The sequence below is a fragment of the Malaclemys terrapin genome, chromosome 9, assembly GCF_027887155.1.
Source record: "Malaclemys terrapin pileata isolate rMalTer1 chromosome 9, rMalTer1.hap1, whole genome shotgun sequence".
Classification (NCBI taxonomy): Eukaryota; Metazoa; Chordata; order Testudines; family Emydidae; genus Malaclemys; species Malaclemys terrapin.
The window spans coordinates 77,743,754-77,869,502 of NC_071513.1; the positions used below are offsets into that span (position 1 = coordinate 77,743,754).

The window sequence follows — 125,749 nt, forward strand, 5'->3', positions numbered from 1 at the left end:
ACTTTTACATCTAAAGAATGCTTCTTTGTATGTACCCTCTGCAGAAACTTCAGTGAGCTACAAACCACTTTCCTTACATTTATTTTCTCTAAGGTCATAGTTCTAAATGTTGCTGCTTTTAGGACAATAAAAGTCATGTTTGTTAACAAAATAAGGCCTGAATATTGCATACCCTATGGAAACAAACAATCAATAATAATAAAATGCCCAACTACACTCTCATACTTTGCTTGTTGTTAGTTTGTTATTCCTGTCTCCACATATACCTAGTTAATGGGACAAGCTAGCCTAAACTGAACAATGCTGTAAACAAGCTAAGATGATCTAAATTGAACCACTTACCATTCATTATGGTTGCCTAGTAACTAATTTGATTGTTTATCAGGAACTAAATGTCCTGATATACCACCACAATCCACCCAATGCATTTGAAAGCAAGGAAGCAAAAGTGACAAAGGTACACTCAGAGCCTATGTATAGCAGTAGCCAAAGACTGATATAGCGGTTTTCAAATAGGGGAGGTAATGTATTCTAGCCAAGATTTTTTAAAAGGAGCATTTAAAGTTAGGCTTCCAAGTTCATATTTAAACACATAAGTGTCCTGATCATCAAAATGTTGAGTATCCAGTGGCTCTTACTAAAGTCATTGGGAGCTCCTAGGTCCTCAGGCTTCTAAATTCATATTAAGTATCAGAGGGGTAGCCGTGTTAGTCTGGATCTGTAAAAGCAGCAAAGAGTCCTGTGGCACCTTATAGACTAACAGACGTATTGGAGCATGAGCTTTCCGACGAAGTGGGTATTCACCCACGAAAGCTCATGCTCCAATACGTCTGTTAGTCTATAAGGTGCCACAGGACTCTTTGCTGCTAAATTCATATTAGGTACCCTAAAAGAGTTGCCTGATTTCAAGAGTGCTAAGTATAGGCACCCATTTTTAGAAATCTTGGTCTCTGGTTGGTTTTATCTGTTTAAAGATGGATCCAAATCAAGCCCTGGATTCAACACAAAGACACTGAAATGGAGTGTTTGAAAGCTGGAATATGATCCAGACTCACAATTTACAGCTTGAGACCAGCTCCAAAAAAAGTCTTAGATACCTACTCAGCATGCTCTGCAGTGTTTTTTACCTATTGCTCATAGAGGTGAACATTTAACATATTAGAAGGAGCAGCTCCAAGGAGGATACTTAGTCATTCACACGAGGGAGGGAGGGAGGTGACAGGACTCTTGTAAAGGCACCGAAATGTTAAAGGTCTGCACTACTTAGTTCATACGATGTGCAATGTTCATATTTCCAACTTACAGGACTCACCCCTTAGATTGCTTTTGAACTGGGCAAAAGATATTTGAAATAAACTGATAACCTTTTACATTGTTCATGTGTGTATAAGTAACCAAAGAAAAAGTGTAAATGAATTCATCAGATCGAACGCATCTTAGAATACCAATTTAACATTTATGTCTGAACTAACAGAGGAGGCATTATGCAACATGTTACTGAGGATTTTTAACCCCTGGACTCAAAAAGCCATTAAGCAGTATAAAGCTAAGGGCAGCAGAAGGATGCGTAAGATACACTGGACCTGACTCTCCACTGCCTTGCCTCCTGTATAGTCATTTATAGAGATGGCAAAAAACAGTTTTCAATCAGAAAATGCAAGTCCATTAAAATTGAAGTGCTTCATGGTAATTACAATTATACAATTATAATGGGTCGGTTTTGGCAGAAAAAAAATGATGGGAAAAAGTCAAAATGAATTTTTTTACCTACCAAAATGAGAAATTTGAAATGATTCATATGACTATCATTTCATCTTTTATGTACCAACATGTTATATTATAATATTATAGTGTTTCAACATCATTACAATAATTTGATGGCTCCAGACAATTTTTCAAAATGTTCATTTCATGGGAAATTTCACCTTTTCATTCCAGTTCAAAACAGAGACAATTTCAAAATACTGGAACTTCCTGCAGCATGAAAACTTTGGTTTCCAACCATTTCTAGTCATTTAGGTCTAGGCACAGTGGATATAAAATGCTATTCTGTTCTGGCAGGGTTTCTCACACACCCACTTTAGACAGGGGTAAGTGATTACAGAAAATGTAAGCCAATGGAGAGTCAGGCCTATTGGCTCTGTAGGTGATACACAGCCTTTCAGTAATATACTCAACTGATCACCTTGAGAATTAGAGAAGGAATGGTTTCTGCCATATCACAAATTTGGAAACTTAAATCTATTGCCTTTGTGATAGCTTTAGTAATATCTTTCTTTATATAATAAATTTTGCTTATATTTAAAACAACTTGTTTTGGAAGTGGTGATTCTCATGTTAATCATAGAGGAAGGATGATCTTGTGATAAAGGCACTGGCCTGGGACTAAGAAGATCTGGGTTCAATTTCCTGCTATGTCACAGACTTCTTGACCTTGGACAGGCCACTTACCCCCTCTGTGCCTCAGTTCCCCATCTGTAAAGTGGCAATAACACTCCTTTTCTCCCAACCTTTGTCTTCTCTATTTAGATTGTAAGTTCCTCAGGGAAAGGACTACTTATTGTCATTACAGTGCCTAGCACAATGGGGCCTCAACTTCAGTTGGGACTTCTAGGTATTACTGTGATTCATCATCATCATCATCACTACTGTCAGGTACTCTCAAGAGAAAAGGGACATTTGACTTTATGGAAGTGAAAGCTGGAGCTTCATAACCATCCGTTAGAAGGTAGTGTCTCATTTAACTCTTCTTTTGGTTACATTTCCTCAAGGAGACAGCAGGCATCCTTGGCACTCATTGAAATACGGTCTGAGGTTTCCTCCAGCCAGTCTCCCCAATAATCAGTCAAGAACGTCCACCAGCTAATGCCTATACAATATCATAAAGACAATCTTACAGCCATAATTCTAGCTGAGCAGATGGAAATAGGCCTCTGACTCTTCCCCCAACTAAGTTGGAAAGGAGAGTCCATCTCCTTTCTTTCCCAAGAAAAACCCACAGGTAATTTGCAGTTCAGCAGAAATCCTCCACCAGGAAATAAAGGGCAATACACACTCCAAAACATGTACTACAGCACTGGCCAGGTCTCTCCAGGTTGCATGTAAGCCTGAGACTGTATTGTCTCAAACAGTTTACTAATTATGGTTAATCTAAAACTCTTGTAACCTGTTAAAGAAGGTCTAGTGGCTAGAATGAAGAGGTGAGCCTTAAGGTTCTTGAGCAAGAGAATAAGTATGCTGAAGCACTGCCTTGTAATTTAGCACAAATAATAGGACTCCAAGTTTTAGATATTTGTAGCATAACTGACCCTTATTCTATGTAGTCACAAAAATACGTCTCAGTGAATCTTATCCATAATACTTGGGCCAGCACTGAAATAATATGCATGCTCCAAGTCTGACAAACAGAGCAAAGACTTTGTGGTGCACCACAAGCCTCTTTCGCTTGTTACACGTTTGTTGTTACAGCCCGATGGCATAACTCCCTGTTTCCACTTTGGGGAACTGTTGGCAAAGTATACTGGTGTGGCAGGTGGACATTAATCTGTCAATATAAAGTACAAATATTAGGAAAAGGGAATTATATTGGAAACCTATCCTATCTCTTTTAAGAGACAAAAGTTGGTTTCAAGGTTAAGTCATGGAATACAAGGGACGCGCCAGAAGACTGAAAGAAAGCTAAAGTTGTTCCAATATTTTAAAAGGATAAATAGGATGACTTTGATAATTACAGACCTGTCAGTCCTGACATCGATCCTGGTCAAAATAATGGAACAGCTGATACAGGACTCCATTAATAAAGAATTAAAGGAGGATAATGTAATTAAAGCCAATCAACATGAGTTTATGGAAAACAGATCCTGTCAAACTAACTTGATATTTTTTTCAATGAGAGTACAAGTTTGGTTGATAAAAGGTAACCGTGCTGATGTAATAAACTTAAACTTCTATAAGGCATTTGACTTTGTACTCACAACATTTTGATTAAAAAACTAGAACGACAAAATTAACATGGCACAGAATGTGGATTAATGTTAATGTTTCAAAATGTTATTGTAAGCGGGGAATCATCATCAAGGGGATACATTTCTAGTTGGGTCCCACAGGAAACAGTCCTGGGTCTTATGCTATTTAACATTTATATCAATGACCTGGAAGAGAATATAAAACTCAAAGTTTTCAGCTCACACAGAGATTGGGGAAATGGTAAATTATGAAGAGGACAGATCACAGATACAGAGATATCTGGATCGCTTGGTAAACTGGGTGCAAGCAATGTATGTTTTAATATTGCTAAATGTAAACGTATATATCTAGGAACATAGAATGTAGGACATACAAAATGGGGGACTCTATCTTGGGAAGCAGTGACTGAAGAAGATTTGGGGGTCATGGTGGATATCAGCTGAACAGGAGCTCCCAGTGCGACACTGTGGTCAAAAGGGCTAATGTGATCCTTGCATAAACAAGGGAATCTCAAGTAGGAATAGAGAGATTATTTTATCTCTGTATTTGGCACTTGTATGACTGCTGCTGGAATACTGTGTCCAGTCCTGGTGCCCACAATTCAAGCAAGATGTTGATAAACTGGAGAGGTTTCAGAGAAGAACCACAAGAAGCTACAAGTTCCCAGCTATGAGGGTCGATCTTCAAAAAAATTGGGAGTGAAAAGGAGCAACAGAAATAGTATTGTTAGGTGGCCCTCATGCATCCCCAAAATAATGAACATTTTGGTACTTCTGAGAATGGCATAGCTCCCACACACACACATCTGCATGACCCCGCCCCATTGGTGTGACCTCATACTGGTGGGGGCAGTGTGTCACGCTCTTCAAAATAGAATCCCCTATCCAATACCAGACAAAACCACGTCTGGTTTTGTATTAGTATGGGACAGGGAATCAACCTTAGAAAAACCAGAGAAATGGCTTGCCAATATATTGCATACCATTCATACAGAATGGAAATCTTAACTGGATAAGAAGTTATCTCCTGTGAAAACAAGCCAAAGCATCTATGTGAAAAATTTTGAGAAATGGTTGCTATGATAATGGCCCTCTGACATCAAAGGAACCTAAAGATAAGGTGTCAAGGCTGCTTCCCCACCCTGAACTTTAGGGTACAAATGTGGGGGCCTGCATGAAAACTTCTAAGCTTAACTACCAGCTTAGATCTGGTCCGCTGCCACCACTCCCAAATGTGCTAATTCCCTTCCCTGGGTAGCCTTGAGAGACTCTTCACCAATTCCCTGGTGAATACAGATCCAAACCCCTTGGATCTTAAAACAAGGAGAAATTAACCATCCCCCCTCCTACCTCCCACCAACTCCTGGTGGATCAAGATCCAACCCCCTTGGATCTAAAAACAAGGAAAAATCAATCAGGTTCATAAAAAGAATGCTTTTAATTAAAGAAAAAGGTAAAAATCATCTCTGTAAAATCAGGATGGAATCTAACTTTACAGGGTAATCAAACTTAAAGAGCCCAGAGGAATCCCTTCTAGCCTTAGGTTCAAAGTTACAGCAAACAGAGATAAACACTCTAGCAAAAAGGTACATTTACAAGTTGAGAAAACAAAGATAAAAACTAACACGCCTTGCCTGGCTGTTTACTTACAAGTTGGAAATATGAGAGACTTGTTCAGAAAGATTTTGGAAAGCCTGGATTGATGTCTGGTCCCTCTCAGTCCCAAGAGTGAACCACCCCCAAAACAAAGAGCACAAACAAAAGCCTTCCCCCCACCAAGATTTGAAAGTATCTTGTCCCCTTATTGGTCCTTTGGGTCAGATGTCAGCCAGGTTACCTGAGCTTCTTAACCCTTTACAGGTAAAAGGATTTTGGAGTCTCTGGCCAGGAGGGATTTTATAGTACTGTACACAGGAGGGCTGTTACCCTTCCCTTTATAGTTATGACATAAGGAGATAACAAAGATGAGAAAGTCAGGGAGAACAACATCCTGGCAGAGACCAAGACCAGAAGATGGGTCTTTAAGATGTTTCCTGAAAACAAGATGGTCAAACTGTCAGTCTAACAAAGGGGACAGAAAGAGAAGATTGTTTTCTAGAAATAAAGTATTTCCTTTTATGCACTGTCACTGAACTGAAGGTAAGCTTGAGTCCCCAGTGAGACTACTCGCAATGCATAAAGTTAAGTATGTGCGAGATGCAGGCCAAAAATGGTTAAAATACAGCATGTTCCACTCTGAACCATTTCACTACTTTCCACTGGGATAAAAAGAAAGACTTCTACATTGCAAGCAACTGGGAAGCCTTAACAGGATCTGTGTAATCTCAGGGGATTTATGTCCAAGTGAAGAATTTTATTCCCATTTTTCTATTTGCTGTGATATTCCACTGTTTACAAATAAAAGAAAATAAACACCATTTTTGCTTCTCTTCTCTCTTGATTCAATGCAATATTTTGCTTTTGAACGAAAGGCTTCAGCAAAATACATTATTAATTCTAATGCAGTTTGTCTTATTTGATTTGTTTTTCATATGGTTCAGAATTTCTCATCTGATCACAGGCACATTCCAATCATATCTATCTTTCTAGGGATTTATACTCATCACCATGAAATCTGAGCATTAATTGATCTCATGGTTCTACTTTATTCCCTTTCATTATGTTCCAAAGTACAAACCAAAGTCTCACAATCCCAGTGTGCACAGTTGCTTACTCCAAACCATGGATTCAGTCCAGACTTGTCAATTTCTCCTCAGTAGTTATGAGACACTGGTGTCTAGTTTAGAATATAATAGAGAGTAATCACAAAAAATAAAATAAGGTCAAACACGTCATTTTGGGCTGAAGTGTTCTTTAAAAACTCTAAATACTGATGCTTGTGTTAGAAGAGTCAGGTCAGGATAAGATCGTTTTCTAGCAATTCAGTCCCTGGATTTTGTTTAGTTTTGTCAGTGGCTAATATATTTTAAGAGAGAGAATGACTTGGAAGAGAAGATCTGTAAATAGTAATTTGTCTACAATAAATATTGCATGTGTTTTTTTAAATTTCTTCATCACCCCTCATTATGAAAAACACCATGATTTGAAATGATGAGTCTAAGCAATGTGCAACATTCATTTAATATATATAAACCTACTGTAACAGTGGTTTATAACCTGAACACTACACTGGACTTACAACTAAAATCATGTTCTTAGTAATAATGACAATGCCCCTTTTCTGAGTTCATTATTCATCATAAATATGAATTAACATGTTACAATATCATATTTGCATCTGTTACAAGATTAGGAATTGTTGAGCAACACACTCCCCAATAGATGTAGAAATGTTGCATTTTATTATATTTCCTTAACATGATATTATCTTTGAATACTGCTTTATAGCATCACAGCCCACTTCAGCATCTTTCCCCCTAGCCCACCGTTCCTCAAACACACAAATTTTCTGTATAGTGGTATTAAGTACAACAAACCACTATGTAACTAAATAGTCTACAACAGAGGCCTTTGATTTAGTGAATAGTTTGAAACACCGTAGGGTTGCCAACTTTCTAATCGCACAAAACGGAACGCCCTTCCCCTGCCCCCTGCCCCTTCTCAGAGGCCCCGCCCCCCGCTCACTCCATCCCCCACCCCATCACTCGCTCTCTCCCACCCTCACTCACATTCACTGGGCTGGGGCAGGGGGTTGGGGTGTGGAAGGGGGTGAGGGCTCCAGCTGGCGGTGCAGGCTCCGTGGTGGGGCAAGAAATGAGGGGTTTGGGGTGCAGGAGTGGGGCTCTGAGCTGGGACAGGGGGTTGGGGTGCGGGAGGGGGTTCTGACCTGGGGCAGGGGGGTTGGGTATGGGAGGTGGGTCGGGGCACGGGCTCCAGCTGGGTGGTGTTTACCTCAGGTGGCTCCCAGTCAATGGTGAGCAGCGGGGCTAAGGTAAGCTCCCTGCCTGCCCTGGCTCTGTGCTGCTCCCGGAAGCAGCCGGCATGTCCTGCCCCTAGGCGGAGGCATGGCCAGGAGGCTCTGCGTAGTGCGCACTGTCTGCGCACACAGGCACTGCCCCCACAGCTCCCATTGGCCATGGTTCACAGCCAATGGGAGCTGCAGAGCCGCACTGTGGACAGGGGCAGCACGCGGCGCTTCCCTGATTGCCCCTGCGCCTAGAGGCCACAGGGACATGCCGGCTGCTTCCGGGAGCTGCTTGGAGCCAGATGCAGTCAGCCCCTTCTGCAGAAGACCTGCAGAGCAGCTGAAAGGGGAGGAAATATCTCCAACATTCTCCTTGCAGATTTCTTCCCAATCAGGAGAACAGGGTTTGGAACAGACTACAGCTGAAGAACCCATATCCCATAGACTCTCCAGAATATTCATGATTTTAGGAGATCCGGCATTGCTCCCTGGGGACACTGCCTCTATAGCAGCACTGGCCCATACAGCCCAGGTCTTGTTACTTGGTGGTGCTGCTCCAATGGCCAGGATTGCCCCAAGGCTCCTCTTAAAAGGGACATTCCCCCACCCCGCCTGCCAGCAAGACAGCATAGCCTGGCATTGTTCTAGCACCCTAACCTGAGCTCCACAGGGCTGGTGAAAGGATGACAGGTTTCCCATCAGCCATCCATTCCCCAGATCCCTCCCACACAGATCCAGTGACTCAACACAGAGGCTACCAAAGAGTGGAGAGGAAAGTAAGTTGTTCCCACATAGGTGGCTGCTTCTTCTATGTGGAGCATGGAAATCAGGGGGGACACAATCAAGCCCTTAGTTATTACTGTTAACTTCAGGAGCTGGTAGTTTTATAACTCTACAGTCAAAACCAGCAAAATATTTACCATCAGTACTGAGGTAATTAGAATCTAAATGAGAAACATCCAGGGAATATGTAGAAATTAATACAGACCATCCACACTCAGTTAACTTGGACAAACATGCAAGGAAGTGTCAAATACTTCTGGTTCAGTCCATTACGGCTTCTAACTTTTCATAATCAGAATCTAATAATGCTGCTTAAACCCTACGATTTTGAAAGGCAGTTCTGAATTTTTTTTGAAATATCAGCTTTTTTAAAGACCTACATGCATTAGATTTTTCATCATGCCCTGTTATTTTGCTTGCACTATGCCACAATGATTATAAATGGCATAATTAAAGCACACAAGCTGAGGAAGACTTTATGTTAAACTATATAGTATCCTGGAAAGAGATTAACTATTTTAATTATTCAAGGACCTCTTCAGCAAATAAAAATAAATTTCCATGGCTCTGGCCAAGTGGGCTTTGTGGATATCAGCAACTTTGCTACTTGAGAGGCTCATTCTAATTCAAGAACCTCCATTACCTCCTTTACTTGTTTACAAAGTTCACACGCATGCATATACCTGTGCTATAGGCTGTGCCTTCTGTACATAACAAAACATGATTGGCACCAATGGTGGATTACAACAGTGATATCCATTCCTAAATACAGGATAGGCTGTCTGCATTGTGGCTACAGCTGGTAAGAAAGGGGGCGGGGGGAATGAAGGGGGAGAAAGAAAAGCACAAAATTTTCTCTCTCATCTAAACTTTTGTTTTCATTTAAGTTTTCCAGTCACCTTTAATTGTGGTAGACATTTAGACTTGAAGGAAAACATACATTTGTTGTAAACAGTCAACAGAAATCTACAAACAAATACCCTGACTGGCTCTTCGTAACTGCAATGATGCAACGCTGACTCCTTGCCCCTCTTCTCAGAACAGGTGAACAATTTATGAGCAGGATTCTACATGACTAATGTTTACTAGTGTGGAAGAATTCAAAGGATGCTGGAGCCTTATGGAGTTTTCCTCCCCCTGAGCCAGATTTTCAGCTAATGTAAATCTGTATAGCTCTAGGATCTGTCCCATTACTCCATATCATGGGTTTTCCTGCAGCTGGGGGAGACCTGGCTCTGAGTTACTAATCTTGTATTAAAGGAAAAAAAGAATTATTGACAGTACTAGCAATTTTCTGAAATCAGCAACTGTAAAATAAGACATCAGAAATACAATGTAAGAGAATACAGCAGAGTTGAGCTCTTACACATAGTGTTGCCAACATTTGTGATTTCCTCAAAAGTCTCACCAATATTTGATGTTACTTAAGCCCAGATCTTGAAGTCACATGATTCTGTGAGCTCAGCTTTCATTTACATACAAAAAAGTTTCTAATCTCATGAAAATCCTAAAAATGTGAAACAAGAGTAACCTAAAGGCTCAGAAACAAGAAGACAAATTAGAACCTAAAATGTATTATTTCTTTAAAATTCTGAGATTTTTAAAACAATCTCATGATTTTTGAAGCCAGACTAAGGATTTTTAAATGCTTGGAGTTGGTAATATTGTATATGGTATTGGTGACCGTAAATATAATGTGAATAGAAAAGTTAATATATATTAACTGTTTTTTATAAGTTCATCCCACCAGATAATCTTTCCTCAAATAGCTTCATAGTTAACAAGCACTGAGACCAATTCTGCTCTCTTAAACCACTTTGATACTGTAATTCCATTAAGGCTGGGTCTACACTACCCGCCTGAATCAGCGGGTAGAAATCGACCTCTCGGGGATCAATTTATCGCATCCCGACGGGATGCGACAATCGATCCCCAAATCGACGCTCTTACTCCACCAGCGGAGCTGGGAGTAAGCGCCGTCGACGGGAAGCCGCAGAGGTCGATTTTGCCGCCATCCCTACAGCGGGGTAAGTCAGCTGCGATACTCGCGTAGCTGAATTTGCGTATCTTAAATCGACCCCCCCTGTAGTGTAGATGTAGCCTAACTTTGGTGGCAGTACTCTGGATTTAGGGCAGTTAAAATGAGAGCAGAATCATACCCAGTAAATCTTTCTATTACTGGACTTTTTTTTAATAAACCACATTTCTATATGGTTATTTGTTATTTATAACAAATGGGTTATTTGTTTGCACAGACATAGTATTAAAATACATTTACTGAAAGCAGTCATAAAGATTCTTTGTTTCACTTCAGTCAATGAAGATATTTCCCCAAAGTTACATGATACATCATTGTCTCCCACGTGAACTGCCACCAGAGAGAACTTTTTAGGAAAAAAATCCCTGTGAGAATTTTCTAACCATGTTCCCACCAATTTCCCATTGGGGATGGAGTTTGCTCATCCCTTTATGCAAAAAACCCTCTCCACAAACTGGCAGATCTCCAGAGTGCGGGGGTGGGGGGGGGAGCCCTGCACCCTTCAACAGCTCTGGGCTTTAGCAGCAACTCCTTTGCAGCATGACTCCAATGGTGGTGTACTTTCAGGAACACTTTATGGCCACAGCTGCCCTCAGAGGGGCAGGGGGGCAGAGCTTAGCTGCTTTCCTCAGGACGGGGAAAGGAGATCAATGTACTTCTTGACCCCTAACCTGCCTCTCTTCCTGGCCTGGCCTGCCCTGAATCACTGTCTTAAGATCCAGGTCAGGGTGGACATTGTTGAGAAGGCACCTGACTGCCGGTTCTGCACAGAGGAGGGGAGAGGACACAATGAAGAGCCCTCCGTGTGCAAATTGTGATCATGCATCATAATAATAGGGATTTAGCCCAAAATAAAGTTTGCATCTAACTCCATATTTAGGCACTTTATTTACAGAGGTGCTGAGAACCAACAACCTTTATGAAAGCCAACAGGAGTTCTAAGTGCTCAGCACCCTCTGAAGATTAAAGTGCCTAAATATAGATTTAGATCCCTAACTTTAGTAACCCAGGTCTGTTGGCCTGGATATATTGTACATGCCCCTACAATAACTCTCTAATTTTCTGACATCCAGTCAGAAGCCTTTTAGTTTGTTCAATTCACTACTGGAAGGCGCTCAGATACTATGGTGATGAGCATGGTATAAGATCCCCTGTAAAAAAGAATAGACAAGCCATCCCCAGTTTTTTCCTAGTTTAATATTCCAATTAAGAGACACGGTTTAATTCTGCAATATGAGCTAAAAGTAGTTTCAGATGTTACTATTGTTCCTTTGCCAATTTGTGGTTTTACAATCACATTTTTCCTTTTTTTTTAAAGTCTCTCTTCCATGTCACTGCCTGAAACATTCCCCCCCCACACACACACACACAGAACATTTACTCATGTGTTTAACTTTGCACATGTGAGCAATCCCTACTCATATGTATCAAGTTAACTACCTGTGTGTACATGTGTAAGTGCAAGATGAGATCCACACTTGGAAAAACAATTACTACCCAGGGCCAGGAAAAACATGAAATGGACTATATATCAAGTACTATCGAACACACAAAGCAAATAAACTTGGGGTGGGAGACAGAGCAAATATTTTTCTAGTGTCTATCAGTGATAATCATTTTACTTGTAATAATAATAGATTAGAAAACTTGGAGGCAGAAGAGTAACTTAAATTGTTAGTATCCCTTTAAATAATTTATAAATATAATTAAAAAATATTTTTCAAGATAAAAATGATTTGGTTTTTCACCAAACTTTTTAGTTTTCAGTACCAGTGGTCTGTGTTAATGGTGACTGAGAGGACTTTTTAGAGTAAAATTATTTAACTGATTTTAGTTATTTTTGGAACCACTAATATACTCTCCGTTCCATCTCATTTATTTGGCCTCAATGATGTCATATTTGCGGCAAAAATATTTGGGGCCTCCTATTTGGACATCTTAGAGTTTCCCTCAGTGAAGTGTTAAAAAGTAATTTAGGGCCAAAATCTGTTCTAACACACACAAGTTTAAGGATCTGATCCTGCAATCTCATAGACCGATAAATAACTTCACTCTTGTGAGTAATTCCATTGGTTTCAAATAACTACTTATGTGAGTAAACCACTTACCTGTAGACATGCTTACAGTATCATACTCTTAAGACCCAACACAGGAAAGCATCTCTATCCTGAAAGAGCTCTAAAGTTAAGCACATGCTTAAGCGTTTTCCAGAATCAGGGCTTTAATCAGGAGTAACTCCCCTGGAATTAAACTAGTGAAAGTTTGGCATTACTAAGAGGAAAACAAACAAAAAAACCAGTAAAACAAGCCCTTAGTTTTGTTTTTGTTTTGTTTTATTTTTTATGATTTCACACACTCACCGCACCACTCCAGCAGCCCACACAAAGCCTCAGCCCTAATGTAATATTGCACAGATGGTGATGTAATTGTAATACATAAAATACTTTTATAAAGCAATTTATAATAAACATTAGGCCAAATTCCTCTCAATCACATGGATGCAAATCTGCTTGATTTATTACAGACCACAAAATTTTGCCCATGTCATTTTAGAAATGATTCAATATTTGAGTCCAGGAAACAGTTCCTGGAGGAATCCTCTCTGTTAGAGTGACAGAGGATATGCTCATCTCAAAAAGGGGAAACGCACAAAAGGAAATATTGTACCACATTTTACTGCACTTCTCTGCACCAGATTATCTTCCCATTAAGACTGAAACCTGGCTCTAGCCAGCACTGTTGGGGTACAAAAAATATTGCCTGGTGCATCCTCTGCCATAAAGAGCCTGCCAGCTAAGACAAGGTTCCATGGAAAGGGGTAGGGCACTGTAGGATGCATTTTGCTGTTTCTCTGAGTGATATGCATTTTCACCATCTGCCAGATAAAGCTTGCTGCTGATGGCAGCATCTGTGCTATGGGATTTGAGGAGCTGAAAACCCAGCCTAAAGAGCATACCCCACTTAGGGTTGTGGTGCATAGGTTGACTTAGTAACCTGGCTCACGTCCTAGTACATTGTCCAGGATCCAGCCATAGGCACTGGAACTAGAGGTGCTGGGGGTGCTGCCACACCCCTGGCTTGAAGTTGTTTCCATTATATACAGGGTTTACATTATGGTTCAATGGCTCTCAGTACCCCCCCTCTCCAAATTGTTCCAGCGCCCCTGAATCTAGCCCTGCTGTCTGCCCTGGAAGCAGATGCGACCTACACTCTTTCCTCCCCCATCACCCTTGACAAGCGTAGGGTAGGAATGAAACCTAAATGATCTCACATGCATTTCTTCTTAGAGAGCTAATTTAGAGCTCAGTCCTGCAAACTGCTGAGCACTATGACCCCAATCCAGCAAAGCACCTTGCAGGGTCCAGCATTTGGTCTCCTGTTATTAGCAGTAGATGGCACTCCTTAGTGATGCTCGATTCTGGCAGAAAGCCTTTTGCTGATGCAACAAAAATGGAAATAAAAGATAATCGGAAACTATTTTAAAAAGATCACAGTAAGGTAAATTCAGTGTAATCTTAAAGTTACACCAAATAATTAGTGGTGTTCACTGAAGCAAAAAGTGTGTGTGTATTCATTATACTACCTTCCTGCACAATACATCACTGTTAATTACCAAAGGCGGTTGCCAGACTACACCTGACACAGAAAAAGTAGTGGAGCTGTGGCTCTTTATACCCTCCTAGCTCTTCCATGGCCCTCATTCTATTCTTTGCAGTACCCACCGCATTCTACAGATCGATTTTTCCCGCAATTAATATTTATTGATAAAAAATAGTTCAAGTTAATACAAGTAAACTTTTTTTAAACTGGGAAGAAGTGAAGAGCAACTCCCATCTCTAAAACTCCTTTAACCATTACATGTAATGGGGATAATGGAGGCCGGAGAGGAGCCAGGAACAAGATAGCCAGTCTGGCGGTTAGGCTAGGAGAACTGGGTTAGGCAGACAGACTGGAGAGTGATGGGCAGTAGGGGCCAGGGAGTCAGGCAAGAGCACAGTTGCATAGCCATGATCTCCAGCCTGACACACTGGTCCCTGAACACCTAGCCTTTATAGTCTGTAGTTCCCCTGTCCTTTCTGTCTCAATCGCTGTAAAATTGCAATTCAGTCAGGCCTGTTCTCTCTCCCATGCCTCTCCAGAACAATAATGCCATTCCCATGCCTCTAAAATCATGAGCTGCAACCCACTCAAAAAAATCAAGAAATTGGATTTAAAATTATGAGGGTTTTTTAGACTGGAGTTCATTTCATTGGCCTTCTGGGGTTCGTGTTTCAAGCTTTTCTTCACAGTCATGAGAGGTAACTTTTTTTTTAAATGAAAGCTGAGTTTCTCACATAATAATATGACTCCGGGAACTCAGGCTTTAAGAACATCACTAAATATCAGGAGGCTCACAATAAAAGCCACAAGAGTTGGTAACGCTGCAAATCCTCCGATGAACCTGCTAACATTTGGCATAGAAATCCTCAGTCTACTGTAGTAGTGATTCTCTGACCAGGGTTCCAGTCCACAGGAAGTTCAGACATAGAAGCTGCCTCTTACCTAAGTTACAAGTCCAGCTGATCAGGCAAATTTGACTATAGTTTACAAACCTTTCCCTGGCCTGGTTGAGGGAAAAGAGGAGATTTGCCACAAAGTTGCCTGAGAAGCATAGCCCTCATGTCGTATCAATTTCCTCCTTTGGGAAGAAATATATTCTAATTTTATGCAATGCTAGTTTCTACTTTTATTATAGACTATTTAGGGTCATTTTAAAATAAGTGAAAGGGTGCGGTGAGCACTCCGTTTTTATGATTAGTGTCATTTCAACATGCTGCTTGATTGGTAATGACAAACTGGCCAAATTCATCCTGGATGTATCTCCATGGACTTCTATTGAGTTACATCTAAGATGAATTTAGGCGACAGTGTTTACAAACCATGGAGATCTGATTTAATTCAGAAACAGTACAGGAAAAAGCAGAGTGAAACAGACTGACTACAGCGAGATATGAAGAAGTAATTATGATAATCATTCTGTTCTTCAAGATGTGCCAAAACAGAGATTGAGGAAATTATCAACAAGTTAGTTTAATATCAATACTGGGAAAAATACTCTAATAAATAATAATTGATTTGGATGCACTTAGAAAAGCCTAATGAGTCATAAACACTGTGGCTTCTTTAGCAGAGATCATGCCACACAAACTTAATGCCTTATTTGATAAAAGTACAAGGACTGGTATAGAGCCTGATCCTGGAGTTACATGGGAGTTTTGCCTGAGCAAGGACTGCACAATCAGACCCCTACTATACACATAAAATGAACTGACTAAAAGAAGAGTGTTATATCAAATTTGTTCCAAAATCTACATTGTGTAAAAATAAACTTTTACAAAACTTAATCCCAGTATCAATAAAAAATGTTTCAGAGTTGTCATGTTATACCAGCAGAAAGTCATCATCATTCCACTAGCCACTTCCTGTCTCCAAATAAATACCCCCGGTAGTAGGTTGACCAGACAGCAATGGTGAAAAATCAGGACAGGGAGTGAGGGGTAATAGGCACTTATCTAAGACAAAGCCCCAAATATAGGGACTGTCCCTATAAAATCGGTACATCTGGTCACCCTATGTGGCAGTATTTGCAATCCAAACATTGCAGCATGGTGCTTGTGCATGAGGACAGAAAACTAAAACTGACTAGAAGCAGAACTAAAGCCGACTAGTCTAGTGTCAGTCTTCCAGCTGAGAGCAATAAGGGAACCAACAGCACAAATAGTGACTCTCACATTCAAGCTTTAAAATACCATGTGTTTTGTGCTTCAGAGCCCCTTCGTATTCCCTAGCCCAATCCATACGTGGTGGAAACTGTCTGCTTATGGACTGCACCTGTCCCTTCCCTTAGGCACATCAGTCTCTTCCACCTCCCTCCTGCGCAAACAGTGGAACTCAGAGTAGAAAGATAATAGTCCTCTGTGATGAGGATCTTCTTTAAAGAGGGTTCCCTAGGGCTAGGGTTGGCTGCAGGAGTCTCTCAGCACAGCTCCACTGAAGCCAAGGGAACAATAGGGGACAAATCTCTGCAAGCATAATCTTGCGAAGATTTCCTCCCTTTTAGCCCCATCCTATGAGTTTTACCATAGGAAAGAATGATCAGGACCATGCTTTTATACTGGCAATGTCCCTTTAGCACATTTACATTTTAGTAAAGTTTGATACAGTCAGTTGTACAAAAGATAGAGTGACATGTGAATAGCAATAAATGTGTCCCATCAGACTTTTATAATACATCTCTACCCCGATATAACGCTGTCCTTGGGAGCCAAAAAATCTTACTGCGTTATAGGTGAAACCGCGATATATCGAACTTGCTTTGATCCGCTGGAGTGCGCAGCCCCGTCCCCCCAGAGCACTGTTTTTATCGCGTTATATCCGAATTCGTGTTATATCGGGTCGTGTTATATCGCGGTAGAGGTGTATTGCTTACATTAAATGTTAGTATGTGATCCAGACTTGATTGATTCTTTGGAGGTGAGCCAAAGTCTCACATGGCTTATGTCTATAATTCTTCGTATTTAAACTAGGGCTGTCAAGCAATTAAAAAAATTAATCACAATTAATCACACTGTTAAATAATAATAGAATACCATTTATTTAAATATTTTTGGATTTTTTCTACATTTTCAGATATATTGATTTCAATTACAACACAGAATACAAAGTGTACCGTGCTCACTTTATATTCATTTTATTACAAATATTTACGCTGTAAAAACATTTAAAAAATAGTATTTTTCAATGTACCTAATACAAGTACTGTAGTGCAATCTCTTTATCCTGAAAGTTGAACTTACAAATGTAGAATTATGTACAAAAAATAACTGCATTCAAAAACAAAACAATGTAAAACTTTAGAGCCTACAAGTCCACTCAGTCCTACTTCTTGTTCAGTCAATCGTTAAGACAAACAAGGTTGTTTACATTTGCAGGAGATAATGCTGCCCACTTCTTGTTTACAATGTCACCTGAAAGTGAGAACAGGCATTCCCATGGCACAGTATCGCAAGATATTTATGTGTCAGATGAACTAAAGATTCGTATGTCCCTTCATGCTTTAACCACCATTCCAGAGGACACGCGTCCATGCTGATGACAAGTTCTGCTCAATAACAATCCAAAGCAGTGCAGACCGACTGCTTTGGATCATCATCTCAGTCAGATGCACCCAGCAGAAGGTTGATTTTCTTTTTTGGTGGTCTGAGTTCTGTAGTTGCTCTTTTAAAACTTCTGAAAGCATGTTCCACACCTCGTCCCTCTCAAATTTTGTAAGGCACTTCAGATTCTTAAACCTTGGGTCGAGTACTGTAACTATCTTTAGAAATCTCACATTGGTATCTTCTTTGCATTTTTTCAAATCTGCAGTAAAAGTGTTCTTAAAATGAACAACATGTGCTGGGTCATCATCCGAGATTGCTATAACATTAAATATATGGCAGAATGCAGGTAAAACAGAAGGGCACATACAATTCTCTCCTGAGGAGTTCAGTCACAAATTATTTAACGCATTATTTTTTAACAAGTGTCATCAGAATGGAAGCATGTCCTCTGGAATGGTGGCCGAAGCATGAAAGGGCATATGAAGATTTTGCATTCTGGCATGTAAATACCTTGCAATGCTGGCTACAAAAGTGCCATGTGAATGCCTGTTCATGTTCATGTTCTCACTTTCAGGTGGCATTGTAAATAAGAACTGGGCAGCATATCTCCCATAAATGTAAACAAACTTGTTTTTCTTCGCAATTGGCTAAACAAGAAGTAGGACTGAGTGGACTTGTTGGCTCAAAAAAAATCTACATTTGTAATTTGCACTTTCACAATAAAGAGATTGCACTACAGTACTCATATGAGGCGAACTGAATAACACCATTTCTTTTATAATTTTTACAGTGCAAATATTTGTAATAAAAATAATAATATAAAGTGAGCACTGTACACTTTGTATTCTGTGTTGTAACTGAAATCAATATATTTGAAAAGGTAGAAAATATCCAAAAATATTTCATAAATTTCAATTGGTATTCTATTGTTTAACAGTGTGATTAAAACTGTGATTAATCGCGATTAATTTTTTTGAGTTTATCACGTGAGTTAACTGCAATTAATCGACAGCCCTAATTTAAATTGAACCTTAGCTGAACCTAGTGTTTATCAATAAACTGAACCTTAACTTGTTATCAGTGATTCACTGGATGTCATCTTTCCGATCCTTAAGAAGTGTGCCCACATGGTCAGAAAGGGCCTACATGTGACTGATGAGGGGAAGCTGTTTTCTGTGATTGATAATGATCTATTGGGAGATGCTTTGAGCTTAGCAGGAACTTCTTACAGATGTTTTTGCCATAATGTCAGGACATGGCATTGCATCTTTGTCTTTAGCACCCCCTTGTGTCCTGGTTCTGCAATGGTCTGTCACCTTGATGGCCTAGTCCTCTGGCCAGATCAGGTCTCAGTCCAGTTTCCTTCCAGTGTTAACCAAAAACAAATTAAATCTTCACTCAAAATAGCCATCGGAGCATTAAAGTCCATAATATAAATGCTAGTCCTTCATAGAGACCCACAGACAATGTTGTCAAGGCTCAGCCCCGACTGGGCCAGGTTACTTGGGTTAGGGCAGGGAACGCCTTCCTTGCCCATCCTGGCTTCACCCAGAACTGTCCCCTAGAAGAAGCAGCCAGATCTCATCTCTGCTCAGCTCTAATTTGCCTCTAGCCCTTCTAGGTGCTGGAGGATCAACTCTCGCTCGTTCTGCTAGTGACTGATTGTGGGAGGCCTCTCTAGACAACCTCTAGAGGTCTGAACTCAATTTAGACCCCCTGTGTAGGTGCATATCTTGTAGCCTAATGTGAGTGAGTAGTTAAGAAAAGATTGTATCTTGAAGCCCCAATGATTTGTAAAAGATTTCCAGGTAGCCCCTATGTGGCAGGGAAGGATCTTTTCTATGCTCAGAATATAGATTTGTTCACTTTTCCATTCTGTGAAGGGGGTTTGGGGTCTTTTGATTGCCTAAGGAATGTTGTTTTATATAGTGACAAGAATTTGTCTGAAATGCAATGGAAATTGATTCCCTTCATTCGGGCCCACTCAATACAACTTGATCATGAAGGCAATGAGATAATTCAAAGTTGTTTTGATTAGCTTTGTCCAGCAGGGAATATCAGTCAGTCACAGAACACAGGAGGATGAGTGAGATCCCAGAGGATTGGAAGAGGGCAATCATAGTACTTATATTTAAAAGGGGGAACAAAGAGGACTTGGGGAATTATAGACTAATCAGCCTACTGTGATTCAAATTATTAAACAATGTATAAACACCTTGAGGATAATAGGATACAATCAATAGCCAGCATAGATTTGTCAAGAACTAATCCTGCCAACAGGGCCGGCTTTAGGCCGATTCCCCCAATTCCCTGCGGGTAAGAGGGCCCCGCGCCTAAGAGGGCCCCGCGCTTTAGGCTCACCTGGTAGCGGTCCACTCCAGTGGCATTTCGGCGGCGGCAGAGGCGGGTTTGGGGGGCCGCTCCAGGGTCTTCGGCGGCATTTCGGTGGCGGGGGGTCCTTCAGTGCCGCGGAAGACGTGGAGCAGACCCCCCGATGCCGAAGTGCCACCGAAGACCCAGACCACGGAATCGGGCCCCGCAGGACCTAAAGCCGGCCCTGCCTGCCAAACCAACCTATTCTTTGACAGGGTTACAGACCTAGTGGATAGGGAGGAAGCACTAGTTATGATATATCTTGATTTTAGTAAAGTTTTTGATACAGTTCTACATGACATTCTCATAAACAAAACTAGGGAAATGTGGTTTAGGTGAAATTACGTTTAGGTGAGTGCACAGCTGGTTGAAAGAAAACTCAAAGAGTAGTTCCCAATGGTTCACTGTGAAACTGGGAGGGCATATTTAGTCCAGTACTATCAGGGCCGGCTCCAGCATTTCTGCCGCCCCAAGCAAAAAAAAAAACCGCGATCGGCGGCGGCAGTTCAGCAGCAGGTCCTTCACTCCTACAGGGAGTGAGGCACCTGCCGCCCCCGAATTGACACAGGTGCCGCCCCTCTCCCTTGGCCGCCCCAAGCCCCTGCTTGTTAAGCTGGTGCCTGGAACCGGCCCTTGAGTACTATTCAATATTTTCATAAATGACTTGGATAATGGAGTGGAGAGTATGCTTATAAAAACTGCAGATGACACCAAGCTGGTGTCTGGCAAGCACTTTGGACTATAGGATTAGAATTGAAATGACCTTGACAAATTGAAGAACTGGACTAATTCCACAAGATGAAATTCAATAAAGACAATTGCAAAGTAATTCATTTAGGAAGGAAAACTCAAATTCACAACTACAAAGTGGGGAATAACTGGCTAGGTAGTAGTTCTGCTGAAAAGGATCTGCGAGTTATGGTGGATAACAAACTGAATATGAGTCAACAATGTGATGCAAAATAGACTAATATCATTCTAGGGTGTGTTAAAAGGAGTGGCTTACGTAAGACACAGGAGCTAATTGTCACTCTACTTGGCACTAGTGAGGCCTCAACTGGAGTACTGTGTCTAGGTGCCAGACGTTAGGAAAAATGTGGACAACTGGAGAGAATCCAGAGGAGAGCAACAAAAATGATAAAGGTTTAGAAAGCCTGACCTCTGAGGAAAAATTGCCATGTTTAGTCTTGAGAAAAGATGGCTAAGGTAGGACCTGACAACAGTCTTCAAATATGTTATGGGCTGATATAAAGGGGACTGTGATCAATTGTTCTCCAAGTCCACTGAAGGTAGTACAAGAAGTAATGGGCCTAACCTGCAACAAGGGAGATTTAGATTAGATATTAGAAATAACTTTCTATCTATAAGGATAGTTAAGCTCTGGAACAGACTTCCAAAGGAGTTTGTTGAATTCCCATCATTGGAGCTTTTGAGAACAAGTTGGACAAACACCTGTTGGCAGGGCTGCCCAGAGGAGGGGGCAAGTGGGGCAATTTGCCCCAGGCCGAGAATATAGTATTCTATAGCAGGGGTCAGCAACATTTGGCACGCAGCTCACCAGGGTAAGCACCCTGGCAGGCCGGGCCAGTTTGTTTACCTGCTGACGCAGCAGGTTCAGCCGATCGCGGCCCCCACTGGCCGCGGTTCGCCGTCCCAGGCCAATGGGGGCGGCGGGAAGCCACGGCCAGCACATCCCTCGCCTGCGCCGCTTCTCACCGCCCCCATTGGCCAGGGACAGTGAACCGCAGCGAGTCGGGGCCGCGATCGGCCGAACCTGCCGCGTCAGCAGGTAAATAAACTGGCCCGGCCCGCCAGGGTGCTTACCCTGGCGAGCCGTGTGCCAGATGTTGCCGACCCCTGTTCTATAGTATTGCAACTTTTTTTTATGGAAGGGGCCCCTGAAATTGCTTTGCCCTGGGCCCCCTGAATCCTCTGGGCAGCGCTGCCTGTTGGTAACAATCTAGGTTTACTTGTTCCTCCCTCAGTACGGGGCTGGACTTGATGACTTCTCATGGGCCCTTCCAGCCCTACGTTTCTTTGAGGGGCAGGCAATCTCAGCCAGATGTGCACTGTCTGGGACACGTGGCTTTTGGACTGTGCAAAGTCATGTGGGCTTGCTACAACACTGCTAGTTTAAAACATGGCAAAGTCAAATTACTCTATCATTGTCAAAAAAAAAAGCTTGTGTGACATGCCTCCCATTTTGCTGACATATAACACCTTCCACAATTATTGCAACCTCAGAATGCACTTTGGATAAGCACTCTAGTGTGTTACTGAACACATGGGATTTTAAAATAAAGGAAAATTGTGCCTAAATTGCTAATCACAGAAGTATGGAGCTTTTAAATGTGGTGTGATATTAGTCATTTTATTCATGCACAGAGATGCTTCTCTCCTTTAGAAATTTCACAGTATTATTCTGGTGGAAAGATACCTTTTCTTTACATAACTCGACCAATATTAGGACAACGTTGTGTCCACAGATATATTTGTGTCTCCAGGTATTTTATTCATTGCTAAGAGCAATAAGACACTCCTTAAAAGAATTTAAGTCCATGTCATGCTTCTGAGTTCTATATTTCTCATTTGAATCTCTGGTTTAGCTAACAGATGTTTAAAAAAACCTGTAGCCAGACAAATCCCTATCGAATATACATATGCAGATGCTGAAGAACATATGTTATTCCAGCTAATGTCAGAATTAGTACAGAATTGGAATTTTTCCTCCTGATTTGCTTTTTTTTCTTTTGTGGTATGGCATAGTAATGTATTTCCATGGTTCCAACCACTTCTGGACACCATGAAAATACACCAACACTCAGTGAGTTTTACTATCCTGCGTAGCAAGGTCATCCTCTTCAGGGGGCTTTCACAATTTACCCTGGGCAACAGACATTTAGAGATCAGCCTTTTTTGCAGTATGGCATCATACCAGCACCTATCACCCTTCACAGAAGGATCTATATTTTTAACGGTGGATGATGGCACTTAAACACATTCCTAATAGCATATCTAAAAAATCCTGTGCTGATCCAGCAACATCATAAGGGTCTTAGAAAGCCTGCTTGTGAACTTTCTCTATTTCAAGCTAACTGAGATCAGACTTAAGATAAATAAAAATTCCTTGTCTGGCACTGACCTTCAGTGTGTGCCCATTTAGAGGGCATATTTTCCTACCTGATGTAAAGTGACTGCTTCCCTGTCCCCTTCTTTCACCTTTGTTTGGGTATTCAGCTGCAAGTAGTAAAGTTTGGCTGATTTATTGTATATTATTAATTTTCAGATCACTGTTAATGTTTTGCCACATGGCTCTGGAGATACCTACAACTGGGCTTTTGAAGCTCTATGCAAACTGGAAATGTATATGCCTCTTCTTGTAGCATGCACGTAGAGAATGAAAAAAACAACCCCCCCCCCCCCACACACACACTCATCATGCATGTATTAGCCCCACACAAACTGCCCGATCTGCATTTATGGTGGAGTTGTCCCCCCTCCTACCCTTAAAATAACTTTTTTCCCTGGGGCTGCCGAGCAGCATGTCTATTGGACGCTGTTGTAGGGTGTGAAATATACGCCACTGAGCTCTTCTGTACTAATGGCTCGGGAGCAGGAAACCTCTGTACAGGGTCGCCTTTATTTTATTCAGTGCTCACCACAACTACATGTGTGCCTTCCCCTTCCAAAGCACGCAAGTTGCGATCAAACAGCTGAACAACCGAAAGGGGAATCTCGGAAACAGAGCAGCCCAGACGCTGCAGAGCAAAGTTTCAGCTCGTTTAGTCCCCTGGATTCCCCTCCCACTGGGCCAAGTTCTGGAGGAGGAAAGAAAAGTTCCCTGCTCCAGGCGTGTAATTAAAAGGTAGAAAGACAAGCACCGTCTGAAGAGGCAGACAACGCAGCTGTGCCCGACTCTGGATGCAAACTGACCCCGGCGGGGGAGGGGGTCAAGCGGCAGCAACCGGAGGAGAGGAAGGGGGGTGATGAATTAGGGGGAGTCTCTAGGCTCCACTCATGCGTGGGGGGAAGTGGGAGGGACAGAGGTCACAGGGGGTCTCCCAGGAGGGAGAGGAACCGGGGGAGTGAGAGACGAGAGGGACCCGGCTGTGCAGCAACGCCTCTTGCTATAAATCTTGGGGGTCCGAGCCGCAAAGGGATACAAGCGCGTGACAGCCGCGGCCAGCTAGCCAGGGGACAGACGGGCGGCGGTGGCGGCGACGGGCTGCTCCTGGCAGGGGTGGGGGGAGATCCGGAGGAGCCTGGCTCGCCCAGGGCTGAGCTGCTCGCCCCAGGCAGCGCGCAGAGAGCCCGGGCGGGACCTCCCGACTTTGCCATTGCACCGCCAGCTCACCACGCGGGGCGCGCACCAGCCTGCAAGTTCCCGCTGCCTTGTAAGTTTTTTCAGCGGGGGCTTCATGCATAGACTGTACTGAGGGCGGCAGGAGGGCGCCTGGGGCGTGTGTACTTTAGCAGCACCGAGGAGGGGGCAGTAAGTCTAAGTCTGCCAGTACTTCAGGTAGTAACAGCCCTTGTGGTTTTCCTTCGTCTCCCCACACCAGGGCCAGGTAAGTTGGTTTTGTGCTCATCTGCCACTCAAGCACTGCGGGGGTTGCTTTATAGACATCAGTGAAAGGTTTCAGGCTTTTTGCATTTGTTTTATGAGAGCACTAAACTATTGTACATTGTGTCTTGGTTCAGTTGCTTTTAAAGTTAATTGATAGGTCAGAATGGCAGGGAAAAGTTTACAGCATATCTGAGGGAGTTAATTCGTATTTGTTGGGCATTGCATTTTCCCTTGGAAGGTGTTTTTGTTTCATTTTCATCAGGGGAGTATTGGTTCAGATAATTTTAATTTACTCTTATTTTCATTGAAAAAAATAAAATGTCCAGGTGCCTAATGAAAAAATGTATCCATGGTTTCCGATCTGTTACATAGTTTTATGATAAATTTATACTTTGTTTATATAAAGTTGGAAGTGGAATCCCTTTTCCCTTGCCAAAATGCAATCATCTACAAGCAGACCCTAGCATGAAGATAGTACAGTTGCATCAAGGCCAATTTACTGAAACCATGCTACATACTTATCTTTATTTTGCAGATAGCTAGATAGGTCCAGCTTGCAAACTCACAGCCGTGTCATACGGATGCTCTCTAATGTCTTGTCAACACTTCCAAGACAGAGTAAAGATGCCACTTACCAAAAGTGATGGAACTTAGAGCAGTGACCCCCTCTGATTCGGGAGATTATTCAGGCTATTCATAACAGACCATATGGAGTCCTGGTGTAACTCCATTAAAGGCACCAGAGATGATAATGGTGCAATCTCTTCTATTTACTTTTATTACAAATCCAGAGTGAACATTCTAAAGGGTTGGAAATGCAGCTTTCGCTATCTAATATCAGATATTGGTTTGGTCTAGAGTCTGTAACTTTCTCTCTGCATAACCAAATTTCATTCCATTTTTTCTGAACATGTGGAGAAAAATACAGCAACAGGAGGTTTCCATATTTTAACATTTAATATTTAAGTGACTGCAGACCTTAAATGTATGAGGTATAATGCTTGTAAAAATCTATGATATGTTAGTTACAGAGACATGCATCCTGGAATATCTCAAGATCTGAGCAAACCCATTGGTGCCAGCAAAGCAACTGGATAAATCACCAATTGGTTCACAGTATTTACAAGTAATCAACTTGCAGAGTCAAATTATGCTCTTTGTTACACCTGTGCAACTCTTCTGAAATTAATAGAGAATTAATATGGTTTGAATCCTGCCATTCATTCCAAACAGTTTGCAATTCATTTTGAATTTCCACAGGTATTGGAGTGTAACAATATTGTATTTTAATAACGAACTGCCAGAACATGGGAAAGTTCAGTAAATAAACTCGGTGAACCTGTCACTTGTAATTGCTGGAAGTACTGAATTTGGAGAGGTTTCGTTCTGTATATTCTTGATAGGAAATCACCACTCCCTTTAACATAGCTGAATGAACACAACAACGCTACAGTAGATTAGAATTAAAGTCAATAGGATCTGCCTGAATAAAAGGGGCTGAATATGGCCTAAAGCAGGTAATTAATGTGGTGATGTTAAAGTGCTCTGACAGCAGTGTTTTATGATTAGACAAACCTTTCACACTCTTGATTAGGGTGATCCTTTTTGTTTTACTGCCATCATAATCTTTTAAAACAGTCTTTTACTGGTATAATTCTCCAGCTGGAACTGAGCATTTGTTGTGTATTTTTCATCTCTACAAACCCTGAACCACATTCTCACAGCAATGTTAAGTCAGGAATACGTCCCTTGAGTACTTCCTGATGTACTTGCTAAGAGTATTGCTAAGAGTGGGAAGCTAATCTGCCCCTTTACTGCTTGTTGTAGGGGGAACAATGTTCATCTTGAGATTTGAAAATAGTGGGCACAATTCTCTTAGTTACACTTGTGCATTTTGTTGACTGAAATTGAGTTAATTCCTGATGTACATCAGAGAAGGGTAAAAGAGAATTGGGCCCGTTGTTCTGAGGGGGGTGACATGTCCTATCTTCTAGCCTGGCAACAGTGCTTTGCAATTTGCACATGCCATACCAACCCATGGTAATGGGAAGCTATCTATTTCTATGGCAATAATGACAGGCAGAGGTGATAGTACCACAACATTGCAGAAAGGAGGAGCATGCTGTCTTGTCAGGTTACATCACCGCTCTAGATATTGTTAATTAATCTCCCAATGTAAGACAAAAAAAGTTCAGTTTCTACATTTTTATCTGCGGACTAATAATAATGTCTGCCTGGTAGCTTCCTTTTTGCCACTATTGTAAGTGTGTAAAAGAAAGACGCAGAGAGACAGATTGTGGAAGTAGAGTCCCATTTACACTTTAATTACACCATTGAAATATTGTACTGTATTTGCAGACATAAAGGTAATTTTTCCCCCCTTGAAGTCTACAGCATAACTGACGTATGAAACTCTTCTTGGGCTAGATAATCTATTCTTTTAAAGTGCTGATCTACTATGAGAACTGACTGAAATTGGCATCATGGTGTTACATATTTATTGCCTCTCAATAACTTCCAGATAAAATCTGTTCAGTTAAAAGCTAGTTTTGAAGGCTACCAGCCATCCAAACTCAGCCAGGGATCTCAAAGTCAAATGGATTTTTTTTTTCTGGCTCATGGATTAACACCACTAGAGTCTCCTTAATCTGAATTTAATTAACAATTCTGCTGATAATGCATGAGACAGAATCGATTCCATTTCAGTCTCCTGGTGCTGTATGGGATCTTCAGAGCTATCAAGTGTAAGAGGTAGGAAATATTTATTTTACTCAGTAAATTAAGCGGATATTGTGAATACATAAAGGGAGCTGTTCTCTGGAGCAGAAAGTATTAATATTCAGAGTAGAACGATACTTTACATTCTTGACAATTTCATTTCAGATGGTGGGAAAGCACTGCATTTATTTGGGCCCACTGCATAAGTTTTCTGTACTGTAATCATTTTAAGTACCATATTTTATAATGGAATAAATATTTAAGAATCAAATCTCTTATTTCAGTATTACCAATCTCTCTGGTAATCCCCTGTGCTTCCGTACCATCGGTCACATTAACTACACAAATATGGGAATGTCATTGTTTCAAAAACATGATATAAATTACAAGCTCCAGTCACAGAACACCAATTAAACAACTCTCACTAGTGAGAAAGGAGAGCCTCATGTATGGATACTAGACCAAACATTCACAGTCATGCATTCAAGTACTAACTAACCTTCCATTTTCTTCAGGACATTTCTGGAACATCTTTTTCACATGTGGAAAAAAAGCAGCCAAACTCCTTGCCAGCACAAAGCTCTCTATCATGATCAGTATTCTCCTGCAGTGGTCAGACTGCAACCACCTCCCAGTATGACCCCAACGAGATGCCAAGCAGTACCAGGAGAATAAGTAATTGCTCTCTTGACTATAATTCCTTACATTTTACAGCATCTGAGCTGTTATGTAAAACCTATAGTGCTTTCTGAATTTTAGGCACACTGCTATGTGCCTACCAATTCCATCTCCTTCTCTTCCCCAGTGAACTTCATAAAGGATCAATTCCTGTCCGTGGTTTCATATGTACAACTCCTATTGAACACAGTAGAAGCTGCAGGCATATAGCAAAGTTACTAAACATGGCATAATTTTAATCTCCTGTTCCCGCTTATGACTTTAACATACATCCACACTCTACAAGGTGTAGAGCAAGGACAAGCTTTTGTTAGACACATTTTCTTTCAGTTTAAATGACAACAGATTTACCTCCCCCAATATCCTTTCCATTTACGGTTTCAGAGTAGCAGCCGTGTTAGTCTGTATCCGCAAAAAGAACAGGAGTACTTGTGGCACCTTAGAGACTCTCCTCAATATATGTTTCACTCTATATGCATCCGAAGAAGTGGGCTGTAGCCCACGAAAGCTTATGCTCTAATAAATTTGTTAGTCTCTAAGGTGCCACAAGTACTCCTGTTCTATTTCCATTTACGTGTACCACTTACAGAGCAGGCACTCTGAAAACATCACTGCCTAAAAGAGCATGAGTGTAAAAGTATCTCACACCACGCTATCTTTCTCATCCAATACAGCTGTGTACTCTTCAGTCAAATACTCAGTAGCAAATCAGAGCTTCTAAAGTAAAATTAAAAGTAGACAGAGATACATACAAATGTTCATGCTTCTTTCCCTTCTTTGTAGGTACCTGATCTGAAATATTGTACACCTTTCTCTAATCCCTATTGTTCTGCTGCTTCTAACTTTTGTACTTTGCAAAATATATTTTGGCAAAAAAAATAGTATTTGGTAAAGGTGCTTAGCCCATGTCTTCACACTAAGAAGAATGTGAATTATTTTGAATACTTTGGGGGACTCAATGGATAATATGAAATATATAGTTCTTGGTACTTTGTTTTGGACCTTTTTTAGCCAGCAGTCCTGGGAGGTTGTTTTTACTGTAAATCATAGCAACTGTGATTGCTCACAACAAAAATGCCTATGAAACTAAATGGTTAGTCTAATCATTAACAGACTTATCTTTTAGATAAATGATGGACCAAGCTAAAATGACTTTGGGCTTTCAAGTGAATCATAACTAAAAGTGGAAAACAGGATGGTCAACAAGGTGTGATCTTTCTATTCACTATTGTGCCGCCTCCTCAAACTAATACAGATTTACTCTCCTCATCACCGCTTGCAATCTTCATCCCATATGGTATCTGTGAGATAGCAGAACTATCCAGGTACGACATGTATCAACTGTAAAAATATTGGCTAGCATGCTTGGTTATCATTTGTGGTGTTTATCTGGTATCATTATTCCATAGCATGTCTCCTGTAGGGGTAGAAAAGGGGTAACAGTTGAAGGCAACCTCACATCAATAAAACAAGGCACCAGTTAGTGGCATGATTGTGGGAGAGAGAAAAATCAAACGGCAGCACTGGCAATATCTGAAGAAATGTGCTAAAGTCAGGCACCCTAAGATGTAGGGTGACAAGGTGGCATGTGAAGGGAAGATGCTCTCGCTGGTGCCTTTTAGGAAATAACTGTTAGATACAAGGCCACAGAAATAATGTATATGACCAGTGTCTGCTGATAAACTCCCTTGAGGGGAGACTTCCTGATAGAAAAGCAAGGGTGGTACCTCTACTCCCCTGCTCCTTACCTCTCAGAACATACACATTTCCCACTTGCTGAAAGATTGCTGGCTAATGACACCTGTGACAAAGTTCCTCCTCTACCTTGGTGAGTCCTGCGCTTATTGGCGGATTTGTTCGCTTCACAGATTCACCCTGTGAGTCAGGAAACCATTTAGAGACCTTCCCCTCTGGTAGAAGCTATAGTCCAGGTCAATTCCTCCTGTGTTTGATCAGGAGTTGGGAGGTATGGGGGGAACCCGGGCCTGCCCTCTACTCCGGGTTCCAGCCCAGGGCCCTGTGGACTGCAGCTGTTTAGAGTGTCTCCTGGTACAGTTGCATGACACCTACCTGGGCTACTTCCACATGGCCTCCTCTCAACACCTTCTTTGTCCTCACCACCGGACCTTCCTCCTGATGTCTGATAACGCTTCTACTTCTCAGTCCTCCAGCAGTACGCCTACTCACTCTCAGCTTCTTGCACACCTCTTGCTCCCACTTCCTCACACACACTTCCTCTCCTCTGGCTCCCCCTGGCTTGACTGGAGTGAGCCCTTTTATAGCATCAGAGGGGCCTTAATTAGAGTCAGGTTTCAGGGTAGCAGCCGTGTTAGTCTGTATCCTCAAAAAGAACAGGAGTACTTGTGGCACTCTTAATTAGAGTCAGGTGCTTAACTGCCTCACCTGACTCTTAGCAGGTTAATTGGAGTCAGGTGGTCTATTAGCCTGGAGCAGCCGCTGGGAACAGAAAACTACTTATCCAGTGGCCAGTATATCTCCCTTCTGCTACTCTGCTGTTCCCAACTGGTCTGGGTCTATCACACACCACAGTGCTTAGACACCGCTGTGATAGGTGCAGTACAAGACCCCACATAGAACAGATTTCTCACTCCACTTTAACCTTGCCCAAAACGTACAGGTGTATACTGATTGGAGTACTGTGCCTCAGCATTTCTACCTCAGACAGATCTATGTAAAGCTGGGGAAACATTCCTGGAAATTTCTGCACAACTTTCCTTTCATGTTGGCGGGCTTAGGCAAGTAAAAGAAACATTTTATCTGACTTCACTAGAAAATGTTCTTTCTATTGGCAATATCCTCCGGCTGGCCCTCATTCTAGTATTGCTCTCTCCTGGCAAGCTTGTCTTCTTGAAGTACCTGTCACAAAAGATGAGCAATCACCCTGAACATTGTTGCCTAAATAACATACATACCACGTAATCTACCTTCATAAGGGCTAACAATCTTTTCTCCACTCACCCCTGAAGTTCCCCTTTCTCTTTCACTCTGTCCTTGAATGTATCTCCCCATTACTCTTCCACTTCTGTCTCCTCCTTTTCTCCCTATCTCTTTCTCTCCTGAGGGGCTTCCTTTCCCTCTGCCCCACTATCCCCTCACCTATACTCCAGTTACCCAAAGGGTTGAGGGTGGGTCAGCTGTCTCTGGCAGCTGTTCAATGTTCTCTCTGCTCTGAGTTTTCAGTAACAGCCCTTCATGTTTAAATGTAAGCATGGGAGGAGCTGGACACAGAGAGGCAAGTTCCTCTACGAGGTCCTGGAGTGGAGAGAGAGAGAGAAACTCTGCTACCCTCTATTCCCTAGCAGCAGCTACCCACAACAGCCCCTGGTTCCTCTCTCCTACGGAATACATTGCATTTTCTATACCCATAGTCCTGCTCCATTTAGCTGCATGCACTGAGTGGATATCAACAGGTATTTTAGAAGTGCTATTCTAGTCCTGCACAGAGGTGCACCACCCCACTATTAACATTTTTCCACGTCATGTACTCCTATTCTTTGCTTTCTTTGTCTTAATCAGTTTTAACCCATGACAAGTGTGATGGGTTGGACCCCCTTTTCTGGATGCCAACGGATGTGCTGGGGTCCCACTGAGCTCACCTGTCCTACCAACTTGGGTTTCCGTTACTCTGTGCTGCTGTGATAGGCTCTTAAGTCCCTTTCCAGCACACACACAGACAGGGACACACCCAGCTGTAGACTCACACAAAGTCTGCGATTAGCTCTCTGTGGGAGGGCTCAGCTAGGAGATTGCCCAGCTTTCCTGTGCATACACCCCTGGAGTGTTGACCCAAAATTATATTGTCTTGTGTTGTATAGAGATCTACATAGTGTTAGCTCATAAAAATCGTCCCCTCCCTCAATGTGGAGTGAGATATGCACAGCTCTTTGCCCCCCCCCCCCCCCAGTTATGAATTGCACAAACTGGGTTTTGATATAAACAAGAAATAAGTTTTTTAACTACAAAAGGTAAATTTTAAGTGATTATAAGGCATAGCAAACAGAACAAAGCAGATTACAGAGCAAATAAAACAAAACACACAAATGAAGCTTAATACACTAAAGAAACAGGCTACAAATAGTAATTTCTCACCTTAAATGTTGTTTTAGGCAAGTTGCAGAGTTTCTGCAGCTCAGAGGTCCAGTTATTTCTCTTCACAGGCTATACCCCATCTCAGCCCTTGCCTTTCCCCAGCTTAGTTCCTTTTGTCTCTTCAGGTGCTTTCAGCAGTCTTCCTTCTTAGGCAGGGAAGCATTGGAGAAGAGCCCTGATTGACTCACTACCCAGCCTTAAATAGGATTTACATAAGGCGGGAATCCTTTGTTTCCAGTGGAAAAATACCAGCAGTGTCCAAGGTGGTACTCCATACACATTATCACATGGCCTTGCAGTGTTAAAGCCACTATCAGACAAGGTTTATTTATAATGTCCACAGGAAGGAATTCCAGGAAAATGAGAGATCAACATCTTCAAAGATCCAGCGTCTTTCCTAATGGCTCATCCAGGCCGATTGCATACTGTCTGGTGGGCGTTTCCCAGGTGTAACCACAGTTGTAATTGTTACATAGTCAATATTCCTAACTTCAGATATAGATGTGATACATGTATATGAATATGATAATCATATTCAGTAAAACATAACCTTTCCAATGATACCTTACATGACCCATCTTGCATAAAACATCTTAGTTATGCCATATTCATATAACAATATTTCTATGAAGAATATGGCGTGTAGTATCACAACAAGATTCATCTCTAACCCAGTTACCAAATTTTCTTAAAAGCACCTTATAAGAGAACTTTTTAAAAAAAGTTAACTAAATAATATCTTTCTACTCTTCTTTAACAAAATAGTGGATAATGTTTCTATCATACAGTTAGGCTACCTTCACACAGAAGGTAATTCTATTAGTATCAATTTTCTCTACTATTTCCCTAGTACTAAAGTAAAGCTCACTGGAACATAATTGCTGGGATTGCTATTAGAACTTTCTGGTGGGGACAGCCCTGGACCTCTGTGAGGGCTGGAGAAATGAACACAGGACAGGGAGTCAGGAGGGCCTGAATTCTAATCCTGGCTCTGTCACTTAGTCTCTCTATGATCCAAGGCAAGTTTCTTCAACTTCAGTAAAATGGGAATAACAACACCTATCCACCAGTCTTACAGGGATGTTGTGAGGCGTGATTTCATAGAATCATAGAAATGTAGGTCTTGAAGGGACCTTGAGAAGGTGGCAGGACCAAGTCAACCTAGACCATCACCGACAGGTGTTTGTCCAACCTGTTTTTAAAAACCTCCAATTATGGGGAATCCATGACCTCCTTTGGAAGCCTGTTCCACAGCTTAACTGTCCTCATAGTTAGAAAGTTTTTCCTAATATCTAATCTAAATCTCCCTTGCTGCAGATTAAGCCCATTGCTTCTTGTCCTACCTTCAGTGGACATACAGAACAATTGATCACCATCCTTGTTATAACAGCCCTTAACATCTTTAAAGACTTATGAGGTTCCCCCCTCAGTCTTCTTTTCTCAAGACTAAACATGCCCAGTTTTTTTAACCTTTCCTCATAGGTCAGGATTTCTAAACCTTTTCTCATTTTTGTTGCTTTCCTCTGGACTCTCTCCAATTTGTCCACATATGTCCCAAAGTGTGGCACCTAGAACTAGACATAATACTCCACGTGAGGCCTCACCAGTGCTGAGTAGAGAAGGACAATTAGCTCCCATGTCTTACATGCACCATTCCTGTTAATACGCCCCAGAATGATAAGCAGTGAGAGACACAAAGTAAAAGAAGCAGTGAGAGGCAAAAAGGCATCCTTTAAAAAGTGGAAATTAAATCCTAGTGAGGAAAATATAAAGGAACATAAACTCTGGCAAATGAAGTGTAAAAATATAATTAGGAAGACCAAAAAAGAATTTGAAGAACAGCTAGTCAAAGACTCAAAAAGTAATAGCAAAAAAAAATTAAGTACATCAGAAGCAGGAAGCCTGCTAAGCAACCAGTGGGGCCACTGGACAATCGAGGTGCTAAAGGAGCACTCAAGGACGATAAGGCCATTGCGGAGAAACTAAATGAATTCTTCGCATCTGAGGATGTGAGGGAGATTCCCAAACCTGAGCCATTCTTTTTAGGTGACAAATCTGAGGAACTGTCCCAGATTGAGGTGTCATTAGAGGAGGTTTTGGAACCTCCTATTCAACATATTCATAAATCATCTGGAAAAGGGGGTAAACAGTGAGGTGGCAAAGTTTGCAGGTGATACAAAATGACTCAAGATAGTTAAGTCCCAGGCAAACTGCGAAGAGCTACAAAAAGATCTCTCAAAATTGGGTGACGGGGCAACAAAATGGCAGATGAAATTCAATGTTGATAAATGCAAAGTAATGCACATTGGAAAGCATAATCCCAACTATACATATAAAATGATGGAGTCTAAATTAGCTGTTACCACTCAAGAAAGAGATCTTGGAATCATTGTGGATAATTCTCTGAAAACATTAACTCCATGTGCAATGGCAGTCAAAAAAGCGAACAGAATGTTGTGAATCATTAAGAAAGGGATAGATAATAAGACAGAAAAATCATATTGCCTCTATATAAATCCATGATATGCCCACATCCTGAATACTGTATGCAGATGTGGTCTCCCCATCTCAAAAAAGATCTATTGGAATTGAAGAAGGTTCATAAAAGGGCAACAAAAAATATTAGGGGCATGGAACAGCTTCTGTATGAGGAGCAATTAATAAGACTGGGACTTTTCAGCTTGGAAAAGAGATGACTAAGGGGGGATATGATTGAGGTCTATAAAATCATGACAGGTGTGGAGAAAATAAATAAGGGAGTGTTATTTACTCCTCATAACACAAGAACTAGAGGTCACCAAATGAAATTAATAGGCAGCAGGTTTAAAACAAACAAAAGGAAGTATTTTTTCACACAACTCACAATCAGTCTTTGCCAGAGGATTTTGTGAAGGCCAAGACTATAACAGGGTTCAAAAAAGAACTAGATAAGTTCATGGAGGATAGGTCCATCAATGGCTATTAGCCAGGATGGGCAGAAATGGTGTCCCTAACCTCTGTTTGCCAGAAGTTGGGAATAGGTGACAGGGGATGGATTGCTTGATGATTACCTGTTCTGTTCATTCCCTCTGGGGTACCTGGCATTGGCCACTGTTGGAAGACAGGATACTGGACTAGATGGACCTTTGCTCTGATCCAATATGGCCGTTCTTATATTCTTTTGTTAGCCTTTTTTGCAACTGCATCACATTATTGACTCATATTCACTTTGTGATCCACCATAACCTCCAGATCCTTTTCAGCAATGCTACTACTGAGCCAGTTATTCCCCATTTTGTAGTTGTGAATTTGAGTTTTCCTTCCTAAATGAACTACTTTTCATTTGTCTTTATTGAATTTCAACTTGTTGAATTAGACCAGTTCTCCAATTTATTAAGCAAGTTTGAATTCTAATTCTGTCCTCCAAAGTTATTACAAACCCTCCCAGTTGGCCAGTTTGGTGTCATCTGCAATTTTTATAAGCATACTCTTCACTCCATTATCCAAGTCATTTATGAAAATGTTGAAAAGTACTGAACCCAGGACTGACTCCTGTGGGGCCCCAGTAAATATGCCCTCCCAGTTTCACAGTGAACCATTGATAATGACTCTTTGAGTATGGTCTTTCAACCAGTTGTGTACGCATCCTAGTTTGCTTATGAGAATGCAATGTGCATTGTGTATATCAAGTTATAACCTAACTATAATCAAGACATATCACAACTACTGCTTCCCCCCATCTACTCAGCCAGTAACCCTGTCAAAGATGGAAAATAGCATTGGTTTCTCAAGAACAAATCAAGCCAAACCAACCTGACTATTGCTCATTATCCTATTATCCTCCAGGTACTTACAAATTGATTGTTTAACAATTTGTTCAGATATCTTTCCAGGTATCACAGTTAGGCTTACTGGTCTATATTTTCCTGGGTCCTCTTTGTTCCCCTTTTTAAAGATAGGTACTATGTTTTCTTCCAATGGGACCTTATCTACCAGTTCTCTGAGTTTGTTAAAGTCTGCTTTTTTTAAAATCTGTTGTCCTTAGTCCGCTGCTCTTACTCCTTCCTTTCCTTAGAATCATGAAATCCATCATTTCATGATCACTTTCACCCAAATTGTCTTTCACTTTCAGAATCCCTAATGACATTTGTTAATGTCTGTACTGTGCTTAGAGTCACCCTGGATAGTTCTCTGAAAACATCTGCTCAATGTACAGCAGCAGTTCAGAGAGTTAACAGAATGTTAGGAACCATTAGAAAGGAGATAGATAGTAAGACAGAAAATATTATAACGCCACTATCTAAATTCATGGTAAGCCCACACCTTGAATATTGTGTGCAGTTCTGGAAGCCCCATCTTAAAAAAAATAGATTAGATTAGAAAAGCTACAGAGAAGGGCAACAAAAATTATTAGGGATATAGAACAGCTTCCATATGAGGAAAGATTAAAAAGGCTTTGACTGGTCAGCTTAGAAAACAGATGACTGAGGGGTAATATGAGAGAGGTCTACAAATTCATGAATAGTCTGGTTAAAGTGAAAAGGGAAGTGTTATTTACCCCTTCACATAGTAGAAGAACCAGTAATCACTCAATGAAATGAATAGGCAGCAGGTTTAAAACAAATACAAGGACGTACTTCTTCACACAGTCAACCTGTGGAGCTTGTTGGCAGGGGATGTTGTGAAGGCCAAAAGTATAACTGTGTTCAAAAAAAGAATTAGATGAATTCACGGAGGATAGGTCCATCAGTGGCTATTAGCCAAAATGGTCAGGGATACCACACCATGCTCTGGGTGTCCGTAAACTTCTGACTGCCAGAAGCTTGAATTAGATGACAGGAGATGGATCACTCCATAAATTGCCCTCTTTTGTTCATTCCCTCTGAAGCATCTGGGCACCGACCACTGACAGGATACTGAGCTAGAGAGACCATTGGTCTGACTGAGTGTGGCCATTCTTATGTGCTTCGAATACAGTATATAAAGTGCTACCTAAATGCTAAGTATTATTGCCAGCATCCAACATTTGCTGTAGATGTTTTAATGATCTATTATATATGAAAGTCCAGATTCTACCTCCCTTACTCAGGTGAAGCAGGATCTGGCCCATAGATGTTGAAATGATATACAATATATTGTATTACAATGGCAGACTACAAGTTTTTTTTAGTAGTGCAGCTGCTCCATTCTTCACTACTTTCAGATCTCCTTTGGAGTATTGGCGATGACGGTGACCAGATGTCCCGGATTTTATAGGGATAGTCCCGATATTCCGGGCTTTGTCTTAAATAAGTGCCTATTACCTCCCATCCCATCCTGATTTTTCACACTTGCTATCTGGTCACGCTACTGGTGATTAATTACAATTGAAGAATATTTAATTTTTAAAGTAGAAGGTGTTTGAGGCCCCACAGAACACAAAGTACAATGGCAATCTATTTAATTTCTCAGATTGTTCCATCATCTCTATTTTTGGTAACTTTCTTTCTATACATGGATAAAAGTGGCAAAATTTGTTTCTTCATCCTCTTTGATTGTCCGCTTAGCACTGTAGTTGTCCCATTGACTTGCCCGACATACCTGTATTTAAAGATTTCTTATCATTTGTCTATATCTTTAGCAATTTGTTCTTCAAATATCCACCTAACCTTCTTAGGATCCAACCCTGCATTCAAAATTAGATAGAAGTTTTGTGTTAGTAGGGACTGCAGGATTGGGCCCTCTATATTTTCCACATCATACTTGCTAATACTTATGTTCCTGCTAGACTCACTTGGGCTGGGCTGCATTACTGTGGTGGGGTGGTTTTTTTGTTTGTTTGTTTGTTTTTGTTTTTCGTCTGAGTAAATTCTTGTACCTTGCCATTTAACGATACCATTTTACCTTCTCACCTATGGTTTCCTTCTGAGCCTATAATGACTATAGTCTATAGCAGGGGTCGGCAACGTTCGGCACGCGGCTCGCCAGGGTAAGCACCCTGGTGGGCCGAGCCAGTTTTATTTACCTGCTGACGTGGCAGGTTTGGCCGATCACGGCCCCCACTGGCCGCGGTTCGCTGTCCCAGGCCAATGGGGGTGGCGAGAAGCGGCGCGGGCGAGCGATGTGCTGGCTGCGGCTTCTCGCCGCCCCCATTGGCCCGGGACGGCGAACCGCGGCCAGTGGGGGCCGTGATCGGCCAAACCTGTCACGTCAGCAGGTAAATAAAACTGGCTCGGCCCACCAGGGTGCTTACCCTGGCGAGCCGCGTGCCGAACGTTGCCGACCACTGGTCTATAGACTATAAGGACTATGACTAATGCTGATTCCATGGCTTTTAATCTTTTAACTTTTTTCCTTCAGGCTGTTTCTAACATCCTCCCCTTCTTTAAAATCTCCTTTCTTGAAGCAGAGTGTCTTAGGATGTTGCCCCTGCTGTGAGGATGTCTAACTTAATTACACAAGGGTCAGAGAAACCCAGTGGCTCAGTCACACTTGCATCCTATAACTATTCCTGTTACTGAAGACTAAATCAAAACAACACATTGAAAACATGTATCTCTGAGTTATAAGAGCACAGTTGTTTTGGTTTGAGGGGGACATAAGCAGCTATTTTTGTGCATCTGAACTCAAAGTGTGTTTTATTTTCAGACTTAAACAGTAAGACAGACATTACTTTGAAGCCTTAAAACATTTCAGCACAAAGGATTTTTTCTTCCAAAAACCTTGGATTATAATAGAATTCCTGATAGCTCTTTTACTATACAGGTCTGTTGCATCTTATGCACATTTAACATGTGCGATTTCAGCTTTACACGGTCAGCAAAAAAAAAAGAGAAAAATAACAATTTTAATACTGTACCTGTAGCGTGGGCGATTCCGCCCGCCATTACACTCAATGTAATTTTGACTATATGCGATTTTCGCTGTATGCACTGACTGCGGAACGTAACCCCAGCATAAGATGCGACAGACCTGTAATGTGAAAAATGTGATGCTATAATTTGTGTGTTAGTTGAATTTGTAAACATGCCTGTTATCTGGGGACATAATGCTGGCACACTTGTGTGTGTGAGAATACTATGTTAGCATGAGTAAATATTTTTATAAGCTAGTGCTGGCATACATTCTTAAAGTAAAAGCTTCTGTCAGTAACTTTAACCTCATTGGTACCAAATAGGAATATTCTTGTCAATTATACCAAATCATAGTCAGTAAATCCTATATTTAGTAGATGGGAGAAACCCTCTTTTCGTAAGTATGATGTGTAATATCAACTACTTTGTACAGCTGATTAGTTGGTCATATAGGCTCTTTACATTGGCTAAAAAGTGTGGAGATTTTAATTTTCAGGGGGATGGTGCCTGGGTGCAGTATGCCAACATGAAGTTACTTTGTTTCTCTTCCCAGTTTGTGTGTGGAGGCGGGTTAGTTTGGTTTTATTTTGGTGAGGTTACTCCTAGTTGCAGATGAAGATGCATTATATGCTATAATGTGGTTATCTGAAAAGTTTCAGTGGAAAAATCTATTATCCTGGAGCCATCAAATAATACTTATCTGGCAGGTGAATACTACTAACACCTTAGTTCCAAGAATAAAAGACTCTCCCTCCCTCCCTGCAGGACAGGTTGTTTTTTAAGGCATCAGGGCTCTAGCAGTGTACTGTTGGAACACTGCTCATACCTGGTGACTTTGAGAAAGCTACATGGAAAGGTGGCCTTGCCAAGGACTAATGTGGTGGAAATACCACACCTGAACATTAGGAATGAGCAATAAGGGTAGAATTTAGGTGGAGATTGTGACAGTGTGCCCCATAAGGCTTTATGGGGAGGGGGTACTTATAAATGTACGTATGACATAACTGGAATATGTTTTGTGCTGCCTGTGCCACGTAACATATCTCCGTAAGGGTTATGGTCTACTATATCTATTCATCCTATTTGTACATATATATCATTTTCTACTCGAGGTTAAGAATATGGGCTGTATGCTTGCCTGATTTCTAAGTAAGCTTTGTGAGGCATTTGGTCAGCTTCTTTAGGAAGGAATTTGCCAGGTTAAGTACCTGATCAGGAGACACTTAGGGAACAATGCATCTTGGAATGCTCCAATCCACATGAGAAGTCTTCCTGGAGACATGCAAGATGCCATGTGGACAATGGCGTTGGCCTGCAAAGTCTGAGTCACGCAGGGGCATGTGACTTGCCCAGGTGACTCCAAAACTCCATCTTGGAGCTGGGCTTTGCATAGGAGGGAGGTCTCCACCCACAAGAGAGAGTCTACTTAAACCTGTGGGAGACCCCTCCATTTTGTCTTCAGCTGGCTAAAGAAGGAGCCTCTCCACCCCCCCCCCCCAGGATACTTGAAGGAGACTGAAACAAAGGACAGTAACTACAGGGGGTGTGAGTGATTGCTGGACCCAGGCTAAAAGGAGCTTAGCCTGTAAAAGGGAGCACTCTGGAACTGGTGAGGAAATTATCTGTATTCAGTTTGATTAGGCATAGATCTGCGCATTTTATTTTATTTTGCTTGGTGACTTACTTTGTTCTGTCTGTTACTACTTTGAACCACTTAAATCCTACTGTCTGTATTTAATAAAATCACTTTTTATTTAGTAATTTACTCAGAGTATGTATTAATACCTGGGGGAGCAAACAACTGTGCATATCTCTCTATCAGTGTTATAGAGGGCGAACAATCTATGAGTTTGCCCTGCATAAGCTTTATGCAGGGTAAAACGGATTTATCTGGGTTTAAACCCCATTGGGAGTTGGGCATCTGAGTGCTAAAGACAAGCACGCTACTGCGAGCTGTTTTCAGGTAAACTTGCAGCTTTGGGACAGGAGATTCTGACCCTGGATCTGTGTCTGGAGCCAGACGGGAGTGTCTGGCTCAGCAAGACAGGGTGCTGGAGTCCTGAGCTGGCAGGGAAAACAGAAGCAGGGGTAGTCTTTGCACATCGGGTGGCAGCTCCCAAGGGGGTTTCTGTGATCCAACCCGTCACAGAGATTCTCAAAGGCACGTATGTCAGTCAAGCACCGTATCTTTGAAAGTCTCATAGACTCATAGACTCATAGACTTTAAGGTCAAAAGGGACCATTATGATCATCTGGTCTGACCCCCTGTATGCTGCAGGCCATAAAACCGTCCCTACCCCTTCCCTGGACTCTGCTGTTGAAGTCCCCAATCCTGTTTTTAGTGACTTCAATCGGCAGAGACCCTCCTGCTAGAGATCCCTGCCCCATGCTGCGGAGGAAGGCGAAAAACCTCCAGAGGCTCAGCCAATCTGCCCTGGAGGAAAATTCCTTCCCGACCCCAAATGTGGCGATCAGTAAGACCCCGAGCATATAGGCAAGAGTCTCCAGCCCGACCCCGTTAGCCATTATACTATTTACCCACCATTGCTTGGCTTTCCTTGACTACTATGTTTTACCATTAAACCATTCCCTCCATAAACTTATCTAACTTTATCTTAAAACCAGACAGGTCCGTCGCCCCCACCGTTTCCCTCGGAAGGCCGTTCCAATATTTCACCCCTCTGACGGTCAGAAACCTTCGTCTAATTTCAAGTCTGAACTTCCCCACGGCCAGTTTGTATCCATTCGTTCTGGTATCCACGTTAGTACTAAGCTGGAATAATTCTTCTCCCTCCCTTGTATTAATCCCTCTGATATATTTAAAGATAGCAATCATATCCCCTCTTAGCCTTCGCTTTGTCAGACTAAACAACCCAAGCTCCTCTAGTCTCCTTTCGTACGACAGCTTTTCCATTCCTCTGATCATCCTAGTGGCCCTTCTCTGCACCCGTTCCAGTTTGAGTTCATCTTTTTTAAACATGGGAGACCAGAACTGCACACAGTACTCCAAATGAGGTCTCACCAGCGCCTTGTACAACGGAAGCAGGACCTCCTTATCCCTACTAGATATACCTCGCCTAATGCATCCCAAGACAGCATTGGCTTTTTTCACCGCCACGTCATATTGTCGACTCATAGTCATCCTGCGGTCTACAAGAACCCCTAGGTCTCTCCCTAAACCATGGGGCTCTGCACACCAAATGTAAGCACTGTTGCTTCTGTTACCAGGAAGGATCTAAAGTTTACTGTGTAGCCACGATGCTGTAAAATGTTGATGTGCCAAGGGCACACCATCTAGAGAGGCCCAACAGTTCCCCATTTGCAGTACAATGCAGAAGGGGCTATTTTATTCTCACCCTCATCACCAGAGTACATAAGCACATTCTAATAGTGCATTAAGTAATGTAACTAACATCTGTTACGTATGGTTCATCTCTTTCTCATCCTCTTCCCCGGGGCAAAAGTGTATGTTCAGTGCCGTGCTTGTTATTTAATTATATGTACACTATGCTGTGTGCCTTATATCAGCAAACTCAAAGTTGCACAACTTTTGCTGTGAATAGAAAGTGGAGAGGTTTGAGAGCCTGAGTTCATGTGGGAGTTTATTCCTGTCTGGGACTAGCCCACAAGGGCTCTGTCTCCTGCATAGACAAGCTTTACCCTGGCTGTGAATAGCTGCATTGTGCCTAAAGGATGAAATTATCAACCACAATCCTAATCCCAGAGCTTTAGTCAAATTTGTAGGTGTTCTGGGCCTAGAGAGTGTCTCAAAAGTAAGGATTTTATATTCCATGGGAAGCCAGCATAAAGAGCAGAGGACTGGTGTAATGTGCTTGTGGTAGCCCCTGTTCCTTACAAAACATATTGTCATATGCGGATGACCTGAGATCTAGCTGGGAAAAAACACCTTCAGCCTTTGCAGAGGGGGAGAAATGTGCAGCTGTGAGGGAGAAGGCCAAGGGCAGTATGGTCCCTGTATAAGCAACGATACTAGAGAGGAGAGGGAAGGAAAGGCAAAAAGCAAAATTTGACAGCAAGTAGAGGAAGTCCTGCAGTCTTTGTACACAGATCCTTGAGCTCTTCGAGGTTTGCCAGTCACATCCCCTTCTTTCTTCATGCAGACAAAGTCTTCCCTACTGAAGCAAGATTGCCGCAGAAAATTTGAGGGCCTGCTTATAATATCATTTAAGGGTGTAATTCCATTGATTTCATGAGATCAGAGTATACATTAGATCAGAGTCAGGCCCAAGAGTTTAATGCTTGGATTTACAACAGGACTCTTCCTCTCCCACAAGTTTTTCTGTGTGAGTGAATGACTTGGCCCAGAAGGTGATTATATCTTCGGTCTCTCTTTCTGTGATGATGTGTTAAGGATGCTAATGATGTTGGTCTCTTGCCTTGTGCATATTACCTACATATTAAAATGCTTTGGAATATTCTAATCCCCCAATTTTAGACTTCCAAAACCCTATTTTTGGTTAATTGTCAGGCACCCCTCATAAACTACCTATGTTCTTGCTTGGAATTACTGTAAATCAAAAATGTGTGCCAAGTATCTATAGAGATTTACTTACAGGCTTTTCTATGGCATTCCTCACCATAGTAACTGAGCACTTCAGAGACATTAATGAATTTATCCTTACAACAGCCCTGGGAGGTAGAGAAGTATTATCCCCATTATATAGATGACAAATTGAGGCACAGAGAGATTAAGTGACTTGCCCAAGCCAGGTGTCCTGAATCCTCTCCTATACCTTCCCAGCATACCATACTCTTCCTCCCTCCTCCCCTCCCTCTGATGTGACAGGCCTTTTATGGCTTTTGCAAATGCAAGAGAATATGAAGGATAATTTTCTATGTTTTGTCCGCTTTTCCTTCTCTCTCCAGGCTGAGAAGGAGCATGGGCCCAGATTGAAGTGCATAAGACTTCAATCCAAACTTAATAGCCTTGATATGCTTCATGATTCAGAAACAGCTATCTGATATTTTCCTTAATCATTGACTCATCCATAGATAACAAATGTTGAGGGTGGTAAACCTCCCCAGTGCAAGAGACAGGAGACCCTAAAAGAAAAGTGAACTTTATAAAGACAATTACAAATCATTTCCCTGCAGACATTCTACTAGACTAGCACTGCTTTTCTGTGAAATAGGAATCTCTTACTCTTATAGAAATGACTCAGGCAGAAATAGCTGTAAACGAGATTTAAATTTCTGAACTGAAGTTAATATAAACAAAAATGTAAAATATTTGTACACTCTGTGCCCTGGTAGAAGCCCTTTATATATATTTGCAGTCTCTTGCATCCTGGAGAACCAGAATTATTTATTTCCATGAGCAAAGAAAGCCCCAGAGACTCTAATACTCATGGGCTCTGTGATGGTTCCCCCTGGGGTGCCACCTTGAACGGGGGTACCACTGAGCCCTGACCCACCAGCTTGGACTCCCTTTACACTGTACTGCTGTGACCAGCCTGCACTTTCACCAGCACGTATATAGGAAGGGACACACCCAGTTGCAGTTACATGCAGATGCTGTGATCAGTCCTGCATCAGAAGGCTCCAGCCAGGGAACTTGCCAGCTACTCAAGCATGCACTCCGCTGGAGTGTAAATCCAAAATTATACCGTCTTGCTCTGCACAGGGAACTGTGCAGCACAAGCTCATGAAATTCGCCCCCTCCTCACTGCGGAGAGGAATACACAGTAGCTTTCTGCCCTGAGTTATGACTCCCACACACTGATTTAGACAAAGTAAAAAAAATTATTAACTACAAAAGATAGATTTTAAGTGATTATAAGGGATAGCAAACAGATCAAAGCAGATTACCTAGCAAATAAACGAAACACACAAACTAAGGTTAATATATTACATAGATCGGATACAAATAGTAAATTCTCACCTTAAGTGATGATACAAGCAGGCTGCAGATTCTTACGGGGCACCCTGCACTTGCTTATAGCTTGGAATCACCAGGTGTTCTAATCACAGGCTAAAAATCCTTTTAGCCTGAGTCTAGCACTTTCCCCAGTTCAGTCTTTGTTTCCAGGAGTCTCTTTGGGTGGGGAGTCAGTGAAGAACCAAGATGATGTCACTCTCCTGCCTTATAAAGCTTTTGCATATGGCGGGAACCTTTTGTTTCAAAGCCAGCCAGTGGAAAAATATTGATATCCCACGGTGGAGTCCAGCACCAGGTGACCTGGTCACATATCCCTGTAGTGTCACAGCAGCCATTACTTGGAGGCTGTCTGCAGCGTCCTCAGGAAGGCTCCCCAGGTGGGAGATAAGCTTCTTCTATGGCCTATTGTTTTCTCTAATGGCCCTTCCCCACCCAGCTTTTCAGAATTAAAGCATCTTGTCTAGTGGGCATTCCCCAGGCATAAACACATTTGAAATACAGATTCATAGATTCTAGGACTGGAAGGGACCTCGAGAAGTCATCGAGTCCAGTCCCCTGCCCTCATGGCAGAACCAAATACTGTCTAGACCATCCCTGATAGACATTTATCTAACCTACTCTTAAATATCTCCAGAGATGGAGATTCCACAACCTCCCTAGGCAGTTTATTCCAGTGTTTAACCACCCTGACAGTTAGGAACCTTTTCCTAATGTCCAACCTAAACCTCCCTTGCTGCAGTTTAAGCCCATTGCTTCTTGTTCTATCCTTAGAGGCTAAGATGAACAAGTTTTCTCCCTCCTCCTTATGACACCCTTTTAGATACCTGAAAACTGCTATCATGTCCCCTCTCAGTCCTCTCTTTTCCAAACTAAACAAGCCCAATTCTTTCAGCCTTCCTTCATAGGTCATATTCTCAAGACCTTTAATCATTCTTGTTGCTCTTCTCTGGACCCTCTCCAATTTCTCCACATCTTTCTTGAAATGCGGTGCCCAGAACTGGACACAATACTCCAGTTGAGGCCTAACCAGCGCAGAGTAGAGCGGAAGAATGACTTCTCATGTCTTGCTCACAACACACCTGTTAATACATCCCAGAATCACGTTTGCTTTTTTTGCAACAGCATCACACTGTTGACTCATATTTAGCATGTGGTCAACTATAACCCCTAGATCCCTTTCTGCCGTACTTCTTCCTAGACAGTCTCTTCCCATTCTGTATGTGTGAAACTGAATGTTCCTTCCTAAGTGGAGCACTTTGCATTTGTCTTTGTTAAACTTCATCCTGTTTACCTCAGACCATTTCTCCAATTTGTTCAGATCATTTTGAATTATGACCCTGTCCTCCAAAGCAGTTGCAATCCCTCCCTATTTGGTATCATCTGCAAACTTAATAAGCGTACTTTCTATGCCAATATCTAAGTCGTTAATAAAGATATTGAACAGAGCCGGTCCCAAAACAGACCCCTGCGGAACTCCACTTGTTATGCCTTTCCAGCAGGATTGGGAACCATTAACAACAACTCTCTGAGTACGGTTATCCAGCCAGTTATGCACCCACCTTTCCTGGGTTGTTTTTATTTCCCTTTTTATAGATGGGCATTATATTTGCCCTTTTCCAGTCTTCTGGAATCTCTCCCGTCTCCCATGATTTTCCAAAGATAATAGCTAGAGGCTCAGAGACCTCCTCCATTAGCTCCTTGAGTATTCTAGGATGCATTTCATCAGGCCCTGGTGACTTGCAGGCATCTAACTTTTCTAAGTGATTTTTAACTTGTTCTTTTTTTATTTTATCTGCTAAACCTACCCCCTTCCCATTAGCATGCACTAGGTTAGGCATTCCTTCAGACTTCTCGGTAAAGACCGAAACAAAGAAGTCATTAAGCATCTCTGCCATTTCCAAGTTTCCTGTTACTGTTTCTCCCTCTTCACTGAGCAATGGGCCTACCCTGCCTTTGGTCTTCCTCTTTCTTCTAATGTATTGATAAAAAGTCTTCTTGTTTCCCTTTATTCCCATAGCTAGTTTGAGCTCATTTTGTGCCTTTGCCTTTCTAATCTTGCCCCTGCATTCCTGTGCTGTTTGCCTATATTCATCCTTTGTAATCTGTCCTAGTTTCCATTTTTTATATGACTCCTTTTTATTTTTTAGATCATGCAAGATCTCATGGTTAAGCCAAAGTGGTCTTTTGCCACATTTTCTATCTTTCCTAACCAGCGGAATAGCTTGCTTTTGGGCCCTTAATAGTGTCCCTTTGAAAAACTGCCAACTCTCCTCAGTTGTTTTTCCCCTCAGTCTTGATTCCCATGGGACCTTACCTATCAGCTCTCTGAGCTTACCAAAATCCACCTTCCTGAAATCCATTGTCTCTATTTTGCTGTACTCCCTTCTACCCTTCCTTAGAATTGCAAACTCTATGATTTCATGATCACTTTCACCCAAGCTGCCTTCTACTTTCACATTCTCAACGAGTTCCTCCCTATTTGTTAAAATCAAGTCTAGAACAGCTTCCCCCCTAGTAGCTTTTTCAACCTTCTGAAATAAAAAGTTGTCTGCAATGCAGTCCAAGAATTTGTTGGATAGTCTGTGCCCCGCTGTGTTATTTTCCCAACATATATTTGGATAGTTGAAGTCCCCCATCACTACCAAATCTTGGGCTTTGGATGATTTTGTTAGTTGTTTAAAAAAAAGCCTCATCCACCTCTTCCACCTGGTTAGGTGGCCTGTAGTAGACTCCTACTTAGTCAATATTCCTAACTTCAGATACAAAAGTGATACATGCATACATATAGGATAGTCATATTCAGTAAATCATAACCTTTTCAATGATATCTCACATGACCCATCTTGCCTAAAATTCATCATAATTATGCCATACTCATATCGTAATAATATCACTATGAAGAATATGGGGTGCAGTGTCACAGGCTCAATTTTGCAATCCCTAATTTATGTGAAGAGTCCTTACTCATGCAAGAAGTCCCTTGGATTTCAACATGGATAAAGACTAAATATCTGAAAAAATATTTGGTGGATTGGGCCCCTTGGGATTCCTTGTGTCACAACTGTGATCTTCAGTAAATTAAAACCAAAAGTGCATATGGGGGGGAAAAATCAAAGTATGAAAGATTTCAAACTCTCAAAAGATAGTTAAGGGGTACTTTGGAGATTATTAATCTTGGAACAGTCCTTAGTACTGTGTAAAAATAACTCCCACCAATATCATACAAACTCTGAATTCTCAACATATGTTTGAAACTTCTACCGGATAGATGGCTTCATCTTTCCATTGTCTCTTCTTTGACAAATAAAAAGGCTGTCACACAAGAGGATTCTCTACACCCAATACAGTTTTTGGGTTCTTGTGCTTCAAACATTTTTCTCCTAAGACACTGTCCCTTTGCCAACCACACTAACTAGGAGTGTGCCTGCTCCCTGCCCTTTGTCCCCTTTGTATACTTAGTATTGCCAGCCACAAGCATTCAAAAGTTATGAGTCAGACTCCAAAAAATCATCAGCAGTTTTCGCATCAGAGAGAGGTAAATAGCAGGGTCCCTCAAGGATCCATACTGGGATTTGTGCTGTTCAACATATTCTTAAATGAGGAGGGATAGCTCAGTGGTTTGAGCATTAGCCTGCTAAACCCAGGGTTGTCAGTTCAATCCTTGAGGGATCTGGGGCAAAATTAGTACTTGGTCCTGCTAGTGAAGGCAGGGGGCTGGACTCGATGACCTTTCAAGGTCCCTTCCAGTTCTAGGAGATGGGATATCTCCATTAATTTATTTATTTATTTGGAAAAAGCAGTAAACAGTGAGGTGGCCAAGTTTACAGATAATATAAAATTACTTAAGATACTTAAGTCCAAAGCTCACTGAGAAGAGTTACAAAGGGATCTCACAAAACTGAGTGACTGGGCAACAAATCTCACAAAACTGAATGACTGGGCAACAAAAGGGCAGATTAAATTCAGTTGATAATTGCAAAGTAATGCACATTGGAAAACATAATCCCAACTATTCATACAAAATGATGGGCTCTAAATTAGCTGTTACCACTCAAGAAAGAGAACTTGGAGTCATAATGGACAGTTCTCTGCTGCTGCCCATCTGTTCAATGGGCAGCAGCAGTTAAAAAAAGCTAACAGACTGTTAGGAATCATTAGGACAGGGATAGATAATAAAACAGAAAATGTCATAATGCCAGTATATAAATCCATGGTACTCCCAACCCTTAAATACTGTGTGCAGGTCTGGTTGCTCCATCTCAAAAAAGATATATATTAGAATTGGAACAGATACAGAGAGGACAATAAAAATGATTAGGGGTATGGAACAGCTTCTGTATCAGAAGAGATTAAAAAGACTGGGACTGTTCAATTTAAAAAAGGCATGACTGAGTGGGGATATGATAGAGGTCTATAAAATCATTAATGGTATGGAGAAAGTGAATAAGGAAATGTTATTTACCCTTTCACATAATGCAAGAACCATGGGTCACTCAATGAAATTAATAGGCAGCAGGTTTAAAACAAACAAAAAGAAGTATTTCTTCACACAGAGCACAGTCACCCTGTGGAACTTTTTGCCAGAGGCTGTTGTGAAAGCCATAAGTACAATTGGCTTCATAAAAGAATTAGATAAATTCATGGAGGATAGCCGTTGAAGAGGACAGTTGAAGCTCGTGAGAGTGGGGCTACAGAGGAGATACTGATGGGGTGCAACCACTGGAAGGGCCGTTGGCCTGACCAAGCTAATCCCCAGAACCACCAGGAGGTAGTGCCATCCAGCAGTAAGTAGAGCAACTGTGACATGAATATTGATCGATCTTCCTTTCTGACCATTTTTAAAATGGCTCCTGGCTTGCTGAGTGTTAAACTTGGCATGTAAATTCTATATCCACTTTAATCTACCCTTTCAGCTCTCTCTTTTAGGTACTTATATGGTCCTCTTCACCATAGCATCTGGGTGCCTCCCAAGTATATAAAAATAGAAATAACAATAATAATCTCTCTCCCTCTCCTGCCTGTAGGAGAAATAGCTTGAGTAGTTTAGTGATTGTGTGTAACTTATTGAAGGAAAGCTAAATCACAGGAATAGGTTATGTATATCGTTCTGAATGTAGTTACTTCTAAGGTCATCCTTATTTCTTGCAGAAGCAAATTCCATAGTGTACATTTAGCCCTGTGAACATTCTGACTTTCACACTCAAGATTCTTTCCTCGGTGATCAACACTTTCATTGTTCCAATGGAATGTAGCTGTCACAGCCATGGGGGGGGGAATATCGCTCAGGTAGTGAGGCCCAAACATGGGGAGGGCTTTGAATATCAGGTCAGAGATTTTCATTGGACTCTCTATTGAAGGGAGAACCAATGCAGTGATGAATTTGCTGTGACCTGTGTTGACGATGCACTGTTTTTTAGTAGCATCTTGAGCTCTATCAAGGCAATGGCTTCATTTCTAGACATAGGCACCTCTGTGGGTGCTCCAGCCCAGGAGCACCCAAGGAAAAAAATTGGAGGGTGCTAGGCACCCACTGATAGCCAGCTCCACCCTCCCACCCCCAATGCCTCCCATCCACAGGTAGCCCCATTAAATCAACTCCTCCCCCTCCCTCCCAGCGCCTCCAGGCCGCCGGGAACAGCTGTTCCGCAGTGTGCAGGAGGCACTGGGGAAGAGGAGGAGGAACAGGGATGGGCCATGCTCAGGAAAGGGGGTAGAACTGGGTGGGAAGAGGCGGGGCAAGGGCTTGGGAGAAGGGGTGGGGATGGGGCCTGGGGCAGGGCAGGAAGAGGCGGGGCAGGTGGGGACTTGGGGAGAAGGGGTTGGGTGAGGGCGGGGCCTGGGGAGTGCATAGGGGTGAGCACTCCTGGGGCCCAGAGGAAGCCGGTGCCTGTGTTTCTAGATACAAGTTATACTATTCAAGCCTGGATGTCACAAACCTTGTTGAAATTGATGGCTGGGAACTCTCCCTTCAATTCATGTAACGAAGGATAAGTGAATGACAAGCCCCCACCTACAACAAAAAGAGTTTTGGATTCAATGACTGGAGATTGCTACAATTTGAGAGTCATGGGTGGCAATTTGGGGGGCATGTAAGTTGGGGGGGAACATATGAATGCTCCCCAGGAGAGGTCTCGGGGTGGAGTGAGGGAATAGGGAAGAAAAGGGGCTCGAGGCTGCAGTGAGTGGAAGGAGGTTATGGGGAGGGGGATAAATGGGGATAAGTGGTAGGGGGAGGGGAGAAAGGGTGGGACAAAGATGAGGGAGGCATGACACCCCCGAGTTCTGCCAGTGCAGCCCAATCCCCCTACATCCTACAACTCTGCCAGTGCCACCCAACTTGTGCTCAAACCCCCGGCCACATCCACAAATTCACTTAGGTTGTGAGCTCTTTGGATTAGGGACTGTCTCAGTTATTACTGTGGGGCAGCAGTTATGGTTGTCACAATTTCTGTGTAAAGGTCGACCATTCTAAAGCCTCTAAAATCAACATGCTTAGTTGGAGTCCTTTGAAATTTGGTGTTCAGGGAATTCAGGGTAGGATTACTGACCCAAAGTGTGGGAGGGGAAGAGTCATTCGAGATAGGGGTTGCAGAGATATAACCCTGAAAAAAAAAGAGCCCGTTTTTCAAAAAGTTGCTACGGTGGTAGGTTTTGAACAGAGCTACAGCTCAAACTATTGATTTCATGCAGGTCAAACTCACTCTACCAAGGATGTGCACAGCCCCCACTGAATCTTTGGGGGACCCAGATTAATCATTGTATTTAAGAACTTGTTCACTTCTTTGCTTGTGAAGATGTGTTGTCCGGAAGAATTACAGTGTGCATGCACCAATAAAGAAAAAAACACACAGGGCGAACTGGGGTTGAATGGGTGTCAATTGTACTGAGCCCTGAACTCAATATGCCCCAAAACATCTGTAACATCTGAATAAATAAAGTGAAATGGGAGGGAGTGAGACCCCACTGAATATATGTAGCAGGGCCTCAAATTTCTCTCACTGGGCCTGAAACCATGAGAAGGTTTCTATGCAGCCACTTTGTTTTCCTGGTCAGTTGGAGGGAATATGTCAATGCCATTACTCTGGTGAACACCTTGACACTGATGTGTCTAGTCCAAACCTTTGTACACCTGTGCAATAAAGATTAAATAACTCATGTTGCTTGCCACAAGTTGTCTCTGTTATAATAGTCTCTTTTATAATGTCTCTGTTTTAATGTTTTATGGGAAGATTTACAGTGAACATAGCAGAATAGTCACCACGTGGTCTAATCCAATTTTTTGTTATATCAGTGGGGGAGGAACTGGAGACATAGGGGGAAGAGGACAAGGGACAGGGAGAGGGGTTGCAGCTGCAGAGAGGGTGGGCAATGAGTATGGGTAGTAGGTAAACCTTGGAGTGGTTGAGAAAAATCTGTATTTTACTAGGCCTGGGGAGGGAGGGAAGGGCAAGTGGCTACTTCCTGATCATAGGACAAATTAATGTGGCATTTGCAAAGAGACATAGGGTCAAGGTTTGGAACTGACAATGCAGGTACCTTGATTGCTGAGGGAAAATACATATGTATGCAGCCAGGGTTGCCAGCATGTGGATTCTGGGCAATTGCTGTATCACAAGGTTGCAGAAGTCGGTGAGAGAGCAAGGAGTACACCACGACATGGGGATTGCTGATTATAGGCTGTTTTTCAGTGGAGAGAGGTGGCCTCCGTTGGCATCATGTTTTGCCCACTCTGCATCGCCTAACCGATGGCTTTTGAGGTTGTGATGAACATCCAGCGAATCTGTCATGTTTTGGAATGCAGTGATTCTGCAGCATTTTTTAGTTCAGTCCTAAGTCAGAGAGAGTTTTTTCCATTAACTAGGGTTACCATACGTCCGGATTTTCCCGGACATGTCCGGCTTTTGGGGGCTCAAATCCCCGTCCGGGGGGAAATCCCCCAAAAGCCGGGCATGTCCGGGAAAATCGGGAGGGAGGGCTGGGCCGGGCGCGCGGTGCCGGGCGCGCGGTGCCGGGCCGGGGCCGCGGGGTCGGGCCGCCGAGGGGGTGCGCTGGGCCGCGGGGCTGGGAGCTGGGGGGTCGGGCCGGGAGCCGGGCCGCCGGGGGGTGCGCGGGGCCGGGCCGGGAGCCGGGCCGGGGCCGCGGGGCCGGGCCACCGGGGGGGTGCGCTGGGCCGCGGGGCGTCCGCAGGGCCGGGAGCCGGGCCGCCGGGGGGGTGCGCGGGGCCGGGCCGGGAGCCGGGGGGTCGGGCCGGGAGCCGGGCCGCCGGGGGGGTTCGCCGGGCCGGGAGCCGGGCCGGGGCCGCGGGGCCGGGCCGCCGGGGGGGTCCGCGGGGCCGGGAGCCGGGCCGCTGGGGGGTGCGCTGGGCCGCAGGGCCGGGAGCCGGGGGGTCGGGCCGGGAGCCGGGCCGCCGGGGGGGGTGCGCTGGGCAGCGGGGTCGGGCCGCCGGGGGGGGTGCGCGGGGCCGGGAGGTCGGGCCGGGAGCCGGGCCGCCGGGGGGGTGCGTTGGGCCGCGGGGTCGGGCCGCCGGGGGGGTGCGCTGGGCCGCGGGGCCGGGAGCCGGGGGGGGGGTGCGTTGGGCCGCGGGGCCGGGAGCCGGGGGGGGGGTGCGTTGGGCCGCGGGGCCGGGAGCCGGGGGGTCGGGCCGGGAGCCGGGCCGCCGGGGGGGTGCGCTGGGCCGCGGGGTCAGGCCGCCGGGGGGGTGCGCTGGGCCGCCGGGGCCGGGAGCCGGGGGGGGTGCGCTGGGCCGCCGGGGCCGGGAGCCGGGGGGCCGGCCGGCAGTGCTGGGCGGGCCGGGGGTGGTCGGCCGGGGGCCAGGGCCGGCACCCGAGGGCCCGAGCCGACCCAGGCTGGAGCCGCCGGGGGGGCCAGCCTGGGCCGCACCTCCTCCCCCCACACCCCCCTTACCTGCCCAGGCTTCCCGCGAATTAAATGTTCGCGGGAAGCAGGGGAGGGGGCGGAGACTTTGGGGAGGGGGCGGAGTTGGGGCGGGGCTGGGGGCGGGGCCAGGGCCCCGTGGAGTGTCCTCCTTTTGGAGGCACAAAATATGGTAACCCTACATTAACTGCAGTCAGAGCATAGTCGGGCCCTTTATAAGGAAGAAGAGCATATGGAAATCAAAGGTCATCTTTTGAACCAAATCCAACTGAAAAATGAAACTTACAAAGTGAAGTACTTTGCTAAAACCCTATGGCAAATTGGAAAATAGCACTCTTTCAGCTAACCCTTCTACAAATGCGCTGCAAAGCAGCAAACAGCATACAACAAATTGTGGTATATATAAAAGTATTTTAAAACAAAAAGCCAGTTTAGTGTTAATATCTGAACACCAGTAAAGTTGCACAATCCTAGGGTGGTGCAATCTATCATGTATGAATAGAAATTGTACATCAGGATTTCCCAACTTCTGGCAGCAGAGCACAAATGAGAGATGGGAAATTACAGCTGCTAGGTCTATGTAGAATTAACTATATGCTGCTGAATGTGAAGAAATATATATAATGTTCCTGGACATTGTAAGTATTAGTGCAAAGGCAAAATTGTAACCAAAAGTTTCATCATTGTTACAACTGATGTAGTTCCCATATGTGTGGAATTACCACTCTGTAGTTTACTCACAACTAGGGCTGTCGGTTAATCGCAGTTAACTCAAGCGATTAACTCAAAAAACTGTGATTAAAAAAAAATGAATCATCATTAATCACACTGTTAAACAATAGCATACCAACTGAAATTTATTAAATATTTTGATGTTTTTTTACATTTTCAAATATACTGATTTCTATTACAACACAGAATACAAAGTGCACGGTACTCACTTTATATTATTTTTTACAAATATTTGCACTGTAAAAATGATAAACAAAAGAAATAGTATTTTTCTATTCATCTCATACAAGAACTGTAGTGCAATCTCTTTATTGTATAAGTGTAACTTACAAATGTAGATTTTTTGTTACATAACTGCACTCAAAAACAAAACAATGTAAAACTTCAGAGCCTACAAGTCCACTCAGTCCTACTTCTTGTTCAGTCAATCGCTAAGACAAACAAATTTGTTTACATTTACAGGACATATTGCTGCCTGCTTCTTATTTACAATGTCCCCTGAAAGTGAGAACAGGCATTTGCATGGCACTTTTGTAGCCAGCATTGTAAGGTGTGTATGTGCTAGATATGCTAAACATTCATATGGCCCTTCATGCTTTGGCCACCATTCCAGAGGACATGCTTCCATGCTGATGACACTCGTTAAAAAAATAATGCATTAATTAAATTTGTGACTGATCTCCTTGGGGGAGAATTGTATGTCTCTTGTTCTGTTTTACCCGCATTCTGCCATAGATTTTATGTTATAGCAGTCTCAGATGATGACCCAGCACATGTTCATTTTAAGAACACTTTCAGAGCAGATTTGACAAAATGCAAAGAAGGTACCTGTAGCGGGTGGAGTGGACACCCGCTCCTGCCCTGAGGGGTTGGAAAAGCCTTGCAGAGGGCTGGGGCTATTGCAGGGAGAAGCAGCTACTGAGCTGATTGGGGGAAGTGGCTGCAGCTGGGCCACACCCTAATCAGAGCCCAGATGGCCTGTATAAAGAGGCTGGGAGCCAGGAGCTCAAGAGTCTCTCTCTACCTTCAGAGAGAGAAGGGCCTGGCTGCAAGGAGCTAGACACAGAGTACCTGGGTGGAGCAGGGCTGGGGAGCTCCAGCCTGGAAAGCCCCAGGCTGTGGCCTAGGAGAAGGCTAAGGGGTACTGGGGGTTGCAGAGGGCAGCCCAGGGCTAGGCCAAGGCAGCAGGTCCAAACCCAACCTTGCCGATAATGAGTGGCCTATACCGCAGTCTGCCCCAGAGAGTGGGGGCTAGTTGGTGACTGGCAGTGGCCTTATCCTGAGGTAAGGTGGGGTTAGTGGGTGGGGGTTCCCCTGGGAGGGGAGACCTAGCATGTCTGGGTATTGCCAGGGGCAGCACCCAGAGCAAGGGGCACTGGGGTCCTGGGAGGGACACGGGGGCCAGTGCAGAGGACAAGGCGGATCACCGGCCTGCAGAGGGCACTCCAGAGGCTGGTGAGGTAATTAAACTACTTTAGATTGTTATCGAGCAGAACCTGTCATCAGCATGGATGCATGTCCTCTGTAATGGTGGTTGAAGTATGAAGGGACATATGAATCTTTAGCGCATCTGGCATGTAGAGATCTTGCAACATCCGCTACAACAGTGCCATGCCTGTTCTCACTTTCAGGTGACACTGTAAACAAGAAGTGGGCAGCATCTCCTGCAAATTGTAACCAAACTAGTTTGTCTGAGCGATTTGGCTGAAGTAGGACTGAGTGGACTTGTAGGCTCTAAAGTTTTATATTGTTTTATTTTTGCATGCAGTTATTTTTTGTACATAATTCTACATTTGTAAGTTCAACTTTCATTATAAAGAGATTGCACTACAGTACTTGTATTAGGTGAATAGAAATATATTATTTCTATTTTTACAGTGCAAATATTTGTAATAAAAATAATATAAAGTGAGCACTGTACACTTTTTATTCTGTGTTGTAATTGATATCAATATATTTGAAAATGTAGAAAACATCCACAAATAATTAAATAAATGGTATTCTATTATTAACAGCCTGATTAATCATGCAATTATTCGCAATTAATTTTTTAATTGCGTGATTATTCACGATTAATTTTTTTAATCACTTGACAGTGTGTAGGCACAACAAATGTGTAGGCAATTTAGCACACTTTTTTTATTGATACAGTGTAGTATTACTAAACATTATTTCTGCCTTTCAATAGTAACAAGATGTTTTACTAAAGCAAAAACTTTTCTGAATAAATGTTGTTAGTACTTGGCTAGTCCTGCCTTAAAGGCCTGATCAAAAGCCCACTGATGTCAATGGGAGTCAGGCCCTATGATTTTGACATGCTGGAGGCATGACTTTGTTCCAAGATGCCTAGGAAGCTCTCTCCTGCCCCATACGCAGCAGGTGGGTCACTCATCCCATTCCAACTTCTTGGCTTTCAGAATGGCCAGGTCCATGCAGACAGAGAGCAGTGATGAAGCACACTAGGGTTCTGTTCAATATCTTCCTCAATGATTTAGATAATGGCACAGAGAATACACTTATTACATTTGCAGATGATACCAAGTTTGGAGGGTTGCAAGTGCTTTGGAGGATAGGATTAAAATTCAAAATGATCTGGACAGTCTAGAGCAATGGTCTGAAGTAAATAGAATGAAATTCAATAGGGACAAATGCAAAGTACTCCACTTAAGAAGGAACAATCAGTTGCACATACAAAATGGGAAATGACTGCCTAGGAAAAAGTACTGCGGAAAGGGATCTGGGGGTCATAGTGGATCACAAGCTAATATGAGTCAACAGCGTTGCAAAAAAAATTGAACAGCACTCCAGGATGTATCAGCAGGAGTGTTGTAAGCAAGACACAAGAAGTAATTCTTTTACTCTACTTCATGCTGATAAGACCTCAACTGGAGTATTGTGTCCAGTTCTGGGCACCATATTTCAGGAAGAATGTGGAGAAATTGGAGAAAGTCTAGAGAAAAGCAACAAAAATGATTAAAGGTCCAGAAGGAAGACCTTATGAAGGAAGATTGAAAAAATTGGGTCTGTTTAATCTGGAGAAGCGAAGACAGGGGGAGAGGGGAGGACATAACAGTTTTCAAGTACATAAAAGGCTGTTATAAGAAGTAGGGAGAAAAATTGTTGTTCTTAACCTCTGAGAATAGGACAAGAAGCAATGGGCTTAAATTGCAGCCAGGGTAGTTTAGGTTGGTCAATAGGGTGGTTAAGCACTGGAATAAATTGCCTAGGGAGATTGTGGAATCTCTGTCATTGGATATTTTTCAGAGCAGATTAGACGAACACCTGACAGGCATGGTCTAGATAATATTTGGCCCTGCCTTGAGTGCAGGGGCTGGACTAGATGACCTCTTGAGGTCGCTTCCAGTCCTATGATTCTATGATAAGAGAGTGGGCTGGAAATAAGGCTGTAATTGCTGTATTCTCCTCACCAATCCCTGCAGATTACTAGAAAGAAAGAATGCTGCTTCAGGCTGAACCTTGGCCAAGAGAGGCCCTGGCAATGTAGTCCTATTGGAGCTGCACAGCTAGGACATTGGAGTGAGCAGGGTATTGGAGCCTCAAAGCACAGGCCCTCTATGCAGATGCTCCTTGTTTCCTCTGAATCTTGGCGGATCTGCTGGCTTCTGGGGGTAGAAGAACTCATTTTGTCTGTTGGTGGGGGGAAGGGGCAAATCCAGTCCTCCTCCAATGACATTAATTGGGGGAAATTCCCATGGAGAGCCTCATGGAGTGTTCCTCTGCAAAAGTGCAGATGTGTCCCCCATCCCAGCATTTAGGTGAGGCCTGTTGTTCCTGCTGACTTTTGCCACAGTCTGCTCTCATGCAAAGTGCTGAATTTGGGTCTGTGCAGGTGAAAGCCTTTTTTTCTTTCTTCTGCCTTTTAAACCCAGCCTAGAAAATTGGTGGCACTGGTGACATCTGTTCACCTTGGGTTTTACAGCCACCACTGATGTCCAACCCTTCTCCCCATCGCTATCATCCCCCATTTTCTCAGATCCCTTTGTTTTCTCTCAAAAATATTGCTGTTTTTGCTGGATCTGAGATACAACCATTCATTCCTTAACTCTGTAAGGATTCACCATCAGACAGAATGTAACTACCTTATTTGACACAAACATGAGACATGGTAGTGAAAAGTAGAATACACAATTTATTTCTGTTTGTCTGGCATGAAGTAATATAACTCATTTGTGGTTCCCTGTTGTTCCTCTATTGACATGATAGATAGTCTTCCAGTCCCCAAATAAATAAATACCATTGTAGCAATCAACTACACCTCTACCTCGATATAACACTGTCCTCGGGAGCCAAAAAATCTTACCGAGTTATTGGTGAAACCGCGTTATATCGAACTTGCTTTGATCCACCAGAGTGCGCAACCCCGCCCCCCCCGGAGCACTGCTTTACCGCGTTATATCTGAATTCATGTTATATCGGGTCGCGTTATATCGGGGTAGAGGTGTACTACAGAAGTTCACCTCTGAGTAGATTTAGAAGTCTCAGATGGAGGAAAGCGCTACAATGATGTTTACTTTTATGGGGCCTGGTGGACTGCCTAACTCAAAAGAGAATTATTTTAGTATAACAATTATATAAACACCATCATGTCTCACAAGGGCCCCAAGGGTTAATGTGAGAGTTAGGTGTGTAAACAGAAGGGGGGCGGGGAGGAAATCAGACAACTACTATTTTAAAACCTGAAACTGATTTTACAGGAAATTAAATATATCAAGACCTTTAAGTCTAAAATTGACAGTTTTGGGTACTAAAAATCAATATAGAATCACATTGCCATGTACTTTTCCAAAATCCCAATTTTAAAAAATGGTGCTTTTTTAATAATAACCAAAGTAGATCTGAAGTGGAATCTTCATACAACTTCAACAATAAAAATACCACCCACTAAATAGGAAAATGAATGTTTAAGTCAAGTAGACCTAGAATTAGCTAAAATTACTTTCAGTATTATTCTCTGGCTGGTATTTAAAAAAAAATGCTGTATAATTAATAACACAGAGAGCTAAAAATCTTACAGAATAATATTTAGTTCTCAAGTATTTTCATTCACAACTTTATAGGAAACTCTAATTTTTTTCCCAGACTGCAAATACATTTTTTTAACATTTGCATCAGGAAATTTAGGGCGATCAAACTCCATGTGTCCTTGGAAAAACAAATGTCAGGCTCTTGCTCCATGATTTACTAGAACAGGATACTGGGTTAGATGTCAGCAAAACTGGGAATATCCTAGATTAATAGCAATTGGAGAGAGAAAACAACTACACCTCTACCCCGATATAACACGACCCGATATAACATGAATTCAGATATAATGCGGTAAAGCAGTGCTCGGAGGGGCGGGGGCTGCACACTCCAGCGGATCAAAGCAAGTTCGATATAACGCGGTTTCACCGATAACGTGGTAAGATTTTTTGGCTCCCGAGGACAGCGTTATATCGGGGTAGAGGTGTATTATGTCCTATAATCCATCCTAAATTTGCTCCTTCTGCTATACTCGTCAGTGCTTAAATGCAAAGCTTAAGGATAGTACTTTTTTTGTACTGTGTTTGTGTCTTTGAAGCAATTCTTCATGTAAACAACATTCTGGGGTTGACACTGAATGATGACACTTGAAAATAAAAAACTGTTTTTTATATTTTTTTAAAATAGGAAATACAGACCTCTAGTGGTCAGAATGTCATACATAGTGTGAAGTAGATTTCAGAGCAAATTAAACAGCATCACTACGATTATTGCTATTATCTTCTTTCCATTGGTTTTCCATTCCAGAAAACAAAAAATATCCTTCAAAATACCTTCCCCATAATTTCAACCCTGGTTACTCTTTCTGAAAGCAGATGATTTCCCATAGAGAATGCACATTAATCTGCACTTTTCCCTTATAGAAACTTGCACTAGTAAAACTGAGCAAAGTTGAAGGAGGTTTGGGAACGAAATGAAAAAAATTAAAGGAAAGCAGGCGGGGGGGGGGGGAAGAAAAGTATGAAAAACAACTAGAAGTAAGGAAGAAAAGCGAGAAATGAAAATAATTTGATTTTTCTAAGTATTGAAGTATGTAGAAGGAGATAAATACAGAGGAGAGTTCCCAGCATCACAGTGCATAAATAGTACCAGTTTGCAGGCTAACAATAGCTGGGCCTCTGCTACTCCAGAGCCAATAACATGAAAGCTAATTTGACAAGGAAAGTCAGTGTTTCACTCTAATGGAGAAATTCACATCCTCCTAAGATGTCAGGCCTCACCCTTGCAGTTTGTTTGCTGGCTATGAAAAACTGGCTCCATAAAGCAGCCCAGCTTTTACCATGGCAGCTTAAAAACTGTTGTCACATTTGAAAACTCTTGTCACAAACTGAAAATTTTAAGATATTTAAAATTAAAAATATTTTGGTCTAAAAAAAATGGTATTTAGATCATCTAACTGTCCAGGGCAAGCAATAACTCACTCTTTCTACTCATGCATTACTTCAGCTGAAAATATTAACCAAGTATGTAGAGTACACAATTAGCCTAATTGTGCCATTCTTACAAAGCCTAAATAGAAACACAATGAAAGAAAGAAACCAAAATAATTACTGCAAGTTAGGGCCCCAATCCTGCAAACACTTGAACACACAGGAGTAGTCCTGCTGAGCTCACTGGGATTATATACTTGTATAAATGGACTGAAGCATACATGGGAGTAGCACAGGGTCAGCCAAAAGCATATGAATGCAGAACTTACAAATAGGCATTGTTTTTCAAACAATAGTACTTTTACACAGTATATTTTAACAGTCAATACAAGGACATACATTCACTAATTCTTGTGAAACATAAAACCAAAAATGTAGTTTAATCCAATTCAAAAGATTGTAGCAGAAAGAAAGCACTTAACAAATAATACTGGTAGTGAGTTCTCATGTGATTATGGTAATTGCTTAGTGAAAGAGTCCAAATACGTTAGAAATGGACAGGAAGACATATAGTTCTTGGGATTTCTGGTGACTCACACACTAAACCACTGTTTTATCTAATTATTCCAAAATTTGCCCAAGCAGCAACAAATTCAACAATTATTATTAAAGCTGCTTTTGTAGGTTTCTTTTCTGTTTGCGTGTATGATACAAATGAGTATATCTGGAGAAAAGTTTCTAATTCTGTATTGTATTTCTCTAATTCTATTCTTCATGATTACATTTTTAAAAGGTTAAAGTCTTAGGCACTAAGCATCATGAAACATGTGGAGAGGCTGTCACGTGATTGTAAAGCCCATGCAAATAGAAAGACTCCATTACTTATATAAATACATGGTGTGATTTAAAGGCAGGAACACACTTCTTACAGTCTCCTCAGCCTACATGTGGACTCCTCAGCAGTAACTCTGGACTAGAGAGACCTAAGGAAGCCATTCGGCGGGGGGAGGTTAGAAAGCCCTGAACCAGCAGAAGGGCAGATTGTGGCTGAACACAGATTGAGCTTGACAGGTCTGAGGAGTTCATGTCTTGACAGAAGAGGGCACATGCCATAGCTCCCTAAAAACCTATAAGAAACACCCCTGGGAAAGTCTCTGGCACTTAGTTCTGAACCGAGCAGCATTCTCTGAACCCCTGCCACCCTCCATTCCAATCTCTGCCTCCCTGCCAGCCACGCCCTGAGGCTGCTGCTGCCTGTTCTCCCACCTGGTTGTTCTACGCCAGCTGGATGCCACTAGGGTGAGCCCTGAGAGCAGAGGAGAAGAGCCTTCAGTGGCAGCACCACAGGAGCGCTTGAAGTCCAAGAATTGTAACTGCAGGGGAAACCCCGTGGCTCAGCTCAATCCCTGCTGGGATTGTGATAGGCTTTAGCTGGAGCTGGACACGCACACAGAAAATATGAAAGAAAATCCCCTGCAGCTATTTGCATATTCTTATTTAGGATTGTAACTAAAGTGAGGTCAGGCCGCATAGTTTGGAAAGCCTGGTGTATAGTGTCCATCAGCCTATTATATATACTAAAAAAAGATTTTTAAAATAAACTTATCTTTAAATCTGAGAATCTGAACATGCTTCTATCTTGAACTGCAAGTTACAGCTGTTACATGGAAAGCTGCCCTAGGGAACAGTCTGAAAACAGCAGCTTATTCTAGACAGGCCACTGAGCAGCCATCATATTGTTAACACTTTTTGCTTCTATTGACTTGTACTGGATTGAACCAGCAATCTAGAGGAAGCAGCCTCTCCGGCAGTGCTCATCAGGCTTCACCATCAAGTCTTCCCACTGTACCATAAGTCTGGGCGTAGGAGCAATCTGTTGATCACAGAGCTCTTTAGAATTAAGTCCACCCTGCGTTAACTTATCCTATTTAAGCACTTGTATTTTTTCAGCCAAAATATCTTGTTATGTAGAGGCAGAGAGGAGTATCATTAAGTATATCTGCTACTTTATCTTTTGTATCTGTGTTTGTTAAACAAGAATTCTACCACCACCTACTTTTTCTGTGGGTAGGCTTTGGGTCTAGTTGGTGGCTGAGTGTTTACAGGATGCAGTCTGTCTCATTGCCATGAGAAGCAGGAAAGGAGGATGAACTTGTGATCATATGAGGTGGAAGAAAGTACAGTCACTTATGGCTGTGGGAATAAACATGCTGTTTATACTGCTGTATAGGAAAAGGACAATGAAATAAAAAGCTTGTAAAGCCTTAACAGTTTTGCAGCAACCAGTAACAACAGACCTAGAGAAGAAATGAAAGCAAGACTAAATACCTGGGACAGAGTTTTTTAAAAAAGGAACAAACACTTTTTAGTATAGAACATATTATTCCAAAACATTTTCCGGCCTGTCTCAGGAAGTTTACTCTGAGTTAAATCCACGGTCCTCTTATGTGAAAAGAAGATTTCATCCTTATAAACACAGAGAAGTCTTATTTCTCATTTACAGGGGCAACAAATAATCCAGCCAGCATCAGGGGAAGAAAAGGGCGTATTACCTACTGTAATACAGCTAAATGCTTAAGGCTGGGTCTGCCTGTATCGATAGAGTCAGTGCCAAAGCACAAATATTGAAAGCATTTTTGTTTGTTTATTTGTTTCAAACCTGACTTGTGACATCTGGTTACCCATTTATAGCTAATGAAGTTTTCACAGGAAGCTGGAGTCAGTGGTATCTCATCTTATGTTTCAGTTGGCAAAGCACTATTTACCTTGCCTGGGCCAGCATCCTGCCTTGTTACCATAGGCAGTTTAATTAGGATGCATGCTCATCCAACACAGGAAATGAATAGAGTGGTAAATAATAGCTAGTAGAACAGTCTGAAACCCTGCATTACCAGTGACTTATAATCATTGTAATTAAAAAAAAATAAAAGGTCAAACAGGACAGTAATGTACAACAAGGATTAGCAGCTCACCAGACACTTAGCTTAGAGATTGACTCTGAAGCAGCCCCCACCCCCTATTCTCAGTCACTTGAAATCAATCCTTTTAGCAAATGCTACTGCCATGTCGCCCTTAAAGTTCCCAGGCACTGGCTAGAGTAAAATCTGTCTGTCTGCAGCCTCTGTGTTTGTCTTTTATGCACCCTTCAGACTATTTTGATGCTTTGGCTGTCATTGATGAAGTAATGATGCAGATTGCAGTAGATGAAGTGTCCCCACACTAAAGTATTCTATTCTGTATAGCTTTAATGTAACTAAACCCCAATGATGTCTAGCAAAGAAAGAGCACAGTTCACTGCAAGGAATTGATATCAACAGTGATGTTCCATCACACCTCTCAGAGCTGCCATCTTGAGTAGCTCTTCAGAAGGAATGAGTTTCCACTTCAGGTTTGAAGCTTTTTCTATCGCTTTAAAGTTTCCAGAGCAGTGAGGGGGATGTGCATCTCCTGAGAAGCAAAACCAACTGTGTCGTCTTTTGAAATGTTAACGAGTTCCTTAGACTGTAAAAGTCCCATTTGAGCATTAGCAATGCTTTCCTTACTGGAACTTAAGATGTCAGGCCATTCAGAAATTCAGTCTCGCAGTGATATAAAGCCATTTGTGCGCTCAAATATATAGAGCACAACATAGATGGTAAGGTCATACAGCCAGGTGATAAGGTTACAAGTGTGTGTCACTGTTAGTCAATCAAGGGAAATTTACACATGTGTTTCTCCTAGGGAGAATGGTCCATGTCTTCCTAGGAGATATTTGCACTCAAAGGAAATGTCTTTCCATATTCCTATTGCATGCAAACACTTTACAGAGCTACTCTGTGTGTTTCAAACACTTCAAATGTATCCACAAAAACATTCTTTTCTTTCTGATGCATCAAAATCTCTTATAAGGAAAATGAACAAAACTAAGTTTCTTACCTTATTCCTTCTTAATAATCATCTCTTTCTCCACTCTCCATTTCCTCAGCTCTGTAGTATTTTTTAAATTATTATTTTGGTATTTCTCATTTTGTAATTAAAATTAGCATATTTTCCATTTTTGTACATGTGTATTTGAATAATTAATAACATATTTGAAATTGCTTGATATACTTTGAAGAAGATAGCGTGCCAAATTCATCCCTGGTGTAACTCTACTGAAATCAGTGGTGTTACACCAGAAATGAGCTTGGCCTGTTAACTTTGAAACGGCTGTTTTAATTTAGTATTCATGTACAGCAATTCAAAACTCTTTCGTGACCAAGGCCCTGATTCTACTTATGAAATGCTGAACTTCCTTATTTTCCCCCCTCACTTCAAAGGGAGTTGAGGCCATTCAGTTCCTCACAGAAAGTGCTCACGAACTTACGGGTCAGGCTCAAATTAACAAACTTGATTTTATTGCTGATTGTAATGAATTTTAGTACATTTAAGGTAGGTGCTTGTTTACAAACATTTAAAACACAGATAACAATAATTAGCATTAATCAAGGCCACCGCTGTCATCAGAAACATTAGCCACCATGTGAGCAGGAGGGGGAAGTCAAAACCTAAATACTGATGCATACCCCAAAGCACACTAGACTTTGGCTATGTGGTCCATTGCCAAAGGGAATAAATTCCAAAGGTCGGGCCAATCTACAGAGAGAGCCTGGTATTCCTGTTGGATATTAGAAGTGCTTCAAGATTCATGGACTGCACAACCATAAAAGCTGCAACCTGTTTTGAGAGGAAACTACTTAACCCCTCTGCAGAGCGACATCTACCAAATGTTGCATTAGACATGACTGTTGACCATTTGCTATGAAATCCACAGTTGTATTCAATACACATCTTATGTCACAATTCCACCAACCTTACACACATAGAGTAGGACATTACTACTTGGAATCAATGGGTCTGCTCATGGAGTAAGGTCCAGCTCAGCACAACACTGGTAGAATCAGGTTCTTAGCTAGCATATAAGAGGTCAGACTAGATGATAATTTTTCTTTCTGGCCTTCAAATCTATAAGTTTCTATTGGTAAAAGTGATTCTGAAATGATAGAATTCATGACTCCAAGGAATGATGGGAGAGACAACAGCAGAATAAAGACAATGGATTTCAAGAAGGCAGACTTTACCAAAATCAGGGAGTTGGTAGATAGGCTTGCTTCTCATGGGATATAAGGGGGGAAACAGTTTGAGAGAGCTGGCAGTTTTTCAAAGAGATATTATTTAAGGGCATAAGATCAAACTACCCCACTGTGTAGAAAAGATAGGAAGTATGCCAAGAGACCCCCCTGGCTTAACTAGGAGATTTTCAATGATCTGAAACTCAAAAGAGAGTCCTACAAAAGTAGAAAATGGGTCAAATTCTGGGTCAAAGGATGAATATAAAGTACGTATGGACAAAATTAGAAAGGCCAAGGCACAAAATGAGATTGAACTAGCTAGAGACATCAAGGGGAACAAGAAAACATTCTACAAATACATTAGAAGCATGAGGAAGACCAAGGACAGGGTAGGCCAATTACTCAATGATGGGGGAAAGACAATAACAGAAAATGTGGAAATGATAGACGTGTTAAATGTCTTTTTTGTTTCAGTTTTCACCAGAAAGGTTAGTAGCAATTGGACATCTGACATACTGAATGCCAGTGAAAATAAAGTAGGATCTGAAGCTAAAATAGGAAAAGAACAAAGTTAAAAATTGCTTAGACAAGTTAAATGTCTTCAAGTCGGCAGGGCCTGATGAAATACATCCTAGAACTGATAGAGGAGATATCTGAGCCATTAGCAATTATCTTCAAAAACTCATGGAAGACTAAAAAGATTCCAGAGGACTGGAATAGGGAAAATATATGCCAATCTATAAAGAGGGGAATAAGGACAACCTGGGGAATTAAGCTGACTGGTCTGTAATTTCAGTACCCGGAAAGATAATGGAGCAAATAATTAAGGAATCAATTTGCAAACACCTAAAAGATAATAAGGTGATGACAGTCAGCATGGCTTTGTCAAGAACAAATCATGTCAAACCAACCGAATAGCTTTCTTTGACAGGGTAACAAGTCTTGTGGATGAGTGGAAGTAGTAGATGTGGTATATCTTGACTTTAGTAAGGCTTTTGATACTGTCCCACGTGACCTCCCTATAAACAAACTCGGGAAATATAGCCTAGATGGAGCTACTATAAGATGGGTGCATAATTGGTTGGAAAACCATTTCCATAGAGTAGTTATCAGCGGTTCACAGTCAAGCTAGAAGGGCATATCATGTGGGGTCCTGCAGAGATCAATGCTAGGTTTGGGTCTGTTCAATATCTTTATAAATGATTTAGACAATGACATAAGGAGCACACTTGTAAAGTTTGTGGAGAATACCAAGCTGAGAGGGGTTGCAGGTTCTTTGGAGAATAGGATTAAAATTCAAAATGATCTGGACAAACTGCAGAAATGGTCTGAAGTAAACAGAATGAAATTCAATACGGACAAATGCAAGGTACTCCGCTTAGGAAGGAACAATGAATTACACACATGCAAAATGGGAAATGACTACGTAGGAAGGAGTCCGCGGAAAGGGATCTGGGGGTCATAGTGGATCACAAGCTACTATGTGTCAACAGTGTAACACTGTTGCAAATAAAAAAATTGAACAGAAATCTGGGATACATCAGCAGGAGTGATGTAAGCAAGACACAGGAGATAATTCTTCCACTCTACTTCATTCTGATAAGGCCTCAACTGGAGTATTGTGTCCCGTTCTGAGCCCCACATTTCAGGAAAGATGTGGACAAATTGGAGAAAGTCCAGAGGAGGGCAACAAAAATGATTAAAGGTCTAGAAAACACGACCTATGAGGGAAGATTGAAAAAACTGGGTTTGTTCAATCTAGAGAAGAGAAGACTGAGGGGGGACATAACAGATTTCAAGGACATAAAAGGTTGTTACAAGGAGGAGGGAGAAAATTGTTCTCCTTAACCTCTGAGGATAGGACAAGAAGCAATGGGCTTAAATTGCAGCAACGGCAGTTTAGGTTGGACATTAGGAAAAACTTCCTGTCGGGGTGGTTAAGCATTGGAACAAATCACCTAGGGAGATTGTGGAACCTCCATCACTAGAGGTTTTTAAGAACAGGTTAGACACACACCTGTCAGGAATGGCCTAGTTATTTCTTAGGGCAAGTCTGCACTACAATGCTACATCAGCACAGCTGCATTCATGTAGCTGCATCGCAGTAGCGCATCTGGGGAAAATATGCTATGCTGATGTGATGCGAGAGCGCTCTCCCAGGGGCACAATTACTCCACCTAGTCAAGAAGCGGAAGCTATGTCGGTGGGAGAGCAACTCTCGCCAACATAGTGCCGATGTGCAAGCATGAACCTTGGGGATGGGGGAGACTTTTTCACACCCCTGAGCGACGCAAGTTATATCGACTTAGGCTGTAGAGTAGACCCGCTCTTAGTCCTGCCTTGAATGCAGGGGACTGGACTAGATCTATTGAGGTCCCTTCTGGTCCGATACTTCTGTGATTCTATATGAATGAAGCAACAGACGTCTGACGAAGTGGGTATTCACCCACGAAAGCTTATGCTCCAATACGTCTGTTAGTCTGTAAGGTGCCACAGGACTCTTTGTTGCTTTTTACAGATCCAGACTAACACGGCTACCCCTCTGATATATGAATGAAGAAAGGCTATAATGACTAACCGACTGTACAGTCCCAGCCTGGAGCTGAGGCAAGTTATAAAAAGATGGACCATGTTGTTGCAGAGCACAAGCTACAAAAATATGCATTCACAGGAGTTCACATCATGTTGGGTGGCTCCACAGCGTGCTTCAGGGGAGTATTTGCTATTTTCCTTATAGGCTCTGGATAATGTGACTGGCCACAAAGCTAAAACCTGTGACATGCCAGATTTTGTGATGCATGGACAGCCATGAATTTGAGCCTGAGGGGTTAATAAGTTAACATGCCACTGATAATCAGAATATAAGGTATTTGTTGTACCAGCTGGTTTAGCGTGACTTTTTTACTTGAAAAAATGGTAAAAATAATTGAGGATTGATTGGGAGGGTTTTTGTTGTTGTTGTTTTGGTTTTTTTGTTTTGTTTTTGTTTGTTTTTTGAGGCATTTGTAACAAATGAGGTACCTAGATTGTAATTTACAGAAGGAGTTGCTGAGATTGGGAGGAATTAATTGTAGTTCTTGCAGGGCCGGCTCCAGGGTTTTGGCCGCCCCAAGCAGCCACACACCAAAAAAAAAAAAAAGCCGCGATCGCGATCTGCAGCGGCAATTCAGCGGAAGGTCCTTCACTCCTAGCGGGAGTGAGCGTCCGCCAAATTGCGCTGAATAGCTGGACCTGCTGCCCCTGTCCGGAGTGGCCGCCCCAAGCACCAGCTTGCCACGCTGGTGCCTGGAGCCAGCCCTGAGTTCTTGGTAAACGTTTTGTATTTAAAGCTACATTTAATTAGATATTCCAGTCTTGGTGTAATTCCCAAGAAGCTAAATCTTGAAATTGCCCTTTTATCTTTTTTTAAATTAATCAGCTTTGTAAGTCCAGCATTATTCCTAGAACAAGGAAGTGTATCAGAAGGATAAATGAGGCATTAACAGATCATTACTCATGGAAAAAAAACATTTGAGGCTCACTCCATTTTTAGAAAAGAGCAACCTATTAAAGTAAAAGGATGATCTTGTGGCTCAAGGCACTGAACTTCAGGAGATCTAATTCAATTCCTGGCTCTGCCTGATTTCCTGTCTGATCTTGGGCAAGTCACTTAGGCCCAGATTTTTAAAGGTTTTTAGGCATTCCTCAGCTAAACACTGGAAGGCCAAAGTGTCTTGGGCACCTAGGCACTTAAGTCCCATTAACTTTCAGTGAGACTTAGGCTACGTTGACACTGCAGTCCGAGGTGTGACAGCAGCTTGCGTAGGCTTTACAAGCCTTCTTTGAATCCTGGGTAAGGAGCCACTGTGTCTTCACTGCTGTTTTTAGGCATGCTAGCATGGGTATGCCTACCCAAACTGCAATCAGGCCTTCAACTGCAGTGTAGACATACTCTGAGGCTATTTCGATGCTGCGCTGCATAGTGTAGACTACAGGGGTGTGAACTGCAGTGCGCACCAAAGTGCTGCACTGTAACTCCCGCATGCAGACACTGCCAGCATGATACCTAGTTCGCATTAACTTAGCCCTCTTCTAACAGGACTACATTAGTACAAACTAGGTACCTTTTAGTTCATGCCAACAGGATCCACATGGGGCGGATACAGCGCAGCACTTTGGTGCATGTTGCAATTCACACCCAGCCCAAACTGCAGGGCTGTGTAGACAAGCCCGTAGACTTGTAAATCAGATAAATGTTGCAACACTGAGCAGAACACCTAAATATCTTTAAAAATCTGAGCTTTAATTTCTCTGTGTCTAGGTTTCCCATTTTTAAAAAAAGGGAAAATAATACTCCCATTGTCTGGCTTGTATGTTTAGGTTTTAAGCTCTCTGAGACAGGAAGTGTCTCCCACTATGTCTGTGTAAAACTTTTAGAGTGATCTTATTTGGAACCTCTGGTGCCACTGTAGTACAAATAATGAGCAACAACAAAGTATCAGTATTAGTCCCTGAAGTTTTCCATTGCCTGTACAGTATACAGTTAGATTCTTTAGATGCAGATGTCTTTTTTTTTTTAAATGAAGTAAAGTAGTTATAATGCCCCTGTGGTTTAGGGGCGTATTCATTTTTGTAACAGTGACTTAACATTTACCAGGTTGTTTTAAGAGTAAAGCCAATATATTAATCTGTGTTTCAGGCACAAGTTAGGTTTGATAGTCAGCTAGGGTCCTCACAGACCTGTCAAATAAATGCTGTGTCATCTTGTAAGTTTCCACTAATTTGGGTGCAAAATTTGCTGGTCTGTAGGCGGTTGAGAAAATGTTCTGCCTGTTTTAGTTATAATTTAGTATCTGCACCCTGAGGTTCCAATTCATTAAGAAGTAAGTTGTTTTTGCACACCATAGAAGCCCTAGCAAAGCCAAAGATGCCACATAAAATAGATTTTACCCAACTTGCACATGTTTGCGCAGCTTGGATATATTTTTAGTAGACTTATGCCAAAATTTTCACACTTGGGCACCTAAATTTAGGCACTTAGATCCATATTTAGGCACTAACTGAAGAGGTAACAGGAGCTGTGATTCCTTCCCCTGAAACCTTTCTAAAGGTTTCAATGTGGGACAAAAACAATCTGGCCCTGGATTTTTACAGATTTGTTTTCCATTGTCAATTAAACATCATACTTTTCAATCTAAATGGCTGGGATGTATAATTTGTGAGTGGTTTATGTGTTTACAATCCTGGTGAATGCAACAAACCACTAAGTTGTAAGACCCACTCGGTTCTGCCTATATAAACTCTAAATAGTTCTAAAAAATTAGGCTTAAACTACTATGTCGAAAGAACATTAGAGTACAGATACCATAGAACCAAATAAGTACCTAGCTTGAATTCACAGCTTTAGATAAAACTCCAGCCTATGGCACGTATCATATTTACTGTATGAACTGGCATGACATCTAAGTACAGAATCTAAAAAACATCTGAGTAAGTTGGTCCATTTGGCACATTGAAAAAGTAGCCTGGATAGACAGAAGATTCTTCTAAAATGTAATTACTTGGGGTTTTTTTAATTCCCTGCCTGTTATCACAGTGAGGCTTTTTTGCATATAGTCATTAGCTATTTCTGCTTTAAGTTGCAGCCTCATTGAAAATTATACTGAATCTGAGTTTTAGCTTGCCTTAAAAAGAAGCTATCAATATTGAGCCAAATCCTAAAGACCTTACTCATGTTCAGTTCAGTTGACAAAGGTCTATTGACCTTCTTAACAGTATTACCTGACTAAGCACATCAGAATTTTACATTTACAATTAAAATGTTATGAGAAATATCATTTTAGAATTTGTAAGAATAAACACTTAGTGGGCTGAACCATCAGCAGGCGTAAGTGAGGATAGTTCCATTGAAATCCATGGAGCTATCGCAATTTATAGCAACTGAGGCTCTGGCCTTCTAGTTTTTGTGCATGTTCAGAGAGTTAGAAATGCTGGTAAACCTCTGAAGGCTGCAAAGCAAATCTCTTCAACACAATTCATATAGTTTGCCATGGCTTCCAGAGAGCAACCAAACATATGTTGGGGACAGATACAAAATTCTCACTGCATTTCAAAAGTAGTTTATTTAGGTGGTTAAAATTAGTTTTTTCCCATGACTGAACTGGAACAGAAAGCAAGGACTTTTGGAACCATGGAAATTCACTATCTTTAGTCTTTACTGCAATGACATTAGAAAGATAGTGCATAGAAATAAAGGAATCATTTATGCTAAATTAAAACTTTCCTTTTTATTTACAGTACCACAGAAAAATGTGGAACACAGCTACACATCCTCTTTCTTTTCCCCATTTCTTGAGTATGCATTAAGGCAACTTATAAGTAATACTTTTCCGTTTGAGAGTTGTCAGTTTCAGCCTGCTGTTCTCCACTTAAGAGTGTGGTATATAAACCATACCTGCTGGTTTGCTTAGAGAAGCAGCTGACTGCCAGTTCTGGGGATGGGAAGACATTTTATTCCTGTAGATAATTGGCAGTGCAGTGGAGTGGTTTTTACCTTCCAGAACAGCACTGACATTATGTATACTGTTTGTGGGCCAGTGTTGAGGATTCCCATAGGTGCGTTTGTTCTTTTGTTACTGCTTCGGTATTGGGCAGTGCATTGCAGAGGCTCAATCCGGTCCCACTGGAGTCCATGGAAAGATTCCTGTGGATTTCAATGGGAGTTGATCAGGCCCTTAATTCATTACCTGGCTTTATCTCTCATCCCAAATCAGAGAACAGGGCTGGGTGAGATAAGTCATTGGCTCAATGAGAGAGCAAACTTGGTTAGGGAATTTAAACATCATTACAACTTTTATCGTACTCCATATTTGGTCCTATGCAGCAACAGCTATATTCTACCTGTTCCATGCACATTATTTCCACCTAGGTCCAATTACACAGAGATTCTCTGTGTGAATTTCCCACTGAAGTCAATAAGTGTTCCAGGCAAGAAACAACTACAGGACTGAGGCAGTTGATATCAATGGGAGTTTTGTGCAAAGGCGCTGGGGAAAATAGACCTGTGAGTTTGTATTCCTAGAATGCACCACTGAATGTTTGCTTCCACCTGAAACTAACCAAAGGCCCTATCCCGACATCCATTTCTGTACTGAAATTCTGATTTCATAAAGAATGATGGCAGGATATGGCCGGAGGAGTGTAAAATGAAATAGAATAAATACAATGATATGAGGTTTAAAAAAATTAAGGATTTTGGTAGTGTTAAATACATAAAATAGGCATTTATAGCCCAGGGTATACATTAATACAAAGAGAAGACAGCACACATTGAGAGAAATATAAAGAACTGGAAAATGTTTCCCCATCGGTTTGCAACAGGAATTTTGCCTGAATAAGGGCTTGTTAAGGATTTGGCCTGTAACCCAGACTTCATCTGAATCGGATGGAGATGTTCAGTTAAGGAAAAGTAGATTAATTTCTCATGTCCTCATTTCCTTAGAAGTGTAGTTAAAATTTCCTTCAGTGAACTGGATTCATCATTGCTACATAAGGTACAGTCTTGAATTTAATTGTAAAAAAGCCCCCCAAAAAACCTCACTTATGACTTTTTTCTTTTTCACCCAGATAAAGTTTATATCGTGCCTGAAACCAACCTGCAATTGAAGAGATCAAGATGAGCCTTAATTCATCTACCGAAGGGACTGTTAAAAGAATCCATGTTGACTGCCCCGTTTCAGGAAGGCATGCCTATATATACATTATGGTTCCAACTGTTTACAGCATCATCTTTATTGTAGGCATATTCGGGAACAGCTTGGTGGTCATTGTCATTTGCTTCTACATGAAATTAAAGACTGTGGCTAGTGTCTTTCTGTTGAATTTAGCCCTGGCTGACTTGTGTTTCCTAATGACATTGCCACTGTGGGCAGCCTACACAGCCATGGAATACCACTGGCCTTTTGGCAACTGTTTATGTAAAATAGCATCAGCTGTGGTAAGTTTCAACCTGTATGCCAGTGTGTTTCTACTCACATGTCTTAGCATTGACCGTTACCTGGCTATAGTACATCCAATGAAGTCCCGACTTCGGCGCACCATGCTTGTTGCCAAAATAACTTGCATCGGCATCTGGCTGCTAGCAGGACTGGCTAGTTTGCCTGTCCTAATTCACCGTGATGTATTTTTTGTCGAGAATATGAATATGACAATTTGTGCTTTTCGGTACAAGACCCATAATACAACACTGCCTGTTGGCCTAGGTTTATCTAAGAACATGTTGGGTTTTTTAATTCCCTTTTTGATCATTTTAACAAGCTACACCTTAATCTGGAAGACACTGAAGAAGGCTTACCAAATTCAGAAAAACAAGACCAGAAATGATGACATTTTTAAGATGATTGTGGCAATAGTACTTTTCTTCTTCTTTTCCTGGATTCCTCATCAAGTGTTTACATTTCTGGATGTATTAATCCAGCTACGTATCATAACAGATTGCCAAATTGTTGATGTTGTGGATACAGCTATGCCCTTCACCATCTGCATAGCTTACTTCAACAATTGCTTGAATCCCTTTCTTTATGGTTTTTTTGGAAAAAAATTTAAAAAATATTTCCTGCAGCTACTAAAATACATTCCACCAAATGTCAGAGCACGTCCAAGTCTAACAACAAAAATGAGCTCCCTTTCCTATCGACCATCAGAAAACTTAAGTTTATCCATGAAAAAGACTATTGGGTCTTTTGACATTGAGTGATGTCTTTTGTGCTATATGTTTCTAGAACAACCTTGCATATCAAAGTTCACCCACAGTCCTGACCATCACAGCTTACTGCACATTACTAAGACATTAAATCATCTACTAGAAATCATCTTTGGAAGATTTAGCAGTGTCCTTTTATATTGTCAAGAGGACTGTTTGTTATTTTTATTTGAAGCAACCCAAGAAGGTGGCAGTTGGAAGTCATTTAGCATCCTTCCTCAGAGCTCAGAACTTTGGAAGAAGCGTACATGATGCTCCTGGAAAGATCTCAGAACTTAGATTAAGGCATGATCATTTGTGAATTATATGAACTCTGCAGAATTTACTTTCAACATACATAAGCAATTCTAAGCTAACCATTTGGAATTGTTATGCAAAGTGTTGCCAGAGTCAAACAGAATGTTTGTTTTCTTTCACATGATATTTGGTGGGGATGGTGGAGAACAGAGCTATGTCTGAAATATGAAAAATATCCATTTTTCCTTGATACAAATATTGCGTATCATTACATTTATAATATACCCAGTTGGTGAAAATATATATATTCTACATATGCAGGTCTCACTCCCATCTCAGATTGAGATTTAAGGATCAAGACTGTGTTCACATACATTTTTGCTATTATTATTCATTTTAAACATGGCAAAAGTTTATATAATATATGAAATAAACTGCAGTTTTATTTATTAAATATATTTTTTTATAAATCTATATTTCTATTAGTTATATTCTATACAAGGAAACATTACTTTGTACTCACACATTTTTATCACTATGTTAAATGTAGGTTTGGTATTTTTATGGCCATAGTTTATATATGAACCAGTCTTACTTTCACTGGACCATGAATATCCCCTATTGACTTCAGTGGGATTACTCATGGAATAAAATTTTACTTTATGTGAGTAAGAGAATCAGAATCTGCCCCATATTAGCAAAATATGGACATCCTGTGATAGAGGTCGTTAGCAAACTTTAAAGGATCAGCCAAAATTATTTTCATAGAATAATTACAGCACTAAATGAAAAATAAACACATTAATTCAATCCACTCAGAACTTCTCAAACTCCTAAAAATGTTCCATTTTCTTCAGTATTTTTGGACATTCAAAACTCCACAAAGCAAAAATGTACTAATACTTATTGGGTCAAAGTCTGCTCTCAATCATAGAAATGAAAATGTACGAATAAATTTTGCTCTCAATTTCTATATTTACACCAAAGTAATTATGAGCAGAATTTGATCCTGAAGGTCATGGAATTATTCCCCTATTTACGTCTGAATAACTGAGAGCAAAATCTGGCCCAGTTAAAAAAAAAATATTTGCAGACAGATTCTTGCCGATAAACCTCTAACTTTTAAAATAATTTTCTCACTATAAAGGATATTTAAGCACTGGAACAGGTTACCTAAGGAGATTACAGAATGCTGAAGATTTTTAAGAACAGGTTAGATAAACAGTTGTCCGGGATAGTCTAGGTATACTGAATCCTGTCTCAGTGCGGGAAATGGATTAAATGTCCTCTTGAGGTCCCTTCCAGCCCTACATTTCTATGATTCTATAATTCTAAATGAGAACAGTGACACCTCTTTGAGGAAACCTAAACTTATAACATTTTCTTACCTCCTTTTTAATTCACCTAATAACTTTCCAGAAAACTTTGTTCAATTCTAATTTAAAATTGTCTAATCTCTGCAAAAGCAAATCATCTGTTTACAAAATAGTCTGGCAGAGAAAGATAAAAATTTAAGAAAAAGTTCTTGATAATTTCAGATGAATGATATAAACAAATACACAACAGTGAGATTATTATCCTAAATGCAGTATTTTCACAAATTAGAGATGACACATTTAACTAGTTTTTGAGTCCGATTGTGAGTTGTAGGATTATCCCTAACTTCTGAATATAGATATTAATACACAGAGAAATATTATTCCAGGATTTATTTTCACTGTGGAAAATGAAAGGCACCATTATTGTTATATTATTTATTATATTTTAATATTAAAGTATAGCTCAGAATTAGACAATGAAATATATGTAAATGATAATCACCTAAATAAACTTTCTACTTATGTATTTAATAACTTACATTTAGGCTAAATCTGCTCTCAGATTTGCACATGATATTCAATTAAAACCAATGGAAGATATGTACCCGAAGGCAAAATTTGGTCCATTATACTTTGAATAGTATCCAAAGTAGTTGCATTGCATTAAATACTCAATAAGTTGAAGCAGGAGTATTAGATTTTGATAGATATATCTATCTATCTATAGATAGATAGATAGATATATGCACGCATTGATATTTAGGGCCTCATCTACCAGAGAGCATCCATCCTTCCCATTTGCAGGTTGGCTGGCTGTGGATGCTATCTGCTGGACCAGGCCATTTATGTGTGTTGGATACTCATATATCAGCTTAAGATGAGAGATGATCTCCCTGTCTTCTCATGCATCTGCAAGCCAATTCATCTTCCCATCTGGGGTATGAGTTCCATAGGATTAACCACCTCACAGGCTTGTGAGTGTTATTTTTAAAATTATCTGGGGGGAAAAACAATTGTCTAGCAGCAGAAAATGAACAGGGAGGTACATTGGTCAGTGGTTTTGATCACTTTGGCCTCAGGAAAGCTTGTGGCTTAGTAACAATTGCAGGAAAACTACTGCTTGGGGTTCTAAGCCTGTACAAATCCTGGGGCAAATAAGAGAGATGTATACTTGGATGTGTGACTATGGGAGAGGTAGAGAAGTAGTGCACATGGTGTGTTTTTAATGAACAACCAACCCCACATTGGTAATTAGAGGGAGTAGGGGATTAATCTTTTGCTAAATAATTATTTAGTCATGGCTTTTATTGGAGGGGAGCAAGAGAATAGGTGCTAAATGTGGGTGGTTCCTAGTCTAGGATTTGCAAAACCAAATTAACAGATGGTGGATAAGAAACTACCCAAATACTACAGATTAAAATTAAGAAATCTAAAAAAGGCCAGGCTTCGAAGTGTGCAGCCTCCAGGGACACTGGGTGGAGGCAGCACTGCTAACTCTTTTAAAACAGAGTCAGAAGAGTGGGAAGGACAGTACACCTCTACCTCGATATAACGTGACCCAATATAACACGAATTCGGATATAACGCGGTAAAGCAGTGCTCTGGGGGACGGGGGCGGGCTGCGCACTCCGGTGGATCAAAGCAAGTTCAATATAACACGGTTTCACCTATAACGCGATAAGATTTTTTGGCTCCCGAGGACAGTGTTATATCGAGGTAGAGGTGTATGTACAGTTCCCAGGCCCTCTGCAAAGCCACCAAATTGACATTTAAGAGCAGACTCATCCCTGGTGCTAGTACTATGGGCCGTTGCAGCAACACAAGAGTGTTCTTGCTTTTATGCCTCATACCTCCTAGCCTGCCCTGGAATGCTCTCCACAGGCCAAGTCTTGGTCTCTTGCACAAAATCTGCCTGAACTCGCTATGTGTAAGGAGGGAGACAGAGCACTAGCACAGCTCCTTCATAGCCACTACTACAGTCCACTGGCTGTAGTGACAGCAGCTGCCCCTAATATATGGGGAAGGGGAGTTGGCCCAGTGAATCCACATAGTGAAGACGTCCCCCGGCCACACCTCCATTTCCTCCTCTCCACTTCTGTGGAGAAAGCTGCCTCTCCACAATCTACTGCTGCAGTTCAGCTCTTTGCCTATGGTCAGAAGGAAAGAGTAAGATTTGGCTCCTTAGACACTTCGGATGACTCCCGTTCACTTCAGTGGGCCTTTAATCAGGCCTGTATAATTTGCCCTCAATATAAATGTTAGTTATACTGTGCTAAGGAGAACAAACTCCTAAGGGCTTAATAAATACACGGTTTAATAAATATACTGGACACATTGTCCATGTATGCTGGAAGAAGGACAGGAGACACTGGATGTGGTTTAATTAGGCCACAATTTTATTCTTAAATGTCTTGGAGTACCCAGCAGATAAAAGTGTACAGTGTAGGTAATTCCATAATCATTTCACTATATACAGACGCTTCCATCAGCCTGCCCCCTTACCCATCCTGGTCCCCAGCCAGCCGGCTGCTGGGATCTCACCAAAATGATGGCTAGGGGGTGGCTATAAAGGAGGGCCCCCAAACACTTCCTGTTTCTGCTCTCTTAAATCTTTTACCAATCTACTTTATCTGATCACTGTATCCATTCCCTGTGGAGTACTGGTAATGGACATCCACCCAACCATGTAAAGAGTTGTGATATTATAGCCTAACTCCCATTTCATGTTTGCCCCAACTAAGCCCCCTCAAACCCACTATGGGGTAGGTGGAAAAACCCCACTTCACCTTGGCCAATCTGGCAGTGAAGGAAAAATTTCTTCCCAGCACCCCAAGAAAGGAGCAACTAACACAATGCCCACAGTAAGTCCTGACAAAACCTGGGATTTGACTACTACCATAGGTAGGTGCTGCTCCATCTGGTTCACGTAAAAGAGGGCTTTTCCTGCACCAACATGGACCTTTATAGTCCCCCACTCTTCTGGTAAATCTGGGGGGATGGATCAACATCCCCTTGCTGACCTGGTCTTCAGCTGCAGCAAAGTCATTCCCTGGCTCTCTAACCCTTACAGGGGCACACACCTTTTCCAACAAGCCAGCCAAAGGTGCCCACAGCTTAATGTGTGGTGAGGTCATTATAATGTGACTATTTTAAAATAGATGCATTTATAGATCACCTTTCATCCTGAGAAGGGCCAAAGCACTTTATCAACTATGAATCTGTCTCAATACTTTCCTTGGTTAGTATGGGAAACTCCTGCAGATATTAATGGAGTCTCTAGCTGTGAATCAAGGACAGTATACAGTCCTAAATACAGGAATTACTTCACCCACTCCTGTCACTTCACACATATATGCTGTTGCCATGTTTGAATGAATATTTTGTATTTCCTTTCTGCTGGCAGAATCATGTTTAAGCAATGGTATACCTGAGATGTGCATTATATTTATTTCTATTTATTGTGTAATAGTACTTTATATGACTCATGTTTCACTCTGAACATCCTCCTACCCTGTACTTTGTGTTCTTATGCTCCATCATATATGTGCACATTTACTGGACTAAATTCCAGTGAAGACAATAGAGTTATATCAGGGATGAATTTGGCCATTATCTTAATGATTTTTGTTTTACAGTGTTCGTCAAGGTACTGCGGAGTGAATTATGCCAAAAGGCTTTTCTGATTTTCCAGAATTATCATTCTGTTAAGATTCCCATCATGTACTTAAACAACAAGGAGTCTGGTGGCACCTTAAAGACTAACAGATTTATCTGGGCATAAGCTTTTGTGGGTAAAAAACCCACTTCTTCACATGCATGGAGTGAAAGTTACAGATGCAGGCATTACTTGGGAGTACCTCACAAGTGGAGAGAAGGTAGTACCTCACAAGGCAATGGCCCAGTCAACACTGGTTCTCCACTTGTGAGGTAACTCCCTTCTCTTCGTGTGTCATTATATAATGCCTGCATCTGTACCCTGTAACTTTCACTCCATGCATCTGAAGAAGTGAGGTTTTTTACCCATGAAAGTGTATGCCCAAATATATCTGTTAGTCTTTAAGGTGCCACCGGATTCTTTGTTGTTCTTGTGGATACAGACTAACATGGCTACCCCCTGATACATGTCATCATGTACTTGCAATTCTGGCAGCATCAGTGGCTGTGTATGTGATTCCCAGGTTTTTCTCTTTTCCTTGTGTAGCTCCAGTAATGATTCTTCTCTCATCTAATGTGACTTCCTGTCAAAATATACTGTATATTACAATTTGTACATGCTGATGTTCCCCAAGATAAGTTTTGCAAAGAAAAGAGGGCTAAATGTCAGAAACACTGAAAAAAACCCTACAAAGTGGGAGGTTGCTTATATTGAAAATTTTCATCATTTGAGTTTGTAGAAAGTTGTTTTTAGTATGTGATGTTAAAACACTAAACACAAAATCTGTTCATTGTGTTAGTAATAGCTAGAAAAAGTTTTGAAAGGCATCTCTCTGAAAACAGCATGACCAGATCCAGATATACAATATCTATCTACTCTCATCAAGCTATTGTTATCCCACTGCAAGGCCAAGGTCTCTTCAACGCTGTTCCTCTACATCATGCTGAAGGGCTTGGCCAAAACCCCATGACACCTGAGGGTGCAAGCTGACGAGGCTGAGTTATCAATCATCAAGTCCGTTTCCCCAGCGACCTCGCTACCAAGGCTGAACTAACACATTGCTAATCCCAATGGCAAGAGTTGACAGGCTCATTGCCATTGATTGTCGCCTTAGGTCCAAGCCCTGTGTATACACTCATTGAGATCATTGTGGGGGGGAGAACATATGAATTTAAAGCAGCGCAGCAGTGAGAAATATGATAGTTGTAGTGCCTAGTGTGATGTCTTATAACTTTAAATAGATGTATGAAAAACTAAGCAACAAGATTTAAATGTAGAATGTTTTCTACAGAGTTTTTGTGCAGATAATTTGTAAAGTGATGAATGTTAACTGTTTGTTGCTTTATTAGAAATAATTTTAAATTGCATAAGGCCTTCTTGTGTAACTGTATTATTCTTGTATAGGATAAGAGTTGCTTCTGTTGTCTTTATTATGAACATTAATGCCTGGGTCATCATTTAAAGATAATGTTTTTCACAGGGGCAGCTTTCCTGTTATGTTGGCCATTTGGGAGGGACAGTTAAAACGTTTCCATTTTATTACAAGTACTTAAGAAGTATTAGAGTTATGACGAAAAGCTGAAAACTGGAGAAAGTGGCAAATATAATGGCAGTTTGGACGAAATGTTAGCTCTGTTCCTCAATCATACTGAAGTTCTCATAATTAATACTATACTATGGTCGTTGTGCTCCAGGGAGGGTCTGATCCAATTCCCTTTGAAATAAATGCAAAGACTCCACCTGACTTCATTGTAAATTGGATCAGGCGCCAGACTCCAGGGAGGGTTTATTTGCAGAAAGTATGCAGTATTGAGCCCAAACACAGTGCTCAGAACTTCTAGGCTGAAATCAAATGGCACCACTCCTGTCTATGTTTTGAACTCTAGAAACCATGCAAATCCTTAGCAGTGCTCAGCCCGCGGGCATAGCCTTGTAGAGATTTCCACACTGTAGAAAACAGATGAGTATTATAGTACATCTGGGCCTGTACATTTTTATTTAACTTACTTAGTCTTGATGTACTTTAATTATCCCTATTATTATTCATATTGTGGAAGTGCCCAGAGGCTCCACTCAGGATCAGGGCCCATTTTAATAGGAGGCAATCAAACATACGGGAAGACACAATCCCTGCCTCATGGAGCTTATAATCTAACTGGGGGAGAATATTGGCAGTAGCTAGAAGCCAGCTGAATAAAGATTATTTATTTGTGGCAAAAGTGCAAAAATTTCAAACTCATTTTTGTCCCACAGGTTTTAAAAAAGGAGCAATTAATTGGTCCTTCTGCTCCTTTTTCTCCCTTTGCCACTGAAAAAGGGGAAAACCAGAATATTGTAAAGGTTTTAATTTGGTGTTTTCTTGCGGGGGAGGAGGGGACAAAGTTTCCCATGCACAAAAAAAATTTCCCCAAAATTTTCATAAAAACAGGCTTTTTAATATAAAACTCAAACACAATAAATACAATAAAATAAATCTTTGGGCCAGAACATTTAGACCAGATCTATTAGTGGCTAGTTGCGACTGTTTGGCAGCTCTTCCATAAAAAAAAAAAAGAGTTCTTAAGGGGAAAAGACAACAATAGATCAGTGATTTTCAAACATAGTTTGGGAACCCCCTTCTGGTCCCCAGACCACAGTCTAAGGGTCCATGAAAGAAGACTACGAAAATAAAAAAATTCAGAGCCCAGAAAAGGCATTCTGGTTTTCTGATTAATCAAAAGTATGTGAATATTCCCAGGGCTGGCTCCAGCATTTCTGCCGCCCCAAGCGATCGGCAGCAGCAGTTCAGCGGCAGGTCCTTTGCTCTAGAGGGAGTGAGGGACCTGCCGCCCCGAATTGCCACAGGTGCCGCCCTCTCCCTTGGCCGCCCCACACACCTGCTTGTTAAGCTGGTGCCTGGAGCTGGCCCTGAATATCCCCATCCACAGGTCAAAACCCAGAAGTGTTGTCATTACCATAGAAGCCCACAGTTTAGCGCCCTTTCTCATGCTGCATCAAATGCCGTGCTGAGCATGTGCAACATTTATAGTTTAATTCTGTTCTGTCCGTTTTCAGAAATTGTTCTGGGGGTCCACAAATGGAAAACAAAAAACAAACAAACAAAAAAAAAGGTTGAAGACCACTGCAACAGATAATTCTATACCTATGAAAGGGAATATACTGCAATGTGTATTAGCTATGCATAAATAACATGAGATCACATATTCCTTAGTTCATTGCACAAAAGATATACACCTACTATATATAAAATATATACATAGAAAAAACAAATCAAAGCTGGAAATAAGAGTCTATATATTTATTATTATAACTTAGAATGTAATTTTTCACTGTGAAAAATAATCAGGTAAGCCAACAATGTTTAAACACACCCCATCCCCTCACTGTGTACACCATATGACCACCAAGAAAGATTGTAAATGACCTACAGTGTACCCTTCAGTGATATGGTAAAAACAAATTTTATTATGTGTACATTTTAGATAATAAAAATATATTAATTTTGAAACTTTTTCAAGAAGCTGGCTGAGATTATTACTTTAGTATGAATGTCAAGAAAAATACAGAAAAGATAGTGTGCATTTTCCCATATTATACACAGTTCAGTATGATATTACAAAGCATCTCTGTGCTTTCATATGGAAATGGTGTATATCTGATATTTATAAGTGAGTAGTTTCTCTGGGTATTTACACTAACTTTGACAATTACCTGTTTTATTTATTATCCCTCATGTTTCACTCTTTTAATCTTTACATGAGAGTTGAACAGCGGATGTGTTTATTGCACAATCATTAAATAGATATTAGATATTTTGATAGTCATGTATTACTAGTTTGAAAATCTATCAACATTTTGACAGAAATCCAGTAGTAATTATACTACTATTCTCAGAAATAGTAATGGTTTTTCATAAAAGGTTTTCCCATCAGGTTTTTTAAGCTGTCAGAAACATTAAAACAACCTTAGTCGCACTTAAACTAAGCATTTGTTCAAGTTAATCTTCAGTTTGTAACCGGTGGTGGTTTGTTCAAATTTTGTTTGCCTACAATGTGTAATGCACGTGTTTAGTGTCAGCAGGATATTTGTGAACCTACTGAGGCTACTATTTGACAGTACAAACTAGGAGGCAAGACACCTGGGCTCTGAACGGCTCAGCCGCTGACTCTGGTAGGCTCACTATGATCGCTGCACAGGTAGGCATATCTGAGCTAGCTTTGAGTGAGATAGTTCACTAAAAATAGCAAGGCAGCCATGGCAGCATGAGCAGCAACTCAGGCTAGCCTCGACTCCAATCCCACCTGAGATCCGACACACACAGCTGGGCAGCTAACATGATGCCACAGCTACACTACACTGCTTTTAGCAAGCTAGCTCAGCCAGCCAGCTCTGGGCTGCTTAAGTGTGCTGTCCCCTCTGTGACCTTGGGAGAGTCTCTTTACTGCTCTGTGACTTGTTTACCTATCCAAAAAAAAAAAAAAATCATACTTCTTTAAAAATATGAAGCTTCTCAATACCAGTGTGATATCTTTGGTTGAACAATGCTACAGAGAATCAGTTTAAATGAGTCCCAGTATATATAACAAAACAAAAGAAAGAATGCTGGGTTACAATTGGAAATGCAAATTGTCTACAAAATATACTCCTAAAGGTTAGGAAGCAGTAATGTGATTTTTACATTGCCGATGAATTTGGTTTGTGAATTAGTTTACATGATAGACTATAAATGCTTATTAAACTCAGTGAGACTATTCAGGTGTATAAAATTAAGAATGTGCATAAGAGTTTGCAGGATCAGGGTCAAAAAGAAACCTTAACATTCAGGTTTGTGGTCAATACGTTACCTTTTGCCTTTAGGTGGACCAGTGAACTATGGTATTGTCATAATGTTACAAAAAGAATATGGTACATTTAAAAAATCTTAAGTTGTGTTCTTCAATTTTGACCCTCTCTCCAATGGAACGCTTTAAATAAATTACAGTCAAGAGGCACATTTTTCACCCTGCATTTTAGTGCTTATCTTGGAGCAGGTTTAGGGTCACATTCTCTATAAATTAACTCCATTGACTAAAAGTTACACTATCAAAAAATTTGGCCCATTATATTTGTGTAAAATAAGTGGTAACGGTAAAGTAGAATAAGAGCAGCTCTTTTGTGTTACCATTTTGCTGCTGATGTGTCTGTGCAACAGAAGAGGCTAGCAGTATTTTCTCAAATCTACTGTTCCATAAATTCCAGCAATAGACATGCTGAGTAGTGTTTTGAGGAATAAGATCCTACTTAAAGTGAGCAAGGTGGATGAATCTGGCCCAATGAATTGCATAGGCTGTGACATCTTTTTTTCTTTGAATTCTACACTAAATCAGCCATGTCCATGCCTGCACTGTTAATTTTCCTTTATAACATACTGCATGTTCCAACTAGCAAACACATGCAGTATTTGTGTTCTAGCCACATTCTCACATACTACAAATGCTAATGAAGTACAGTTTGGCTTGTTTTTAGGATTTGGCAGGTGCTTAAATTTGATTAACTGTATGTATTAAAGTTTATGCTGAATTCTTGTAATACATGTTCTTTTTTTAACCTTCAGATAATACTTTGATCCACAGCTGTTAAAGTGGCTGTAAACTATGAAGGAAAACACATAGGATAATATCAAGAATGCAATCCATAATTTTATCATTTATGTTTTTAAATCCAATACACTTCTATAAAACATAAGGAGAAAGGATGAGGCGTTCTTTTATTTGTGAACTTTTTTGTCTATTATCTCAGATTATATGCAATTACTTTTAAAGGACATCGTCAGCTTAGAAAAAGTCAGGTTTCTGTATGAAAATGTTGATCTTTTATTGCAAATAAGATCTAAGGACGAAAACTGATTTTTCTTTCTAAATTTCAGTCTGTTCACTTTGTACAGTTAACCACCACTTCCTGTGCAGTAAGATTCACTGTTTCCTTTGCATATTCAGTTTCTCCTTCCATTTGTGTGGATCTTTCACAACAGGACAGAAAACATTTGTTTTTAAATGGAAAACAAGTAATAAAAACCACACAAAATGAGAGGGGGACTCATTGGCACGAGTAGTATCTGAAGCTATTTTCACTATATTACTATTAATACTTAGGCAACTTGAAATCTAATCTGTCTCAATGTCCCTTTTCAGCTCTTTGGGCCAATCAAGGCTGATTCCCATTTTAGTTTGTTTTAAAGATCTACATCTTCACACACTATAGCAATTAAAAATGTAAAAATACATTACACCTAGAACTTAAACTGTTGGAAGATTCTATATTTCACCAGTTTATTTCAGCAATGTTTTAAGGGCCTGATGCTAAGAGTTTTGCCATCAACTTCAGTGAGGGTATAATCAAGCCTTAAAAGCAATTCTGAAATAAGATGCTCCTGTGATCAAACATGACCCTTCAGTGTGGCTTCTAGCATTCTCTTGCACCATTCTGAGATGGGTCTACCTTAGTTCTTTCTACCTAAAAAATTACTTTCAGGAACAAACTGTATTTCAAGCCTGTTAAATGAAACTATCTTGAGTAGTGTATGTGCAGAGAATAAAACTTGGAATCTCTTGCAATGAACAATATTTAAGAGGTTGCATAGCATGGGCGGGATTATCGGAAGCTTTTAGTGTTGATTTAGCTCTGGTCCTATTGATGTCAAGGGGTGGTTTTCCTATTGACTTCAATGGAAACCACCCAATACTGAAAATCGAGCAGAATAAAAGTAAAATATCAGATGTATAATCATGTTCTCTCTTCTTGTACACATATGAAAATGACATACAATCACAACGACAGAACTTGTGTCACAATGGGATGTACACAGTGCGACCCACTGAGCTGCTTAACAAAAAGCAATGCCAATCAAAGTGATAGAACCTTGGGCGGCGAAGTTTTGGTGCCTCTTGTTCGAGAAGGAGGGCCAGCTATTAAATGTGGAATTGCTACAGTCACTCAAATTAATATTAAAATCTTTTATTCCCTTTTGACCTTCAAACCAGCTTCCTAGCCTTCTTATCTGCCTTTTCCAGTGCCGCAGCATTTCTTTTTACCACATATTAATCAGAAAATTAACCCAATGCTATTGGCACTAGATCCTGCCTCACTGTCTGAGAGTTTGGAATAATTTGTGTTAACATGTACAGTGTTGCTTAGACAAAAACAGTAGAATAAAGCCATAAATTGGGGGGGGGGAAATCATAGCAGCATAAAAACTTTTATTGGCACTTAAACATATTTTTCCCTGATTGAAGCAGAATTCATGAAACAATTACAACCCCATGACAAAGGCTGGTAATGATTAGCCTTCAAGAACTGCTGTTATTTTCTGACAGTTCAGAAGCTGTTTTTGTTTGTTTCAGGAAAGGAAGCATCAAATCTTTTATGGACTATCCAAAATGAAGAGACAGAATAGTGCCGGTTAATTATCCAGTGTCAGCATTTCACTAAAGCTCCCACTGTAGAACAGAAGGCTTATGTAATAATTTAGAATTCTAATTAATTCTTGTCACCCAAGCAGAGTTTTTGAAATAATAACATGCACTTTAGTACTGAGCACTTACATATTTTCCACCTTTGTACAACATAATATAAGCCAATTACAGTAAAGGAATTATAAGGGGAACAGCAGTTATGAAACAATTTTATTAAGTACCACCAAAATGACAGAAGAAATGACAGAAAGAGAAATGTTATAAAGAGAAAAGTCAATGTTGTAACAAAGTCTATTTTACATGAGCTCTTTCAGCTATTTCACTAAAATTTCTACCGCTACCTGAACAAAGATATCTACAAATAAAATTGTACAAGAATTATTTCTACCATCTAGCAGTAACACACGTTACTGTAAGTTAAGACGAAAAGTAACACAACAACGCTTCCAAAGATCAGGGGATTCTGAATAGTGTTCTTAAATGTGGACCACACTTCAGAAAGACTATCTCCTGGATCACCTCCCCTTCCAATCAAACCTATTCAAAATCATTCAACATCCTTGTGGCAACTACAGCATTTGTTTATATAGAAAAGCAGTATTGGGAAAGACATTGTATATTTTTATCTGCTTTTAATAGTTTACTCCTCTTTGAAAAAGGACTGATCTCACGGTCTCTTCTGCTCTTCGTGTTAGCTGCCTCTTCCATTTGTTCCTGCCCATGATCCTGTACCTGCTTCTCTGCCAACAGGCCCCTAGTTCACTGAAAGGGACTACTTGTACCCCTTTCAGAAGTTGGATTTGTTTCACCCAAGTTTTTTGTACCCCCAACTTTCACCTCACTTAAAAACTATTTGCTAACGAAATCAGACATAAAAATACAAAGTGTCACAACACATTATTACTGAGAATTGCTTACTTTCTCATTTTGTCTGTATGCAATTTGTTTGCACTGACTTCGCTAGTGCTTTTTATGTAGCCTGTTGTAAAACTAAGCAAATAGCTAAATGAGCTGATGTACCCCCTGGAAGACCTCTGCTTACCCCTGGTTGAGAACCACTGCCATAGGTCGCCTTCTCCTCATCTCACTTGACAGGACCACGTTAAGGCACAGACACTGTGACCCAGATCAACAAAGGGATTTAGTCTAAATACCTTTGTGGCTCTGGGCCTTTAGGCCCTGCCTCTTGAAGACAGGTGATTATATCAGAATCTCAGCTTTCATTTTTAAAAAATTATTAGATGTTTTACCCCTTACTGTTAGAAGCTAGGACTGGACAACAGGGGATGGATCATTCAATAATTCCCCTGTTCTGTTAATTCCCTTTGAAGTATCTGGCACTGGCCACTGTCTGAAGACAGCTGGGCTAGATGGACCATTGGTCTGACCCAGCATGGGCATTCTTGTGTTCCTCCTGGTTGTGAAGGAAAGCTTGAAAACATAATCACAGTTAACCTATGCAATGATGTTTGCCTGAGTCTTCAGACAGCATGAAACAACAGTTCTAAGAGGGGGAAGTATTCAATTCATCTGAATAGGGTCTTAACTCCAAGCACCACTCCCCAGGAGGCCCTTCCAACACTGCCCAAGCAGAGGGCTGTGTGTAACGAAAGAGTGCAACTAGCCCAACCCACCCAGACAAGCAGATATACTCTGGCTACAGGGTAAGTATTGAGGGTCACCCTGTTTCTCCAGAGGGAGAGGGTGCCCCTGCTCCTCTGCTGATACTGCCTCATGCCACTACTTCTCTGGGTGGGGGGGGGCTACCAGCACTGCTCCAAGTGGGGGGCCCCAGTGCAGACATGGGGCTATAGGGGCAGAGACACAGGGGCACCATGTCAGGGCTCTGCCCTGGATTTTCTTAAACTCACTTGCATATATTGCCTGGCATTCTCAGGAAGAGCCCGTGTAGCTGAAAACAAGGTCTAGCAGATACCTAGGTCAGATGCCAGCTCCCTATTGACCACCAGCAAGCAATTCACATGCTACAAGATGAAAACCAACATCATAAATTAAAACATGCAGCCTATTCAATGACAATTTACTTTGGGTTAACACAACTTGGTGCAAAATGCCAGGCACAAAAATATCTAGATTTTAGTACTGTAATTTGAATTCCATGATGATGGGTTGCGATCCCCCAGCATAAACACACAGCTGTGAATGGATATACCATTGCTAAGGAACAAATGCCAGAAACCCAAGAGAATGACTTGAATGAAAAGCTCAAAGAAAAACAAATCCATAATGTGCTTCTTTTTCCCTCTACCCTGAATGAGAGAGACATATTAACATCTGATACTTTCATACAATTGTAGAAACAACCAAGTAGGAACAGATGTATCCCAGCTGCATAGAACAGTGAAATATGCTGGATAATAAGGATAAGCATTTCTTGCTGAGGGGTAATTCATTAATGCTATATCCTTAGCTTCCCATTACAAAACATGAAGGGTTTTATTTTGACATCACTTATGCAACACATAACACACACAAAAAAATGATGTGTAACATCAACATTCTGTTTAACTTGACACTTGCATCTTCTGTTATTTTAAATATACACAGAAAGATCACGAGCATTCCAAACAGGAGCATGGATCAAGACAAAGGAGGATGAAATAGCCCAAAATAAGCAATTTACGCATCGTTGCTTCTTGGAGAGAATGAAGGCCAGAAAAAAAATCCATCACAAGTTACAAGAAACTCTGCACAGATTTAAATGACATAATACTGACTTTTTGCAGGAAGCATTTCCTGCTTTCTCGTGAACATAAAATAAGCCCTACAAACTTGATATAACAGCTATCCTCAAACATCTAGGATTTGCCCCTACAGCATAAATAGTCATTCTGTACACCAATCATAAAAGTCTCAAAAATATGACTGCATGAAAATAAAGAGGAAAAACGGCACCACCTTGCTAAGAATGACAAAAAATTGGTAGTTAGGCCTGTAAACTGGTGTCAATCCCACCTTGCTCTTGCCACAATAGGTTATACATACATTGCATATAGTGAAATTTACTCCCTACCTGGGGTTTGGGTTTAACTGGTGACTCAAATAATAACAAACACAAATCTCAACCTAAGCTTTCTAGACGGTTGGCTGTTCCAAATATTTTGCCTGTGCGACCTCCTGTCCCAGGCGCTAGTTCGCTCTATGTTGGAGAGACGCTTTTATAGCCTGATTAAAGTTAGTTGAATTCATATAAAAAGAACAGGAGTACTTGTGGCACCTTAGAGACTAACAAATTTATTAGAGCATAAGCTTTCGTGGACTACAGCCCACTTCTTCGGATGCATATAGAATGGAACATATGTGGCTGTAGTCCATGAAAGCTTATGCTCTAATAAATTTGTTAGTCTCTAAGGTGCCACAAGTACTCCTGTTCTTTTTGCGGATACAGACTAACACAGCTGCTACTCTGAAACTTGAATTCATATAAGAAACTCAGCAGTAATTCCACTGCATTTTCATGAAAGCTTCAAATACCTGATAGGATGCCTAAAACAAAAGAGTCCACCTGCACCATTATGAAGAGCCCTAGTATTCTACCCTGTTACAAGGCCTAGTATCATGACCCGGGTGTGATGTCTTGCATTGGCAAGGAAGGTACTGTATACTCAGCCCCTAGCTTTGTCCCATCCGTCTTGCAGGGCAAAGAGATGCAGCAGATGGGGCAGAAATTTGGGATTGGAGCACAGGATACCTCTGCCCTCTCTGTTTTTTCCTTTCATAGTCACATCATAACACTAAAGCATTAGCATGAGGTAAATTATACATATGTAAAATATTCATTCCATGTAGATTATCTTCAATGCTGTAATTATTTAAAAATTCCCCCTCTTTATAGTTAGAGACAATAGATATACAAAATATATATTAAAAAAAAATCAAACAGCTGTTCCTTATAGATTTTAATCATGTTGCAAAATTATACTATAGATGCATATGAATTATACTATATTTTGTATTGCCATTGCCTCTGCAGTTCCATTTTGTTCAATTCACTAACTCCCCATTGTTAGTAAAGTTTGAGCATGCCACCTGGACATTTTCTCTTCCACACTTTGCTTGCCCTTGCCCTGGCACTAGCTAGCCACTCTCCTGAAACTTCATTCCACTTCTCCTCCCCTCTGTATTTCTACCCTTTCATGTACCCGCCCAACTCTTTTACCAGTTGTCACTCCAGATCTGCACACACAACAATCAACAACTACATCTTTACAAAATAACCATTCTTATATATACACATATTTTGGTTCCAACAAACTCAAGCAACTGCATTATCTTATCTGTGTTTTTGTCCTCCCTTGACCTACCTTCAGACTCCCCTTCCCACTTACTGTTGTTATTCATGTTGTGCTTAAATTTAATCTTGAAAATTCATGGGGAAGGGATGCTGTTTTATATATTTGTTCTGTAATCGCTGTGTGCATTTAAGAGGCTGGATAATAAATTATTTCATAAGACTACTAGTAGGTATTTCTGTTCATGCATATGGTCAAAAAACCCAGAAGCCAGTCTGATCATTGAAAATTCTGGCCTGTTTCACTAAAATCCAATGCTTGGGAGACCATCACTGAACCACAATTTAAAAAGTAAGTGAGAAGTGAGAATTCATGGTTAAAATAATATTTGAATTTTATAACTAGTGATAGGTCAATATGTTTATTTAATATTTTTGTTAACATAAGCCATACTATAGTACAATTTAAATACCCTTTCTTATGTTCCATATTCTTTACGTCAATATTACATTGTCTCACCAGATTAAAAAAAAAAAAAACACACACACAAGTTAAAATTACTTGTCTAATGAGTACTGTGGTCTGGCATATTAAACATGGGCCAGGGTGTCAGGAGAGTAAAATTCTGTAGAAATGCAAAATATTAAGGCCAGTAAGGGGTAGGGGCACAAATAAAACTCACCCCATTTCTGGTTCCTGCCTGTGCTTTTAGAACACTGCCACTTTCTCCTGTTCCTTTGGCAGATGTTTCAAGCTTGAAACAAATGTCACTTTTTGAGCAAGAGTCAAGGGGTAGCCGTGTTAGTCTGTATCTACAAAAACAACAAGGAGTCTGGTGGCACCTTAAAGACTAACAGATTTATTTGGGCATAAGCTTTCGTGAGTAAAAACCTCACTTCTTCGGATGCATAGAGTGAAAGTTACAGATGCAGGCATTATATACTGACCCATGGAGAGCAGGGACTTACTGCTGTCAACACTGGTTCTCCACTTGCAAAGTAAGTCCCTGCTCTCCATGGGTCAGTATATAATGCCTGCATCTGTAACTTTCACTCTATGCATCCGAAGAAGTGAGGTTTTTACTCACGAAAGCTTATGCCCAAATAAATCTGTTAGTCTTTAAGGTGCCACCAGACTCCTTGTTGTTTTTGAGCAAGAGTTACTTTCTGAAATTTTGCAAACATCAACCTTGGTTACTATGCCACTATCATCACCATAGCAGCAAACTATCTGGAGAGACACAAAAATTTGCAATTTTTTGTAAAATAACTCCTGTTTTCTTCAATTTTCAAAGCACAAATCCATCAAAAATATTCCTTGAAAGTTAGTGCACCCAGCTCTAACAATAAGTAATAAAATATTCAAACGAAAACCTCTCTCCCTAGGGTTTTCTGTGCTTTGAACAAAACAACAACAACAAAAAAGGAGCCACGCTCCTAAATCCAAAAAAACAAATGCTATACACCAGAGGAACAATTTTGTTTGCTATAACTTTTAGAATGACATATATGTTGTTATTATCAACTCTCTAGTGATTACATTTTGTTTGTTTGTTGGCTGGTTGATTTTAAATGGATGAAGCAAATCAGATGTTGCAATATGCAAGTATGTAGCGTACAACAAAGATAGACACAGTTGTTCATACAGTCTCCAGTGTAACATCTATACTATCTGCAATAATTGAAGACCTCATGATTATACTTACTGGGCCAGGGTTTAGCACTACAGCTTTGGGATTTGCACATGTGCAACTGAGACCAGAATTTGGCCAGATATTTTCTTTCCCAGCCTAACTAGCCAGAATCTTAGCAATAGATCATCTGACAGCTACAAGGCCAACTCAGCCCAGGTGTAACAACATTGACTATAGCAGAATTGAAGCTTCTTACCCCAGGGCTACAAACACCATGGCAGGACTTTCAGCAGAACTTTTACAGATAAAATAACCTGCAAAGTACCATTCACACACTTTAGGCATGTCACTTTTCAAAACAAGACAGTCTTAGTTAAGAAGCAAACTTTTGCAACTCCACTGCCACATTCAAAACACTGCCAGTATGAGTATGTACAGCACTACAATAGTATCAGCTCACCTGACCTGGTATTAGGTAATCTGTGCCTTGGTTTCCCTTGCTCTCAGATTGCTGGGTTCTTCAGCAAGTCAGTGGGTTTACTGCTTTGGCCTTCCAGCTAAAGTAAACAAGCCTTCCCCTCCCAGAGTAAACAAAGTCCAAAGCATACACGATACAGCCTTCGCCCCCTCAGTGGAGGGCTCACTGGGCTAGCCAGTTTCTTGATCGCCCCAAGCCAAACAGTTCATTCTTCCTTTGCTTCTCAGTGCAGAGCACACACAGTTCCTCAGCCCTGGAACCACAGAGCTGTCCATACCATCTTTAAGTGAGAACAGTGTATTACAGGTTCCAGCCCTGGAACCCTAACGACAAAGGGCGGGCTGGCCGCCTTCCAGGCCAGCTTCATACACTGCCCATCTAAGAGTCGAGCAGAGCCACAACCTGCTACTGACAGGGAACCAGCACTAGTTATAGCAGGTGGAATGCAGCCTATAGGCAGCAGACCACTGTGGAGGGCACAAATCTTGGTTTATATAGTGCGGCACCCATTTCTCAGCAGGCTTACTTTACAATCCCATGAGCCTCTGCAGATTACAACTCACAGAAGACCTGTCTTTATAGGACCAAAACTTGAAGCAGAGACATACAGACCCAGACCTGTCCTGAAAGGGACTGTAAATCCTGTGGCAAGCACCTTTCACAATGTGTCCTTAATCTTCATTGGTACATCTAGAGTTGCTGTAATACATATAATAATACTAACAATTTTTGTCCATTAGAATGATCTATTTCTCTGGGCATTAAATTTTGGGTGTACTGAGTTCTGCAATAGAGATGGGTGCTCTGTTTAACTTTAGCAACTTCCACATGAGTTTCCTTTGCAAATCAGGAGATAATGTGGAAGTGGAATTTTCTGTTGGTTTTTTCATCTCTTTCTCCCCCAGAAACAATCGGAATTTGATATTCTTGCAATTAACATCAACCAAAAACAACTCCTCTTAAATCAGAGGACAATAAAAATACCATGAGCTCCTTGAAGCAGGAATTATCCTCTAAAATTTTTGGGAAATGCCTATCATATAGCTGAAGTCACCATTAATAAGTAACAACAAAACCTATATAAACACACTAGCATCTAGGATAGTGAAGCGATAGGTAGAAATGTAACTTGACATGAAAAATAATCATTACTAGCATAAGTAATTGATAGCACTCTCTCATAGGACAGGCCCGCATATAACTATATAGTAACACTAGTCAGCCCCTCAGCCCCCCTAACTCTCTTTGTTATATGTTTGTGCACAGCTAGTACAATGAGGCCCTTGGCCTATAGGCACTACTATAATATAAAATACTTTTACTGAGCCGTGATAGTGGCACCACAGTTGAGGATATGAGTTTCTATCATAAGCCCATCTTCCACATTTCTTTGTACATTTACACCTTTCCATCAGAAAGTTATGTGCATCACCTGTCTCTAAACAAAGGATAATAGTGTATTTAGGCTGGGATTTCCACAAGAATTTCAATAGGATCTTGGCACCTAATTCCCTTAAATCCTTTTGAAAAACAGTCTTTTTTATTTAATGGCAAGTTTGAGCTTAATTGGACAAGGAGCTTTTGAAATAACGGACAAGAAAATAGTTGTTTTTCATCTTTTGAAAAGTCTAATGATTTTTGTCCATTCATAATTTAAAAGCTTGTTCTAAACATTTCTAATTTCCTTTTATGGTAGTTCTCAATGGCAACTGATATGCAGGGCTATTTTTACTGAAGTTAAGTGTAAATTGAGGGAATAATTACATTATTAGAGATCAAATATAGAATTTTCATTATGTGGGGGTTTCACAGGACAGTAGAATTTCTGTGAAATGTCCTGCAGACATGAGCTGCCACAGTTTGTAAGTTCTAGGAGAGGAATAATTACAGATCATGGAACTTAGAAACTGTGCTGGCTTTGCTACTACAGCTGCAATTCATGACACTGATAAGCTCCATTTGCACAGCTGAGAGAGGTTGTAAGTGCCATATGTGAAAGAATTGTGGTTTGCAGCAGTTAGAAGCTTCAGTGGCAGAGCTTGTAACTTCCACAGTATGATTGAGTGCAATTATTGGACTGCTTGGACCTTGGGATATTGTAGCTACCCTAATATGTGTAAGCTTGCAAAAATAGTCAAGAGAGAGCATCTGTGCATAACCTCACTTCATGCAATTTTTAGTCTCCATCAGACACCTTGTGTTACTGATAAACTCTGAGACTGCTACCATATGTATTGTAATATCTCACAAACTCTTTGTTTAATGGCTTGTAGAGTTTGCAAGCCCCCCAACCAAAACTTTGTAGATCCTGATGGCAGATTTTACCATTTCTGCCAGCCTTGCCAAGAATCCAGTGAAGACTGTAACTCATGTGAGCTCCTATCACCCACTAGCCAGATCTTACAAGAGCCATGAATCATGGTGACTTATATTTGTTATGAATCCCTTATATATCAAATACTTGTGAGTTAAAAGATTCATCAGCTTCTGGATAGAGCTTGTAAAGTCCTGAAAGCATTGAAATAAGAGACTTGCGAAGATTATTAGAGAGACAAGGTGGGTGAGGTAATATCATTTATTGGACCAACTTCTGTTGGTAAGAGAGATACGCTTTTGGCCTCACAGAGCTCTTCTTTAGGTCTGGGAAAGCTACTTCGAGTGTAACAAATAAATGCAAGGTTTAACAAAAGTAGTTAGTGCATCTTCTAAAGCAGGGCTTCTCACAACAATTTTTTTGGTGGCCTCAGAGTGCAGCCACCAACTTTTTCCTAAAACACTTAATAATTTTAGGAAAAACAAATAAATATGCATGTGTATACACATCCAGATCATTGTAATTTATTTATGTAAAGTGGTTTTTTTGGCGGATTCAATAATAAAAATAATGCTGTGAAAGTGAACATAAGAACGGCCGTACCGGGTCAGACCAAAGGTCCATCTAGCCCAGTATCCTGTCTACTGACAGGGGCCAATGCCAGGTGCCCCAGAGGGAGTTGACCAACAGGCAATGATCAAGTGATCTCTCTCCTGCCATCCATCTCCATCCTCTGACAAACAGAGGCTAGGGACACCATTCCTTACCCATCCTGGCTAATAGCCATTAATGGACTTAACCACCATGAATTTATCCAGTTCTCTTTTAAATGCTGTTATAGTCCTAGCCTTCACAACCTCCTCAGGTAAGGAGTTCCACAAGTTGACTGTGCGCTGCATGAAGAAGAACTTCCTTGTATTTCTTTTAAACCTGCTGCCTATTAATTTCATTTGGTGACCCCTAGTTCTTGTATTATGGGAATAAGAAAATAACTTTTCCTTATTCACTTTCTCCACATCACTCATTATTTTACATACCTCTATCATATCCCCTCTTAGTCTCCTCTTTTCCAAGCTGAAGAGTCCTAGCCTCTTTAATCTCTCCTCATATGGGACCCGTTCCAAACCCCTAATCATTTTAGTTGCCCTTTTCTGAACCTTTTCTAGTGCCAGTATATCTTTTTTTAGATGAGGAGACTACATCTGTACGCAGTATTCGAGATGTGGGCGTACCATCAATTTATATAAGGGCAATAATATATTCTCAGTCTTATTCTCTATCCCCTTTTTAATGATCCCTAACATCCTGTTTGCTTTTTTGACTGCCTCTGCACACTGCGTGGACATCTTCAGAGAACAATCCACGATGACTCCAAGATCTTTTTCCTGACTTGTTTTAGCTAAATTAGCCCCCATCATATTGTATGTATAGTTGGGGTTATTTTTTCCAATGTGCATTACTTTACATTTATACACATTAAATTTCATTTGCCATTTTGTTGCCCAGTCACTTAGTTTTGTGAGATCTTTTTGAAGTTCATCACAGTCTGCTTTGGTCTTAACTATCTTGAGCAGTTTAGTGTCATCTGCAAACTTTGCCACCTCACTGTTTACCCCTTTCTCCAGATCATTTATCAATAAGTTGAATAGGATTGGTCCGAGGACTGACTCTTGGGGAACACCACTAGATACCCCTCTCCATTCTGAGAATTTACCATTAATTCCTACCCTTTGTTCCCTGACTTTTAACCAGTTCTCAGTCCATGAAAGGATCTTCGCTCTTATCCCATGACAACTTAATTTACGTAAGAGCCTTTGGTGAGGGACCTTGTCAAAGGCTTTCTGGAAATCTAAGTACACTATGTCCACTGGATCCCCCTTGTCCACATGTTTGTTGACCCCTTCAAAGAACTCTAATAGATTAGTAAGACACGATTTCCCTTTACAGAAACTATGTTGACTATTGCTCAACAGTTTATGTTTTTCTATGTGTCTGACAATTTTATTCTTAACTATTGTTTCAACTAATTTGCCCGGTACCAACGTTAGACTTACCGGTCTGTAATTGCTGGGATCACCTCTAGAACCCTTTTTAAATATTGGCGTTACATTAGCTAACTTCCAGTCATTGGGTACAGAAGCCGATTTAAAGGACAGGTTACAAATCTTAGTTAATAGTTCCGCAACTTCACATTTGAGTTCTTTCAGAACTCTTGGGTGAATGCCATCTGGTCCCGGTGATTGTTAATGTTAAGTTTATCAATTAATTCTAAAACCTCCTCTAGTGACACTTCAATCTGTGACAGTTCCTCAGATTTGTCACCTACAAAAGCCAGCTCAGGTTTGGGAATCTCCCTAACATCCTCAGCCGTGAAGACTGAAGCAAAGAATCCATTTAGTTTCTCCGCAATGACTTTATCATCTTTAAGCGCTCCTTTTATATCTTGATCATGAAGGGGCCCCACTAGTTGTTTTAGCAAGCTTCCTGCTTCTGATATACTTAAAAAACATTTTGTTATTACCTTTGGAGTTTTTGGCTAGCCGTTCTTCAAACTCCTCTTTGGCTTTTCTTATTACATTCTTGCACTTCATTTGGCACCGTTTATGCTCCTTTCTATTTGCCTCACTAGGATTTGACTTCCAATTTTTAAAGGAAGTCTTTTTATCTCTCACTGCTTCTTTTACATGGTTGTTAAGCCACGGTGGCTCTTTTTTAGTTCTTTTACTGTGTTTCTTAATTTGGGGTATACATTGAACTTGGGCCTCTATTATGGTGTCTTTAAAAAGCGCCCATGCAGCTTGCAGGGATTTCACTTTAGTCACTGTATCTTTTAACTTCTGTTTAACTAACCCCCTCATTTTTGCATAGTTCCCCCTTTTAAAATTAAATGCAACAGTGTTGGGCTGTTGAGATGTTCTTCCCACCACAGGGCTGTTGAATGCAATTGTATTATGGTCACTATTTCCAAGCGGTCCTGTTATAGTTACTTCTTGGACCAGCTCCTGCGCTCCACTCAGGACTAAATCTAGAGTTACCTCTCCCCTTGTGGGTTCCCGTACCAGCTGCTCCATGAAGCAGTCATTTAAAATATCGAGAAATTTTATCTCTGCATTTCGTCCTGAAGTGAAATGTTCCCAGTCAATATGGGGATAATTGAAATCCCCCACTATTATTGGCTTCTTAATTTTGATAGCCTCTCTAATTTCCCTTAGCATTTCATCATCACTATCACTGTCCTGGTCAGGTGGTCTATAATAGATCCCTAATGTTATATTCTTATTAGAGCATGAAATTTCTATCCATAGAGATTCTATGGAACATGTGGATTCACTTAAGATTTTTATTTCATTTGATTCTACATTTTCTTTCACATATAGTGCCACTCTCCTCTCCCTCTCTTCCCCCCCCCCCCCCGCACAACCTGTCCTGTCCTTCCAATATATTTTGTACCCCGGAATGATTGTGTCCCATTTATTGCTCTCAGTCCACCAGGTTTCTGTGATGCCTATAAGTGATATTTGTATCTTTGTTAATATCACTTTTCACAGCAAGTCCTGGCAAATTAAGAGCTGGATGGAAGGGTGGGATTTGAGGCAACGGGGGCCAGGGAGGATAGAAGTGGGGCTGGGGAAGGGAGCAGAGAACAGGAGTGATGGATGGGGGGGGCCCACTGCAGACACGTGGTCGGGGCTGAGGGTCAGCACCTGGGGCTGGAGGTCAGTGCCCTGGGCCAGCACCCACTGGAGCCCGGGGTCGGTGTCCACTGCTGCTGATTGGATCCCAGGGCCTGGGTTTGGCACCACACAGCCAGAGCAAGGGATTGGAGCCCACCACTGCGCGGCCAGGGGTTGGAGCCTGAAACCCCGTGGCTGAAGGCCAGGGCCACGTGGCCAAAGCAGGGGGTCAGCACCTGAAACCCCAGGGCCAGATCTGGGTGTTGGTGTCCAAAGCCCCATGGCTGGAGCCTTGGTCCGCAACTAGGCTCCCTGAGTCCCTGTTGCCCAACCACCTCAGGGCTGAAGCCCGAGCCCCACCCCTCCCCCTCTGGTAGAGAACTCACCTTGCTCCTTCAGCGTTTTGCCTCACCTATCTCCAGAGGCAGTGCATCCAGGAGCAACAGGGAAGGATGGGGAGGGACTAATGCTTACCCCCCCATTACTGCCCAGGAGGCTGTCGTGGCCGCAGGGAAACCCCCTGGTGGTGGCATTTGAGAAACATTGCTCTAAAGGGACCGTTCAAAGTAGAGTGGCCCATTAACACCTCTGCAGTCATAGGACAAAAAGAGGGGGATAGTGGGTTACATATTGTTGTAATAAGCCACAAATCCAGTGTCTCTATTCAATCCATGATTTTTAGCATCTAGCGGAGTTATGGATTTAAGTTCCCAGGCTTGTTTTTTGAAATTGTTGTGCAGGTTTCCTTTGAGGATGAGGACTGATAGATCAGCTATCAAGCGATCGCGTTGTGAAAAGTGTTCACCCACAGGTGATAGGGTGTTTTTGTCTTTTATCATTTTGCTGTGTCAGTTTATTTGAGAGCGTAGTGATTGTCGGAGGTAGCTATATGAGGGTTGTCCATGGTCTTGTAAATATTTGAGGCAGGCAGCTCTGCCGTCATTGTGAGGGATGGTGGTGTATAGGGAAGTGACACCCATGGTGACAAGGATGGTGTTCTGAGGGAGGTTATTAATGTTGTGAATTTGTGAAGGAAGTCAATTGTGTCTTGGAGTCCTTTATGTGGTCAGTGGTTTGAGGATGGTTGATAGGAGTCCTAATAATCCTTCAGTAAGAGTGCCATGGCCAGATATGATGGGTCTGTCTGGGTTCTCTTGTCTGTGTATCTTGGGAAGCATGTAGAAGCATAGGTGCTGGAACTAAAGGTGCTGAGGGTGCTGCCACACCCCCTGGCTTGAAGTGGTTTCCATTATATACAAGGTTTACAGTTTGGTTCAATGATTCTCAGCACCCCCACTATAAATATTGTTCCAGCACCCCTGTGTACAAGGTCCCTGCGGTGAGTTTCTGGGGCATGAGTTTGAGGAGTTTCTCTTTGAGTTGTTTGGGGAAGGATTTGATGATATCCTTAAGTTCCTGGGTAAATTATGGTGTGGTGTCGTCTCTGAGTTCTTTATAGTAAGTGGTGTCAGAGAATTGTCAGTTGGCCTCATTATCGTAGTCATCACAGTTGAGGACTACATTGGTGCCCCCTTTGTCTGCTGGTTTGATCACTATCTGTTGGTTAGATTTCAGGGACTGTATGGTAACTCTTTGTGGTGCAGAGATTATGGTGCGTGCATACAACAATTGCAACAATTATAGAATTCTCCAGTTCTTTGTGAACTCCAGAATGAAAGACCCCTGGAGATTACAAAACCTGCCTGCTTGCCAATGCTGAACATAAAATGAACCATGAGTCTGAGAAGAATGGCTCCTGAAGGTTCCTAGCACGAGTGCAGAGTTTGTAAGCCTGAAGCCCTGAAATTAATAGCTCATGCAGTTTGCATATTCCATGAGACTGTCCAAACAGTTTCTAAAGTTAGTAAAAATGAAATTATGGAGTCATGAAGATAATAAAGTCTACTGGATAGTTGAACATATGAACATAAGAACGGCCCTACTGGGTCAGACCAAGGGTCCATCTAGCCCAGTATCCTGTCTTCTGCCAGCGGCCAGTGCCAGGTGCTCCACAGAGAATGAACAGAACAGGTAATCATCAAGTGATCCATCCCATCACTCATTCCCAGCTTCTGGCAAACAGAGGCTAGGGATACCATTTCTGCCCATCCTGGCTAATAGCCACTGACGGACCTATCCTCCATGAACTTATCTAGTTTTTTTTAACTCTGTTATGGTCTTGGCCTTCACAACATCCTCTGGCAAGGAATTCCACAGGTTGACTGTGTGTTGTGTGAAGAAATACTTCCTTTTGTTTGTTTTAAACCTGATGCCTATTAATTTCATTTGGTGACCCCTAGTTCTTGTGTTATGAGAAGTAGTAAACAACACTTCCTATCTACTTTCTCTATACCAATCGTGATTTTATAGACCTCAATCATATCTCCCCTTAGCTGTCTCTTTTCCGAGCTGAAAAGTCCCAGTCTTACTAATCTCTCCTCATACGGAAGCCGTTCCAGAGCCCTAATCATTGGTGTTGCCCTTTTATGAACCTTTTCAATTCCAATAGATCTTTTTTGAGATGGAGCGACCACATCTGCCCACAGTATTCAAGATGTGGGCATACCATGGATTTATATAGAGGCAATATGATATGTTCTGTCCTATTATCTATCCCTTTCTTAATTATTCCCAGCATTCTGTTTGCTTTTTCGACTGCCGTTGCACACTGACTGGATGTTTTCAGAGAACTATCCACAATGACGCCCAGAACTCTTTCTTGAGTGGTAACAGCTAATTTAGACCCCATCATTTTATATGTATAATTGGGATTATGCTTTCCAATGTGCATTACTTTGCAGTTATAAACATTAAATTTCATCTGCCATTTTGTTGCCCAATCACCCAGTTTTGAGAAATCCTTTTGTAGCTCTTCACAGTCTGCCTGGGTATTAACTATCTTTAGTAATTTTGTATCATCTGCATGGTGCTGGTTCCTCCTTGTTTCCACATTATAGCAGAGTAAAACAAGCTCAAAAGTACATTAAACTCCTTTCCATGTAAACCAGTTGCTGCAAGGATGTTATGTGATTATGAATGAAAGCAGCTGAGATCAGCACAGTTTGTGAATGGGAGGGGAGGTGGTACACAAGACAGTCTCTCCCCAACCCTGTGGTCTACATTCTGATGTAGATTTATTTTTACAGAGTTTTTTAAAACATGTTTATGTAATTTCTCAGATTATTTATATAGACATATACATAGAAACATTTACAGTACACATTTATATAGACTGTTCATGTTCTTCCAATCTCTTATCTTCCTGCTTGATTGTAATTGTTCAAGGCAGATTTAATTATATAAGGTAAACAGTATAAATCAAAAGCCCTTGCAGAATTGTACTGCAGAAAACCAAAATCAAGATCTGTAATGATCTTATCTCCTTACACTCAATTACAAAAAAAGGTACCTTCAATGGGAAAATCTTACTTTTATGATTGTTCTTCTATTGACCTATTTTTTCTGAACTCCCCTGAAAAGCTATGAGTACTTTTTAAACTTTGAGATAAAAAGAGGGAAGTAGGTCAAAGTACACTTACATCTATTTTCTGTTATTGAGACACACTGTACTATAGCAGCCAGAATCAGCCTGAATTGTATGAGACTTGGAGGGTCAGAATGGTAATAAACTTAAAGCAAGATGTAGTCCTTATAGGTTTAAATGCAAAATAAGAATGTAACTTTCTTATTGCCAGTTTTAAAAATTATGCTGTTTTTCTTCCCTTTTAAGGTCTAGTATGAAGTATTTTCGAAAACAATAAAAAGCATTATTAGAAAGAAAGGAAGATGATATTTCCTTCAGTCAAAGAATACAGAATCATTCTATCATTCTAGTGTAACTTTAAGTTGCAAACAGCAATGGCAGCATGAATGATACAGTGCTTAAATTGCAAATGCAGTATTTAAGACAAAGCTTGAATTCAAAGAACATTGAGATGAGATGAGAAACAGTCACATGGGTTATTAGATTACTGGAGTCCAGACATTCCACCACAAATCCACATAATATTTTAAATTGCCATACATGATATTGTTTTATACACTAAATATATACACTTTATTATCAGTAATTGATATGAATAAAATAAATCTAGAGGTGTAGTTAACATTTGACAATGGCATCATCTTTAACAGCGTAAATATATGCAGAGAACTATATAACACTCCTTTCTATTCAGTTGCTTGAAGAGTGAACAAGGTGTCCACACCTGGATGTGTTTCTTAAAATATATCTACTAGAACTAAACCAAGAAAGGATGTATCCCCTCAGTGTCATCAATCCAGCTTTCATCATAAAAAACCTCAAAAGAAGAGCAAAATATTCAAGAAGAAGTTCGGTTCTATAGGACAAGTTCATTCTTAGAGGCAGCATCCATCTCTTGCTTTGTTAGTTTTCCAGCAACAGCTGCTAATTATCTGTCATATTAATATGCTCTCAATATACTGTATTTGAAACAGCTGGATCAACTTGAAACCAACTGGAAAAACATGTTTCAAAAGAAAGGCAAAAGAAATGATCTGTAACATTAGAAACACAATATGTCCTACACGGGGTTTCCACCAGTCCGGTTTTTATCAACTCAGTTATTTTTGTTATCATTCAAGGTCTCCAGTTTTTATTGTGCTGCTCTTAGCCCTGGCCTACACTGAGAGTTTAGGTCGAATTTAGCAGCGTTAGATCGATTTAACCCTGCACCCGTCCACACGACTAAGCCATTTTTGTCGACTTAAAGGGCTCTTAAAATCGATTTCAGTACTCGTACCTGATGAGGGATTAGCGCTGAAATCGACCTTGCTGGGTCGAATTTGAGGTACTGCGGATGCAATTCGACGGTATTGGCCTCCAGGAGCTATCCCAGGGTGCTCCATTGTGACCGCTCTGGACAGCAATCTCAACTCCGATGCACTGGCAAGGTAGACAGGAAAAGCCCCGCAAACTTTTGAATTTCATTTCCTGTTTGCTCAGCATCACGAGCTGATCAGCACAGGTGACCATGCAGAGCTCATCAGCAGAGGTGACCATGCAGTCCCAGAAAAGAGCTCCAGCATGGACAGAACGGGAGGTACTGGATCTGATCGCTTATGGGGAGATGAATCCATGCTATCCGAACTCCGTTCCAAAAGACGAAATGCCGGAATATTTGAAAAAATCTCAAAGGGCATGAAGGACAGAGGTTATAACAGGGACCCGCAGCAGTGCTGCGTGAAACTTAAGGAGCTGAGGCAAGCCTACTAAAAGAACAGAGAGGCAAACGGCCACTCCGGGGCAGAGCCCCAGACATACCACTTCTATGATGAGCTGCATGCCATTCTAGGGGGTGCCCCTACAACTACCATGCCCCTGTGCTTTGACTCTGTCAATGGACTCTCATGCAACAGGGATGCGGATTTAGGGAATGAGGAGGAGGAGGAGGACGTTGAAGTTAGCGCACAGCAAGGAAGCGGAGAAAACGTTTTCCCTGACAGCCAGGAACTGTTTATCACCCTGGACCCAGTACCCTCCCAACTCACCCAAGGTGGGCTCACGGACCTTGAAGGCAGTGAAGACACCTATGGTGAGTGTACCTTTGTAAACATGGTTTAAAAGCAAGCGTATTTAATGATTAATTTGCCCTGAAGATTTGGGATGCATTCGCGACCAGTACAGCTACTGGAAAAGTCTGTTAACGTGTATGGGGATGGAGGGGAAATCCTCCAGGGACATCTCAATGAAGCTCTCCGGATGTACTCCCAAAGGTTTCTGGAGAGGGCAGCCTTATTCCATCCACCATGGAAGGACACTTTACCACGCCAGGCCAGTAGCACGTAGTCTGGAATCGTTGCATAACAAAGCCTGGCAGCGTATGGTCCCAGTGTTTGCTGGCATTCAAGCAACATCCGTTCTTCATCTCTCTGTGTTATCCTCAGGAGAGTGATATCATTCATAGTCACCTGGTTGAAATAGGGGAATTTTATTAAGGGGACATTCAGAGGTGGCCGTTCCTGCTGGGCTGTTTGCCTGTGGCTGAACAGAAATCATCCCCGCTGTGCGCCATGTGGTGGGGGGGAGGGGTGAAGCGATCATCCCAGGGTGGGGTGGAGGGCTTTAGTTGGGTTTGTGCTGCATGTTAACCTGAAAACCGCAGCCCTTCCTTCTAAATGGCCAACCCAATTTAAATGGCCAACCCAACGGGTGCTTGGTATGGGACACGAGGGCGCTGCTGTTTGAAACCATTCCAACATGGAATTCCAACCGGCAGGCCCTCAATATAAGAGTCAAAATGCGACCTTGTAAAGAAAGCACACGTGCTATGTAATGTTAACAGCTTGGTTCACTGTGAAAGAGTGTACCCATTGTTCTCTAAAATGTGTCTTTTTAGATACCACTCTCCCTTTTTTTTCCCCTCATGCAGCTGCAAATGTTTCAACGCTCGCTGTATCATCTCCATTCCAGAGGCTAGCGAAGATTAGAAGGCGAAAAAAACGCACTCGCGATGACATGTTCTCTGAGCTCATGCAGTCCTCCCACACTGAAAGAGCTCAGCAGAATGCATGGAGGCAGACAATGTCAGAGTGCAGGAAAGCACAAAATGAACATGAGGACAGGAGGGACACGCGAGAGGACAGGAGGGACCAGCGAGAGATGTGGCGTCAGCGTGATGAAAGGAGGCATGAAGCAATGCTCAGGCTACTCAAGGATCAAACTCATATTCTCTGGCATATTGTTGAGAAGGACAGGTAGCAGGAGTAACACAGACTGCCACTGAAGCCCCTGTATGACCAACCGCCCTCCTCCCCAAGTTCCATAGCCTCCTCACCCAGACACCCAAGAACGCGGTGGGGGGGCCTCCAGCCAGTCCACCCCAGAGGGCTGCCCAAGCAACAGAAAGCTGGCATTCAATAAGTTTTGAAGTGCATTGTGGCATTGTCCTTCCCTTCTCTCCTCCTCCACCACCACCCCACCCATTGCTTCCCTCCTCCACCACCCCTCCCGGGCTACCTTGGCAGTTATCCCCCCATTTGTGTGACAAAGTAATAATGCATGAATTTTAAACAACAATGACTTTATTGCCTCTGCAAGCGGTGATCAAAGCGGGGAGGGGAGGACAGTTGGCTTACAGGGAAGTAGAGTGAACCAAGGGGGCAGGTTTTTATCAAGGAGAAACAAACAGAACTTTCACATCGTAGCCCCCTGGCCAGTCATGAAACTGGTTTTCAAAGCTTCTCTGATGTGCACGCGCAGTGCTGTGCTCTTCTAATCGCCCTGGTGTCTGGCTGCGCGTAATCAGCGGCCAGGCGATTTGCCTCAACCTCCCACCCCGCCATAAATGTCTCCCCCTTACTCTCACAGATACTGTGGAGCACACAGCAAGTAGTAATAATGATGGGAATATTGGTTTCGCTGAGGTCTAACCGAGTCAGTAAACTGCGCCAGCGATCTTTTAAACGTCCAAAGGCACATTATACCACCATTCTGCACTTGCTCAGCCTATAGTTGAACAGCTCCTGACTACTGTCCAGGGTGCCTGTGTATGGCTTCATGAGCCATGGCATTAAGGGGTAGGCTGGGTCCCCAAGGATAATTATAGGTATTTCAACATCTGCAACGGTTATTTTCTGGTCTGGAAAGTAAGTCCCTTGGTCCAACCATTGACACAGACCAGAGTTCCTAAAGATGCGAGCATCATGTACCTTTCCCGGCCATCCCACATTGATTTTGGTGAAACGTCCCTTGTGATCCACCAGTGCTTGCAGCACCATTGAAAAGTACCCCTTTCGGTTTATGTACTCGCTGTCTTGGTGCTCTGGTCCCAAGATAGGGATATGCGTTCCGTCTACCGCCCCACCGCAGTTAGAGAATCCCATTGCAGCAAAGCCATCCACTATGACCTGCACATTTCCCAGAGTCACTACCCTTGATAGCAGCAGGTCAAAGATCGCTTTGGCTACTTGGATCACAGCAGCCCCCACAGTAGATTTGCCCACTCCAAATTGATTCCCGACTGACCGGTAGCTGTCTGGCGTTGCAAGCTTCCAGAGAGCTATCGCCACTCGCTTGTGAACTGTGAGGGCTGCTCTCATCTTGGTATTCTGGCACTTCAGGGCAGGAGAAAGCAAGTCACAAAGTTCCAGGAAAGTGCCCTTACGCATGCGAAAGTTTCGCAGCCACTGTGAATCATCCCAGACCTGCAACACTATGCGGTCCCACCAGTCTGTGCTTGTTTCCTGGGCCAGAATTGGCGTTCCATGGCATGAGCCTGCTCCATTGTCACCAGGATGGACAAATTGCCGTGGCCCGTGCTTTTAGAGAAGTCTGTGTCCATGTCCTCATCACTCTCGTGACCGCCCTGCCGTTGCTGCCTCGCCTGCCTTTGCAGGTCCTGGTGCTGCATACACTGCAGGATAATGCACGTGCTGTTTACAGTGCTCATAACTGCCGCGGCGATCTGAGCGGGCTCCATGCTTGCCGTGCTATGGTGTCTGCACAGAAAAAAGGCGCAAAATGATTCTCAGCCATTGCTCTCAGTGAGGGAAGGGCGACTGACGACTGTAGCTATCCCACAGTTCCCGCAGTCTCTGCCAACCATTTGAATTCTGGGTTGAGCTCCCAATGCCTGATGGGTCAAAAACATTGTCACAGGTGGTTCTGGGTACACGTCGTCAGCCTCCCCCCTCCCTCCTTCAGTGAAAGCAATGGCAAAAAATCATTTCTCGTCTTTTTTCACTGTCACCGTATGTCTCCTGGGTGCTGCTGACAGACGCAGTACTGCAGTGCTACACAGCAGCATCCCCTTGCCTTGCTTTGTGGACAATAGATGGTGCAGTCTGACTGATAGCCATCATCGTCGTCCTGTGGGTGCTCCTGGCTGGCCTCGGTGAAGTCGGTCGGGGGCGCCTGGACAAAAGTGGGAAGGACTTCAGGTCATTCTCTTCTTTAAGTTTTGTATAATGAGATTCAGTCCTGCCTGGAATATCATGCCAGCTGGAGGTTTCTGCCTCAGGCTGCTCTCCCAGTCGGCAGCACCGCGCAGTTGCAGCTACCCCAGTGGGAGCCGCGATCGGCTGGACCTGCGGATGCGGCACGTAAACAAACCGGCCCGCCAGGGGCTTTCCCTGAACAAGCGGCAGGCTGGCTTTGAGAACCACTGCTCTAGTTCACCCATCTTATTATATAGACTTCTAGCATTTATGTACCAGCACTTTAAAAACTTGTCACTGTTTATTTGTCTGCCCTTTTCTGATGTGTCAGATTCTTTTTTATGTGAATGTTTCTTGTCTGATCTGGCCCATCTCTTAGTTTAAAAACTGCTCTGCAACCTTTTTAATGTTAAGTGCCAGCAGTCTGGATCCACTTTGGTTTAGGTGGAGCCCATCCTTCCTATATAGCAGGGATCGGCAACGTTTGGCACACGGCTCGCCAGGGTAAGCACCCTGGCGGGCCAGGCCAGTTTTATTTACCTGCTGACGCGGCAGGTTCGGCCGATCGCGGCCCCCACTGGCCGCGGTTCGCCGTCCTGGGCCAATGGGGATGGTGGGAAGCGGCGCAGGCAAGCGATGTGCTGGCCACGGCTTGGCCCGGGACGGTGAACCGCGGCCAGTGGGGGCCACGATCGGCCAAACCTGCCGTGTCAGCAGGTAAATAAACTGGCCCCTGCTATATAGGCTCCCCCATCCCAAAAGTTTTCCCAGTTCCTAATAAATCTAAACCCCTCCTCTCTACATCATCGTCTCATCCACGCATTGAGACTCTGAAGCTCTGCCTGCCTATCTGGCCCTGTGCATGAAACTGGAAGCATTTCTGAGAATTCTACCACAGAGGTCCTAGATTTCAGTCTCTTTCCTAGCAGCCTAAATTTGGCCTCCAAGATGTCTTTCCTACCCTTCCCTATGTCATTGGTACCTACATGTACCACGACCACCGGTTCCACCCCAGCGCTACACATAAGTCTATCTAGATGCCTCGAGAGATCCGCAACCTTCGCACCAGGCAGGCAAGTCACTGCTTGCAAGTCATGTTGTTACTGCTTGTAGTAGGGTGGTTTGTTCAGTCAACAGGCCTAGTGATCCAGGCCTCCGAGTCCACTCTTTCTATCAGTTTGTTGCAGGATGGTTTGGTCAGCCAGCAGGCCTATTGGTCTGGGCCTCCAGTTCCAGCCTGTGTGTTAGTTCAAGGTGTCTCTGCCCTCTGGATGAGGTCTTGGCTGAACTGGCCTCTTCGATGATAACCTCTAGCCCTGCCCTCCTTGGAGCCAGCGGCATAGTTCCAGGGTGATTAGGGGGACCTCTCCACAAGATTCTGGCCCAGGGCCCTGAAAGTGGAGCAGCATGCACTGGCCTAAATTCAGCCAACCCACTTGCTCACCTTCCCCTACACTACTTCCTTCCACCATTGCATTTTAGTTTAGGGCATAGTCACAGTGGCCTTAGGGTCTTTACTTTCAAATCGACACAGTCTAGGGCCAATGCCTGCAGCCTTCTCGAGCCCTTCCCAACAGTTCTCCCTTCCTCTTGGGGAGTGTCTAGGATGGCAGAGGAATCTTACAGCTGTAAGCCTTACATGAACAAGGAGAGAAAACAGAAGTAAGGAAACAGAGGGTTAACAATGGACAAAGCATGAATTCACAAGTGGCCTCCCAAATAACAGGTCGTCAACAGATAAGGAAATAGTAAGAGTAATGTGTGATAACCTTGTAGCTGAGGTTTGCTTACTAGCATACTTTGCAGCTTGTGGACAGTTGAAGATTTGTACCGGGGTTGGTTACAAAAATTAGTATGGAAATTATGAAGTGTGGTACAATGTAAAATGTAATGTGAATGCATTAGTCTGTTTTAGAATATGTATATAATCTGATTTATTATTAGGTGCTTTGGAGCAGTGGTAGGTCCCTATACCCACCCCATTATGCTAGAGCTGGATCACCTCAACACAGTGTTCCTGTACGACAATTAAAAAAAAAAAAAAAAAAACCCTGTAACAAGTCCAAATTCAAGCTAATTTCTCGGGAACTGAGTGGAAAGGTCTCAGAGAAAAATCCCAACAACAGCCAGATGGCCTGGGTAGAAGTTCCGCTCCTATTGCTGAGGCAATGCCTGAGAAGTGGGGCCTTTCTGGCCCACTACTCTAGCCCTTCCCCTGTCTCTGCCTTAGTGTGAGGTTTATAAACCCTGTCACACTGCTGTTACGGTATTGCAAGGATGATCTGCTGGCCTTTGCGGACACTGAAACCCAGCAGCTTTCCAAACAGCAAACTACACAAAACATTCACTACAAACAAACCAAGTCACCCAACTGTGTTTCATGCAACTTCTAGATTGAGAATTTGAATGCGAAAGGAAAAACAATTCAAAGTCATTTTCTCTGCAAGTCCTGTATCTTGATGCCTTTGCACAAAAGGAATATGTTTTTATTATTGTATATGCCATTAAGGAGGCATGTGATAGAAAAATCCTGTGGCTCAGTTTCTGTTGCCTGGAAACCATAATTTTAAATACCCTGGTTTTTCTGCATTTAAATTCTCAAGCATTAACATAGTATTTGCACTGAAATTTCTTTGTTTGGGTAATTTTAAAATGAAAAAAAAAAAGTGATTGCACATTGAAATAAACATGCATGTAACGCGAGATTCAACTGGTTAAGAAAAAAATACTAAAATACAAGACTGATCACAAACTGAAATAATCACATGCTTCTGCAGGGCTATAATAATGCAATCAGAGGCACCATCAACCCTGCTATTATTTCACAGTTTCCCTGGTTTGGATGCATACCTTGGCCCAGAAAATCCACATAAAATAGATACAGGGCCAGATACACTAATGCTGCTTTACAGTTCTCTATAAGTTATGTTTCCACTCACATTCACGGCCCTTTACACTGTCAGAGCAGAGTAAAGGTAAAAGGGCCTTAGTTTAAATGACCATCAAGCCCACAGTGAATAGATGTGTGCAGTCACATCCTTGCATGGCATCTCGGGATACAGGGTTAAAAAAAAATAGATAAGTTCACCATTGATCTGATCCAATATAACTATTCTTATGTTCTTGTACAATAAGAAAACCTTCAGTACCACCATTTACAAGTCAGAACTATCACCACTATGAACTGGAACAACATGTTGTTACTCCTATATTACAGCTGGGCTGGGCTCACTCTCTCATCCAAAGTCTTTCTAAACAGCAAATTACACACCTTTTAATACAAATAAAAAACCACAACCCCCCCACAAAGCCTTGCGTTCCATTTTCAATTGATAATTTCAATATAAAAGAAGAAACTCAAACTTATGGTTCCCACGGGTACCATATCATGCTTAGCACAGGGGTGAGCCTTGTGGAAAAAAATAGTATGTGCTCATTAAATTAAAAATGTATCATAATGCACATGCCAAGGGAGTAGGATTAAAGTTATATGGACAATCATAACACTGACATTTCCTAGCTTCTGAGTGCTTGATTTTGCAACTTTAATAACATTCTTTAATATGGTTTTTAATGGAATACAATACTTTTTGGACATTTTCCCCACAATTCAAAATAAAATAAGAACACACTGGAAACAGAACAACCTGCGATTGTCATAGAGGAAAGTCTGACATTTAGGTTACATATTCTGGATTTCATACTGTTTCCTTTGAGGGTCATCTCCAGAAAGGAGTACAATGTCGATCAGTCTGCACAACACTGGAACTTAAACTCAGGACTTTTTCACATCTTACTCCTCCAACGATACCATCCACTTCTTCTCCCCTACCCCCTCCAGACCAGGATAGAGTTTCTAGTTTTTACTCCCCCATCTTTGAGACTAGGCACTGTTACAACTCTTCCTCCAAAGCTGAATAAGCCAGAAAGACATTTGCTTCCTCCTACCAGGAAGTGAGCTCACTCACTGCTTGAGACTAAAGAACAAATTTGGAGTCTATCGAGGCATTACATTCCCCAGGAACGGCTGTGCCCAGGAGACAATTCCGTTCGGCCTCAAACGCACACAGAGGATGCCATTCTGTAGAACAAAACAGTGTCCTCCACACAGCGTGACCTCGCACACATGGTACGTGCAAAGTCATGCCACATGGAGGATGCCATTTTGCAGGCAACTGTAGATTTTCATACCTGACTAAAAATGTCATGGCACACCACTGCTCTGATGAATCCCCTGCATGTTAATTTTTTTAAATTAAATTTATCCTTCCTTCCCTAAACTTACTTCTACCACTGTTCATTTTCCTATATTATTCCAAAGTCACTCCTATTACCTTCAGGATGTTTATTTAGCATTAGTTCCTTAGAGTAATGCTCATCCACTGTATCATATAAATTTTCCTCTAGCATTAATGAGGGGTGGGAAAGGATTGGCATGATACTGCTTTTTTAATCAGAAAATTTAAATTATATCCTGATTATTAGTTTCACATTGAGGTTTTAAAATTTTAAAGTGTTCTTCTGTACAGCACTATGGCCTTCTGTGTATGCTGCAAATCAAAATACCCTTTTCAGTGTTGCTCCCCAAATATGTGCAAAATAATTCTACAAAAGTACAATTAATCATCACGTTCTGGACCGTTTGGGAATGCTCACACAGCTACACACACATATCACTCATGCCAGGATGTGCAAGGCTGCATGGATAGATCAAGGAGAGTGTGCAAAACACATGGACCATGCTCCTTGGCTCCTACACTCAACCCAATCCCTTAAAACCCTCTCTTATGGCTTGAGTAGGAGGAGCTACACAATGTCATCTGAGTGGGTTAAATTCTGCCATCAGCTATACCCATATGGGGTTGAGGGAGCCAGGATAGGAGTATGAAAATTAACAACATACAAGACAAATTGAATCTTGGCATAAGGGGGTACCACACCCGGGATTTCCATAGAGTTCCAGATGCTTTTACCAGGGCTGGATTAAGAAACATTAAGAATAAATAAATGTTCTTTAGAAACATTAAGAATAAATCCTCATAGCACTCCTTTCATCTAGATTATCCGCATTTTTAGTGACAGAAAACTTTAACACAGAGTGATCAACCAACTTCTCCAAAGCCACACTGTGAAGGCCAGGACTGGTGCAAGGAAGTTTCGTGCCCTAGGCGAAACTTCCACCTTGAGGCACCCCCGCCCAGCCCTGCGACAGCTCCCCCCCTGCTCTGAGGCGCACTCCCGCGGCAGCTTCCCCCCCTGCCCTGAGGGCCCCCCCCCCGGGAGCCATGCGGCAGCTCCCCACCCCAGCTCACCTCTGCTCCGCCTCCTCCCCGAGCACACCGCCCCCGCTCTAATTCTCCTCCCCAACCAGGCTTGCAGCACTAAACAGCTGATTGGCGCCACAAGCCTGGGAGGCAAGAGAAGTGGAGCAGTGATGGCGCGCTCAGGGAGGGGGCGTAGCAGAGATGAGCTGGGTTGGGGAGCCCTGCGGCAGCTCCCCCCACCCCTCCCGAGGCACTCCCGTGGCAGCTCCCCACCCCCCCGGCCCGGGGAGCTGTGCGGCAGCTCCCCACCCCAGCTCACCTCTGCTCCGCCTCCTCCCCGAGCACGCCGCCCCCGCTCTAATTCTTCTCCCCTCCCAGGCTTGTGGCGCCAAACAGCTGATTGGCGCTGCAAACCTGGGAGGCGGGAGAAGTGGAGCGGCGACCGCGCGCTCACGGAGGGGGCATAGGAATGATGTAAAAAAAATTGGGGGCACCGCTTTTTGGCGCCCCCAAATCTTGACGCCCTAGGCAACCGCCTAGTTTGCCTAAATGGTAGCACCGGCCCTGGTGAAGGCCTTTTGATTCCTTATGCATGTGTTATTTTTTAAGTGCCTGCTGTACTTTTTTTGACAAATCAAACTGCACCTTCAAGCATAAATCAAACTCTTACATGCTAATAAAGCAAGTAATAAAAAATGGCGTCTGTATTAATCCTAACTACTGCCACATTTAACATGATTTTAAGGCCTTATTCTGACATTTTATAAGCCCCTTGAGGCTGATTTTCATGTCTGTTATACACAAAAATTGCAGTGCACTTTTCTCACATAATTTACACCAAATCACTTCAGTTCATCATGGCTCACTCAGTGAAAACCGGGACTCTCAATTGGTGCCTGCGCTAGAAAGGGCCACTGGGAGAGATGGCAGCGGCACTGGCACAAATACTAGGTCCTGAGCCGTCAAATAAAACTTTGTTTTGTTGCTTTCTCAGCTTTATTTTAAAAATGCCCAACAAAATTATTAAATACAAATACAGGGTGTTTGTTTTTTCATGGAGAAGGAGAAATCACATATGAAAAATGAGGACCTCCTTGTCCTGCTCCCACTGAAGCGGATGGCAAAATTATTATTGGCTGCAAATGGAGTAGGATCAGACCCTTATTCTGTTTTAACGCATATGGCCCCTCGGACATCCTGAAGCAAAATAGAGTGTGAACATAGCTCTGGTTAAAGAAAAAATCGACATGTAATAAAGACAAACAAAATCCACCCTGGTTTTTCTGTTCTAAGATTTCCAGGAAGAACAACAAAGGTAGGAGTGAGCAGTTTAGTAGGAGCTAAAAGAAATCCAAGACTCAAAGGTTACCCATGCTGGAGTATCTCTGTAAGCAAAGCAAGACATTGGAAGCCCCAGAATCCTTCAGTCACCCCCATACTCCACATTGACGATAACCTGGTAACTAGAGTTGGTCAGAAAATGGTATTTTTAAAATTAATTTTTGTCAAAATTTTCCATGGAAAAATGAGGTTGAACGTCAAAAAGTTTGGATTCAAAAATGCCAATGCAGTGTCTCATGGGAATTGTAGTTCAGGTGCCTCATGCCCACATTCTCCTCTATGAGCCAGGCTCCTTGGCCAGACTACATCCCCCATGATGCAACATAGTCTCCCATCTTGGTGTGCTGCTGCTGTGCTTCATGTGAGTCTATGATCACAAGGCATCATGGGAGATGTAATCCAGTGGGAGAATCTGGCCCATACAGGAGAATGGGGTAGGAGATATGCAAAATACAACTCCCAGGGAGCATGGCAGAAACATTTCCAAATTAAAATTATTTGAGTTTTGGCTGAAATTGTTCAACAAAAAGTCAAACTTTTCCACAGAAAGCACACTTTTCAGAAAAAAAGACCTTTAGTAAAAAAAAAAAAAAAAAAATACAGTTTAGACAGAAAATTTTGGACCAGTCCTACCGATAGCTTTCTGGGGGCATGGAGTATACCATTTTGTCGCCATGAAAGCCCAAAGTGCCCAGATTTCAGGGAAAAGATTCAACTGAACATTGATGAAATGGCGTTAGCCCTGAGAAGTGGGCATTACAATTGTTTCTCCTCAGCAAGGTTCTAGGTACCCTTCCACATGTGACAGTGCATGTGATGATAGCTTAAACTCTAGCAGGATATCTAGGATAACAGCACAAAGGCCACCTTTCATATACATAATTTCAGACCGGAAAAACTACCTGCAGTTCATAATATTTGTATTATTTGGGGTGAAGTGGAAAGAAACCTAGGAGTAACAAAAACCTATCTAAGGAGGACACTAAACAGATTATCCTTTTCAAACAGTGTGAAGATGCTGTACCATGATATCTGTTCTCAGTGAAGGACATTTTCTCCATTTAAGCTGGCACAATGATATTTGTGTGCTCAGTAAATTATCCTGAGAATACCAATGTTTTCCTCCAAGTTTTCAGGGAAAGATTTTGTGATAAAACCAGAAACTCATGAGAGAAGATGAGACATGGGGGAAAAAATCTATAACTGGTTATCATTGAGAACATCCAGGGCACAAAGCATATATGCGACCCTTCATTTATGTCTGTGTTTCCTTACATCCTTCATAGTGTCTCAGAGTAGCAATGGATTTCAGAAATATGTTGCTCACTTATGGTTGTCATGTCAGATTCTCTCTCAAATGCAAATGTTAGTGTGTACTGACCTTCTGCACTAGGAATGGTATAACTTTTGTAGATGTAAAATTTAATTGCATCACAGTAAAAAAGAAAAAATTACTTGTCCAATATTAATGGACCACCCTTCAGTCACTTTTCCATGTGCATCTTGAAAGATTCATATAATATAGGTCCTACTGAAACACACAATAGACACAAGCGGACACCTAAAATGTGTAGCTCCAGTTAAACAACTAAGGCGCTCTAGGTTATAATGGGCTGGAGGCTAACCTACCATCTTGTATCATGCAACACTATGTACTGGGCCCTTTCTTTCCTCCCTTATACCTGTGCAATTTCTTGTTTTCCTGGGGAATCTCATACACCATTCAGCTCAGGACTACACTGAAGACCAGTGTGCTTCAGACACTAATGTAGAAGGCTCTGGCCTCCATTTAAAGACCATCCTTTTATTTGTTAAAAAAAAAAAAAAAAAAAAAAACCTCTACATAAAATGTGCTACTCATTGGCACTATGGCTAGCCTGAGAAAAAAGGACAGTGTAGCTTCACTGATGGTGACAGTGGCTGTCACACAAGAGAGCTGTTGACAAACTGACCTTCTAATCCAGTTGTTAAAGACAGTGGGGTTTTTGTTCGTTGGGTTTCTTTTTAATGATACTTTATTGGGTAACAACAGAAATAAAGTTTCACCACACAGACACACACAGGTACAGACATGCAGAGTCAAATTTTGCTCTACATTACACTGGTATAAACCCAGAACCACTCTACTATGATTAATGGAGTTTGGATTTACACTGAAATAACAAAGCAGACTCTGGGCCACTGAATTTAGAATAGTTATGCTGGCTGCATCTGTGTTACCTGAGACCACACACTGAGGTGCAGGCGGTGCAAGCTACTGGTCAAAGTTTGGCTTAGTTCTTGGAGCAGAATCAGAGGGCAGAATCAGCAGTCTGGTCAGGAGACAAGCCAGTGTTAGGAATCAGGGGTCGGGCAGGACTAGGGCTGGAGCAGAACATGCAAGGCCTGGAGCAAGAGCTGGACAGGAAGTAGATCTAGCACAGCTGCAGGTGTAGAATGCATTGAACAGCACTATACTGCTGTTGTTACTAGGACTAAATAGAGATCTGATGGTCCTTCTCACCAATTAGGGAGCACAGTCACTTGGGAGAGGGCGGGGGGGGGGGGGGGGGGCTATTAGGCTCAGCTGAGATCATTGGATTGCTAGTGACCATGCTCAGAGCCAGCTGAGTTCCTGACACCTAAATTGTTGCCATATGGAGGGAGTGCTGAATTTGTTCCAAAATTGTGCTGATTTAGTTTGTACTGTAGTTTGCAGTGTATTTTAGAGGCCTGGTTGTGATCTCAATCTAGCTTTATACCAGTATTATATAATGTTATAGATTTCAGTGGAATTAGTTGCCAGTTACATTGGTATAAGTGGGTTCAGAATCAGAACCCATGACTATCTTTTTCATTTAAGCATAGAATAAATTTTAATGTGGTTTCCCTGTGTGTCCTGGTAAAGTACAACATTCTATTGCTTACTGAAGAACAGGGCCGGCTCCAGGCACCAGCAAACCAAGCACGCGCTTGGGGCGGCACATTTTCAGGGGCAACATTCCAGCCGGCCTTTTTTTTTTGCGTGCTTGGGGCTGCAAAAGCCTAGAGCTGGCCCTGGCAGCAGCAGCGGGTCCTGCACGGGAGGGTGCCTTGGGGCCGCTGCGGTTTGCGTCGGGGAGCAGCGCCCGCACCTTATGGCCAGGCGGGCTCCGAGTGCGGGACACTCAGGCTGGGGCCCACCCCGTGGGGCGCACGGAGCCGCCTGCAGGTGCCGCAGGGCGGCTGCCCCCCAGCGCCGCATCCGGGGCTGGGCGAAGCAGCCCGAGCCACCCAGGGACTGCGGCAGGGCGGCCAGGAGCAGCAGCAGCAGCGGGGCCATAGTGGGGACCGGTGCCTGGGGCGCTGCCATGTGGGGCCTGCGTCCCGCTCTCCGGGGCTCCGCTCCCTCTGGGGGTGCCCTGCCCCGGCTCCTCAGCCCTCTGCCGGGCAATCCCCCCGCTCTTCCCTCCCGGGTCCCGGCCAGTCCTGGAGGCAGGAGCCCCGGCTAGCGGGACCCTGAGCTGAGGCATGGCCCGGGAGCCCCGCTGCTTATCCCAACCCTGCCAGCGCCGGACCGGCTGGAGGCGAGGGGGGAGCGGGCGGAGTCAGCACTGGTTGGGGGTATCCCAGGTCTGGGGCAGCAGGGAGTGCAGGGGAGAGCCCAGGGTTGGGGCGGCAGGGGTGCGGGTTGGAGGGGAGAGCCCAGCGCTGGGGCAGCATAGGGATCCGGGGGGAGCCTAGGGCTGGGGTGGGGGCAGCCAAACATTTTTTTGCTTGGGGAGGCAAAAAAACTAGAGCCGGCCCTGCTGAAGAATCATAATGAATTATCCTTTGGCTGAGAAATCTGCTGTTACAACTATTCTTATAGTTTCAATGAGCAAGTTACTTGGGCCAAATTTAGTCCCATTCACTTCAATAAACTGAATTTGGTCTTTGGAATTGTAGCCCTGCATCACAAATGGCTACTATGATTGTTTAAATCCAATGTGTTCCCTTGTGTATTCAAACACTGTTTACTTGTAAATTTATAGAGGAACAAGAAGTGCCAGGTTCAATTCTTTCTGACTAATCTGCTGTTCCTTACTCTAATAACAAGCAAACTGCAGCTATGAACTTTAAAAAAATGCATAGCTGTTCAATAACTGCGTTGCTTGAGGTGTTCATATATTATTTTTTTAGACTAATGAATTACTATGGGAAGTGTTTTATGAATAAGTTTGCTGAATGAAGGAGGAGGGGACTGTTTGAAACAACATGCTGTGATTAGATTAATAAATTTATGTCTAGAGTACCTGATTTATCAAAATGTATCAGTTGTGGATTGTTTGGGGATTTCTCACATTTTGTTTATTGATTTTCACAATTTACAATATGATATACCAAACTACAGACCCATAACTTCTGCATTACAAAGAGAGGGTGGAAAGTAATACTAGTGTGCCTCAAATTATTTCTATCTTTTGTTAGTAGACAGGAAAAGCATTGACCCAAATGCATCCGTGGCTAGAATTTCACTGCTTAATTAATTATTTTATTATTATTTATTTATTTGCATTACCGTAGTACCCAGGAGCCTATTTCAGTGGAGTTGTTCCTCCTTGTGCCAGGGGTAAATTTGACTTATTTCCTTCAATAAATAGAGTTGAGAAAGTTCTCTTAGCTCTAAAATGTGTTGGGTTTTAGAAAATGGGGAATTCCCTAACCTTCATCCCTTCACATCAGCCTAACAGTAGTTCATCCAGCCTGCTTCTCATCTAAGCAAAGGTCACCAGATTTCAAAATCATTTAGAGTTGAAGGTAACCATCCAAACACTGAGCTTTAAACTTTATCACGTCTAGGGATCACAAACACCAGATGCAGAAGAAAAGAACTTTCATGATTTACATCATCCATGAAGGCCAATACACACCAAAAGCAAAACAGAACAGTAAATTACCCAGCAATCCTAAAAAATTTCCACTACAGTCCACATTAGAATCAAAGCAGCAATTCTCTGTCTACTCTGTTCCTGACACAACACATTTTTGTGATGTTTTACAGTGCATACTGAACTCTCAGCTTATGTACAGTTTGTCTTTTCTACTATTCACAGTGATCCAGGCATATTCTACAGTGCTAGGCTGGCTCTAGGACTGTGTTGTTGAAACTCACTCACTTAACTGGAGTTAAGATGGAGTTTCAATTGTCTGTCCAAATCCTTATGGTAAGGAGGCAGATGGATGATTGTACCACTAGTGCCTGATTCATCCCTCAGTCCATGCAGAGCCCAGGACAGGTACTAAGAGAGTATTGAGAGATGCAGTATGCTTTAGAGCTTAAACTAGTCTCTAATGATCAGACATCAGGATTTTTTTTTATTATTATATGGAGATATATCTCATAGAGCTAGAAGGGACCTTGAAAGGTCATCAAGTCCAGTCCCCTGCCTTCACAGCAAGACCAAGTACCATCCCTGACAGATTTTTGCCCCAGATCCCTAAATGGCCCCCTTAAGGATTGAACTCACAACCCCGGGTTTATCAGACTAATGCTCAAACCACTGAGCTATCCCTCCCACCAAAGGATGAGACCTATGTGTGGGGGGCAGAGTATCCCCTACTTAATGCAGGGGTCTATGCCATTGACTGAAGCCTCTGGTTCTGGCCACTGCTGAAGACAGGATGCTGGACTAGATGGTCTGCTGGTCTGAATCAATATGACAGTTCCTATGTCCAGCGATGGGATAATGAATTGAAAGTCAGGAGACTTGGGGTCTATTCCTGGTTCTGCCACTCACCAGCTGAGTAATACTGTGGCAAGTCACTTCTCCTCTCTATGCCCTAATCTCTGGGGTGGTAGGATCCTCCATTGCTAGTACCTTGATTTGCTTTTTTTTGTTTAATCTTGTCAAGAACGAACATGTCAGTCTTCAGACATGAATCATCTTCCACCCAAGAGGGCTACCGTTAGATTGCAGCACTTGAGAACAGGTTTTCCGAAGGATGTGACTGCAATGCATTCTTGAATTAGACAGGCTGGAAGTGACAAATGCAAGGCTTTGGGTAGTATTAGCAGAGTTGTAAATATAATTTGAATGTCATTTTTATTCCAGACAGGAACACTTGAGGTAGTTACTTGGAGTGGCAGTAAATTGTACCAGATGCTAAGTGCATTTTAACAGCGTTTTAGCTGCATTTCTCATACTCATAAAGGGGCTCCCATTTTAATTTTCAGGTAACTCCAGATTTTCTGCAGAGTACCTGGGAAGAGAGAAATTGAAATTGTTTTGTATTGAAGCTTAGTGCATCAGTTGTTTGAGTTTTCTTAACATATGCTTAACTTTCTAAAGCACAAACTAAACTTTCCTAGGACCTCGAGGAAGAGCAAACCGCAGAGAAGCCAGTTTCCAGCTTACAGGGCTGGCTCCAGGGTTTTTGCCACCCCAAGCGACGAGAAAAAAAAAAAAAAAGCTGCGATCGCGATCGGCGGCAGCTCCACCGCCGCTTTCTTCTTTGGTGGCAATTCAGCGGCAGGTCCTTCCCTCAGAGCGGGACCGAGGGACCCACCGCCGAATTGCCGCCGAATAGCCCGACGTGCCGCCCCTTCCCCTTGGCCGCCCCAAGCACCTGCTTGCTGGGCTGGTGCCTGGAGCCGGCCCTGCCTGCTTAGCAGCTCTGTTATTGCTCTGCAGCTGCATCCACACAATTCAATTTTGCAGGTTCAGAGAACAATATTTTGACCTTTGACTATTCCCAGGCTCTTTAATCCAAAAGGAACACAGATGACGTACAGACACCAGTCTAGACCATCTACACATGTTATAATTAATAAATCCCTTTTGTTGCTAGATTAGATTATTGCACAAACATATATAACAGCCTCTTTTGTAAATGAGTGATAAAAGTGGAATGACAACATTTTGAATTTATACAGCTGATGATCTCAAAATGCTTTCCAAAGTGGGAACAGACCCCAGATTCCCGACACCTACTCTCTTGCTCTAATTTCTAGACACACTCCCTACTGTAGAACATGGTGCTTCTGTTTTGCTGTTTAATCTGGAAATCTGATGTCAGACTGGATGACAGGAGATAGAGAGCCTGTTTATTTTACCATTAATTGTATGAATTACCAGTTGAAGCAGCAACTCTTGCAGGCCATTGTAATAAATCAATGTGCTGCAAACAACAGACAACTGGTTACACATCACACACGCGGGGGACCTGGGACCTGAACCCAGCTTCTGTAGCCAGAGGTCTCTACCACTTGAGCTAAAGGACAGCTTCTGTAACCGTTTGTACTAGTAGATCCTTTATCCTTTCTGTGGTTCAGCCACTAGTGGGCAACACATTCACTCAGTGATACCCATTATCTCACAGGAGGCAAGTAAGGAGAAGAAAAGTCCATGAGGATGTATGATGTACAGTATGTTCCCTCACAGCTGTGGTTTGCCTACATCCCAGATTCTTCATAAAACAGCTTTCATCTGATAGAGCCAGGGAAACCTAAGACCCAATAGGTCACAGGAAGCTGTGGCATCAGCCATAGCTTTTTTGACCAAGCATCCCAAAAGGCTGAGGTTCTTTGTTTGAAGAGAGTTTTCAGTGGGTACTGGGACAGCAGTATATGCAGTCTGAAATCCTCCCAGTCAGGAGGGAATGGGATGTCTCTCCCTATAACCGCACGCTCCTTCTGCCTCATTGCCTCTCTATAGCTGCTCACTAATGACTGGGCCCACCTGCTCCTGCTTCCTGTCCTACACCTTGAGAAATATTCTTCTGGGTCCTAGGTCTACAGTCACACCCACCCCCACTCCAGTAGGCATATCCTGTTTTATAACGAAACTCGAGCATAGGGGAAAACTTGGGGTCTTCTTCCTATACCCCATTAGAGATGGCCTATCAGGCATTGCCACTAGCTATTTTTGCCCTGAGAATCCTCATAAAGGTGGGTTCTCTGCTACAGAGGGGGCTCTAAGGGGATAGAATTGGAGGGGAACAATATGCACCCCTCCAGCCCTGTCCGTCCCTTTCCTCACCCCATCCAGACCCTGTCCCCTCCTCCCAGACAGATCCCAATTCCAGGAAGTGCCCTCAGTTGGCCTAAGGGAAGGAGAATGTGGCCACAGAAGGGGACAATCTGGTCCTAGCACATTAAACTATGTCTGCAAAGGTGAAAATAATGGAAGATATCTATGTACAGCCACTAAAACAGCCTACCTCAATAATTAGGGTTGCCCCAGGACAATAAAGTTGAAAAAGCCTTTGATGAATTAAAAATATAAATAGAGAAAAGGTTACAACAAAGCTTGGCACATAGGCTTGATGGCAGATTCTGCAGTTCATGATATCTTCAAACAACTCTCAAAGGTCGTCAGAATATATTCAATAGCAATATCTTGCAAACTCAGGTTAAAGTTCAGGTAGTTCGTTAACAAATAAATGAAGGCAGGAAAGTTCCCACTATTCAAACATGTGTTGGTGCTTGGTTACACATATATGACATAGTTCAGATTTGGGCATTCATGAGTTTCTCATTAGTCTGTATTAACTCTTTGGAGCATAATCAAGATTTTCAACCAGGATTACAAGAACCTACAGTATTTTGTGACCAAGAGTACTGGAAAATTTTAAAATATAGTTCAACCAGATGTCTGAGTCAGGAAATCTGTTATGTTAGAACTAGAGCACAGATATTATTTATACTCATAGTGTTGGACTCAGTATGATAACAAATAGGACAAAAGGCTTCACAGGATGAAGGGTGCTTGTGAAATGGTGACACTAATATGTATTTTTCCTCTTATCAGTCTGTACTTAGCCTTCACATGCATCTTCAAAATGGAATACCACAACATTCATGTTCTTAAAATTGAAATCAATAAATTGCTGGGAAAGTTGATTCTCTCTGGAATATACCCATTTATTAGTACACATCCTTTATTAGAGTTCATGTAACAGAACCCAGAGAACAATTCATGCAAGTGGCAAAATTCTATGTGGCTTGAATGCTAGAAGATGCACAAGCAATAATGACCAGAATAAAATTGTGGAGGCCAATACGTTTTTTTTTAATGCATTAAATAACTTACTCCTTGTTGATGAACTCCTAAACCATGATACATGCTATCTTGTCTGTTTGTTTGTTTGTGTTTCATTTTTGGTTAAAAAAAATCTTGCCTTCAAATCTTTTCAAGAAGATGGGCAATGTGCATGAACAAAGATATCCAATTCTAACCTTTTCTGTCAGTTCCCAGTATATATGGCAATGGTTTACTCATCCATGTCCAGCTGATGTGCTATGGTCTTGTAGTCATAAAATGAAGGGAGCAGCTGGTCTATCCAAATTTAATTTGCTATTTGATTTCTCCTTATGCTGCTACTTTATCATACCGATATTGAACATTTATCTAATGTGGTTAGAAAAACAAGACTATGTTTAGAGCTAGCTTATGAGATAATTTGACACATAATCATCAATCCTGGGATGCAAAATGAACCACTTCAATAAGATTCCATGTCACTAGTTTTCTCTGACCTAATCTGTGATGGACACAGCAAAGACTGTCATCAGAATTATAATATTCTACATAGCTTGGCAGCTCAGTAGTACTAGCAGTAAAGCTGGGTTAGTGATTGTTTTGGAAACTGCATGAAAAGGCACAAAGAATTTCTTAAAAGTGAATTCAAACACTGAAATCTGACAGTCTTCTATTTCTGAGATGCTTCCTAGAGCTCAACAGGGAATGATGACATCTGCGATTTGTTTGATTACTTTTTGTGATCATTTATTCATTGCAAGTTCTGGGCTTGATCATTCTGCACTATTGTCTTAGCAATGTTCGTGAGACCATACAACTTTATCAAATATGGTAGATCTCATTTTAAAATTAAAACTTTTGAAGTCCTTGCATTATTGTTTTGGCAGTCTGTCAGAATAACTCCTGCTGTCATCCTGCTTAGCAGACTTGACTCTAAGTAAGATTATTGTTTGTGGCAACGTGCAGTGTTACAAAATTAGGTCATTAGTTGTAAATTAAGTTCAATCCTTATATTTTGGCAAATATAATTCTCAGGTACATAAGATACGTGCAATTTGGGAATCTTGTTTAAACAACAAATTCACCAGGGATCAGACTGTTAGATGCAAATGGCTGCATATGTTGGATGTTCCAGTCTTAAAGTATTTCTAGGCTGTTCAGTGTAGTTTTGCAAAATTGCCTCCCAAGAGTATCATAGGATATTCAGGTGTGGAATCATGTTCATTCTTAAAAGAGTGTGACAAAGTTCCTCCTCTGCCTTGGTGGGTTCTGCGCTTTCTGGGGGATTTGCTCGCCTCAGAGGTTTTCGGCAGTCCTCAGTTTGGCTCCTTTTGTTAGTGGCACAAACCTGTCGTTCACTCGGCTAACCTCATCACTGGCCAGCATGGGGGAAAGGAGGAGAACAATCCCCCGCAG

At 42.0% G+C, this 125,749-nt stretch overlaps 1 protein-coding gene across 3 annotated transcripts; it reads left to right on the top strand.

The window, feature by feature from the left end:
• The first annotated feature begins 24,027 nt into the window (after positions 1 to 24,027).
• On the top strand, positions 24,028 to 83,592 carry AGTR1 (angiotensin II receptor type 1). 3 transcript variants are annotated; one of them, XM_054040758.1, is made up of 2 exons: positions 24,028 to 24,067; positions 73,701 to 83,592. In XM_054040758.1, exon 2 carries the CDS (start codon positions 73,750 to 73,752, stop codon positions 74,827 to 74,829), a length of 1,080 nt encoding a protein of 359 aa, XP_053896733.1. In that variant the 5' UTR covers positions 24,028 to 24,067; positions 73,701 to 73,749; the 3' UTR covers positions 74,830 to 83,592. The 3 variants fall into 3 exon arrangements, with proteins under 3 accessions (XP_053896733.1, XP_053896732.1, XP_053896731.1); XM_054040757.1 differs by lacking the exon at positions 24,028 to 24,067 and adding an exon at positions 24,330 to 24,596; XM_054040756.1 differs by lacking the exon at positions 24,028 to 24,067 and adding an exon at positions 24,609 to 24,770.
• The last annotated feature ends 42,157 nt before the right edge of the window (positions 83,593 to 125,749 follow it).

What these genes read in the sequence shown, in the direction of transcription:
- AGTR1 (XM_054040758.1), top strand. Translation starts at nt 73,750, where the DNA reads ATGAGCCTTAATTCATCTACCGAAGGGACTGTTAAAAGAATCCATGTT.